The sequence below is a fragment of the Cryptomeria japonica genome, chromosome 3 (assembly GCF_030272615.1).
Source record: "Cryptomeria japonica chromosome 3, Sugi_1.0, whole genome shotgun sequence".
In the NCBI taxonomy this organism is placed as follows: Eukaryota; Viridiplantae; Streptophyta; class Pinopsida; order Cupressales; family Cupressaceae; genus Cryptomeria; species Cryptomeria japonica.
In genome coordinates, this window is record NC_081407.1 from 746,737,443 (window position 1) to 746,881,621 (window position 144,179).

General features: G+C 34.7%; 2 protein-coding genes across 6 annotated transcripts; both read left to right on the forward strand.

Moving 5' to 3' along the window:
- Positions 1-25,119: 25,119 nt before the first annotated feature.
- Positions 25,120-83,948, forward strand: LOC131042294 (WAT1-related protein At2g39510-like). Its single transcript, XM_059217669.1, has 10 exons — positions 25,120-25,337; positions 25,775-25,837; positions 25,920-26,036; positions 26,127-26,364; positions 26,456-26,617; positions 27,376-27,503; positions 27,621-27,649; positions 83,224-83,320; positions 83,437-83,581; positions 83,850-83,948. Exons 1-10 carry the CDS (start codon positions 25,120-25,122, stop codon positions 83,946-83,948), a joined length of 1,296 nt encoding a protein of 431 aa, XP_059073652.1.
- A 16,493-nt stretch (positions 83,949-100,441) lies between these two features.
- On the forward strand, positions 100,442-103,541 carry LOC131042279 (WAT1-related protein At5g07050). 5 transcript variants are annotated; one of them, XM_057975615.2, is made up of 7 exons: positions 100,443-100,853; positions 101,536-101,598; positions 101,682-101,798; positions 101,992-102,133; positions 102,206-102,367; positions 103,045-103,196; positions 103,277-103,541. In XM_057975615.2, exons 1-7 carry the CDS (start codon positions 100,636-100,638, stop codon positions 103,437-103,439), a joined length of 1,017 nt encoding a protein of 338 aa, XP_057831598.2. In that variant the 5' UTR covers positions 100,443-100,635; the 3' UTR covers positions 103,440-103,541. The 5 variants fall into 5 exon arrangements, with proteins under 5 accessions (XP_057831600.2, XP_057831598.2, XP_057831599.2 ...); XM_057975616.2 differs by having other exon boundaries at positions 100,444-100,853; positions 101,896-102,133; positions 103,045-103,140; XM_057975614.2 differs by having other exon boundaries at positions 100,445-100,853; positions 101,896-102,133; positions 103,306-103,541.
- Positions 103,542-144,179: the final 40,638 nt, after the last annotated feature.

Consider the following 144,179-nt stretch of genomic DNA (forward strand, 5'->3'; position numbering starts at 1 on the left):
CCTTAGGATCCCCTTTTCCTCTATACTTATCAAATTTAGGTGTCACAAAGTGTGTAGGAAAAGGAGGCATTGGAATGCTCTTGTCAAATGGATAAGGACATATGTCTCTCATTGTGTATGTTGGCTTCGGTGTATTTATGTCCTCCATTTTCTTTTGTAAGTCCCTGATTTGTTGCTCCAAATTGCTCTTAGGTGGAGATCGACTTCTTGGACCATACCCCATGCTTGAGGCACCAATTGGAGGAGAAGCATGTTGCATATATGAATGATATTGATCATACACATGTTCATATGGAGGAGGTCTATAGTGATGCTACATATATGGACCACTTGGTATAGATTCATGTTGAGGAACAAAATATCTATTTTGTCCATGTATACCATACTCTACAGGCATGTGATGTTCTAATGTGTTGCCCCCAAATTTGACACGGGGTTTCCTTGTGTCCAAATTTTGAGCATGCCTTTGAATATCCAATTGCTTTGGTGGTTGATTCGTAGCATTGATATGTGATTGAGTATATTTTTCTACATAAGACTTCCATAATGGTCTGCGAAGGTGAGTATCATATGCTTGACCATGTGTATGTGGGACCTCTGGTTTTTGAAACAAAGATGATGGTGATTCAAGAACAAGATGTGGTCTTCTATTGCCTCCACTATTAGGCCTCCTTTGATCCATGTTGGAGTGAGGTTGTTGTAAAGGTCGATTTTCCATTATTTGAGACATGTGAAAATCATGAGTTATCTTGGCTCCACTTTGTGCCATCATTTGTAAGAAGTATTGTCTATCCCTCCTCATTATTTCCTCAACCAATCGATTGAAACGGGGATCCATAATGGATTCTTCCACATTTGCTGAATGTACTGAAAAGTTGTCCATATCATCATTGTGTGTATCATTGTTGTTTGTAGTGTCCATGTTCTCAACATTTGGAATGTTTCTATAGGCATCCATGTCAGGTAATGTAGTATGATCAAAATTGAAGAAGATATCATTTTCATACTCATAGGAACTCATGTTTGCGGACTCTTGAGCCTCTTTAGTTTCTCTCCTAGATTTTTGAAGACGGGTTTCAACCATGAACTAGGTATTGACCGAGATGTGTGAGACTAGATGAAAAATGGAAAGAGTATGGAAGACCAAGGGTTGGATGGAATGTAAATGAATTTGAAGTGTACTTGCAATGTCCAAAGTGTAAGACCAAGTATGTATTTAGTAGAGTAGGTGTGACTTCCAAAGAGAGGATAGTTTCTCTTGATGAGGTAAGTTGACCTTGACTCTAAGTAAGACCAAATGAGACCCAAAGGTGATAGACCTTGATGAGGGACCACTTCGCAAAATGTTGTTGTATGTAGTGTGTTGACAAAGTATGATGAGGACAAGCAAGTGACCTTTTGACTCAAGTTTAGACAAATGTGAATGTAATGCAAGGTGCAAAGCAATGATGGACTGTGTGAGACCCAAAGACAGGTTGAATGCTAGATGAAAACCTGGAGAAATAACCTAGGAAGCTCAAGAATTCTGAAACTGATTGTGTTTGTTTGCTGGACTATAAAAGTTTTTCAATTATGAACACAGACATGCCTCTATACTGCACAGATGCGATTTCCTGACACAGACGCGTTTTTGAGATTTTTTGTAAATTGCAATGTTGATTCTGGAAACACAAACGCGTTTCTGCCCTTCACAGACGTGGTTATACAACACAAACGCTATTATGTCAGACACAAACATGTTTCTGCAAAATTTGTGCAATTTTTTCCAATCTATGAAGTTGTTTTGTTGTGACCAAATTTGACTGTTTGAATATTTTTTCGTGACAAGAGGACACAATGTTGATGAAGACTCAATGTTTGCAAGTGTCTAGACTCCAAAAAAAATGACTCAAAGAAAGTGTGATGTTTGATGTAAAAATGTTTTGCATACACTTGAAGACACAAAAGACACAATGTTTTGCTGTTTGGTCTTGAATGTTTGATTGTTCAAAATAAGTCAAGCACAATTCTTATGGCTGGCCAAGACAATAGTTGTTGATCCCACATGGGGTTTTACCCCCGAGGCTATGCTATTTAGAGCAGATACTTAGATGCTTGACCTCACTGGCTCCACCCTCGACACTCACTTCTCAGGTCAGCCAAGCATCAATCCCCATGAAAACTCCCCATGGCGAACTTTGTATCTCTACTAAGAACCATATGTGTGTGGGCCGCTACCAGAGGTCCGACCTCCTACCCCAACAACTAGAAGGATTTTGGCTTCTAAAACAAAAAGGTGCTATAAGGGCATCCGCTCGTGTGGCCATACATGCGGCACTTTCAGCTTTGTAAATATAGAAGGCTCCCAACCGGTAGGGGTTATGCCCTACAAATGATCAAATAAATTTCATCAAACGGGTTTATGGGGAGACATAGTGTCGGTATGAACTAATTAGCACATGTTATTCATAGTTTTCACCATGAATACAGTTATTTATAGTGGTTTGGAAGAAGATGGCTTTTCTTTTGCTACCACTTGGGTTGTTCTCTTCTCACTAGTAGTCCTAATGACCACATGGGAAGACAGGCCCTCTAAAGATTAAATGAAAAGAGCCTATTGCTCAAGACACAAAAGACAATGATTCAATTTTAGTGCACCAATTGAAGTGTTTGCTAGTCTATTGAAAACAAAGCACACAATAAAAAAAATCAAAAACCCTTGCCAAGGACCCACAACAAAGATTTATTAGTAGTTTGGATTGTTTGAAATAATCACCCCTTCCTGCAAGCACACAAGTTAGGTAAATTTTAAATCCAAAAGACTTTGTGAAAATAGGGGCCTTCAACCAAATGATTTTGCTTTCAAGACAAGCTGCACCAATTTCGTTAGCTAGATCTGAAGATGTTAGCTCAAAATAAACTGGATCTGAAATATTAAATGACCAAAAGCTGAATCAATAAAACTCCAAAAAAAAAAAAAAGAAATCAACGCCCCCAAACACGGTTACCCCAAACATAGACGCGACTCTCTTACTCAGACACGCTTCTGCGAGACACAGACACGGTTCCAGAACCCAAATGTGACTTTTGGACATAGACGCGTCTAAAAACACTGCAGACACGACTGAGGAACACAGACGCGGTTTTCAAAATTTGCAAAAAAAAAAGAAGAAGAATAAAATACTATCGAGGATGCAGATGCGGTTCTAGATGTCACAGACGCGGCAGACGATAAAAAACGCGACCCCAAAGTGCGCAGGCATGAAAATATCGAAATGTTGTCAAAAATGTCAGATCTGCAACTTCAAACACAAAATCTACAACAAAAATGTTAAATGCAAAAGGGACAAGAGTCCCACCAGGTGTGCCAAAATGTATATGGTGAAAATGGATAAAACAATAATAACGATATTGAAAGGCTAAATGAATTCAACCACAAAACCCTAGCCTAACAACAACAAAGATCCACCATAACATATGAAGATTACCTAGGACCATGCAAATCAAATGAAATCACGAAGATTATACCATCACATGTCCAATAGGGTTTGGATCTCCATTCTTCCTATCTCCATTGATCTTGCTTGATATATTTGCTCTTAGATTTTATGTGCACAAGAGCTCAACAAAGAACGGAATGTGGTTGCAAGTAGGATCGCATATGAAAATCATAGTGTAGTCAAGTGCATAAATTGATTAGAATGATTGATTAGGGTTTGATAATGAAGGAAGTATCTCCTTATATAGAAGACACTATATGAAATGGAGGGATAAGATTGAGAGGTGTAAAAGGAGGTCGGCTATGATTAGAGGGTCGGTAAAAGAAATAATAAAATAATGAAAGGGAAAGGTAGTGTATGAATTAAGAGATGAATGACATGTGTCATGGGTAGAAAAGGTTAATGAATTAATTAAATAAATAAAGATTTAATTAATTAATAGAAGGAGTGGGATCAATTAAATAAATAAGATATTTATTTAATTTAGGAAAAGGATAATTTAAATAAATAAATGTATTTATTTAAATGAGAAATAAGGCTAGAAGAGGATAAATGAATTAATTAAAGAAATAAAGATTTATTTAATTAATAGAAGAATTAGGCTTAGCTAATTAAATAAATAAAAATATTTATTTAATTAGACATGACAATTTTAGGTGTCTACACATACAACAAATAAAATGATGGTAGGAGTGTATGTGTGTTGGAGTTAACAAGGGAGTTGTTAGCATACGACTCTATCACAATCTAAATGGTAGGAGTGTATGTGTGTTGGAGTTAACAAGGGAGTTGTTGGCAAATCCATCATGATTCGACTGTGAACCATTTATAGATGATGAAGTTAAGAGTTAGAATTATTAGTAAGTGTTTGACCTTTGAGTTATTCTTATTGAAGAATCTTATCTTGAGCATCATCTCTCTAATAACATTAGAATTAAATACAATAACAAATTCTCCCATATTTGTAGCATTATTTTATTGTTTAAATATAAAGGTAAGAAACACCACCATTATTTATACTTGTAGTTCTTACTACTTGTCCAAACATTTCGTCTCAAGAGGTGGACAATTCAGATATTTCTTATCTAGGCAATTAAGGAGATCAGGTGATGTTGCTCCTATTATAGAAGAAAATATCTAAGATTATTATATCATTGTCTAGTCTATCCGACAAATTGAAATAATATCTCTTTATAATGGTATTTGCTATCTTATTAGAGGAAGAAATAATGATAGAAGCAATAATGATAGGGGTTGTTTCTAACTTGGGATACATAAGGTCGATGTAGCACCTCAAATGAGCATAAGGATATTGCTAATAGTTTGATTCAAGGTCTAATAGGCTACCTAAACCAAGCAACCCTTGTGGCCTTGCCATCAAATTTTCCTTTATCCTTCCTTTATTGAATAAATAAATGCTTAATGGAAGTACACCATTACACTCCACCCCTTGTTTCTATCGTAGAATGCCTCTTGAAATTAATCAAAGAGATATTACATATAATTAAGATCAATCTAATTTTAAAATATTGGATTCACTTAATAATGTAGTTAAAAGGGGGATTGTGTTAAATGGAAATCATAAAACAAGAAAAGAGGAGTAACACTATTACTTAGAATTGAACAAAATTACATAGATTTCGATAGATCTAATTAAAAATGTCCTATTACCATAAATAGAACATACATACATAATTTAGCGAGAACAAAAATGAGAGAAAATGAAATCAATAGCATTTTTTTTTTGAAAAAAAAGAGAAAAGAGAAAGAGGCAAACAAATTAACCAAAAATTAGCTGATATTGCTTATTTCTTAGCATGGGAAAATAAAGAGACTAGGTGATATTGCTTGCATTATACAAGAAAATATCTAAGACCATTGCACCACTATACAATATATTAAGAAAATTAAAATCAAATCTCTTTAGATTGGTAGGTGCTACCTCATGTGAGGAAGAAATAATAATAGGGATGTGTAAAGACGTAAATTACTCTATATGACATAATCTACTCTTTATTCATAAATAGACTCATAGGTCAATTAAGAAGCCTATTTCATACATAATATAAAAAAAAGTATCACTAAGTTGATAAAACAATCATAGATATCAAAGAGTTAAATACAATTTTCATGTAAAATGAAAGGTACACATTTCTTATTACATATCCTTATAACCTACTTAGGCTTTCATATTTCCCTTAAGTAATATACAAATAGAAAGAATGTGAGATACATTCGTCGATCTCCATTCTGAGTTGCTTACTTTAAGTCCTTTGAATAAAGACAAGAACAAGATTCAGGCGCTTTTTCCGCCCAACCTTGAAGCTTACGCTTCCTCGGAATTCTTGGTCAAACAAGAATACCCGACCCTGCACGAATTGTTTTAACCAAATAATTCGAAAGACAAGAGGGAATCTGGTGCGTGCCTAGATGATACAAGCATTTTCATTTTTCTAATTCTTTTAAGAAACAAGTATTCATTATCAATCAAGGATATGGTAGAGAGCATAAAATAAAGAATTCCATCTATTTCTATGGATAATTCAAATCATTACTCGACCGAGTATAATTCCATGCATAGCAAAAATAAATAGTTGGAAAAACAACTATTCTCTCTAAGATTCCATATTCAGCACCCGTCCCAGAAGGTAACTTTCTATACACAAGCCTTTCCATAGCTTGGTTCCCACAAACAAGAATACATTTTAAGAATACAATCTTTTGACTAATTGAAATAACATCTTCTTTATTACTATCCTAAAATAAATACTATTTCACCTCTTTCACCTAATTGAATACAATCTTTCGTAATTTGAAAAAGCAATATGATTTCATCTACAATTTTCGAAGGTGTATCACAAGTATGATTTTATTTCATATAAAGGAATAAAGTATGAGAACACATTCTTTAATTGAAAATCTAACCTAATCTCTTTGACAATAATCACTATTTTAAGCAATTAGATTAACTTTCTTAACTATTTCAACATATATTTCTCCTAATGGTTTCCTTCTTCATCTTTTCAAGGAATAATAACACATATTCAAATTAACATATGGAAAATCATAAAAGAAATCTTATACTACACACAAAGCTTTAATTCTTTAACTTTCCTTATTGCAATTATATCCAAAATAAATAAGATTCCAACCTCTTTATGCTTGAAATTGGTTTGAAAGATTTCTGTTGTGCCTCCTCTAAATGGATCTATGACTTCCTTGTTTGCTCGAAAATCTATCACCGATCTCTTATCTTTCTTCTAACTCTTCTTTATAACATCTCTCTCTCTCTCTCTGCAATTCTATCTTAATATCTTTCTATCTGCTCTGCTATTTCTATCTCTTTTTCTTCCTCTCTCCATGTGTTTATCTATCGATCCTATGCCTCTATTTATTCTAAATTTCCCCTATGGTACCTCCTAAGTTTGAGGCTCGGTTATGGTTATTAAATTGAAGTCTTTTTCCTACATTTTGATAGGTCTCCAACTTAACTATCTCACGTCTTCATTGTGCTATCAGTTTATCTATATCTCTAGTCTACACGTCTTGGAGAGATGGAAGTTTTAATTACATCTTTTGCAGTTCTGGAAGATGAGTCATCTTCTTCTCACCATGGATCGTGGAGTTTGCAGCTGTCTAACATCTGCATTTCAAACTCTATGGCACCATGTTCCTGCTAATTCTTCCCTCCCGCGGTTACATGCCAAAGATAGCAGACTATTTCCAAAGCTATCTCTGTGGAACTAGCAGTCGACTACAATCACCGTGGGATGAGGGAGTAATCTGTGGTTTAAGTTAGCCCTAAGCTAAGGGTGAGGAGTGTCTATTGTTCGAGGAGTCTGCAGTTACGTGGCTGATCACTTGCTTGGTGGGGAGGTCGGCTTTGTCAACTATCACTTAGTTGACTCTTTCCCACCATCGCCACCTTTGCATTACAATGTTAATTTAAATAAAACAATATTATGTTAAATAAAATATATATATCGCATTTAATTTAATAAAAAGAAAACCTAATTAAGACTTTTAAGATGTTTAATAAATTAACAATATAAATATATTCAGTGAGAGCAATGCTGAATTTTAACCCAAATATATACATATATATATATATATATATATATACATATATATACATATATATATATATATATATATATATATATATATATATATATATATATATATATATATAACATTCAATTTATTCATAGAAAGGTAAAATAAAAACATGATAATATATATATATATTCATGCATAATTATAAATCTATCATTTCGAATTGACAAGATTAATTACTTTCAAAATATAACTTAACTTATTTAAACAATCATCGATTTTTTATGCATGTGAAATCCATACAATCATCTAATCGATGAGACCATAATACTTATTTCTCAACGAACAAAATAATCAATTTCATACCATTAAGATCATGTCAACATAAATTTCTCATTCTAAATTAGATTTAATAAAAAATGTTAACTCGCTAATTAATTAACTCTAAATTTTCAACTATTGAACATTTTCAAATATGCAATTGACATAACGACTAATTTTTACTCAAATCATTTCAATTTAAAATAAGCATCGACAAAGTCACAATTCAAACAATGATGCCTTAACAAAGTCTATTTGCACAAATAATTTTCTATTGTGGTGTTTGAGATTCCCCTAGTTTATCGAAGTCATAAGTTAAAAACAACTCTATTTGAGTCATGTTCTCGCCTTCAACTTCGTTTACCTTTCCCTGCATCACTTGAACTCAATAATTCATCAGCATTGATGATCCCCAATTAAGATAATACTAGTTATCGAATTACATATTGCATGAATAAAATGCATACATAATTTCCTTACAAATGAATTATCATAAAAATGAATTCTCATATCCGTTTCAATTTCAATGCATAAATAAAAACCTACATTATGTCTCTTAAATACACATTTTCAAAAATACGGTTCATGACATCCTTCCCCTCTTGGAAGAGACATCGTCTCGATGTCTTACTACTCATTAATAATCACATAACAATTATATCTCATAAAAATGTCAACCATACTTCAAGTTTCAAATAATAACAATAGCATACATGCTATCCAGGTTTACATCATAAAAATAAAATCATTGTTTCAAAGATATCTCAAATGATAAGCACCTATTTCCTAAGAAAAAAAATGAGGAAAATGGCGGTCAATCACCTTAGCATCCTCCCATGTAGGACTATCCTCAGAATATTGGTCCCATTGAACCTTATACTGAGTGAAATCTCTTCTACGTAGCTTCATGCTACGCTGATCTAGCATAGCGTGCAACTTTCCATCCTTATAAGAACAAATGATCCATCCTTGAGATTCCCAGGTATGAAATGTGCAACTTTAGTCAACTTATCCACCACTACTAAGATAGTGTCATGTTTATTCTTTCTCATTGGTAATCCTTGGATAAAATCCATACTAATTACCTGCCACTTGTATTCTGGTATAACATGTTGGAATAAAAGTCCTACTGGATGAACATGTTCAATTTTCACTCTTTGACATTCCAAACATTGTGCTACATACTCAACCACTTCTTTTCTGAGTTTAGGCCAGAAACACAAAGATTTCAGATTAGCTACCATCTTTGTTATTCCAGGGTGTCCTGAATAAGGTGTATTGTACATCTTATGCAGTATTAACTTCCTTAAATATCCCCCTTCAGGTATGTACATCCTTCCTTGGTACCTCAAAATACCTCCAGGTTCTATTTCATATCCATCATAACGATGATCTGAAGAATCTTTTTCCAAGGCTTGTTTAACCCTCAGGTAATGTTCATCTTCTGGAAGGTTCTGCAACACTTGTTGTTTCAAGTTTGTTCTAGTTGTAACCATAGCACATAGGTGTCTTCTTCTGCTGAGAGCATCAACTACTCTATTTTCCTTCCCTTTGATATATTCAATATGAAAGTCATACTCACTTAGGAATTCAAGCCACCTTCTCTGTCTTGCATTAAGGTTAGGTTGTGTAAAGATATACTTTAATCCTAAATGATATGTTTTTAGCTTAAAAGGCTTTCCTAAAAGTTAATGCCTCCACGTTTGTAATGCATGAACAATAGCTAGAAGTTCTAAGTCATGCAGTGCATAATTCATCTCATATTTCTTCAGCTTTCATGATTCAAATGCAACCACCTTTCCTTCTTGCATCAACACTGCTCCCACACCTTCACCCGAGGCATATGTAATTACTACAAAATGTCCATTGGGATCTGGTATAGTTAAGACTAGTGCAGTTGTCAATTTCTGCTTCAAGAGTTGAAATGATTCCTCACATTTTTCAGTCCATTCAAACCCTTTTTCCTTTTTCTGAAGTGAAGTAATAGGTGCTGCCAGCCTGGAGAATCCTTCCACATACTTTCTATAATATCCCGCAAGTCCCATAAAACTCTGATCTTCTGAAACATTCTGAGGTGTTGGCCAATCTACTATTGCTTCTATCTTTGTAGGATCAACTGAAATTCCTTCAGTGGATATGACATGACCTAAGTAATGCACCTTTCCTGAAAGAAGGCACACTTAGAAAATTTCCCAAAAAGCTTAAGATCTCTCAACCATTGCAAAACTATCCTGAGGTGCTTCTTATGTTCTTATTCATTCTTAGAATAGATCAAAATATCATCAATGAAGATTAGAATAAAATCATCCAAGTATTCTCTGAAAATACTGTTCATGAGGTTCATGAATGCTGCTGGGGCATTGGTTAAACCAAATGGTACAACTATGGATTCATAGTGCCCATACTGTGTTCGGAATGCAGTCTTAGGAATATCCTCATCCTTAATCCTCAACTGGTGATATCCTGATCGAAGATCAATCTTGGAGAATACCATTGCACCTTTCATTTGATCAAACAATTCATCTATCCTTGGTAAAGGATATCTATTCTTGATGGTTACTTTGTTCAACATCCTATAATCAATGCATAGCCTTAAAGTACCATCTTTCTTCTTTATGAAGATCACCGGTGCACCCCACGGGGATATGCTTGGCCTAATAAATCCTTACCTAAGCAATTCTTGCAATTGAGCTTTAAGCTCATACAATTCTATTGTTTTCATTCTATATGTAGCCTTAGATTGCGGCTCCATTCCAGGTAAGAGTTCTATAGAAAAATCAAACTCTCTCTTAGGTGGTAACTTGGTAAGATCTTTTGGAAAGACATCTAGGAACTCTCCAAGGACAGGACAATCTTTAGGACTTTTCTCAACATTATTCAAATCATTTACCATGACAGCAATAATGGAACATCCTTTTCTTTGGGCCTTCTTGAGTTACATTGCCGAAATGTGTCTCAATTCAAGAGGCTTTTGAGACCCAAAAATTTCAACTGAATTCCCAAAATCATCAATGCAACTGATGACCTTATCTTCACAGTTTACTATGGCTTTATGCTCAGTCAACTAGTTGATACCTAAGATCACATCATATGTTCCTAATGGTGCCACATAAAGGTTAACCTGGGGTTGGAAATTGGAAAGTTCTAGTTCACTGCAAAATAGACAAGTATCTACCCTCCGTTTTGCTTGATTTCCATATTGAACCATCCATGCATTTGAAATATAACCAGGTCTAACAGATATTCTAGAAACTACTTTAGGATCAATAAAGAATTCAGTAGCTCTTGTATCTATTAAAATAGAAACTAATTGTCCAAAAACCTTACCTGTCATTTGAATAGGTGAGGCTTGGAAATCAGCTTGACGGTTGTCGATTGCAGTGTGAATCTGATGTTGAGAGGCTCCTTTCTAATTTGCACCTCTTTGTGTAGGGGTACATTGCAGACAATTTGAGGCATAATGACTCCCTCCACAATTGTAACACCCATCCCTGGGTCAGGAATGGCCACATGACCTTCCTCTGTCCATATTCTATCGGGCATTAGTGTTATTGTTTTCTTTCTGGTTACCATCCGAATTCACTCTTTCTCTTTCCTGAGTGTTGGGTCCCCTCTTGAGATTCCTTATCTGTTGATTGTTGTCATTGCTATTCCTTTGGAAATTCCTATTTCTAAAATTTGGTCGGTTATTCACATTTTTATGGAAGTTCCCCAAATGCTGCAACTTCTACTCTTGCTTGGTCACTTTCTCAAATACCTTTACCATAGTCAGTGGATTATGAATATCCACTTCTGCTCCTATATGATTTCACAAACACAAGATGAACTTTTGGATGCGGAATCACTCATCCATCTGATATTGCGGAACATACTTAAGGAGGTTGGTAAAATTCTCCCAGTATTGAGTTACCAACATGCCACCTTGAGTTAGATTATGAAATTCAGTCATCTTCTTATCTAAGAATAACTGAGGAAGACACCTCTTCCTAAAGGATTGCAAGAAAAATTTCCAAGTGATATCTCTTGGTTGCAATTTCCTTTTGGACTTTTCATTATCCCACCAAGTAGCAGCTTTGCCAGAAAGCTGATAAGCAGCCCAAACTGCCTTGGTTTCATTGGACATATTGCAGAGACCAAAATACTTTTCCATTTCTATCACCCATGCCTCTGTACCATCACCAATAGTTTTTCCATCGAAACTTGGTGGGGCTATTCTTTTCAAATCCTTAACCAGCTCTTCTTCAATCCTTGCTTGGTTATCTGGTTGCTCTTCAACCCTTGGAGCTTCCTGTCAGACCTCTCCGACCCTTCGAACCTCCTACTCGAGTCCATTCATTCTGGCACTCTGCTGGTTCAGTAAATCAAGGATTTGGTCCAAACCTTCATTCCCATTACTAGACCCAACCCTTGTGGTCCTTGAGCCCATTGTTATTCAACAATTTCTGCATCAGGGAAATGTTGATATTTCTTAGCGAACAAGAAGAATATTTAGCAAGGTTATGATTTCCATAACTTCTATTTAATCAATGCTCCCTAAAATCTACCCTTACAATATAACTATAGAGATTAATATGCATATTTACTAATGGAAGGAAACAATATAAAACTATAATAAGACATAGTTAGATAATTTAAAAATCTTTTTTATCCAAGTTTATAATATAAGCTAAGGTCGAAAGTACATGTTTATCATCATAGGAATCATACAAAAACATAACATTCAACTCAAATTTATTATAGAAAGAAGGACATCTTTATTTATTGATAATAAAAGTGATATTACATAATATATCACTCTTCTGGAGGAGACATGTGAGTATATCCTTCAAACTCACTAGAACTTAGGGGGGTATAACCTTTAGATTTCATTATCACTCAGTTGGGTATATCCCTTAGATTCATTATCACTTAGTGGGGTATATTCCTTAGACTCATCAGAGCATATCACAATTGGCCTAATTGGAGAATATTCTAACTCAAGCTCCTCTTCCTCTATAGGCATAGTCTTTTCAGCAAGGGATTCAGTAGGGCCTATTACTATCTCCACACTTTCTTTCTCTTCAGAAATTGGTTTCACTTTGGGAGGAACATTTTCCTCCCCACTGATCCATCCTCGACTTGGATGGTTATCCATAATAGGTATGACAGGAGATATAGGATCCTTCTTTATAGTGAGCATACCCAGCTATAGACTTACGAGTTGTCTACTTTGTTCACCCCATCTCTGAAAGTTTCAACACAAAAGTGTTATTCTCCAAATTCAACTTGTGAAGTGACTCATAGGTCCTAGTGTTATAAAACCTATGGCTCTAATACCAAAATGTAAAAACATAAATTACTCTATAAGACATAATCTACTCTTTATTCATAAATAAACTCATAGGTCAATTAAGAAGTCTATTTCATACATAATATAAAAAAAAGTATCAATAGGTTGATAAAACAATCATAGATATCAAAGAGTTAAATACAATTTTCATGTAAAATGAAAGGTACACATTTTTTATTACATATCCTTATACCCTACTTAGGCTTTCATATTGCCTTAAGTAATATACAAATAGAAAGAAGGTGAGATACATCTGTCGATCTCCATTCTGAGTTGCTTCCTTTTAGTCCTTTGAATGAAGACGAGAACAAGATTCAAGCGCTTTTTCCGCCCAACCTTGAAGCTTACGCTTCCCTGGAATTCTTGGTTAATCAAGAATACTCAACCATGCATGAATTGTTTTAACCAAAGAATTCGAAAGACAAGAGGGAATTTGGTGTGTGCCTAGATGATACAAGAATTTTCATTTTTCTAATTCTTTTAAGAAACAAGCATTCATTATCAATCAAGGATATGGTAGAGAGCATAAAATAAAGAATTCCATATATTTCTATGGATAATTCAAATCATTACTCGGCCGAGTATAATTCCATGCATAGAAAAATAAATAGTTGGAAAAGCAACTATTCTCTCTAAGATTCCATATTCAGCACCCATCCCAGAAGGTAACTTTCTATATACAAGCCTTTCCATAGCTTGGTTCCCACAAACAAGAATAAATTTTAAGAATACAATTTTTTGACTAATTGAAATAACATCTTCCTTATTACTATCGTTAAATAAACACTATTTCATCTCTTTCACCTAATTGAATACAATCTTTCATAATTTGAAAAAGCAATATAATTTCATCAACAATTTTCAAATAGATAGAAGGTAAAAAGAAGGTGTATCACAAGTATGATTTTCTTTCATATAAAGGAATAAAGTATGAGAACACATTCTTTAATTGAAAATCTAACCTAATCTCTTTGACAATAATCACTATTTTAAGCAATTAAATTAACTTTCTTAACTATTTCAACATATATTTCTCCTAATGATTTCCTTCTTCATCTTTTCAAGGAATAATAACACATTCAAATTAACATATGGAAAATCATAAAAGAAATCTTATACTACACACAAAGCTTTAATTCTTTAACTTTCCTTATTGCAATTATAACCAAAATAAATAAGATTCCAACCTCTTTACGCTTGAAACTGATTTGAAAGATTTCTATTGTGCCTCCTCTAAATGGATCTACGCCTTCCTTGTTTGCTCAAAAATCTATCACCGATCTCTTATCCTTCTTATAACTTTGCTTTATAATAGCTCCCTTTCTCTCTCTCTCTCTGCAATTCTATCTTAATATCTTTCTATCTGCTATGCTATTTCTATATCTTTTTCTTCCTCTCTCCATGTGTTTATCTATCGATCCTATGCCTCTATTTATTCTAAATTTTTTCTATGATATCTCCTAAGTTTGAAGCTCGGTTATGGTTATTAAATTGAAGTCTTTTTCCTGCATTTCGTTAGGTCTCCAACTTAACTATCTCACGTCTTCATTGTGCTATCAGTTTATCCATAACTCTAGTCTACACGTCTTGGATAGATGGAAGTTTTAATTACATCTTCTACAGTTGTGGAAGATGATTCATCTTCTTCTCACCATGGATCATGGAGTTTGTAGTTGTCTAACGTCTGCAATTCAAGCTCTATGGCACCATGTTCCTGCTAATTCTTCCCTCCCGCGATTACATGCCAAAGATAGTAGACTATTTCCAAAGCTATCTCTGTGGAACTAGCAGTCGACTACAATCACCGTGGGATCAGGGAGTAATTTGCGGTTTAAGTTATCCCTAAGCTAAGGGTGAGGAGTGTCTGTTGTTCGAGGAGTCTGCAGTTACGTGGCTAATCAATTGCTTGGTGGGGAGGTCGGCTTTGTCAACTATCACTTAGTCGACTCTTTCCCACCATTGCCACCTTTAAAACTATCTCCACCACCTTTGCATTACAATGTTAATTTAAATAAAACAATATTATGTTAAATAAAATATATATGTATCACATTTAATTTAATAAAAAGAAAACCTAATTAAGACTTTTATGATGTTTAATAAATTAAAAATATTAATATATATATATATATATATATATATTGAGAGAGAGAGAGAGAGAGAGAGAGAGAGAGAGAGAGAGAGAGAGAGAGATGCTGAAATTTAACCCAAATATATACATATAGTTATTTATATCTATATATATATGTATGAATATATATATATATATATATATATATATATATATATATATATATTAATGCATAATTATAAATCTATCATTTCGAATTGACAAGATTAATTACTTTCAAAATATAACTTAACTTATAAACAATAATCTAATTTTTATGCATGCGAAATCCATACAATCATCTAATCGACGAGACCATAATACTTATTTCTCAACGAACAAAATAATCAACTTCATACCATTGAAATCATGTCAACATAAAGTTCGCATTCTAAATAAGATTTAACAAAAATGTTAACTCGCTAATTAATTAACCCTAATTTTTCAACTACTGAACATTTTCAAATATGCAATTAACATAACGACTAATTTTTACTCAAATCATTTTAATTTAAAATAAGCATCGACAATGTCACAATTCAAACAATGATGCCTTAACAAAGTCATATTTGCACAAACAATTTTCTATTGTGGTGTGTGAGATTCCCTTGGTCTACCGAAGTCATAAGTTAAAAACAACTCTACCTGATTCATGTTCTCGCCTTCAACTTTGTTCACCTGTCCCTGCATCACTTGCACTAGTTATCGAATACTAGTTATCAAATTACATATTGCATGAATAAAATGCATACATAATTTCCTTACAACTAAATTATCATAAAAATGAATGCTCATATCCGTTTCAATTTCAATGCATAAGTTACGGTTTGTGACAAGATGGTTTCTAACCCATGATACATAAGGTTGATGTAGCACCTCAAAAGAGAATAAAGAGATAATTGGTGAGTGTCTGATTCTAAGCCGAATAGGATACCCAAAATAGGCAACCCTTGTGGCCTTAACAACAAACTTTACTTTATCATTTCTCTATTGAATTAAAAAATGCTTAATGGAGGTACACTATTACACTTGACCCCATTTTTCATTGTAAAATACCTCTTGAAACTAATCATAGAAATATTACATAGAATTAAGATCGATTCAATTTTAAAACATTGGATTAACTTTATATTGTAATAAAAAGTGGGATTATGTTATATTAATAATAAAATGTGAAAAGAGAAGTAGTACTAGTACTTAGAATTGAACAAAAATCCATAGTTTTACATAGGGAATAAAAAATGTCTTATTAGCATAAATAGATCACACATACATACATATAACAAAATAAGAGAAAGTGAAATCATTTTTTTTTAATGATGAAAGAGAAAGAGGAAACAAGTTAACCAAAACTTGGGCAAAGTTAAATATGAAATAGAAAAATAAACACAGGTTAAAAATAAAAGAATATTGTTCACATTCTAGACATATATAAAATGAAAAGGTAATCAAATAGTTCAAATAATGGATTAATATTAAAAAAGTCATAAGAGGAATATAAATAAATGGAATAAAATCAAATGGATTGATATAAAAAAAAATGGAGTAAAATGGTCCAACGTTATGTAGAGGTCAAGTTGGGGGTTAGGAAAAATAAGAAAAAAGTGACACGTAAAAATAAAGGCTTGAAATGAAGCAATCAATATTAAAGAATTGTGGATAACAATAATGGAAGGGGAGAAATGTGAAGGTAAGAAGTGGAGAAAAAGAAAGTGGAGCATTGTGGGGAATAAAAGTGGAAAGAAAATGAAAAGAGAGAAAAATGAAGGAGAAGTTTAGGAGGTGCACACATGAAATAATGAAAGGGAAGACACAAGAAGGAAGATGAATCAATAATAGGAAGAGGGATTTTATCTAGGGAAGCTAACAAAAGTTGCCAAGAGAATCCTAAGACTCATTTATCATTTTAGTTAAGGTTCATAGGATAGTAATGATTCCATATTTTTTTATATTAAAATCGAGGAAGAATAGAGTTTACAAGAGATCATAGAGGGGAGGCATGTCTCAGCCCCTCAACATCTAGTTACAACAAAGTATACTAGTAGTAAGAAAAAAGATATAGGCTATATAACCAAAAGAAACTCAGCAAAATTGCCCAGCTGATGGGGCATCAATAGATTTAGAACCATGATGATCAACGAGGTACAACCCCAGCCACCCCAGGGGAGCAAAAAGGATCAAGGAAATATCAAAATGAGCAGCATGGTCATGAGAGTATAGCAGCACAAAGGAAACAGGGGGGAAGTAGGCATCATTGTAGAATGTCATTTAGGTTCTCAACCCATGCGGTCCAACCTGAGGGGCCCTCCATCCAAATGATGTTTCTTTTGTCTTGGATCTGAGTCAACATAGCAACCTGGGATGGTTCCATGCCATTGTCTCTGATTTCCTTCTGCAGTTTGCTTAGTGCATTGTCAAAAGCGGCGAGGCTCCTTGTGCATCTCACCCACTCGTATCCGCCACGCATCTCATGCACGGGCATGGTGGCAGCTCCATCTTGAAGGAGTCTGTGCAACTTGTCCCTCTCAACATCCAAAAATATAGAGACCTGCATAGAAACATTATAGAGTGTGAGCCTTTTAAAAGCCTCAGTAAGGATCCTGGGTCAATCCTGAAATTCATCTTCATTTCTACTCTTCCATAAATGCCATAAAATGCAAGCAGAGAAAATAGACCAGAGAAGATTAGTATCCTTTTTTAATCCGTGAGTATGTCCAGTAACAATTTCCAAAATATTAACATTGAGAGGTACCACAAAACCAAACATAAGCCATATTACTTTGGCAACAATACAGTAAAAAAATATGTGTCTCGCAGTCTCAGGGGTATTGCAGATAGGGTAGTTCTCAGAGAGGGAGGAAGCTTTGTTAATAGGAAGTGTGTCAATAAGGAGAAGCCATCTGAAGTATTTAATCTTTGGTTCGATAGGGGACCTCCAGAACTGGGTGAGAGAGGCATGCCAGTGAGAGTTATCAAGGTTGGAGTACCAAAGCTTGTTAATGTGGTCAAGGATGGAGTGGTCAACAAAGATAGCAAAGTATACATCCCGGGCTTTAATTTTATGAAGACAGGTGCCACTCAACCACTTGTAGGAAAGATGCCTATGGGAATCAAGGTAGCTATCTTAGGGGAGGTTGAATATGGAGCAGGCCCGTTGTAAGAGCTTATAAGTTCTCTTTTGGATTGGGGGAGAGAAAAGGTATTGCTAAGCGGTTCCCAAGAGATGAGGTCACCATGTTCAAGTATGTCAATGAGGTATCTAATACCTTTTTGGGCTTAGAGTCTAGCCGAGCAGCCTCGGGTGAGGGCAAGGGGCTTACCAGAGTGTGTGAGATTCCACCAAATGGATCTATCACCGTGGATGTGTTCATTGGAGTAGAATTTAGTATTGGTGAGGGCGCCCCTAACATGCTCCCACGCCTTTTGGATGGATTTGAAGACCGCAGAGCTTTGCACTGAGACCGAGAAATTACCAGCAATCAAATCAGCAAAGGGGAGCAGTTTCCAAGTTTTAGCATGTTTCGGGACAACTCTTTCTGTGTTATGTCTGACTAAAACTTTCCATGGTTCATCACCATCTAGTGAGTGAAAAATCCACTTGGCCGCGAGAGCAATCCCCTAAAGTCTGAGATCTTTAAGCCCTAGGCCCCCCACTTTCTTATCAAGATGACACCAAGACCACTTGATAGCATGTTTTTTCTTCCTTCCTTTGCCGTTGGACCAGAGGAAGTTCCTAGTTACAATTATAGAATACATATAGGTGCATATCTTCTCTCATGAAGGTGAATTTGAGCAAAATATAATTTATTAATTAGTACAATCTAATATCTTCGTCTAAGAAAGCACTTATGAGTCTAGCAGATTTGATGAATCTATTTCCTATGTTTACATATTCCCACCTTGAAAATCTAACTAAATATCATATTTCAATTTATTTCAATTATAAGTCTCAAAATTTTAAATCTGAATTGTTTATTATTGTTCAATTATTTGTGTAAAATAAGATATGGTGGAGAACAAATCAGCTTATTAATTACAATAAAAATCTAAAAATGGCCATGTAAAAATCCACTTTTAAATGTCACAACAAAAATGTTAAATTTCTTAGGTCCCGGAGATAACTGAGAGGGGGGGGGGGGTGAATCAGTTGTCTAATAAATTCAAACCAAAAACCACTTAACCAACTTAATGCTTAATACCGGTAAACCAGTTAAGTATGCTGGTAGAGAGTGTTAACAATAAATTGCAATACCGGTAAAGATTAATGTATGAAACATAAATACAAAGTCATCCACAACACATAACACCAATATTTGTACGTGGAAACCCTGTAAGGGGGAAAACCACGATCAAAATTTGGATCTGTGTATGCACATAGATCAAAATTTTCATCTCTAGGATACCATAATCCAAGAATTGCAGTGCCTTGTAAGTACCGGAAAATCCTTTTTACTGCTGATTCATGATTTTCCTTAGGATTACTTTGAAATCTTGAAACAATACATACTGCATTCATAATATCAGGTTTGGTTTGTGTCAAATATAGTAAACCTCCTATCATAGATTTGTATCTAGTTGGATTAACATGTGTAGATTCATCCCTTTGAGATAATTTGTCATTTGTAGTCATAGGTGTGCTTACCGGTTTAGAGTTCTCCATTCCAAATTTCTTTAGTAACTCTTTCAGGTACTTGGATTGACTAAAAAATATACCTTTATCAGTCTGTGAAATCTGCAATACTAAAAAGAATTTTATTTCTCCAATCATAGACATTTCAAATTCTTGCTGCATTTTAATAGAAAATTCCTTACATAATCCATCTTCTCCTCCAAAGATTATATCATCAACGAATACTTCTATAATAAAGATGTCATCATTAGTTATTTTGTAATATAAATTGCTGTCTGCATTTCCTTTAGTAAAACCAATCTTTAAAAGATACTTATCCAACCTTGCATACCAAGCTCTTGGGGCTTGTTTAAATCCATACAGAGATTTTCTTAACCTGCAAACCATATCATTGTCATTTGTCAAAGGAAATCCATCAGGTTGTTCAATATAGACTTCCTCTTCAAGATCTTCATTCAAGAATGCACATTTAATATCCATTTGATAAACTTTGTAGTTCTTGTGAGCTACAAAAGCCAAGAATAATCTTACTGCCTCAATTCTAGCTACCAGTGCAAAGGTTTCATTGTAATCAACTCCTTCTTTCTGAGAATATCCCTTACACACTAGTCTTTCTTTATTTCTAACAACCTTACCATCTTCATTAAGTTTGTTTACCAATTTAGTTCCAATCACATTTTTATCTTTAGGCCGGGGAACTAATGTCCAAGTATTATTTTTCTCAATTTGTCCTAATTCTTCTTCCATAGCTTTAATCCAAAATTTATCTTCACATGCCTCATTAACAGATGATGGTCCAGTTTGAGAAATAAGACATACCTCTTCATTTGCTAGTCTTCCTCTTGTCATAACTCCTTTAAATTTGTTTCGAATTATCTGATTTTCAAAATGATTCAATCTTACATACCGGGGTGTCTTAGTTTGCTGTTGTTCTTCAATTACTGTGGAATCCTCAGATGCTACTGGGGGTAACTAGATCTTCATTCTGTACCGGTGGATTTAATGTAGGTTCATTTGTCACAATTTCTGTTGCCGGTTCAGAGTCTATATACCTTGAAGTTCCTCTGTTCATTGTTCATCAATCTTTGCATTTGTACTCTCAACAATTTTTTGCAATCTCTTGTTAAAACATCTATATGCCTTGCTCTTAGATGAATAACCAAGAAATATTCCTTCATCACTTCTAGGATCAAATTTGCGAATATACTCATCTCTTCTAATATAACATTTACTTCCAAAAATTCTGAAATACTTAAGAGTAGGAGTATTACCAAACCATAGTTCATGAAGGGTCTTAATGGTTTCACCTTTGATGTGAACTTTGTTGAATGTATAGACGGCTGTGCTGACTGCTTCTCTCTAATACACATGTGATAAATTTGCTTCAGATAACATGCTTCTTGCTGCATCCAAGATAGTTCTATTTTTCCTTTCAACAACTCCATTCTGTTGTGGTGTCCGAGGTGCTGATAACTGTTTTCTGATTCCATTCACTTCACAGAATGTATTAGAGTCCTTAGATGTGAATTCTCCTCCTTGACCTGATCTTAAACATTTAATTTTCTTACCGGTTTCATTTTCAACCATTTCTTTGAATAGTTTGAACTTTCCAAGTGCTTCTGATTTTTCTCTGAGAAAAGTAACCCAACACATTCTAGAATAATCATCAATAATTAGCATGAAATATCTATCACCTTGTAAGCTTTTAGTTCTAGCTGGACCACATAAATCAGTGTGAATCAAATCAAGAGCATTATTGGATTTTTCTGGAATACTTTTGAAACTAGCTCTAACTTGTTTTCCAAATTGTCATTCCTTACAAATTGTATTATGAGGTTTCACAATTTTAGGTAGATCTCTAACTTCCTTAGAAGTACTGATCTTCACATTACAATCAAAGTTTATATGACAGAGTCTCTTATGCCATAACCAACTTTCATCTATATGTGCAATCAAGCATGCCTTTTCACTGTTATTCAAATGAAAGATATTACCTCTAGTCTGATTACCGGTTGCAATTTCCAAACTAGTTCTATTCATGATTTTTCATTTTTCATTCTTAAATTGTAACTGAAATCCTTTCTCAACCAATTGACCAAAACTTAAAAGATTATGCTTTAATCCTTCAACATAGTAGACATTGTCAGTGTTATGCTTACCATTAAGAGATATTGTACCCTTACCTTTGATTTAACAGGCTTTGTCATCTCCAAATCTTACTAAACCTCCATTGTATTCTTGAAAGTTCAAGAATTTACCTTTTTCTCCTGTCATATGATGTGAGCATCCTGAGTCAATGATCCATTCATCCTTTACTTCAACTTTAGTTGCTAGGGCTTGTTCTACCAGTTGAGAAGTAGGTATCAGTTGATCTTCTATTATAGCAACAAAAACCCATCCATTGTCAGCTGGATCCTCATCAGAATCATCAGTCACACCTTCATCAGCAATGTAACAAGATTTGTCTTTGTTCTTCTTAAATTTGTATCTCTGATATTCAGGATTAGGCTTGTATGTTCTTCTAGCTTCTTCTCTTAGTTTAGCATGTCTATCAGGGCATCTCGAAGCCATATGACCAATCTTATTGCAGTTAAAACATTTAGAGGGTGCTTTACCTTCATACTTACTTCCAACTGGACCTTTTGGCATTTTCCTTGCAAATAGTGCTTCAAGTTCTTCAAGCTCTTCATTCTCCTTCCTAGTTTCTTCAAGTTCTCTTGCATAAAAGGCTTTCCAATCTGATTTGTCAAATGATGGAGCAGATGATGTTGATGCTTTAAAGGCCAAATCTATCTTTATAGCAGCAACAGGACCAAATTCCTCAATTTCAAAAGCTGAAAGTTTTTCAATCAATGTATTCCTACTTACTGATGTATTAGGCATTGTTCTCAACTCATTTATAGCAGTAACCTTCATTTTATATGCCGGTGGCAATCCTCTTAATATTTTTGAAACAATTTCATCCTCATTCAAGGTTCCTCCACAACATTTAATACCCAAAACAAGTTCATTTACTCTTTCCATAAAGACAAAAATCCTTTCATCTTCTTCCATTTTCAGATGTTCATACCTGACTCAGAAGCTTTCAAGTTTTGCAATCTTGATTGTAGAATCTCCTTCATTCAGTGTTTCCAAATGATCCCAAATAGCTTTAGTAGTAGACCTATCTGATAATCCCATGATTTTTTGATTTGATAATGCGCTCAAAAGTGCTTATCTTGCTTTGCAATCATTCTCCTCATCTTTAGCTAAGGTAGTTGGAGCAGTCTGACCAGCTACAACAGTAGTATAACCATTCTTTGTAACTTCCCAGATGTCTTTACCAATGCAATTCAGATGTGTCTCCATCCTGATCTTCCATATCCCATAGTTGGTTCTATCAAGTTTAGGACTATCCTTCCTGAAATAATTAGTAGACATTGGATCTCCTCAAGTTGTTAAACTTCTGCAAAAAGAGGACTAGGCTTTGATACCAATTGTTAGGTGTTAGGTCCTGGAGACAACTGAGGGGGGGGGGGGTGAATCAGTTGTCTAATAAATTCAAACCAAAAACCACTTAACCAACTTAATGCTTAATACCGGTAAACCAGTTAAGTATGCCAGTAGACAGTGTTAACAGTAAATTGCTATACGAGTAAAGATTAATGCATGAAACATAAATACAAAGTCATCCACAACACATAACACCAATATTTGTACATGGAAACCTTGTAAGGGGAAAAATCACGGTGGGAAACCTTACCCACAATCAGATGATACTACTACAGATAGTAAGTGTACACAAATGGGGCCTGCACATGCAGAAAGGCCAACAGCCTAGAGCTCACTGCTCAATCACAAAATGAGAGTCACACTGACTACAGTTGGATGGTTAAATCCAATAAGAATGTACTGCACAAAATAGCATCTTCATATGCTGGATTCAGTACTAGTGTAATGTTGATATGCTTTCACAAAAAACCTAGCTTCACCTTCAAATGATGTCTTCGTGTATAGCTCTGCTTAATCTCGCATATACCTTCACACAATTCTTTTTCGCATTCCACATTCGATCTTACAAATAAGATCTTACATTTATACCATAACCTAAGACCAATTTTAGTAGGTCGGCTCTACAAGATATTACAATAAAAAGATTTTACATTCAATATAATATCCGATGCAATAACCGATTAAACATGTCGGCTTAATACATTTACAACAATAATAAATCATCTTCATAGCATGCCATGCTGATCTGGAAAAGATAAACCTGTCGGTGTAATCTTAGGTAACCCTGGACCTATTTGCTGGAAAAAGCAAATATGCAAATATGATTATACTAGTGAATAATTCTTCAAAACAAAGTGTCCACACGATGTCTTCGACATTACCAGTTGTCTTCCATATCATTCCAAGTGCCGGTGATCATTATATCCTGCCGGTGAACCATAGACCAGTAACTGTACAATAGTTACTTGCTTGCCGGTGAATGCTATACCAACAAAATTAAATCATCATCTTAAAAATCCTATATCATAAACACAAATTATATCCTATAAATCCTTTAAGTTTTGCTTCACATGCAGTAAGAGTTTACCAATAAAAATGACAATAAATTACGCTGGAAAAAATACCCTTTGAAAGGGTGAATAAACGTTCACGTAAAGAACTGTAAAATATCAGGTTTAATGATGACAAACCCCTAAATGCGCCACATCTTTTTTGTTTCAAGCAAAACTAAATGATTTCATATCTTGATTTAGTTTCATGGCAAATAAATATTCTTTTTATCATCATTTTTAATTAAGGAAAGCATATATTAAACTTCAACGCACTTGGATTAATTCATTGAATGAAAAGAAAACATCCAAAGCAAGATTTGACACTCATCATTAAGTGATTTTCTACCTGACGTATGGGCACACGGACTAAAGCAATCCTAATTGCTTTAATTAACATATGTTCCAATTTTGGCAGCGTGGGAAATATGGAGCAAGCATAAATTTTGAACCTTTGATGTTACAGGCACTCGGTGGATCTTTCCTTCTAGATTGCTCTGCTACTTTATATTCTGCTTAAAATGTAATGAATTACACGCATCTTCTGTGCTGTAATGGTCTTTGAGAGCTTAAGGAAAGAGAGCTACAATAGCTGGTTTATTACAGAAGGGGAAATAAAACTGAGAAATTTTAGGTTTAATTAGACAGGCAGAATGGGTGAATTTGGAAAGTGTTTGTTTGGAGGCCTATCATCATTTTATGAAATATGGAAGCCCAGCTTGGCCATGATACTTGTTCAGATTTGCTATGCAGGGTTGAATATATTATCAAAAATTGCACTGAACCAGGGAATGTCTCACTTTGTCTTGGTATTCTATAGGCATTTAGTTGCTACAATAGTTACAGCTCCTCTGGCTTACATCTTGGAAAGGTGAGAGGAAAAACTAAAAAATTTTGACGATAAAATTTCTCTGAGAGACTACCAATTTGTCCATCTTCAAGATATATTGATGGGTTTTAATTCATGTTAGGTTTCAAGTAGAAAGAATGTATTGGTTATGCTTGAACCCAAATAAACTAACTGTAACTGTGATCATGTATTTATTTTAGAAAGGTTTTAAAAAACATTGAGAGTAAATGTTTAGGTCATATATATGATCTCATTTTAAATATGAATATTCAATAATATCTGTAACCTCATCTTCAATATGAACACTCAGGAATATCATTTCAATAAGAATTTAAACCTATGACAAGAATCACAGTATCATGATTTATCAATGCAAACTTTTATTCTTCTTATTATGCACCTTAGAAACATCATCTGCTGGAATATTATTTTATTTTGGTCTTTCTGGTGTGTGACAGGAATACAAGGCCAAAGCTAACAATCAAAATCTTTGGTGAATTTTTCATCAGTAGCTTGTTTGGGTAATTATTCACGACTTTGTTAATTATTTAATATTTTAACTTAGTGGTTTTCTGGCTTTCTAATCTGATTTTATAACCGCAGGATCTCATTGAATCAGAATTTTTACAACACAGGATTGACATATACATCAGCGACATTTTCAACTGCACTTCTCAACCTAGTACCTGCCATTACTTTTCTAATGGCTATTGTTTTTAGGTAAGGAATGGGATGCTTTAATTTTTTTAGCATGTTCTTTCGTTTTTAGAATACTCTGATCTAACAAATTGTTTTTGAACTCTTACAAAGGATGGAAAGTTTAAGCATTAGAAGTCTGGCTGGTCAAGCAAAGATAGTTGGAACTCTAATTTGTTTGAGCGGAGCCATGACAATGACATTCTACAAAGGAATCAAAATACAGCTGTGGCCATCACCTTTCCATTTGAGTCAATACAATAAAAGCAATCACAAAACTGAAGATTTGACTAAAGGTTCTTTGTTGGTGGTGATGGGTTGTATCTCATATTCAGCATGGTTTATTTTGCAGGTATTTTCTTTCGTTGCAAGTAACTTCTTTTGTCTACAACCATGCCGAGTTGCATGCGTTAATCTAATGTTGTACCTTATCCTCATTGCAGACAAGGATTAGTAAGAAATATCCATTTCCTTACTCCAGCACTGCCATAACCAGCTTTTTGGTCTCCATACAATGTGCTGTTATAACGCTGATTTTTGAACGAGGTCATTATGGGGTGTGGGTTCTAGGCTGGAATGTCAACCTTCTTACTGCAATCTATTCTGTATGTATTCTGAATTCTCTTTTAAGTTGCTGCTACGTGCTCTTCTTTTTATCTCCAGTCTGTTATTTCTGCTTTTGGTTTCACCTCGTGTGGGCTGTGTCCAATGTTTATGTTCTCTGTGCTCTTGCTTTTATCCCTGGAGAGTTGTATGGATGGATATATGTAATAATCATTCACTTGATTTGGTGTTCTTTTTGTTTTAGAGTGTTTTATATTATTTATGAATTCCTTTTTTAATATATGATAGGGAAGTATAATTTAATTTTAATATTTTTTCAAAGTTAAAAAACAAGGATTGAGAGTATTCATTCCAACAAAGTCATCTATGAGATGATCCCATCCTCATTTTTTATGTCATACTTTCATGAATTTTGAATTTTTGTAGATGGTGTAATCAAAGATCATAACATTACCCTTGCCAAATTTGTTCAATCAATTGAACCATAATCTTTTGATAAAATTTCTCTTTTGATTTTCAGTTATCTTTTGTTCCTTGGAATTTCTTTGTTATCAATGTTTTTTCTTAAAACTAATTGAAAAAATATCTTTAGTTGACTTGTGTTTTGCCTTGAAATTCATATTTTGTTTTAGAATGGTAACATATGATCTTTCTTATCCTTCTATAAGGTAGCTAAATTGGGTTGATAAATACCTTATAATCATAGAGTTTTCAAACTTGATATCTTTTATGGATTGTGCATAGAGTTTTCAAACTTGATATCTTTTATGCACATTGATATCTTTTATGGATTGTGCAGGGAGTTATAGGTTCAGGAGTAGCTTTCTGTTTGATGGTGTGGTGTGTAGAGAAAAAGGGTCCCGTATTTACTGCTATGTTTTACTGCTATGTTTGGGCCACTTGCATTAATAATAGTAGCTATATTGGGTTCTATACTTCTTGATGAGAAGTTTTACTTAGGAAGGTAATTATCATTTTTTCATATGGTATAAATGTTTTTTAATACTTTTTAATATTCTAATTTCTATGTTTTTTTGTATGCAGTGTTATTGGTGCCATTCTAATTGTTACAGGTATATATATTATGTTTTGGAGTAAAAGAAAAGAAATGAAAAAGATTGTAAAGATACCAACTACACCATCTTCAATTTCTAATAGTGGGGAATCAAATAATGAGGAACAAAAAGAAGATTTGATTAACATACAATAGAATGACAAATTGAATTGTCATTATCAATATATTAGAGTTTTTTTTTTTCAGTTTTATTAAATATTTTATTGTAAAAAAGGTATAGCTATATTATTATTAGTAATCATTTAGAGTATCATCTCAAAATGTTATAATTGTTTCTATTGTTCAATTTCTAATAGTGGGGAATCAAATAATGAGGAACAAAAAGAAGATTTGATTAACATACACTAGAATGACAAATTGAATTGTCATTATCAATATATTAGAGTTTTTTTTTTCATCAGTTTTATTAAATATTTTATTGTAAAAAAGGTATAGCTATGTTATTATTAGTAATCATTTAGAGTATCATCTCAAAATGTTATAATTGTTTCTATTCTGTGTGTTATGTTATACTCATAATTAGAAATAAATATGACATTTTTTAATAAATATAATTTGTTAAATAATCAATTTATGTTGCACAATCTAGATAGAATATATAATATACATTTTCTTAATTTTATTGTAATGTGTTATTATAGGGGTGCACACTAACATCAAGATATTTCAAGGAAATACTTGTAAATAGAATAACAACAATATAGATAAATATTGTCCAAGGGGTTGAGCTTAACAGGTTAAAACATTGGGTTCTCACTGTGGAGACCCAAGTTAAGTTCAATTCCCAATAGGGACATCTAAAATGGAATTCTAAGCTGTAATATTGCGGCTTCGGCATATTACCTACCAAAAAAAAAAATAAAAAAAAAAAATTAATAAGAACATAATTTATATTAAACTCTGTCAACATGTTATATAGACAATAGCCTCAAATTACTTCCATCTTGGAAGTGTTTCAAATGTAAATGATACTAAATATGATGAAGAGAATGCACTGTGTAAGTGCAATATTACCTCAACCCCAAAAAATGTTATTTCATTTTTTTTAAAGAATTTTTTAATGTTTTTAGAGTTCATAATGAAACTTTAAAGGTGTAGGACAATTCAAAGTTTAAAAAGGCCAAAATATTTCACCTACTATTTTTAGTAAGTGGCCCTAGCATGTATGGACCTAAAAACTTATCCCAAGGAGAAAAATTAAAAAATAAAGTGAATGGTGAAAGAATCATATAAATATCATGTAATGTTTCTATTATCACTAATTTCAAATTACTCAATTGTGGGATAACCCCTAGGAAAATTGTCCATTTTGTAGCCCACACCCTCTAAGCATGCTATTCGAGGCAAATTTCAATTTCCCTCATGCATATTTTGACCCCTCAAAATTTGCTTCAATTGGGGCTTTCAATTCAACTTTTGAAATTTATAAGTTCAACATTTTAAGTTAGGTTTTTCACTCTTTATGTCATTTTGGTTTTAAAAATTGAAATTACAGCTTTCATCCAAGGTTACATGCAAATCAGGTTTTTGGTTTGGGTTTCCAAACCCAAAACCCAAACAATAACTTTGTATTTTATTAAGCTGTTACACTCGAGGTGTTGGCCAGGGATGAAAACATGACCAACATGATAAATATGATGAGTTGGTCAAATTTAAAATACCACCCAACATGCCACTTTTCCACAATACACATTGCCATTACATAAATCCTTGTTTTAGTTTGGGATTAGAAACGTGAACTACACCAAACACCCATGATATGGTGTAGTTTAGGTTTCTAATCCTGAACTACACTCATTGCCATTTACACTACCTTTGGATGTAGGTCAGGGTTCAAACCTTGACCAACATTTGGCTTTTTAACCAAGTGTAGATTAGGGTTTGAACCCCAAACTACACTATAAACACTTTTTCATTCAAGTGTCATGTTGGTTCTTCCAATTGATGTTCACAAGGACATTCATCAGAGGTGAACTGTTAGGATTGTAATTATGGATAAGGAGCTAATCACAATCCTCTACACTTCAGGCTCTATTAGAACTATGTGGGTGGATCTTATAGAAGTACCTTTTGATCCTAATTCCTTTTCATTTAGATATTTCAATAGATATGTTATCAAATTTTGGACATTGGAGACCCTATAATTTAGGTGGGTGTAGCTATATCCTTGATTTGTGACTAATGAAAACCTTGAGAATAGATAATCCTAATTATGAAAATAAAAACTAAAATAAACTTAAAGTAAATAAAATGAAAATAAAATTATTTTTGGTTTTTGGTGATACAATGAAGTTGATAATAAAAGAAACATGATTAGTGCCTATCCATTGGGCTAAAGAAGTTATGAATAAAGTATAACATATAAAATAAGTACAATATCTTCACTAGAAACATCTACATCCCCTTGACTAACACCTAATATTAACCAAGGCATACTAATGAATTTTAAGTCATACTAGTAATATAATGAAAATGTAATAAAACCTTATGTTTGATTCAAGTATTTCAGTCTTCTACTTTATAACACAAAAATCAAACATATGTAAGAAACATTGTGCAAAGACAAAATAAAAAATTCCTAAACTATTGATTTCATAAGGTAAACACATTAGAGACAAATTGAAAATCATTGAATTTGATTTCAAGATGATTCTAAAATTACATGTTCTTCATAGGAAAACTGTATTCATAAACAGAAATGAGTAGTAAAACAAAGATTGAACATCACTGTATTATAAACTTGCAGACAAACTATACAATTAACTTATATGAAATGTTCTAGAGAAATAACAACATCTAGAGAGACAAAATAAGACATTGAGTATCCTTTTATAAGACAAGGATGGAAACAAGATTTGGGCATTTTACAAAATTCTTTATCGCAATAGGTGACCACCCAACACACAAGAAGACAAACAACCTTTTTGAGTTTCTAACATGATACTAACATTCCTTTTCATTTTATAGATGTCATAGCTGATAGTGATAACTTATAAAATCCCTCCTCATCCAAACTTTCTTATCAACTTGCCAAATAATCTAATGATCCAACACTCATATTTACTACATCATGACAAAGAGCATATTGTAAATAGATTTACTGTAACTATACACTTATATCCAAATCTTTCAGATGATCATCCAAAATATTTATAATATGATGTGAATCCATCCCTAAGATAAGATCAAACCCTCTTCTTATCTCTCGAAGATCGAAAAAGAAAAAGAAAGAAATAAATAATGGTAGGACACCAATGGTCATATTCTAATTCAAAAATTATTCAAAATTACAAAGTTGGAACAACTGTATAGCTATCAAACTTCTAATCCTTGCTCCTTGATCTGGTAAATCAATTTGAGGTGCCCCTGATGGTCCTTATCATTGATGATGCTCCTAGAAATTTCCACTCTAGTCATCCCACTTTCAAATTTTGATAATGTATCTAAATAGGTACTAAGATTCTTTACAACTTTTGTTTCATCAACAAAAATATCTACTAGCATTGGCTCCAACACTATTTTTATCTCTTATTTCCAATTTGACCTTGGTATCAACACCATATTTCCTTCATAATCCCTCACCTCCTCAGCAAATAAGGGATGCATGTGACCAGTTACCAAAAAGTAGAAACTAAAGAGCTTGCACTTGATCCTCCTTGTATATACCCAGTGGGTGGAAAAGACATGACCCAACACATTCAACTTTACTTTCACGTTAGAGACTAATTCAAATAGATACATAGGAAAAGGTCTTACAAAACAAATTTTCAAATCATTAACCATTCTCTACATAAAACAAATAGAACATGCAATAAATCTCTAGCACTTTAAATGGGATGGGGAGAAATCTAGCAACTCCTTATCTTCATCCCATGCAATATCAACATGATCTAGAATGACATCAAACTTAAGACTCTAGAAGAGCCTTAGACAACTCTGCAACTACTTTCTTCTCTGCTTTGCCAATGTCAAAATTTGGTTGATTAATTTCATTTCTCATATTACAGGGATCAATCCTACCTAAGGTTAGGTCATTCCTTAACCCCAAAACATCTTTAGAAAATTGTTTCTACAGAGAAGGAGGTTGATAAGTTGGGATGGAGTACAATTGAGCCTCTAACTACTTCACCTTCTCCCTCAAAAACATGTTTTCTTCATTTGTGTTATTTGAGAGCTTGTGGGAAAACTTGAAAAATTTGGCTAATCTGTTAGTTGCCTCTATTGCTATTGTGTCTGCTACTCTCTTAACGAGTAAATTTTCATAAAGCTCATCTGGTTGTTAAATCATTGATGACCTATGTGTTATAGGATATAAGCACCACATTTCCAATAAGTCTTGATGCGCTGCTAAATGGACAAGGTTAGCAAATGACAAACAACACAAGACACAAGAAAATCGTTAGTGTTAGTCAATCAAAAACTAATCTAAACAGGCATATCAAAAGAGATACTAAAATCATGCTAATGTATCTAACAAATGAAACAAAGATAATAAGGCATCTCCAAATGCCTCTTAGCATGCTCTTAGCTCCTTCTCCCTTGTTCCTCTCCTCTCCAAGTTCCAAAATAGTGTAGCTCTCAGCAGCTTTTTGCACTATGGATGCTTATGGAGGATTGAGATTTTAGTATTTTGCTCTAAATGTAAAATGAAAAGCTAAAATACTAGATGCTATTAAAAATGATTGATTTTAACCCAAAATAACAAGATTTTAGTTTGCTATGCTAAATGCTCTTTAAAATGCCTATAGGTTAAATGCATACAAGTTTTCAGGATCTGGATTATGAAGAAATGGGCTCTATATATAGGGAAAATGGAGCAATGGATGGTTGAGATTGAGCAATCTCAACAAGGGTTAGGATTGAATGATTTCAAATCTATGTGAAGGCTTTCAACCCAATCCCAGGATGACAAGTGTCAATGTGAGATAGGTTGAGAGGAGAGGGAAGAAGCATTAAATGCTTGATATGACCTTGGGTGTTAAAGTCAAGGTTAGTTGAATGAATAAACTCTTTATTCAAAGAATAAAGCTTTTATCCAATGGATAAACTCTTGTGCAAATGTAAAAAGGGATAAATATGGTCAAAACAATAAATGTTTGGGGAGACAAGTTTAAAATAACCATAAATGGTTATGTACGAGCCATAAATGGTCATGTAAGAGCCATTAGTGGTCTTGGAAGACTTTGGGGGGTTAATTTGTTGAACACACAAAGCATTAAATGCTTTTTAAAGACTTTTGAAGTCTTTGAGAAGTGACTTCATTTTGCTTAGGAATGTGACAATAATTAAGGGATGGATTAGGTTAATTAGGAAGGGTTTAGAAGAATCTAGAAGGGGATTTTAGGAATGCAATTGGATTTGGTGGGTGAGGGAAAATAGGATTTTATTAAAATAAAAATTCATTTATTTCAATAAATGTGTGCAAGTTGCATTTGTAGGAAAATGCAAGTTGGGGGGGGATAATGATTTAAATAAATGTTTTTATTTAATTTATTTAAAAGAGGAAAAGGGGATTTGTGTGACTACAAGTCTAATAATTTACCATCAAAAGAAAATACAAATAATAATTTCCTTTCTTGTTCTAGATCAAAGTTATCCAAATCAATATCTTTCCTTCTCATAAAGTTGTCAAAGGAAATGGCAAAGGAGATATCTCAACCTTCTAGGACAAAAAATCCAGTCTTCTTCACTATTTGCCTCTCTATTTCAAGGGTCATGCCTTCCAACTGTTCTTTGGCATTCTTCAAAATTTCATCCTTCATCCTCAAATTTTCCCCTTCATCAAGGCTATCAAATTATATAGCCTTATTTGTTTATTTATTATCAGTAATGTTCTTGAGCATAAACTGTTGTAACTCTCTAGTATGAATGGAATTATCATCATTCAAGAACTCATCGCAAGAAACAAGTCTAACATCATTAGTAAAATCTTTGTCAAGCCTAAATATATCATAGGCTCTATTAGAAGAGGGGTCCTCTATCCTTACACCAAGAATTGTGTAAAATTTATGCGGAGGCATAGGTGATTCAACCTGAATGTTGAATCCATCATAAGATTCAAAAGGAATGCCTCTTCCAACAGAAAAAGTATTTAGAGGTGTCACTGTTGGCATTACAATAGAAAGGAGATTGTCGGCATTTCAATAAGGATATTGAGAAGGTTGTTGGAGATTATTGATATAACTGAAGAAGTATGATTACTGTCTTAATAATATTATTTTGTCATTGATGTCAAGAAATTGATTTTTTGATTCAGTATGATGTTTCCATATCTTGAGAAGTATGTTTTGATGAATATTAAGAGGTCGGTAAGTGACACAGAAAGAATGTGATAATGAAGGGGGATAATAAGTTATTCAATGGGCAACTATTACCGAGTTAGACAAAGATGAGATCATGTTGTTTTGATTGTTTTGATATCCTACATATGTTGTTGATTATAAGTTTAATACTGTATTATGTCACCTAGCAAAGAATCTAGGTGGTAAACCCTAAGGTACCTAGTCAATAAACCCTAAGGTTATCGATATCGGTTAAAGAAGATAGAATGTCTACCGAGTGAAGTTCAGTATTAACCGAGTAACAACCGAGGTATAATAGATCACATTGTATGAATACAAACATTATTTAATGAAGGATGCTGATGAGCTAGAGATGAATAAATAATTGGTATGTCATGCAAGAAGTTTGTTGAGGATCTATGACAATGGAAAATCAAGAGGAAGATCTACAACACAGATTGAACCGAAATAACCTAGCACAAGTTCCAAGGAAGGAATGTAATTTCCAAGGCAAGGTAAAACATTTTTCAGATCGAAGGATATATTGAACCTAGTCAAGTTTGATGATCTGATGGCTAAGATTGATCATGGGAAACGTGATCAAGGAGATTAAGCAGTTAGAAATTGTTTATAAATAAGAAATTGTTGATGAACAATGGATGCAGGCAAATGTATGCACAATGATGCTATAGTAATGTTTACCAAGCACAGAAGCTTGAAGATTTGATAGAAGGATAGATTGAGAAGCCTAGCAAGCCCAACAAGGGACAAGATAAGTCTTATGACAAGATTTTTTTGAGCACATAGAATCTGCTTTAGCATTTCAGATGTGAAGTTGCAGATATACTTTATTACTATTATTTATTTTATAAGTGACAGGAAATCTCTTAATCGAGTGGACCTAACAGTCTTATTTGTAAACCCTCTAGCAAGGTAACATTCTAAATGAGTGTTTGAAATCCTTTGACAAGGTCACTTCTAACAAAGTGCAAGACTCTAACAAGTCTGAGGGAAATCCCTTAACCGGGTCACATCTAGCAATGTGTTTGTAATCTTTAACAGGACTAGCTTTTAACCGAGCATACTCTAGAAGGGTATATTTCTTAGTGGGTCCAAAATCCCACAGTGGTTTTTCCCTATTTGGGTTTCCATGTTAAATCTGGTGTTAAATGTGTTATGATGTTTAAGTGTATTTGTTTATGATTATTTAATGATTTACAGTCATAGTTGCATATTAGTAAAGGCTACCGAGGTTGAATCTATTGAATACATTGTATTGTGAAGTTTTTATGATTCACCCCCCCCCCCCCCTCTTTTCTCATCTTTACTAACAATTGGTATTAGAGCTTTGGCCTTTGGAAGAAAAGTTTAAAGGTACTTGAGGCAAATATCCGAAGATGTATAAAAGGGATGCACCAAAGCTAAACAAGTCAAGTTTCTCCACATGGCAGAAAAGGATGAAGCTGCATCTATCAAGAATTGGAGAATATGCAACATATTATCTGGAGAATGATTACATAGCACCTAGCACCAACCTGATGATAATGGAAGAGATAAAGGCAAAGAAAGAACATATTCAAGCTATGATTGAAATAACATCTGCATTGACCGACTCAGAGTTTAATGATCTAGAAGGCTGTAATGATGCAAAGGCGATGTGGTCTAAGCTCATATCTGTGTATGGTGGTGATGAACATGTTCAAAGAGAAAAAGTAGATAGTCTAAGAGGTCAACTTGAATCCATGAGAATGAATGAAGGTGAGAACATAACCCAATACAGTACAAGGTTAAAGGAAACTGTCAATCAAATCAAAGGAGCAAGAGGAACTATCGAAGAAAAGGATGTAACAAGTAAGTTGCTTAGAACACTTCTACCTGCTTATGCCATTTGAGTCCCTGTAATCAATGAATTAAGGTCTGTTCCAAACATGCCAGTCTCTTTGGATGCTACTATCGATAAGCTACATGCATTTGAGTTAAGTAATTTTGATAACAGTGGGTCCTCGGTAAATAAAGTTGAATTTGCATTCAGTTCTTTTCATATTGGTGAATCTGATGATTACAATGATAGAATGTGTAAGTATACTGAAGGAAATCATAGTAGAGAAAGTGAAATATTTTGTAAAAACATGGAAGAGGTACACAAACTATATGAGGCAATCAAAAAGCAAGAAGAGTTTGAAGCATTATTAGCTAGAAGGTTATCGAGAGGCAAAGGTAAGTATAAAGGAAAGTTACCTTTAAAATGTTTTAACTGTGATAGAATAGGACATATGGCTTCTAACTATCCTAACAAAGAATCTAGTGAAAAAAGAGAATACCGAGATGACAAACAGAAAGACAACCAATACAGAGGACATCGAGACTTCAGAAGGAAAGATAGAAAGACATGCCTAGTAGCTGATGAGGAATCCAACGATGATAAATTTGATGGGACTGATACAGAGGAATTTGTTTATGTGGCTATGAAAGATAGATCAGATGAAGAATGATATGAAGAAAAAGCCCTAATATCTCACATAAATAAAAATGATTCTTGGATCATAGATAGTGGATGCTCACATCACATGATAGGTGATAAACACAAGTTTGTTAAATTAGAAGACTATGATGGAGGATATGTAAGATTTGGTAATGATCCACCATGTTCGGTGAAAGGTAAAGGATCTATAACACTTCTTGACAATGCTAAATGTGATGATGTATACTAGGTTGAAGGTTTGAAATACGATTTGTTGAGTGTAGCACAACTAAACAATACAGGATACTAAATAGAATTTTAGAAGGGAATTGTCAAAGTTCATGACAAGAATGGAAAGTTGGCTGCTACCGGGACACAAACAAACGGTAACACATTTCATCTTGACTCAACTCAAAACAATTGTCTATATGTAAAAATAGAAGATACCTGGTTATGGCATAAAAGGTTTTGTCATGTAAATTTTGATAACCTGATCAAAATAAGTAAGAAGAACCGAGTAAGAGGTCTACCAAGCTTGGAAAAACCTGAGAATGCTATGTGCCAAGGATGCCAGATGGGTAAGATGATAAGATCAAGCTTTAGAAGTAAGTCCTACACTTCTAAAGGAATTTTAGATCTAGTGCACACTGATCTTTGTGGTCCTATGAACATGAAAGTTCAAAGTTATTATGGTGATAAATACTTCATATTATTTGCGGATGATTACTCAAGGATGATGTCAGTTACAGTTTTGAAAGAAAATTCAGAAGCATTTCAAATGTTTAAATGGTACAAGGCAAAAGTTAAAAATAAAACAGGAAGACAGCTGAAATGCCTTAGATCTGATAGAGGAGGAGAGTTCACTTCTGATGAATTTAACTTATTCTGCAATGATCATGGAATAAAAAGGTAATTATCTGCACCGAGAAATCCACAACAAAATGGGATAGTTGAAAGAAGAACCAAATCAATTGTAGATTGTGCCAGAACCTTGATGATAGAAAAGAGGGTACCTCAAACATTTTGGAGAGAAGCAATTAGCACTGCAGTTTACACCCTAAACTGAGTACAACTAAAGAAAGGAACTTTGAAGACACCATATGAAATCTGGTATGATAAGAAACCTAATGTAAGTTATTTTAAAATATTCAAAAGTAGATATTATGTTCACAAAGATGACAAAAATGGAAAGTTTGATTAGAAAAGCGAGGAAGGAACATTTCTTGGTTATTCTTCTAGAAGTAAAGCATTTAAATGTCTAATCAAATCATCTAACAAAATAGTGGAAAGTGCAAATGTGAAAATTGATGAATTTGCAGAAAGAAATGATGAAGGAAATTCCAAAGAGCTAGAAAATTATGAAAAATTTGTTTATGCTCAACCAAGAAGTCCTACCGAGAAAGTTACTGAAGAAAATGAAGATAATATCTAGTTACCGAGTGATGAAGAAGATCATACAGAGCCTACCGAGCCCATATTAGCCAAATATGTCAGAAGAAATCATGCATCAAGTTAGATTATAGGAGATAAGGATGATCCAGTGATGACAAGGAACAAATTGAGACAAAACACATGTCTGATATCTGAATTTGAACCAAGAATAGTAAAAGAGGCATTTATAATGAAGATCGGATAAATGCTATGACAGAAGAAATTGAACAAATCAAGAAGAATGAAACATGGACACTGGTCCCAAGACCGAAGGACAAAAATGTAATCGATACAAAGTGGATTTTCAAAAACAAGCTAAATGAAAAAGGAGAGGTCATTCCAAATAAAGCAAGACTAGTTTGCAAAGGATATGCTCAAGAAGAAGGAATTGATTATGGTGAGACTTTTGCACCCGTGGTAAGACTTGAAGGAGTGAGAACATTGTTGGCATATGCTACTTTCAAAAATTTCAAGGTATATCAAATGGATGTTAAATCTGCATTTTTGAATGGTATACTAGAAGAAGAAGTTTACATTGAATAGCCCGAAGAATTTGTTGAAGACAAGAATAAAGATCAGGTATGTAAATTGAACAAAGCTTTATATGGTCTGAAACAAGCACCTAGAGCATGGTATGAGAGAGTGCACTCTTATTTGATCAAGATTGGATTTATAAAGACAAGTGAAAACAATAACTTGTACATGAAGAATGATGAAAACAATGGTATACTACTTTCAACCATATTTGTTGACGATATTATTTTTTGTGGTAACGACTCCTTATGCAAGAAATTTGGAAATGAAATGTGAAAAGAATTTGAGATGTCATTAATCTGTGAGATAAAGTATTTTATAGGTTTGCAGATACTACAAATGAAAGATGAGATTTTCATTACTCAATCCAAGTATATAAAGGAAATCTTGAAGAAATTTGGAATGGAGGATTCTAAACCTGTAAGCACTCCTATGACTACCAATTGTAAACTATCAAAGAGTGAAGAATTTGCATCTGTTGATGAGACACTTTATCGATCCATGATTGGAAAGCTGCAATATGTGGTTCATAGTAGGCCAGATATAGCACATGCAGTAGGAATAGTTGCAAGATTTTCTGCAGATCCCAAAGAAACCCATTTGACAGCAATCAAGAGAATTTTCAGATACCTGAGAGGCACTAAAGATTATGGCTTAGTATATGAAAAGAGGAATGTTTTTGATTTAAAAGTTTATACTGATGTTGATTGGGCAGGAAACATTGATGACAGGAAAAGCACAAGCGGTGGAGCTTTCTGTTTGGGAGATAGACTAGTAAGTTGGCTTAGCAAGAAACAAGGATGCATTTAACAGTCAACAACTGAAGCTAAATATGTTGCTGCGGCATTGAATTGTACCAATATAGCATGGATCAAACAACTGTTGGAAGGTATGAATGAGAAAGTTATCGAGCCAGTAACTATATTCTGTGATAATACTAGTGCCATTAACATTTCAAAGAATCTAGTAATGCACTCTAAGACAAAGCATATCTCTATAAAGTATCATTATCTCAGAGAAGAAGTTCAAGAGAAGAAAGTTGTGCTAGAATATATCAGTTCAAAGGAACAAATAGCAGATATTTTCACAAAGCCATTACCAAGGGATACTTTTGAGTATCTCAGAAGTCAGTTAGGGGTCCTACCCCTATCTAGTACTCACTTACAGAGTTCGTCGGTGAAAGCATCAATTCTATGAATCTAAAGGATAACTGTTTATGAGTTGATGCTACTTTACACACTTTAGGAGGTTGCCTAAAGTTGTACAAAGAAAAAGTGATTGAAGACAAAGATGCTCTGACCATGAAAGAGACTGCAAGGAAATTACTTCACAAAGGAAGAAATCATGAATTAGTTTTTCTGTTTGGCATTGTTGTCAAAGGGGGAGAAGACTAATTTGTAAGGAACTAACAAAAGAAGCTGGGAGAAGACTAATGACAGGGGCATAAGACTTCAGGAGAAGGTTTAAACAGCTCAAGGATAACAGGAGAAGTCTAAACAACAATCTGAATCCAAATCAGTTGGTATTGCCATTTAAAGTTGGTTTTGCCATCAATACCAAAGGGGGAGATTGTTGTAATTACAATAGAAAGGAGATTGTTGGCATTTCAATAAGGATATTGAGAAGGTTGTTGGAGATTATTGATATAACTGCAGAAGGATGGTTACTGTCTTAATAATATTATTTTGTCATTGATGTCAAGAAATTGATTTTTTGATTTAGTATGATGTTGCCATATCTTGAGAAGTATGTTTTGATGAATATTACGAGGTCGGTAAGTGACACAGAAAGAATGTGATAATGAAGGGGAATAATAAGTTATTCAACATTTGGGCAACTATTACCGAGTTAGACAAAGATGATATCATTTTGTTTTGATTGTTTTGATATCCTACATATGTTGTTGATTATAAGTTTAATACTATACTATGTCATTGAGTAAAGAATGTAGTTAGTAAACCCTAAGGTACCTAGTCGGTAAACCCTAAGGTTATCGATATCGATTAAATAAGGCAGAATGTCTACCGAGTGAAGTTAAGTATTAATCGAGTAACAATCGAGGTATAATAGATCGCATTTGATGAATAAAAGCATTATTTAATGAAGGATGCTGATGAGTTGGAGATGAATAAATGATTGGTATGTCATGCAAGAAGTTTGTTGAGGATCTATGACAATGGAAAATCAAGAGGAAGATCTACAACACAGATTGAACCGCAATAACCTAGCACAAGTTCCAAGGAAGGAATGCAAGGTCCAAGGCAAGATAAAACATTTTTCAGATTGAAGGATACATTGAACCTAGTCAAGTTTGATGATCTGATGGCTAAGATTGATCATGGGAAATGTGATCAAGGAGATGCGGGAAAATGTATATAAATAAGAAATTGTTGATGAACAATGGATGCGGGAAAATGTATGCACAATGATGCTACAGTAACATTTACCAAGCATAGAAGCTTGAAGATCTGATTGAAGAACATATTGAGAAGCCCAACAAGCCCAACAAGGGACAAGATAAGTCTTATGACAAGATTGTTTCGAGCACATAGAATCTGCTTTAGCATTTCAGATGTGAAGTTGCAGATATACTTTATTACTGTTATTTATTTTATAAGTGACAGGAAATCTCTTAACCGAGTGGACCTAACAATATTATTTGTAAACCCTCTAGCAAGGTAACATTCTAAATGAGTGTTTGAAATCCTTTGACAAGGTCATTTCTAACAAAGTGCAAGACTCTAACAAGTCTGAGGGAAATCCCTTAACTGGGTCACATCTAGCAATGTGTTTGTAACCTTTAACAGGATTAGCTTTTAACCGAGCATACTCTAGAAGGGTATATTTCTTAGTGGGTCCAAAATCCCACAGTGGTTTTTCCCTATTTGGGTTTCCATGTTAAATCTGGTGCTAAATGTGTTATGATGTTTTAAGTGTATATGTTTATGAGTATTTAATGATTTACAATCATAGTTGCATATCAGTAAAGGCTACCGAGGTTGAATCTATTGAATATTGTATTGTGAAGCCTAAATATATCATAGGCTCTATTAGAAGAGGGGTCCTGTATCCTTACACCAAGAATTGTGTAAAATTTATGCAGAGGCATAGGTGATTCAACTTGAATGTTGAATCCATCATAAGATTCAAAAGGAATATCTCTTCCAAGAGACAAAGTATCTAGAGGTGTCACAACCCTAGGAATCTCAGGGACCATAAGGGTTTGAGTTCTTGAAGAATGAGGGGTAGAAATGGGTCTCTTTGATGATAAGGATATGAATGAATTAGGAGCAATGGAAGTGATACTGAATGGATATTGGACGGAGAGGCCTCAAAACCTAGTGGAAGTGGTGGATGTTCAAGGTTATGGGGTGGAGAAGTTGGTCCAATGAGACAACCAATAGACTAAGGTTAATTAGGATCAGATTCAACTTATGATACCTTAGGCTCCACTACTCTTGGACTCTCATGAGGCAATGCCATCTGATCAACATCTTTGTATGCCTTGAAAGTTTCTTTCATTCTGGCCTCTACAATTTCCATTGACTCGGAAGGAGAGTAGGATTTTTCATTCCTTTTCTTTAAATTTTCATTGTACAAGATCTTATACCATCTTTCCTTTTGTTTGAGGAATTCATTGTAATATGAAACACTTCTGATCAATTCCCCTTATTCATTCCATTCATGTTTGGGATTCTCTCCTCTTAGTAGGCCATGTACAAACCACTCTAGATCATAAAATCTCTATGCAACATGAGGAAGATTATACCTATTTAGCATACTATCCTAAATATTAAATGTCTTCCTACTTATGAATTGGTATACACTTTCCCTAGCCTAAGAAGGGAGGAATGACCCCCTCCTATGAACTCCCCCAATAAGGTATTTTTCTACTTCATAAAGCTGGTATGTTACCTCCAAGAAAACAATCTTATCTGGTACAATGATTGGGAAGAGACTTGGAGTGGCAAGGCTACCAAAAACCCTAACAATGGTGTGGTCCTTATAATAAAACCACGACCCCAATTGTGGTCAATTCCCTTTGTAGGCTCAAGATCCTTGGGTCTTAAAAATCTTTTTACCCTTGCACTGAAACCCCATGGCACACTTCCTTGCAGTATGGACATCATTTTAATAATAAAGTAATTTTTAAATATAATGTAATTATATTGCTTGTAGTGAATGTCCCACAAATATTTCCATTCTTGGACAAGGATAGTTTTACCTTTGACTACTGGCTTAACTCTTAGGTTTGAGTGCCAAACCTTAAGACTTTTGAATAGCAAGATATGCATGAGAATTGAGTAATATCTAAAATGTAGGGAAGGACCTTCCTTGAAGTCACTAATTTCCTTATGTAGTCTCTCCACCAATAGACTTGCATAATTAAAAGGTCTATTATGATTTTTATTTTGAATGTCCATACATAAGACCAACATCCAATTAGGGATGAATGGTTTAACATCCACGCTAAGGAATTGAAATAGATCATAATAAGCATCCTTGAAGTAACTAGAAAAAAAATTAATATTTTATGGAGGGAGATCCCTTTGGGTAAGGGCCTTTTCATTCCTTGATAGATGCCTTGGCCTAAAGGCCAAAATCTTGCTCCTATAGAACTTCTCATGAGAATTGATTTCTTTGGCCAACTCATCTTCTTTCAATGGCCAATTTTGTCCTTCATACAACATAAAGGCCTCCACAATTGTTTTCCTATTGATTGCAACCAATCTTACTTGATCCTTGGCCATAATTTTTCTTACACCTTTGGAATTATTAGCAATAGACCTCATAAGGTAAACATTCACAAATACATTGAGAAGTACTAACCTTCCAAAATTCAAGTTCCAAATGTTGCATATTGGGATGCACTCCTTCTTATTATTGTAACATCTTATCCATAAACTAAAATGCCAAGGCTCCATTATAGGGTCTCTACATGTAGAACTGTGAAGTCAATAAAAAGTTCCTCTAGCTTGCTACCAGTTTTAGCCCCTTTTTTAATGTCTATTGATCCAGGAAGTTGAGTAATAATATCATTAGTAAACTTCTTCTTTCCTTGACTAGATGATTTGGCCATTTCTAATTCTGTAGGGTTTCTAGTTTAATAGCTCGGATGGACAATTATCCTTAGGGTTTCAAATTGAGCCATTGAAAGTACCCTAGAAATGCCTATCTACACTTGATTATACTACAAAAGGATAAAACTAATGATAGAATATAGTGGACAAGAACAAGAGTAATTTGTAGTTGTTATAGCTATTGGTCACCAAAACCTAAGAGAAAACCATAGCTCATGAGAATTCACATCACATAGATAGAAGAGAATGCTCAAACTATTGTAACAATATGCTTTTTGAGATCAAGACAGAGTGACTTGAACATGAATTTGGCTTATAATGATGTAATTGGATAATTTATTGCAGGTACGTATCTATTTAGTTGGTGTGAACTAGGTATTATAATTCATATTTTAACATTGTATTTGTGATAACTCTTTACCTATTTCAATCAATGACAAATAGGAATAGAACATGTCACCTTATGAATCCATATCGTGCGACTACGAGCTTGTCTAGGTCAATCAACTTTTGTTAGTCATGCAAGTGCACATAGATCACAATTGTTGATTTTTCTTAATGTGATCAGCACTTAGAGTCCATCATCTTGTTGGTAGCAAGATTGCAGAGTTAGCACTCAAGAAAAACTTTCAATAGTTGTACAACTACACAAGCAATCCTGACCATTGATCAAGTTTTATTTCATTGTCTTTTACCTAACTAACAAACTTGGGCTTTGTGGGACTGACTGGCCCACCCATAAGAACCTCGATTGCCTATAAAATCTTGATTGGTCTAGCTATGTTTACCTATCCACACCATAGGTCACCATGCAATGTCTACAATGTAGAGTTGTGGAGTTAACTGGGTCATGCAACTTTTTATAATTATGCAATCGCGCAAACATCTGGGTTGATTAAATCAAATAAAAATGGGTTGAAACAACCCATGACTTTTGACCTTGACATTAAAAGATTAGTTTTAGTGAGAAATTTATCTTAATTATGCAACAATATGTGAATCTTGACCATTATTGTGTGTGTACCTGCAAGACCTTTAATACAAAGACAAATGCTAAGGTTAATCAAAATAGCTAATGCATGTGATTAGTTATTGGGACGTTGTAAAGGGATCAAATTGTAACTTAAATGATTGAGAATGATTCACAAGAGGTCAACACAAAATTATAACGAGGCTTGAAAAAAAAACCTTCAAGCAAAGATCTAAGGTTTAGGGTTTCAGGTTTTAGGTAAGGTAAACAAGGTTTCCTATTCTCAAACCCTAAAACCTAGGAATAATGAAGGATTGTCGGCAAAATTTTGACCTCCCAACATGTCCATTGGGTTTTTAAACTCGATGAACATACAATTTTTTTTCCCATGTGTTCGTAGGGTTTCAAGACCTAATGACCATTATGTTCAAGGTTGTAAATGCAAATAAGGTTTAGTAGCATTGTGAATTGTATATCCCTAATTAGAGTTGTCCAATTCCACACTTAGGTTATCACCAACCTTAGTGTGTCCCATTGCATCTTTGATTTGTAGGGCTTCTTTAGGTATTATTTTTAATTTAATTTAAATTCCTCTCTCATCAACTCACACCTTATAAAATTGGGCCCTTAACCCTATGCACGCCCCCTTTAATTTTATTTTAATAAATCCTAATAATTTCCCAATTTCAATCTTCAAGGCACATTTTTGCATATCTAAACACCTTGGATTGACCTACCATGTTGGATTTGACTTTATAATCATAATATTTCGCATCCCTAGAAAATTGTAAAAGGTCAACAAGACCATAATGCTACCATTTTGGTCTTGATATTTTCTCCCCAAATTCAGGGAGCTTAATTTGGTGGTATTATAATGTTCAAATCCTGCTTTGTGTCAATTTTTTGTCAGTTTTTATTCATTCAAAGTCAGCCTATTATCAAAACTAAAGTTAGGGTTTCACATATATAAACTTTCTTTCTCTCATTTGAAGATTTGTAATCTAGTAATTGAACGAGATCCTTGTCAAGAAAAAGTATAGGTTTTATGTGAAGTCTACAATAAAAAAATTCATCATTCATGAAGTCTTCATCAACCTTTTCATCATTCATGAAGCTTTAGGAGACATTGAAGAATAATAAGGATATCATCGACTGTTGATTGGCTTGTACCTCTCCTTATAGTTTGGTATGGTTTCATGTTATTTTAATATCTCTATGTGAGTTTTAGATCTATACATCATCATATTTTTAGATTTAAACTATTGTTTTAGATCTATATTGCATTTGTGATTTGAAACATCCATTTTAGGGTTTTTACTCAAAACATAGGGTTGATCTCTAGTTTGCATTTTGAATCATAATAATCTTACAAACACATGAAATTCTAGGGCACACACACATTTCCAATACAATATTGACAATTTGTGAAGGTGGAAATCACCAAAATAAGGGGTTTGAATAAGGAAAAACCATATGTATCCTCAAACACACCTTTTTCTATCTTACAGGTTCAGTTATAAGTTTTTCATCAAAGCGAGCAATTTTTGCGAGATCTTATTGAATAGGCACAAACCCATTTGCAGAATCAACACCTCGATCTCAAGGACTAGAGCGCTCAGTGCCTTGGTATTCGCTAGTCAACTTCAGATTTGGTAGAAAGGATTCAAAAAAGCTAAATTTTCAGATTTGTGGTTTTCATATCAGTCTAGTCATTGGGACAAGAGCACCCAATGCTCCAATGCTCTTAGATTAGGCCCAGTTTTTAGCATCAGGTGCACATAAAATTCCCATTTCTAGATCTGTACATGTTGTATTAGTTTGTCTTGTATATGAAACTATTATTGTTGCTATTGTAGTGGTTTCCATTCATCCTATTATCTTAGTTTGGCATTCTCTCACATTTGACACAATTCCTTTCATATTAGTGAAGGAATAGAAACCCTAAAAGTATTTCTTGACTCTCTTTTACAAGAGTAAGTCAATATGAATCACTTCCTTTGGCTCTCTCTTTTATATTCCAATGTATGTATGAAAGTGAGATTAGGTCCTAATTTATCTAATTCCATTTTCACCCCATTATATTTTGGTGAGCCTGTCATTTTCACACTTGCATTAATTCTGATTTTCATCTTTAGATCTGATTTTTATGCACTTAAAAATTCATTTTTTAATCATTTATTAAACATATAGCTCACACACTTTCATTAATTCTATTGGTTAGTTCATATGCTTGCATTTTAGTTAATCACATAAATTGCTTCATTGCTTAGTCATTCAATTTACTTTCTTTACTTGCATTATTTATTTCATTGCCTCCTAAAATTGGCTCTACTCATAAGGGTACCCTAGTTCGAGAAAATATTGTTAATCTTCCTTTCAAAGATCTCTCTCTCAAGGATGAAGCTTTGAATATTAATGTTGATCCTTCTCCTAGAGTGTACCTCCACATGTGGATCCTTTAGTTATAGAGGATGACATTGATGACTACATTTCCAAATCACATTATACCTTGTTTCAATAGCCTTCCCTCTAGGGATGAAACATTACTGATTGGTACTAGTCCCTCTCCCAGAATTGATCCTATCCATGATAACATTTTGGTGCAAGAAGAGACTATCAACACTTATTTTAATAATCCCATCATATGAATGATGTTGACCCTTCTTCTAAAATGTACACCCATTGCAAGGTTACTTTGGAACATGAGAATGATCTTTGGTTACAAGGGTTTATTATTATTAACAATTCCCCCTATGAGAATTTCCCTTTCATTCTATCTGAAGACACGACTATTCATGAAGAAATGTTTAAGGTTGATAATCATTTTTACGAACCACTTAATGATTTTAGCTCTACTAGACCTTTCTCACATGTTCCTAAATTCTCTTTGATGAATATGATACACATGAATGGTTATGGAGCACCTAATAAACCCCTATTCATGGTTCAAGGTGCTAGTACTTCTCTAAATTATCAACCTATTAAAAATCCTCTCTTTGTGGTTCAAGGTGGTTATACTAATGATGCCTTTTACACTCCTAACAAACCATTTATTATTATGCAAGGACGATATCCCACCAAGATTCCTTATTAGTATGTTGAAAATATTACTTGAGAGAGATATAATTTGATTTCTCACACATATAATCAAAAAAACATAGGCAACCTAATCCTCCTCTAGGTGTTCCTTCATCTCTTACTACTTCTCAACCCTTTCTTCCACCGAAACCTCATTTATCACAAAAACTTAGTAAAGAATATGATCTTATTGAACAACTTAAAGCCACTCCTACTAAGATATCTCTTTTGGATTTTATTCAAACTTCATCCACACATAATGGAATATTACAATATGCTTTACAGAACTTATAAGTGCCACCTATAGTGACACCTAACAATATAGTTTCTTTGATTGATCCTATGATAAAACCTAAAGCTCAAATTGTGTTTTCACAAGATAAGTTACCTTCAAAACAAGTTAAAAATCTATATGATTCTCTTATGATTGTTGTTCTGATCAATGGTAATGCTATAAGAAGAACCTTAGTAGACAATGGATCTAGCCTTAATGTTCGTAGCATTGATTTATTGCATGAGATCAATGTGGATCCTTATCTTATTTAGCCTGATTCTCTTTCTATCCATGGTTTTAAAAATGTTGTTGGACAATTTTTAGGTACTATAACCTTAATAGACACTAAGTTTCCATAATCCATTAGATCTCATTCAGCTATTTCTGGATTCGATTATGTATTCAACGTTTTAGATCACACTCCGTGATCCATCATCAGGATGAGAAAAATTAGAGAGCATGTAGAGATGTAAGATGAAACTAACTTTTCTTACATCTCTACATGCTCTCTAATGTTTCTCATCCTCATGATGGATCATAGAGTGTGATCCAAAATGTTGAATACACAATTGAATCCAGAAACAACTGAATTAGATACTATAGCCTTGTTTATTAAGGTAGGACTTGTTATTTTACCTATGCCTACCCAAGTCATGTCTGGTATTCTTACTAATAATCTTCTATTAGGAAAACCTTGGCTTCATATTATGAAAGTTTTTCCTTCTACTCTTCATCGTAGTGTCAAATTCATTTATAATAAAAAGATGTATACCTTATATTCTAATACTAATTTACAAGCTTGTTGGAAATTTTTATCTAATTCTAAATATTTTCACATTCTTCTAATTCTTCTACTACTCAAGTTGAAACACCATCTCCTCCTAAAGATACTTCCTCATCCAAATATGTACTCTTAGAAGATGATTGGGGGTCCTTATATTTTACACCTACCTTTATAGGAGCCTAAGACTAAAATCCCCCCAAGAGAGTCTAAGACCAAAAAGGAAGATGATATAGTGAAAACTAAGAAACAACCTACTTTGTCTAAAAAACTTAGTGACAATTTTGTGGCCTCTTCTAATTCAAATAATTCTTCAAAATCTTCTTCTAGTTCATCTAATTATGACATTGAGACCTATGAGGCCCCACCCTCTCTTTTTGATATGGCATTCCTTTATGGTCCAAGTTTTCACATTTTAGCTAAAAGTGGATGTAATGGTAATGGTTGTAGCACAAATGAACAAGGGATTAAGGTTCCTTTAAAAAATAACATACGTGAAGCCTCATTTGGATTTGGATATAATCCTTCAAATCCCACTAAAGCATCTAAAAGACCATCTCTCAATGTGAATGTCATATTTAGTAGTGATGATGACCTCATCTCAATTGGATCATTCTATATATCTCTCAAGACTCATCCCACTCATAAGGAAAGTATGATGATTGACAAGTCTCTTTATGTATCTCCCCAAGAGATTGACAATCCCATTTATGAGGCTTTACCTTTTATTCATTCCAATAACCTCCATATAGAAATAAGGCCTTAATGAATTATACTTGTTCCTCTCATAAGGTTTCTTTTATGTATGAGAAAATCTGTGTGCAAGAGGAACATGACTTAGAGGCTTAATCTTCTCCTAGAGACTACTTTTTTGATCAAGACATTTTCATACTTAAGGGTAAAAGCAAAAAGTTGTGTCACACTTTAATAAAGGAAATGACCAAAGCTAATTCAACTTTTTATATATATTGAATTAATAGAAAATAAAATATATGTTTTGAGCTGATTCAACTTTTTATATATATTGAATTAATAGAAAATAAAATATATGTTTTGAATTTTAAAATGATGTAAACTAATAAAATGTATATTTTTTTTTCTGTATTTTATGTTTTCAATTTTTTTAAAAAAATTAAAAATTATTTGAATATACTTTCTTATAAAGTAAACACTATAATTTAGTTGCTTTTAAAATGCTGAAAATGAAGTTACATGAGGCACCAGACTTTATATAGTTATTTTACGTTTTGTTCTTCAATTTTTTTGTGTATATTGATAACTTGAAACTTTAGTGTAAAAATATATTTTCAACTATTTTTTATGAATATATATTTTTCAATAAATTTGAAAAAGTTGCATGTACTGAAATATGACTCTTTCCATTTGGCGTCACCTTTTTTCTTAATTATTTATCCAAATTACAAAATAATTATATCATCTTGACATAGAGTCTTTTTTCTAGTGCATTTTTTTTTTTCAAAATCTTTAGATAAATTTTAGTATTTTTCCTTTACAAGATAATCGATCTTATTTTAGTGCTGATGACCTCCTTTCAATAAAAATAAAATATAAAATATAAAAACTAATTAAAATATTTAAATATATATATTTTGGAAAATTCACTCATAGATCTATAAAAGGGTTTACATTTCAAAAAAAAAAAATTTATAAGAGAAGTTGTTGAAACATCGATATTTAAGAAAAAAATGGTAATTAGACCCAAATTGATATAAAATATAGATTTAGTAGATAGTTTCAATTGGAAAAGTTGTGGCCCATATATAGGATAGCTATAATATATCTCTATAGACCATATGTTTCATTAAACTTAATTTTTTGTTAGAATTACTTAAATTCACTTGTGCTGATAAGTTGGCTTGAAATTTGATAGAGTTTTGTGCTTTTACCATCATCATTTTATACATGTTTTTACTCTTATTTATTGTAGATCATTTAATATGTAGCATTAAAATTTTTCATCCAATCTATCATATATTTGAATAACATTAGTGGCTATTTTGTTTCTCTTTACCATGTGACATTTGTAGCTTACCTATTAGGGTCTCATTGGCATTCATGATAGTACAATTTCATGTGCAATCATACTTTAGAATCAACATAATAAGGCCTATTTTTGTACCATATCTTGTCTCTATGTAAGTGGTCAAGAATAATTTCAAACATCTCTACTTATTAATATTAAAACTTTCCCTTTTGTGAACTAGTGTCTTCTATAAGGATATCTTATTGATTGTGGAGGAGTATATCCCTATGGGGAATCTCCTTCCTCTTGTTGAAACAATTATCCATAATGAGGATCTTAAGTACATATCCTTAATTGGGACCTTTTCCTTAGCATTGGAAGTTTATAATCATTCATCAAATATTTTTATTTATTGAGAAATATCTTTTATAATGAACCCTTCTATATTTTGGATGTGCTTATCCATGTTGAGGATCCCATACCTCTTGCAACAAAATGAATCTTTGATGATGATATATTTATTTCTTTTAGAAGAGTGTTTCTTTTATAAATGATCTCTCTTTGGTGTCCTTGTCTCTATACTTGGGGGGCAAGATTTATATTTAAATCTTGTATCTTTTTCCAAAGATTCACCTTTTCTGTGTTGAATTGCATTTTCCATTTGATGTCATTTATCGCATAGAATATGTGTGTTCCTTGTTTAGGACCTATTCTCTATTTGAAATAATACATCTTTCATGAATAATCTCTTCTTAGTGAAGGTGTGCAATCCTTCACTAAGAATCTACTTTTTCCTAAATATTGGAGGTATGTATTCTTATTTTTCTTCCCCTCTATTTATAGATGTTATCTTTATCAAAGATCCCCTCTATTCTCAAATTTGGATATCTTTGGACAATGATCTTTTCCCCCTTTTATCCATCAGAAACAACCCTTTACACTTGTCACTATTTAAAAGGTAATTCTTTTTTCAAACTCTAATTCTACATTTTGCACTGAAACTTTTACATCTTGAGTCAAAGAACACTGATTCTTGCACCATCAATTCCATTGGAATCATGATTCAGATCTCTTTCTTACCAAATGATCCTCTATTAGTTTTGATCTTGTATCAAACCTCATTGTGAGCAATTTTCATCAAGTTCCTTCACAATTCAATGTGGTAAACATAATACCCTATTTCAACTCACTAATTATCAACCAAAAGGAGGAGGGGCATATAGCTACCCTCACAGTTCATCATTCTTAGTAAGAATTTTAGGTGATTTTTTGATTTCAACTAATAACGTGGTTTTGTAGAATGTGGTTCCTAAAATTGTAATACATATACTACTAGGGGCTTCATTTGACATCTTATGGACATATCCTTTTTCCCATGAATACTTACTTTTATGTACTTTATCTTGCATATGCACGTAGTGTCATATGACTGCTAAAGTGGGGGCTAAATGTAGCATTGTAAATGTTACACCCCGAGTTAGGGTTGTCCAATTCCATGCTTAAGTTAGCACAAGCCTTAGTGTGTCCCATTGCATCTTGAATATATAGGGATTATTTAGTCATTTATTTTTTGATTTAATTAAATCTAAAGTCTTCTATCATCAATTTATACATTATAAAATTGGGCCCTTAACCCTAGGCACACCCCTTTTTATTTCATTTTAATTAATCCTAATAATGTCTTAATTTTAATCTTCAAGGCACATTTTTGCATATATAAACACCTTGGATTGACCTACCTGCCATGTTGGATTTGATTTTATGATCACAATATCTTGCATCCCTAGAAAATTGGAAAAAGGTCAGCTGGACCAGAATGCTACCATTCTGGTCCTGATCTTTTCTCCCCAATTTTTGGGAGCTTAATTTGGAAGTATTATAATATTAAAATCCTTCTTTGTGTCAATTTTTAATAATTCTAAGTTGGCCTATTATCAAAATTAAAGTTAGGGTTTCATATATATAACCTTTTCTTTTCTTCATTTGAGGATCCAAAATCTAAAAATTTAAGGAGAACCTTGTGAAGTGAAAGTATAGGTTTTATGCAAATTATACAACCAACATGGGGGCTTCACTTTGTGAACCTAGGTTATAGCACGTGTGTTCATGGCATACTAAAAAAAAACCCTATTTTCAATTTTTTTTCCCCTAAACTCCCTTTTGTCACCCCCTCCCAATACATAGGCTCAATTAAAAGCCCCTGTATTTTCACCAAATATTGTATTTTTTCATAGCTAGAATTAAAAATCCCCCTATTTTCATTGATAGGAAATATATCTCACCCTCATCTTTGGGATATTAAACCCCCCAATATGAATTCACATGATATAATATTTCCTAGTTAGTGAAGCCATCGTGACAATCAAGAAATTAATCATTTGTCAAGTATTCATCAACCTTTTCATCATTCATGAAGCTTTAGCAGATTTTGAAGAAAAATAAGAAGACCACCAACTATTGATTAGCTTGTACCTCTCCTTAGGGTTTGGTATGGTTTCATGTTACTTTCACATCTCTATGTGAGTTTCATATCTATACATCATCATATTTTTAGATTTACATTATTACTTTAGATCTACATTGCATTTGTGATTTGAAGCATTATATTACATTCATTTTAAGGTTTTTACTCAAAACATGAGGTAGAATTCTATTTTGCATTTTAGCTCATAAGAATCTTACAAACACATGAGATTGTAGGGCACACACACATTTTACATATAATATGTGTTATTTCTGGAGGTGCAAATCCTCAAAACAAAGAGTTTGACAAAGGAAAAATCTTATAAAGCCACAAACACACCTTTTTCTAGCTTGCAAGAGCAGTTACAGGTTTCCATCGAAGTGGACAATTTTAGAGAGATCTCACAAAATAAGTGCAAACCCATTTGCAGAATCAAGACCTAGATCTTAGGGATCAAAGTATCTAATGCCCAAGTCCTCCCGAGTCAGCTTCATATTTGGTAGACAGTCGTAATTCAGTGAAGCTCAATTTCCAGATTTGTAGTTTTTAGATTAGTTGTCACTAGGGCCAGAGCACCCAATGCTCTAGTCCTCTTAGATCGGGCTCAACATTTAGTATAAGGTGCACATCAGATTCCTATTTCTAGATTTGTACCTGTTGTGTCATTTTTCCTTCTATATCAAACTATTATTGTTGTTGTTCTAGTGGTTTCCATTCATCCTATTAGCTTAGTTTGACATTCTCTCGCATTTGACATATTCCCTTTCATATCAATGAAGGAATAGAAACCCTAAAAGTATTCCTCGAATTTCTTTCACAAGAGTAACTCAAAGGGAATCACTTCCTTAGGGTCTTTCATATTCCAATGTATGTACATGAAAGTGGGATTACTTCTTGATTTAATCAATTCCATTTTCACCCCATTGTAGGTTTTAAACCTCGATTTTCATAAGATGAACCACCCTTGTATGTAATTTGAGTTTTAAGCCTTGATTTGTATTTTACATCCAAGAAGAAAAAAATTTCTAACTCTAGTAAATTTATGAAACAACATTATAGTTCCTTTTGAGATTCCCAATCCCTCTTCAAGTAAAATGGAAATGAAGTACAAATTATATCAAATTATGTTTCCACATCTATCTCAGTACCATCCAATGTTAATTATATCAAAGATACTAAGATTAGGCATGTTAACATGTCAGAGTTCTTTTACTAGCAACTAATACCACTTCATATGTAGTGTGTATTGAACAGTGGAATACATTTGGTATCTTTATTTCATTTATCAACATATGATTTAGAATTTGTTCTAGAAGGGGTTGGTTGATTTGATAAAAGGAGAAGTATAAAGGATAAAGAAGGGAATGTGTTGATAAAATTGGATGAAGACTTCTTTGATGGAATATTCTAAAGCTACTGATCTCGTTGTAGAATCAACATAGGCTTACTATGATAATTTTTCACACAAATGCAAGAGGAATATAAGCTCAAATTGTCTCCTGACTCTTAGGGAAAATATCACAACGTGGCCAAAAGTTCTTTGGAGTTTTTTTTGCCTCCCTTATAACTCTAGCAGCCTTGGGATCCTCTCTACTCACTAGTAGGGCATATCTCTTTGTATCAAGTGGATTATTCATGCCATTTATAGCAACAAATATTTAAAGATTCTTCTCAGGCACTGCATTTCTTTTGGTTTACCTTTCAACTAGCTAGCTTGGAAGGGGATTGGATTTTAAACCCTTCTAGCTATGAAGGAGGTTGTTCACATCAAAGGCACCTTTATGCCCAAAATTTTCTACAATGCTTAGGAGGCTATCAAACCTTGACTCTACTGGGCTGTCTCTATCTTTCATGATAGTATTTCTTTCAAACATCATAACATTTGGTGGTCTCCAATTCTTCAAATTCAAGGGCTACTTTAGGTTCAACTACCATGGGTTCATGCTTTATGCTTTCATATACTTAGAATTCATACCCCTTGAGACTTGTTTTCTAGGGATTAGATGAGTCTACATTCATGGGAGGACTTGAAAACATAGTTTTTCATCTCTCTTGACCAAATCAAAACACTTATGAAATTTTGATGTCTGCTCTACCTCTTAATATACTACACAAAATTGGCATTCACTCTGTGAAACATTGGTGGAGAGATTGGCATTTATCTTTGGACATATATTTTTGTAATTATAAGCTACATTTGGGTTAGGTCACTGTCTCTCTTCTCATCTTCCCATGGAGCCCAATTTGAAGCTTGGTGGCATCTATAGTAACCATTTTCTATTTGGAAAAGGCAATTTCACAACATTTGGTCTCTTATTATTGAGCCTAAGCTCACTCACTTTTCTCGGTGTATTCCTTTCCAAGAATTGACTCTTAGCTCTCATCGTCATCTCATGGGTTTTATTGACCCTCTTTGTCCTTTTTGTGAGAATCTAGAGTCTTTCAAGAATTTATTTGTAGACACATAAAATTGTCCTAGCTTAATTAAATAATTTTTTTTTTATTTAATTATTTTATCCTAAGCCTTCTATTAATTAAATAGATTTTTATTTATTTAATTAATTCATTAATCCTCTTCTAGCCTTTCCTTATTTAAATAAATATTTTTATATATTTAAATTATCGTTTACTTAGTTTCTTCACCCTTCCCCTATGCGTTGCTTCCCTCGCTTAGTTGGGGGTTGCAAATTCCTAATCTCCAAAGAAAGCGAGAAAAGTGGGTAGGGGTAGCCGCCTATTCTAGCTTGGGGTGAGGGTTAGGGGACTTCCATTTTGTTTGGCTAGAATGACCCTCCCTTTTTCCTACCCAATAACTCCAGCCCGGGCCTAATTATCGCTCGATCCATCCCTAGCCTTATCTTCTTGATCCTTCCTCCTCTTCTCGCCCTTCCTTATTTAAATAAATATTTTTTATTTATTTAAATTATCGTTTACTTAAATTAAATAAATATTTTATTTATTTAATTGGTCCCACTTCCTCTATTAATTAAATGGATTTTTATTTATTTAATTAATTCATTAGCTTTTTCTCTTCACAACACATGCCATCTATCTCATAATTTTCTTTTACCTACTCCCTTCATTATTTTATTATTTCTTTTACCTACCCTTTAATCCTAGCCGACCATTTATTTCTTTCACCTCTAAATATTTTCCCTCCATTTTCTAAAGTTTCTTCTATATAAGAGGATTCCTTTATCCTTTCATGATCTTAATCTAATCCAACAATATTTATGCAATCAAGCAACTTTACAATCATAATTCGTTCTTTGTTGATCTCTTGTGTAGAATACAAAAATCTAAGAGAAAATATATCAAACAAGATCAATGGAGATAGGAGACAATGGAGATACTACCCTACTTGGTATGTGAATGGTATTATTGTTTCAATTTGTTGATTTTCATGGTCTAACGCTTGTTCATTGGTGTATGTTGACTTCTTTTATTGTAGAACTAGGATTTTTCTTGTGGTTGGATCTTTGTGGTGTTGCAATAGTTTGTCATCATCATTTTTTTCACCATATACAATCTTCTTGTTCTATCACCATGCCTAGAAATTGTGGAATTCGATTCATGAATTTTTTTGCCCCTTCTAGCCTAAGCCATTCTCTTGGTACATGGCTCTGTTGGCATAACTGATGGTGTTGGCACAACTAGTTCATCCATTAGTATTTTCATTGATGACCAACACTTACCGGTGAATAAGGCCAAGCTCATAGGCAAGGAGGTGTGGTAAACCTCAATGGTTTACTCATTGCTGCAAACAATATGGAGGATTTAGTGCTTCCCTAATATGCATTATTGACACACTTAAGCAGTGTGTTGGTCAAAGACTAATTGGTTGAAGGATAAATAGAGTAGCTGATAGGTCAGTCAATCATCCGATAGGTGTTGAGATCAATTTCTTAAAATAGGCAGTTGAAATGATGATGTGGTCACAAGAGGTGACTTAGATTGTAGTTTAATACTCTTATGCATGACCAGAACACTCTAGATAGACAGGTGATCAGTTTGATTGATGATCAGTGATTGGTGAAAAAAGGTGAAGAGTTACATTGGTGAATCGATGATACAGGTTGAAGGATGAGATATCATCAAAACAATTTATATTGAAGTCTACAATAGTTTAAAACCAGTTAAGGCGAGATTTGTGCAGATTTTTGGATTCGCATTAAAAGAATAGAAAATGACCTAGAGGTTGGTGAAATTATGAGTTGCAGTGGTAGATAAGGATGAGTTGCTGGCGAGAATGATCGAGAGCGCGTAGAGAAAGTGTGGGAATATTTGAATTTCAAATCTATCGAGTGTTAGCTGTAAACTCATTTTTAAGAATCAACAAGTATGTGTTGGTAAAATATGGTATAAAGGTTTTTGGTAAAAACCATAAAGTTTGATCATAAAATTGCTAAGTGCAATTTTGAAGGGAGGCGATCCAGTAAGGTGAGAAGAGTGCATAACTGCTAAGTGAATAGAAGAGTGGTAAAGAGAGTGTGAAGAGCTTGGAGAGTGTGAAGAGTTGAGAAAGAATGCAGAGTACCAGTAGAGTGCAGACCAAGTGTAATGCAGAGCACCAGTAGAGTGCAGACCAAGTGTAATGCAGAGCACCAGTAGAGTGTAGAGCAAGTGAAATGCCGAGCACCAGTTGAGCACAGAGCAAGTGTAACCGGTGGTCAAAACAAAGAGCTTCAATTGGATGTGATTAAGCTAAGAGTAGCTATTATAGTAGACCATTCTCTTTATTGTTTTCTAATAACTACAATAGTAAAATCCCTTAGTCGGGTGGACTTTAACATGTCCCTTTATAAAATCCCTTAATTGGGTGACATCATAATTGATGATCCTAAGTCCTTTAACAAGGCTACCTCTAATAGGGTAATGGTTCTGACAATCCTTAAAGAAAATCCCTTAACTGGGTGGCACCTAACAATGTCTTTGTAATCTCCTAATAGAGATGGATCCTCACCAGGCATACTCCAGAAGAGTGTAAATTTTGTGAGTTTCTACTCACACCATGGTTTTCTCCCATTTGGGTTTCCACATGATAAATATTGGTAGTCACTTGATTTTATGTGTGCATGTTTCTTATTAATGCTGCTTATTCTGATAAGTTTTAAGTTTGATTAGAAAAGTTGATTAAGGTTAAATATGTTAGAACCTGTATAGTGTTGATTCACCCCTCCCCTCTAAGCACTGGTTGGGACTAACAATTGGTATCAGAGCCTAGCTCCTTAGACTCAGAAGAACTTAACAACTTAAGGAAAGATCCAAGATTATACAAAAGGAAGGCCCCAAGTTCTCTAAGGAGAACTACACATTATGGTGTGTTAGAATGAAGCTCTACCTAAGAACCCTAGAAGATCAATATTGGAATCATGTAAGAATAGAGTACAATGAACCTATAGGGGTTCTCACAGCAGATCAGATTAAAGAGAAGCAAGATAACATCACAACTATGGAGGTGATTGCTAGTACTCTATCTGATAATGAGTATGCTAAGATTCAAGATCTGAAAAATAACCTATGAGATGTGGAATAAGCTGAAGACAATTTATGGAGGAGATCCTCATGTAAAAAAAGATAAGGTGGACAGTTGGAGAGGAAAATTTGATGAGATGAGGATGCAAGAAGGAGAGAATACAGAACAATACAACAAAAGAATACAAGATGTGGTAAATTCCATCTGAAATGCTAGAGGAAAACTTGAGGAAGATGATGTGGTCAAAAAAATCTTGAGAACCTTGCTACCACAATATGCCATAAGGGTTTCTACAATTCAAGAACTCAAATTTTTGGGAATAGTTAACGTTACACTTGACTCCTTGATCAGTAAGTTGTTTGCCTTTGAACTGAGTAGCTATGCTAATAGTATGCCAAAGATGGATGCTGCCTTCAAATCTTCCATGACACTTGCACTAACAATGAGAAGAAAAGAAACCGAAAGTAGTTCTATTGCAAGAACTGGTCATTCTCATGAACATGACAACTTGTTATCTAAAGAACACAAACACGATGAGCTTGAAGCTCTAATAGCAAGAAGGTTGCCAAGAGGAAAAGGAAAGTATTGAGGTAAACTACCCTTGAAGTGTTTCTCTTGCAATAAATTAGGTCATATTGCATCTAGATGTCCTGAAAATGATAGAAAGGATAACTTTAGAAGATACAAAGAGAAGAGAAAGAAGGAGTGCTATCTTGCAGAAGAAGGAGTTACCGATGAAGAATCAGAAGGATCTAATGGAGAAGGGATTACATTTGTAGTGGTAAAGCATAGAGTAAAGTGATATGGCACTAATTTCTAGATCAAACCAGTTTGGAGATTGGGAAATTGATAATGGTTGCACTCACCACATGAATGGTGATAGAAATAAATTCCTCAGCATGGAGGACTGTGATGGAGGATTGGTAAGATTCAAAAATGATGCTCCATGTGTTGTAAAAGGTAAGGGATCTATAGCCCTAAATGATAAAACCAATTGTGAATATTTTAAATGGGTATAAGGGATAAAGTATAGTGTGTTAAGTGCTGCACAACTTAATAATAAGGGTTACCGGTTAGAGTTTAATGAAGGAATATACAAAATAGTGATAAATCAGGAGGTCTGATTGCTACCGATAAACAAACTAGAGGTAATCTATTCTACCTAGACACCACTGTAGGAAGTTTCCTAATGGCAACGGTAGAAGACAGTTGGCTGTGGCATAAAAGATTGTGCTATGTTAATTTTGATAGCATAGCAAAGGTTAGTAAAATGAAGTCTGTCAGAGGTATGTTTGCCTTTATGAAACCTTAGAATGCTACATGTAAAGAATGTCAACTAGGAAAGTTGATTGGATCTAGTTTCAGCAGCAAATCTTATTCATCTGAGAATGTGTTGGACTTAGTGCATATAGATCTATGTGGTCCTATGAGGACTAAGAGTTTCTATAGGGACCGATACTTCATTTTTTTTGTAGATGATTTTTCAAGAATGATGTGGGATTTATTCTTGAAAGAAAAATATGAATCCTTTCACATGTTTAAGGTCTTCAAGGCTTGAGTGGAGAGAGAAACAAATAAGAGTCTGAAATGTTTGAGATCAGATAGAGGAGGAGAGTTCACTTCTCAAGAGTTCATAAATTACTATGAAGAATAGGGGATTATAAGGAAGGTGTCTGCACCCAGAACACCTCAGTAGAATGGGGTTACTGAATGAAGAAACAAAACTCTAATTGATTGTGTGAGGACTCTAATGATTTAGAAGAATATTCCACATATCTTCTAGAGAGAAGTAGTGAGTACTGTTGTGTATACCTTGAGCTAGATATAGGTGAAGAAGGGGATAAATAAGACTCCCTATGAATTATGGTGTGGATACTCACCCAATGTGAGTTACTTCAAGGTATTTGGAAGTAGGTGTTGCATCAAGAGGGATGAGTACTTTGGAAATTTTGATCCTAAGAGTGATGAAGGAATCTTGTTAGGTTACTCCACAAAGAGTAAAGCATACCAATGTTTGAACACAAGGACCAGTAAGATTGTGGAAAGTGTAAATGTCAAAGTAGATGAGTTCTTTGAGAAAAATGAATAGGATAACAAGAGTGAACTAGATGACTATCAAGGATTTGATTGCACTGTATCAATCAAACATGCTGCAGAGAATCCTAGTGTAGCTACAAGTGAGGAAGCATATGAAGTAGAACTTGCAAAACTGGTAGAAGAAGCCCCAAGAAATGAACTGGAACCACCAAGGTATGTCAGAAACAATCATTCTACTGACAATATTATTGGTGACAAAAATGCAGGAGTATTGACTAGAAGAAAAGCAAGCTAGAGTACTTGTCTGCTCTCTAAAATTGAGCCCAAAACAACAAAGGAGGCTCTGAAATATGAAAATTGGATTGAAGATATGGATGAAGAACTAGAGCAGATTGAGAAAAATGAAACCTGGACCCTTGTGTCCATACCAGAGAACAAAAATGTGATAAGCACCAAGTGTGTGTTTAGAAACAATATGGATGAAACCGGCCAAGTAGTAAGAAAAAAGCAAGGTTAGTTTGCAAAGGGTATGCATAGGAAGAAGGCTTGGATTGTGGGTAGACCTTTGCACCAATGGCTAGAATGGAAGGGGTAAGAATCTTGCTTGCTTATGCTTCTTATAGGAAGTTAAAGGTCTACCAAATGGAAGAAGTGTACATTGAGAAACCGTAAGGGTTTTCTTCAGAAGATGGAAGAGATATGGTATGTAAACTGAAGAAGGCTCTGTATGGGTTAAAAAAAGAACCAAGAGATTGGTATGAGAGACTGCACTCATACCTAATAAGTATAGGATTCATGAGAACCAGTGACAACAATACCTTGTATTTGAAGATTAGAAAAGAAGGAAAACATGTGATTGCAGAGATTTTTGTAGATGACATCATCTTTGGAGGAGATGATGAAATGAGAAAAGGTTTTGTAGAATAAATGAAGAGAGAATTTAAAATGTCCATGATCGGTGAAATAAAATTATTCATTGGTTTGCAAGTATCTCAGCTAAAGAATGGTATACTCATTAGCCAGACCAAATACATAAGGGAAATATTCAAGACCTTTGGAATGGAAGATTTCAAACCTATTGGAACTCCAATGGTTAAAGGTTGCAATATTTCCAAAGACGGTGAGGTTAATGAAGTGAATGAGACACTATATCAATCCATGATTGGTAAGTTGTAGTATGCAGTGCACAGTAGACTGGATATAGCACAAGCAGTTGGCTTAGTCGCTAGATTTGCTGCAAATCCAAAAGAGACTCATATGGTGGCGGTTAAGAGGATATTTAGATACCTTAAGGGGACTAATGAGTATGGTCTTTGGTATCCACATAAGGGAAATTTCTACTTAAGTGTCTTCACTGATGCAGATTGGGCAAGGAACATTGATGACAGAAAGAGCACTAGTGGAGGTGCATTCTTTCTTGGAGATAAGATTGTGTCATGGACAAGAAAGAAACATAATTGTATCTCTCAATCCACAGCTGAGGCAGAGTATGTGGCTGTTGCAATCAACTATACACAGGTAGTATCGATTAAGAAACTCTTGAAAGTTATCCAAGAAAAGGTGACTAAACCTATGGTGATACACTGTGACAATACAAGTGCCATCAACATATCAAAAAACCCGATAATGCACTCTAAAACAAAGCATATTGCAATAAAATATCATTATCTTAGGGAACAGGTGCAGGAGAAAGAAGTTAGACTAGAATATGTGCGAACCAAGGAACAGGTGGAAGACATATTCACCTAGCCGCTACCTAAGGATACTTTTGAGTATCTCAAAGGTAAGCTAGGGGTAATTCTCCTGCATTCTCTAAGGTGAGTGAAGATCAGAACAATATCAATCTGGTAGGATTTTCTTAAAAAATCTATGTATTTGGATTGATGATTATGGACTACTCTTGTTAGGGGGATCAGTCATTGCAGTATGTGCATTATGATGTCTAGACTACACCTTTGGCATTGTTGTCAAAGGGGGAGTGAAGTAAGATGGAACATGAAGGAGATGAATTCAAATGTGACATGAATGGAAGCTAGTGAAAGGGGGAGATTCAAATAGAGCAGCTAATCAGTACTGCAGAAGCAGAAGTGACTAGTTGCTAAAAGAGAAGTTTGAAGTGTTACCATCAATGTGAAAGGGGGATATTGTTGCCATAACTGATGGTGTTGGCACAACCGGTTCATCAGTTAGTATTGTCATTGATGACCAACACTTACCGATGAATAAGACCAAGCTCATAGGCAAGGAGGTGTGGTAAATATCAATGGTTTACTCATGGTTGCAAATAGTATGGAGGATTTAGTGCTTCCCTAATATGCATTATTGACACAATTAAGCAGTGCGTTGGTCGAAGACTAATCGGTTGAAGGATAAATAGAGTAGTTGGCCGATCAGTCAAGCATCCAATAAGTGTTGAGATTAGTTTCTTAAAACATGTAGTCGAAATGATGATGCGGTCATAAGAGGTGACTCAGATTGTAGTTTAGTAGTCTTATGCATGATCACAACACTCTGGATAGATAGACCTGACCAGTCTGATTGATGATCAATGACCGGTGAAAAAGGGTGAAGAGTTACATCGGTGAACCTGTGATATAGGTTGAAGGATGATATCCACCAAGAATCTCAGAGCAGTGTCAAGTAAGTTGGATGTGATGACCAAAGGTGAGTCAGTTAGGATGAGATATCATAAAAAAAACTACTATTGAAGTTTACAGTAGTTAACAACTAGTTAAGGCAAGATTTGCACATATTTTCAGGTTCTCATTAAAAGGACAAAACATGACCTAGAGGTTGGTGAAATTATGAGTTGTGGTGGAAGATAAGGATGAGTTTCTGGTGAGAATGATGGAGAGTGCGTAGAGAAAGTGCAGGAAGATTTGAATTTTAAATCTATTGAGTGTTAGGTGTAAACTCATTTTTAGGAATCAACAAGTATTTGTTGGGAAAATATGGTATAAAGGTTTTTGGCAAAAACCAAAAAGTTTGATCATAAAATTGCTAAGTGTAATTTTGAAGAGAGGTGATCCAGTAAGGTGAGAAGAGTGCATAACTGCTAGGTGAATAGTAGAGTGGTAAAGAGAGTGTGTAGAGCTCAGAGAGTGTGAAGAGTTGATAAAGAATGTAGAGCACCGGTAGAGTGCAAAGAAAGTGTAATGCATAGCACCAGTAGAGTGTAAAGTAAGTGAAATGCAAAGCACTAGTTGAGTGAAGAGAAACTGTAAGAGGTGGTGAAAACAAAGAACTTCAATTGGATCTGATTAAGCTAAGAGTAGCTATTATAGTAGATCATTCTCTCTATTATTTTCTAATAACTACAGCAGCAAAATCCCTAAACTAGGTGGACTTTAACAAGTCCCTTTGTAAAATCCCTTAACTGGGTGACATCTTAATTGATGATCCTAAGTCCTTTAACAAGGCTACCTCTAATAGGGTAAAGTTTCTAACAGGCCTTAAAGGAAATCCCTTAATCAGGTGGCACCTAACAGTGTCTTTGTAAGCTCCTAACAGGGATGGCTCCTTATCGGGCATACTCCAGAAGATTGCAGATTTTGTGGGTTTCTACTCACACCGTGGTTTTCTCCCATTTGGGTTTCCACGTGATAAATGTTGGTAGTCATGTATGGTTGATTTTATGTGTGCATGTTTCTTATTAATGTTGCTTATTCTAATAAGTGTTAAGTTTGAGTAGAAACTTTGATTAAGGTTAAATCTGCTAGAACCAGTATAGTGTTGATTCAACCCTCCCCTCTCAGCACCAGTTGGGACTAATAGGATCTTCTAGGGGATTTCAAGCATACCTAAAACTAGCACGCTTTTAGTGTGGAGATCATTTTTAATTTATGAAAAGATAAAACTTTGATTTAGTTTCTCATATTTCTATTTTCACAAATATTTCTCTTTTCACTAGAGCATGTATTTATAATAATGTGGTGCTTCAGATCTAGGTGTAGGCAAAAAAAGTTGCATTGGAGGTTTCTCATCTCTAGGAGCTTCTTGCACAATGGGTTAATACCCCATGAACTATGGCCTAGGTTCCTCTGAATAGCTTTTCCTCATTTGGTTGTTCTCCACCTTGTGATTATCAGTAAATCTAAATTTCTTTTTATGGTTTTCTCAAACCCCTCGGTCTCAAACTCCACACAACACTTCTAGTGGTGGGACTAGTTCTAGCAAGTAGTGCTTTGCCTCTTCACTATGTGGAGGCTTTTCCTTTAAGTGAGGATTTGGGGGTTGAGGCTTGATTTTGGTGGTGGCAATGGTTGGCTAGCTTCTAGTGGTGGTGGTTGTCTTGACTCTTCAAAAGGATTTCCAAGATTGGCCTTGGCTATATCTCCCACTCGTGATCATAAGGAGAAATATAAAGGTGAAGTTGTCAATGAGGAGTTGTCTCTTCCTTATGTCACTCTAGATCTCACTAATGTATGGGGTAAACTAGATGGCTAGGATCCCCCTATGTCTCTATTAGAGATTACTCTCACCACTTAAGCAACTAGACTTTATGATTTCCTATATTTTTTTAATTGGTCCCCTGCTTTCTAGATTTTGCTCATGCGACTATTATTTATCTTTTTAGGCACTCCCCATTTGAATCTAAGGGGTGACCTTGTGTCCCTCTAATTTTTTTTAATAATATTTATACAAGATCCTTTATTAATAAAAATTGACACATATATTCAAATTTTTCTTTTCTAAATTTAGAATGCATACTTTTAATTATAGTATTGTTAAGTGATTTTACTTAATTATTCATGCAAGTTATGATTACTTATTTTGATTCGAAAAAGATTAATTTTTTGATTATTTGTGAAAACTAGGAAATTATCCCAATAATCCATCTCCCATGACTCTCATAAACAACATCATAGTATAACATATGCGTAGGGAGATAACCATGCCAATCATCCTTAAAAATTAACCTCTACAACTAAAAATCCATAGATTAAGATCTATATTTATGAAAGATAAAGTAAGAAATATAACACATAGAAAGAAGAATGAGAAAATACCTTTTAGATGACAAACCTCCAAGTAGACCAAGAGTGGGGATTGAGAACACTCCTTCAGGATAACCAAGTGATGATAAATCACTCCAAAAAAATATCCTCTCAAGTCCATATCCAAGTGAAGGCTCCGCAAATGTCTCCAATCTCAAGGGAAATTCATCCTTACCTATAACTAATCTATTTATGGTAAGCCCCAGATGCAATAATACATTATCATGTATCCCCAAGAAAATAATCAATGTAGTTAATAACAAGAGAACCTACAAGACCATTGTCAAAGTTCCTCCAATGAATCAAGAATCCAAACATGAAGTCATGATATAAAATCTCTTTCTAGGAGATTACATGCACCAATATATACATACTAGACTCAAGAGAACATGTAACATGTGAAAACTCAAACTAGTATTGAGATTGAAAGAATACACAATACCACACACACTCTAAATCAAGGATCAACATATCCAATCATATGAAGATAACCATATTCTAAAAGCAAACCTAAAAAAGTGAAAGAAATCCTACTTTATCAATAAGGTCCAAGAGCTTCTCCAAAATATCAAAAAGCACTAAAAAAGATCATCCATTATGAACAATAAATCCACATTATTTCCTAATCTCTCATTAAACCATGATACACATATATACATGGCATGATCAAAATAATATCCTAAATGAAGATCAAACATGGTGTAGACACACACAACTACAATATCAACAACTCCAAAGAAGAAGAGCAAATATCTCCAAGCCAAGAAGATAAAATTTTTATGAAAACATTAGGAATCAATGTACTACATCATGAATCCATCACTATAAAAATATCAATCCTAAAATAATGTATCCAAGTTATCCATCATATCATGATAAAAGAACATTCCACAAGCCCCAACATTAGTGATCCTAGTACTCTAATCATCCATCCCATCATCCTAATACAACACATAAAAATGTAGAAGTAACCACAATCAAGGCCAACTAACAAAGTTTGCATCGATAATGAATCAATATTTTGGATAGATCATTTCACATATAAGTAATTTCATTGTAGCTAAATGGGTGTTAAATCCACATTAACTACATAAATTAGATTAAAAAAACTAAAACATGCAAACTCATCATCACATTAGTAACCTATAAATCAAGATATTAGATAATCTTGTAGACATCAAGAATCAAATGCTAAATAAACTACATATTTGATTTTTGAAACATGTCCACAAATGAGTAACCATATTCAAGGAATCAAAACAATATCTAGGATATAAGAAATAGTCTCATAACACCAAACAAAACTACTGCAGAGTATTCATTTGATTGTGGGTAGGGTTTCCCACCGTGGTTTTTCCCTTTCTAGGTTTTCCACGTCAAAATATTATTGTTATGTGTGTTGTGCTTTCATGTCATATCTTTCATTGTGTTGTGCTCAGATATAAGGTTTATAATTGAATTAATTGTTGTATTTTTTAGTAAACTGATTCAGCACCCCCCACTTTCAATTTACTGCCAGTATCAGTGCATTCCAATAGTTGGTATCAAAGCCAGGTCCTCTCTGCAGAAGCTTAACCTCTTGAGGAGATCTGATGGCATTAGCATCTAGTTCTACATTCAATCCCTATTGGAAGGAGATTCCTAGATTTGATGGTACTAATTACAAAATATGGAAGGAGCGAATAAAGATTCATCTCAAATGTCTTGGAGCTGAAGTTTGGGAGATAGTGGAGAAAGGGTATATACCTCATGATCCTAATTTTGGGACACTGACACCTGTTGATGAACAAAAGAGAGATGGAAATGATGTGAGAGCAAAATAAGCATTGTTAAGAGCCCTATTTGGATGAAAAGCTAATGAATGTCATAGAATTGGAGAATGCTAAGCAGATCTGGTTGAAGCTTGAAACTCTTTATGAAGGTGACCAAGCAGTTAAGATTGCTAAACGTGAAGGAATCCGAGTAAGGTATGAAACTTTGAAGATGGAAGAAGATGAGAAGATAAGTTCTTTCTTGGATAGAGTCAATGAGATTGTCATGGGTATCAAATGCTGTGGTGGATCAGTCAGTGAGGATGAGATAGTGTCAAAAGTTCCAAGAGTTCTACCTTTGGCTTACAATATGAAGGCTACTGCTATCAATGAACTCCGAACAATGTCAAATACCCTTGTGACTAGAGATACATTACTTGGGAAATTGACTACTTTTGAACTTTTGAACTTGGATTTCAGAGTGCTGCTAAAATTGAGACTACATTTAAAGCATCTGCCTCTGGTAAGTAGAAGATAGATTGGAAAGAGATGTATGCTAAGGATATGGAGGAAATTGAGAAAGAAGAAAGACAACTTGAAGAGCTGGAAGCCCTGATTGCTAGAAGAATTCCTAAAGGACCGAATAGAAGTAAGTATGAAGGAAAAGTCCCTTTTAAATGTTTTTCATGCAATAAGATTGGTCATTTTGCATCTAGATGTCCTGAAGGAGATGCTAGGAATCATGAAATATTTGTGAGGAATTATTAGCCTAATCCTAAATATTAGAGAAGACCTAGATTTAGAAGGAATAAGGATAAATAATTTTATTATGCTGGTGATGATGATTTTGGTATTTCTAATGATGATAATGAACCTATGAGTGGATCTGGTAATGGAGCCTCATCCGACAAAGATTGGGTCTTTATTTCGATTAAGGATGATTATCTGGAATATGTCATTGAAACAACACATACTGAAGAAAAGGCTTTAGCTGCAAAAATTGAAGAAAATGATGAATGGGTTATAGACAATGGTTGCTCGCATCACATGACTGGTGACAAGAGAAAGTTTTTATCATTGCAAGAATTTGATGGCAGATTGGTCAAATTTGGAGACAAGGCATGTAGGATCAAAGGCAAAGGAACACTACCATTGGATGGTAAGAATAATACTGATAATGTTTATTATGTTGAAGGCTTAAAGCATAATCTTTTAAGTGTAGGTCAGATGGTGGATAGAGGATTTCATTTGCAAGTCAAGGATGGAAAATGTAAGATCATCAATAGATCTAGATTGGAGATTGCTTCCAGAACTCAAACCAAAGGTAATATCTTTCATTTGAACTCTGGTGAGAAGGCTTGCTTAATTGCTTAGATTAAAAAAAGTTAGTTATGGCATAAGAGGATGTGTCATGTAAATTTTGATTTCATAGTAAAGATCAGTTCAATATCGACCGTCAGAGATTTGCCCAAAATTGTTAAACCTCATAATCTAGTATGTAGAGAATGCCAAATGGGTAAGCAAGTTAGAACTTCTTTTAGAAGTATACATGATAAATCTAATGAAATTCTTGATCTTATTCATACTAATTTGTGTGGACTGGCAAGGACTAAAATATTTCAAGGTGATAGATATTTTATGTTACTTATTAATGACTATTCTAGAATGATGTGGGTAGCATTTTTGAAGGAAAAATATGAAGCTCTTGAGAAATTCAAAATATTTCAAGCTATCGTTGAGACTGAGATAGGACTGAAGATAAAGTGCTTAAGATCAGATCATGGCGGTGTTTATATCTAGTGAGTTCAACAACTTTCGTGAAAGGAATGGTATTAGGAGACAACTTTCTGCACCTAGGACTCCACAACAAAACATATTAGTGGAAAGGAAGAACAAAACAATAATGGATGCAACAAGGACAATGATGACGAAAGCTAAATTACCTGATATCTATTAGAGGAAAGCTATCAATACTGCTTTATACACTTTTAATAGAGTACACATTAAAGGTGATACTAGTAAGACTCCTTATGAATTATGGTTTGGTTATACTCCTACTGTCAAATATTTTAAAATTTTTGGAAGCAAATACTACATTAGAAGAGATGATACATTACGAAAGTTTGTGTTGGCATTCCCATGAAGATTGCATTGATGAACTATTGTGTTGTCATTGATGTCAGTTATAACCGGTAATGATGTTATTTTGCAACTGGTAGGTGAGCTAATGAAGGAAACTAATAGTACTTGAGAAGTAGTGAGATCAACCGGTAACCCTACCTGTTGATGTGCTAAACCTTGACCGATGGAGCTTGGTGAATTGGTTGTATTGGTTTATGATCAAATGATGAATAGTAATGATTATGCCACATATGTATGTTGTATGTGAAGAGTTTTAAATGGTTTTTGGCATGTAGAGAACATGGTTTTATCTTGGGAATGAGAGAGTACATTGCATGAAGTGGAACTGCATGATGAGTTATAGGAAGCGATGAAGCGGTGATAAAGGAGCAGTCAAGGTTGTCTTCAATAATGTGCAATGATTGCTATGTAATCAAACGGTCATACTTGAACTGATTTGTTTGTAATCCCTATGAGATCTTAGGTTTTTGATGTGTTACCTATCTATTGTTTTTCTTATAAGGTCAATGAGTTGTTTTGTTTTAGTTTTGGAAATTTTGGTTAAGTGTAAGTGTGATTGGTTTCTGAACCAAAAGGTGTATCTGCGGTATGTGTGAAGGCATACAAAAGCATGAAATAGATCTGATCAAGCAGAGTAGTGCCATTCACCAGATCAAGAAACCCCTATTGTTCTCTAACAATTACAACAGTCAAATCCCTTAACAAGGTAAGCTCTACTAGAGTTAGTGCTATCTAAATCCTCTAACTAGGTGATCCATTAGCTTGGATTTCAAATCCTCTACCGAGGTTACTCTTTATAGGGTATTGCTTCTAATAGGGCATTATAGTCAATCCCTTAACCGAGTGGTCCCTAACAGGATCTGTTCCTAACAGGATTTTTTGTAAAATCTTTAACAGGCTTGGCTCCTAACAGGGTGAACTTCAGAAGAGTTCAGAATACTTGTGGGTATTCATCCCCACCATGATTTTTCCCATTTGGGTTTCCGCATCAAAATGATTGTGTCAAGTGGTAAATTTTTTTGTGGTTATGTTTTCTATGGTTAATTTGCTTAACTGCTAAATCCACTTAGATATGATAAGATGAGCGACAATAATTTGAAATGTGCTTTTAGTATTGTTAGCAAAGTATTTGAATGTTTTTGTTAAAAGGTTTTGAGAGTTTCAGAGCTATTATACTATTATTCTGTTATAACAGTCAACCGATATACTTGATAGTAATATTGCAATTTGTAGTTCAATGTTTGAACCAATTAGTTCTGAGATTGTCTTGAGAGATTGTTTTTGAGTTTGGTAGCTTAGTCAGTTTTCCATCTACTGATTCACCCCCCCTCTCAGTAGTTGTCCGGATCCTTATTGATTCATCATACCATCAATTGGTATCAGAGCATATCAGGTCCTCTACTATCTAAGCCTAACATCTTGAGGTAAAGATCTTGAAGATCATGATGAAGAAAGAAGGTCTGAAGTTTACTAGGGAAAACTATAGAATATGGAGTGATAGGATGGAAATATATATCAAGAGTCTAGGAAGTCAATACTAGGAACATGTTGTTATTCAATATGTTGCACCTAGTGGGACTATGTCTGATGATCAAAAGAAAGAGCAACAAGAAAATAATCAAGCATTGGAGGCCATTATCAGTTCTTTGTCTGATTCAAAGTATGTTTATGTCCATGGTCTAGAGACATCTTATGATGTGTGGAAGAAACTTGAGGAAATCTATAGCGGTGATGAGCATGTGAAGATTACCAAAGAAGAGAGTCTGAGAGGTAAGTTTGATGACATGTGGATGGCTGAAGGTGAGAATATTCAACAATATGGTCAAAGGATCAAGGAGATAGTTGGTGAGATTAAGAGTACTGGTGGTAAAGTGGAGGATGCCATAGTGTTTAGTAGATGTTGAGAACCCTTATACTGGTCTAAGAGTGCTGGTGGTAAAGTGGAGGATGTCAACAGATGAAGAGTGGTATTTTTTATCACACAATGTGAGTATGTGAAAGAGGTATTGAAGACATTTGGAATGAGTGACTTTAAACTAATTGAGACACCAATGGTTACAGGTTGTAAACTGTCTAAGGAGGATGATGCCACATCTATTGATGAAAAGGAGTATAGATCAATGATAGGGAAACTGCATTATGTTGTTCACAGCAGGCTAGATATTACTCATGCAGTTGGTTTAGTTGCCAGATTTCAGAAGAATCCAAAGGAGACACACTTGATAGCAACTAAAAGGATAAATTTAGATATTTGAAAGGTACTATTGACTATGGATTATGGTATCCATATGTAGGTAGCTTTGATTTGAAGGTTTATACATATGCAGACTAGGCAGGTAATGTTGATAATAGGAAGAGCACAACCGGTGGTGCATTCTTTCTTGGAGCAACAAGAAGTAGAGCTGTATATCAAAGTCCACTGCTGAAGCTGAATATGTTGCAGTGTATATGAATTGTACCTAGAAAATCTGGATGAAACACATTCTGGAAGGATTCAAGCTGAAGATTACATAACCAGTAAATGTTTTATGTGACAACACTAGTGTAATAAATATTTCAAAGAACCCAGTGTTGCATGCTAGAACCAGGCATATTGAGATGAAATATCATTTCTTGAGAGAGAAAGTGCAGAGTAAAGATGTGTTCCTGGAGCATGTATCTACTAAGGAGCAACTAGCAGATATCTTTACTAAACCTCTGCCTAAGAGTAATTTTGAGTATCTTAGAGGTCAGCTAGGGGTTGTTCTCCTACATGAGGTCAATTGAGAAGATGTGGAATACATTAGTCTTGGAGCTATTTGAAGAATCTTGAAGCAAGATTGGTGTAGAGTGGAGTTATTCCATAGGGGGAGCATCAAGTTGCAGATTGTTGATGTAGAACAATGAAGTATGACACTGCATGTTTTACTTTCACTTTGGCATTATTGTCAAAGGGGGAGAAGTACTATATGATTATGGGGAGAATTGTATGACTGATAGAGAAAAGATATATAGCCAGTTACCAATTGAACACATGGAGACTTAGATGAAGGAGAGTACATGGTAAAACATAAAACAAGATTCCTATACCTGTGTATGTGCATTAATCTCAATCATCACAATCAAGGGTATTCATACTTGTATTGACATCAATGCCAAAGGGGGAGATTGTTGAAATTTGCATGAAGATTGCATTGATGAACTATTGTGTTGTCATTGATGTCAATTATAACCAGGAATGATATTGTTATGATGTTGTTTTGCAAACGGTAGGTGAGCTAGTGAAGGAAATTGGTATTACTTGAGAAGTAGTGAGATCAACCGGTAAGCCTACCTGTTGATGTGATAAACCCTAACTGATGGAGCTTGGTGAATTGGTTGTATTGGTTTATGATCAAATGATGAATGGTAATGATTATGCTGCATATGCTTGTTGTATGTGAAGAGTTTCAAATGGTTTTTGGTGCTTAGAGATAACGGTTTTATCTTGGGAATGAGCGAGTACATTGCATGAAGTGGAAACTACATGATGAGTTATAGGAATCAATGAAGCGGTGATCAAGGAGTGGTTGAGGTTGTATTGAATAATGTGAAATGATTGTTATGTAATCCAACGGTCTTACTTGAACTAATTTGTTTGTAATCTCTATGAGATCTTAGGTTTGTAATGTGTTACCGACCTATTGTTTTTCTTACATGGTCGATGAGTTGTTTTGTTGTAGTGTTGGCAATTTTGGTTAAGTGTAAGTGTGATTGGTTGCCGAAATAGAAGGTGTATCTACAATATGTGTGAAGGCAGATAGAAGCATGAAAAGGATCTGCTCAAGTAGAGTAGTGCTATTCACCAGATCAACAAACCCCTATTGTTCTCTAATAGTTACAACAGTCAAATCCCTTAACATGGTAAGCTCTAACAGGCTTAGTGCTATCTAAATACTCTAACCAGGTGATCCATTAGCATGGATTTCAAAGCCTCTACCAAGGTTACTCCTAATAGGGTATTGCTTCTAATAGGGCATTATAGTCAATCCGTTAACCGGGTGGTCCCTAACAGGATCTGTTCCTAATAGGAATTTTTGTAAAAGCTTTAACAGGCTTGGCTCCTAATAGGGAAAACTTCAAAAGAGTTTAGAGTAGCTGTGGGTATTCATCCCCACTGTGGTTTTTCCCATTTGGGTTTCCATGTAAAAATCATTGTGTCAAGTGGTGAATTTTTTTGTGGTTATGTTTGCTATGGTTAATTTGCTTAACTGCTAAATCCACTTAGATATGATAAGATGACCGACAATAATCTGAAGTGTGATTTTACTATTGTTAGTAAAGTATTTGAATGTTTTTGTTAAAAGGTTTTGATCTAGTTTCAGAGCTGTTATACTGTTATTTTGTTATGATAGTCAACCGGTATACTTGGCAGTGATATTGCAATTTGTAGTTCAGTGTTTGAACCCGTTAGTTATGAGATTGTCTTGAGAGATTGTTGTTGAGTTTGGTGAAAGCTTAGTCAATTTTCCATCTACTGATTCACCTCCCCCCCTATCAGTAGTTGTCCTACAAGTGATGAAGGAATATTTTTGGGTTATTTGACTAAGAGAAAATCATATAGATGTTATAACAAAATATTGAATATAGGATAATGGAAAGCATAAATATCAAGGTCGATGAGCATGGTAGTAATTAGATTAGATCATTCGATTATGGACCAAAAGATTAATTTATTAGACCAGAACCGGTAATGCAAGAATTAGTTCTGAATAGTGAACCAGTGGCACCGGTATCATCAAAAAATTCAACAATGATAGATGAACAACAAAATGAATCAACAAATCAACAAAGTTCAAAGACTCCTAGGTATGTAAAACTAAATCACTTTGAAGATAAAATTATTGGAGATAAAAGAAAGGGTGTGATGAATAAGAGAAGGTTAGCTACTGAAGAGGTATGTTTAATTTCTCAAATTGAACTGGAATCATTTATTGAAGCAAGTAAGGATGAAAATTGGATAAAAGAAATGCAAGAGAAATTAGATCAGATTGAAAATAATAAGACAAGTGAACTAGTACCTCACCCTAAAGACAAGAACATTATTGGAACTAAATGGGTTTTTAGGAATAAATTGAATGAGGAAGGTCAAGTTGTAAGGAAAAAGGAATGGTTTGCAAAGGTTATTCACAAGAAGAAGGAATTGATTATGGAGAGACTTATGCCCTGGTTACTAGAATTGAAGCGGTAAGACTTTTTCTTGCTTATGCTTCACACAAGAACTACAAAGTATATCAAATGGATGTTAAATATGCATTTTTGAATGAAGATATTGAAGAGGAAGTTTACATTGAGAAACCTGATAGATTTTTTTTATCAAAAGACAAGGACATGGTTTGCAGATTGAAGAAAGCTTTATGTGGACTAAAACAAGCCCCTAGAACATGGTATGCTAGATTGGATAAGTATCTTTCAAAACTTAGTTTTAGTAAAGTTAATGCTAACAATAACATATATTTCAAAATTAAACATGATGACATACTGATTATTGAAGTCTTTGTGGATGATATCATTTTTGGAGGAGAAGAAGGTCTATGCATGAAATTTGCTAATGATATGAATAATGAATTTGAAATGTCTATGATTGGTGAGCTGAAATTTTTCTTAGGATTGCAAATTACTCGGACTGATAAAGGTATTTTCATTTGTCAAACTAAGTATGTGAAGGAGTTACTTAAGAAATTTGGACTTGAGAATTCTAAACCTGTTGGTACTCCTATGATAACCGGTTGCAAATTGTTAAAGGATGATGAATCCCCTAAAGTGAATCCGAGTAGATACAAGTCAATGATTGGTGGTTTGTTGTACCTAACTTAGACAAGACCTGATATAATGAATGCTATTTGTATTGCCTCTAGATTTCAAGAAAATCCTAGAGAAACTCATGATATTGTTGTCAAGAGGATATTCAGATATTTGGTAGGTACAACAAACTTTGCGTTATGGTATCCAAAGAATGATGACTTCACATTATGTGCATATATAGATTTTGATTGGGCAGGAGATGTGGATAACCGAAAGAGCACTACTGGCCGTGCATTCTTTCTTGGGAAGAAGTTGGTTTCATGGCTTAGTAAGAAACAATCATGCACTTCATTGTCTATTGCTGAAGTAGAATATGTTGCAGCTGCTACCAATTGTACTCCAATTTTATGGATGAAACAAATGCTAAAGGATATAAGGGTAAGTTATGATTAACCTATTATTATTCACTGTGATAATACTACTATTATTTATATGTCAAAGAATCTGGTATTTCATTCAAAATCGAAACACATTAATATAAGGTATAATTTCTTGAAGGAAAAGGTTGAAGCAAAGGAAGTCAGATTGGTTTATGTGCCTACTAAGGAACATATTGCAGATATTCTAACAAAACCATTGCCTAAAGACACTTTTGAATATCTCATAGATCAGTTGGGGGTTACCAAGCATCTAGAAGAGACTTAGAGATGCATGGATGCATCAATTTGGTGAGCTTATCAGACATACTTCTCTGATTCGGGTGGATGAAGATGGTGCTACTACTCAGGGGGAGTAGTCAGCTGTTTGGTTTAGTATTCTTGGTTTGGTATCCATCCTTTGTCATTGATGTCAAAGGGGGAGAAGATATTCATGTGAAAAATAGTCATATCTTCTGGGACATGGTGTTTATTTCAGATCAGTCTTTTCTTTTTTGAATATTGTTGGCATTCCTTGGCACTTGGATGTTTTTCACATTCATTGTTGTTGTCAATGCCAAAGGGGGATATTATTGGTGATATACTGGATTCAATTAAGTGTTGTCATTGATGTCAACACTGTATCCCAGTTGGAGACTATCCCGGTTAGTCTTGGTGATCTTCATGGTTTCAACTGTGATTCTGATCTAGTATGATTAGATCTCTAGAATCAGTTTTGATGCTTATTATGGATGGTTGCATGATTGCTATATTCTATTGGTTCATGATTTTGTGTTTTGGCTATTATCACTTTTGGTATTTGCGTTTACCAAAATTAGCTTGCCTCTAGCTATCCCGGTTAGCTTTACCAGTATGCAATATTTGGTGACTTGATCAGTGGATTTTGGTGGGTCCATCTTATGGGATCGTTTCTTTTCATGCTGAAGGTATTTCTTGCTTAGGACATATTTTGATGACTTTACATTGGATGACATGTTTTTATAATGGTCCTAGTTGGATCCGGTTAAACTTTTTGTTATTTTATTGAGGGTTTCTATCGACCGGTGAAGCGTGTTGGGTTTTGGTCTTAGCAAAATTTTTGACAGATATAACTATTTGGATATTTGATTTAGGTCCATTCTATGATATGTAAATCATAATATTGGTTTGGTGGTATTGTGTGATGTAATTTTTGTAAATATGGGTTTATGGGTTTAGGGTTTAGCCGACAAAGGCAATGATGTTGAGGCTCTATATTTATAGGTGACTTATTCATATAATTTGGTATCGATGGTGATGGGTGGTTATGTCTGCATTATCAATGAGAGAATTATGTGTGAATAGAGTCATATCTTTCCAGTGAAGGTTGGAAAGGTTTTGTGTTGCAGAGCAGACATTAGTGCTTAACTGAAACTGTATCAAGCATTAGTAGATGCTACTTTCACAGTTCATTTCTTTCCGGATTGTAGTTTGATGTTCATGTAAGTCAGTGAGACTTCCCTTTGTGATGAGAAATGTGCTCTAGGATATTGGCCTTTCTGCAAGTGCAGACCCCATTATAATTATTCATAATACTAGTGCAAAGTATTCATCTAGTTGTGGGTAGGGTTTCCCACCATGATTTTTCCCTTTCTGGGTTTTCCATGTCAAAATATTGGTTTTATGTGTATTTTTCTTTCATGTCATATCTTTCACTATGTTGTGCTCTGGTATAAGGTTTATAATTGAATTAAGTGTTCTACTTGTTAGTAAACTGATTCAAACCCCCCCCCCCCCCCCCCCTTCGCAGTTTACTACTAGTATCAGTGCATTCCAATATCACCATCAAAGTCACTCTAAAAAAAACACTTTTAAACTTTTAATCTTTCACTTTGTGACTTGTTTGGGTTTTCACACAATCATATTTGAAATCTTATCCAACTACACATGATCAAATGATTATAAATATAACTCTACATGAAAAAATAAAATCAACATGATTCACCATTACTAAACTACGAATTCTCTCCAATATTTGAAATTTAACATTGAATAATTTTGTGTGCAAAATCTATGACCAAAATTGTTTATTAAGGAATATCTAACTTCTAAGATCCAAAAAAAAAGTTTAAGAAAATTAAAAAAATCGTACCACTATGAGGTTCTCAATGAAGAGAGATTTCTCTTAACTATAGGCATTAACAAATTTGACTAATTAGCTGAAAATTATTACCATTAGAAAAAAAATACAATCTTTTTAGTAGAGAAATATCTAGGTGGCCCTCAAGTAGAAAATTGGTGGTCCCACTAGTGACAGTTGCATGTTGGTAATGCTCGAGCAATGTTGACACCTCGACAATGCCTAGGTAGTGTTATAGCGGTGCAAGTAGTGGTGGGGTTCTATGGGCATGGATCTGAATCTTATGCAATTTTATTTAATTTTTTCATATTTATGTAAAAGAAAAAAATTAAATTAATTGTATTTTTAGGTGAGTAGGGGGCTCTATGGTTGCTTTTTCCAAATTAGGTGCTATAGCCTATAGATGTTGACATCTATTAGTTGGCCAAAAGATAACAACTTCAAAAAAATGAATACCCTAAGGGGTATAGGTGGTATAGGGGTTTGTAGACCCTATACCACTAGCCTAATTTAAAAAAAAAGAAGTTGTAGGAAATTTATTTTGTTTCCATTTTTTTTTTTAATTCACCTCTGTATACCAGGCGATACAAACATACAATAGGGGTAGGGGCTAATTCTTTTGTTTTTTTTCATGTGAAAAAGGGGAAAATTTTATGTCAATATTTATTTCTCATCCAACCTATATCCAATGGTGAGGTTCATTTATTTTGAAGAGGTCATGTATGAAACTTCCCATATAAAACCCTTATATGAAGGCCCAGTCAAAGAAACCCTTTCAACATAAATTTGTTAAACCCTAGATCTAAAATAAACCCAAAAGACTACAAAATAATACATTTATAATGTGTCCATACCCTGTAGTGCCTTATATATATCCTACATAGCCATGAATTTAAATAAGAACCAAATCTAGTCAAACAAAGGTTATAACAAAATATGAGAGCTCACACCTTCCATAACGATGATAAGGATTTGATACTACTTGTTAGCAAAATTATATATAATATTTATTTCATTGAATACATTTACTATATATAACCCCATGAGATAAAATCATGCATACAAGCTTACAAATAAATCATAATACATAGATCAAGTAGAAAAGCTACAAGATAACAAAAGGTATACCTATGAAAACACTCAAGAGGGAAAAATAGCCTCCAAAATCACATATGCTCCATCTATCATTCCACAAATAAGAAATATATGTACTCACAGGGTTACAATGAACACATTTAAAATATCAAGCCTTTCCAATACATCCTCCATGTGTCAAAGCATGAATCCGTGCTCATCTCATTTCATGCTCCACATATGTACTTGTTAGAAAAAATAAATACTATTTAACCCCATTCACCCAAGTAACCTTAACCACTAAACATGTGAAAGAAAACTAAGAGGCAAAAAATGATTCTTAACACTAATCTAGTGGGGGTGATAACACAATTTTTCTTATGAATCTTAGAATATTATAGAATAAGAAACACATATAGAAGGAGATATAAAATATACAAATAGATTAACAATAAACATGAGACATATAGTGGAAAAAAACCTTTCAAGAGAAAAACTTCACACTCTAAAAGACACCTAATGTGTTATTTATAAGTTAACAACAAAATACAACATACTTGTAGAGAAATCTTCTCATTGGAGTAACACCAACCAAATAATTAGAGGTAACTCAATAGTTATAAGACTCTTACACAAAACGTCCATTGAACATACTTAATATATAAGAGGTCCAATACATGAAACTGTGAAATGATATTACAAAACCATGAGCTAAAACCACCCAAAAATTGGTACCCAACTTACCTCTAATCCAAGTTGCTATATGATGGGTCAACACATACACCAACATGTGTAGCTCCCCTTTACAACTCATTTATGTGTCTAATACATTTTTATATTTTCTATTTCAGGACACTCAACTTCTGAAGGCCAGAACTTTTTAACTGGGCATTTGATTGATGAATCATTTTAAAGTTTTGAAAATCTCGTTGCATACACTATCAAGCTACAACTCTAAAGAAAAAAGGAAATTTTAGAGCCTATAAGGCCCTCAAAAGTGATTCCAAAAACTTCATTTGTAACTTTCAAACATAGAAACTTTAATATCTTAAAATCTAGATATGATCCTTCGATGAAAAAATATTGGACTACTTATCTAGCCAATCTAAACCTTTGGATAAAATGTTGGACTAATGCACGCACAAATGAAAAATTATTATAAATAGTAACTGCCGCGCCTGTGAAGTGTATACCTATTCCTAAAATACAAAACACTCAATAGATCATTACAAGCATGGCTAATGAATTTAAAGAAAAGAAGGATAAAACCATAGATAAGCAATCTATCACCTCCTAGTAAATGTGAGTATGAATTTTGCTCTCAGATCTGGTCATGAAAATTTCAGTGACTTGACTACACTTAAATGGAGAATTTAAATGGTAAATGATGCATTTAAGCTAGTAATGATAATGATTAAGCTACATGATTCCATGATTATGCTAGAAAATAAGCTAGATTTAAGCTAAAATTGAACATGATGAAATTGCTAAAATGATATTGCTAAAGATCTATATGAATATAGTAACAATGCTTGAATGCAAATGAGATGGGATTCAGGATCCTTTGAACTCCAAAATGGGGTCTATTTATAGGATTTCCAAGGCTAGGGGTGAGGTGGCAGAATCAACGGTCAAGATTAGGTCTGAAGATATCAGTGGTTAAATTGGAGGAGGTTGGCAAAGAGGTTAGATGAAAGGGAACATTTGCCATCTCTATGGTGACAAGTGTCAAGGAGCTTCTAGAAGATGTTGGATGAAAGGGAACACTTAGTGACAAGTGTCACAAATATTTTCTCATGAGAGGGCAAAGTGTTTAAGGAAAGGGGACATGGTGGTTAGGATGTGCAAGCTAAGATGGTTAATTAAACCCAAGGTTAGATGGAATGAGTTAGGTTTAGAAGGGGTTAGGTTAGGTGGTTAGAAGTTAGGAGAATTTGAATTTAAAAATTCAAATAATAGGAAAATGCTAATTAATTTCAACAACTCATAAATGGATTTGTTTTAATTAATTAGGGGATTTAAAAGAAATTAATTTGATGATGAATTTGATGAGGGGAATTAATTAATTAAAGGGGATTATTGAAATGAACCTATTAAATAAATCTTTAGATTTATTGATAAGTAGATGAAAGGGGGAATTTAATCAAATTACTTAGCGAATTCAATTAAATTGGGAAGGGGGATTAATTAAATAATTGCTTATTTAATTAATTATCTTCAGACCATTTTTAGGTGTATACAGTAACGTTATGTAAATGCAAGGTTGAGACACCATTTTCCCATCATTACCCCACTTGTCAAACACCTTGCAAGAGCAAAAGGACTATCTACACTATAATTGAGTTGCTATAGGCCATGATGCCCATAGAATTTGAACACCATATGAATTTCTTTGTGTTCATTGGTTTTGTTAATGCATGAGCAACATTCATCAATGTGTCAACCTTCTCCAATTTCACTTTCCCATCCTCTACCATATCTCAAACAAAATGAAACTAAACATCAATGTGCTTTGTTCTAGCATGGTGTTTGATAAGAAAATGGCACTTTGACTATCACAATAGATAGTAATCAATCTTGCATCAAATCCACTATCAAAACACAATTTTTAAAGTCATATGGTTTCCTTACAAGCATGATTAGCTTCCATATACTCTAGATATAGTCACCTTGATATTTGTACTTTCATATATCTTGGGTTAATCTTGTTACATGTTGGTTCAATCCTAGAGTACACAAAGAGAACAGTTGAAATCTAGATATTTCCAATTCTCACCTATTTCCTTAGGCATTATGGTTTGAATTATACCTATGATTAATCATTATGTCTTTCTATTTATAGGAGTTTAGTGTGAACTATTTCATAAGTAACTCATATATGAAAATCCCAATCATTAAAGAGAAGAATCATTATAGGAGCACTTCATTTTAGAGGATAAGAGAATTTAATCTATATATAATTCAATGAGGACACCTATATGGATTGAATTATTTTCTTCAAACTTCTACACAACTATGAAGTTGGCTTAATCAAAAGGGTTAACCTACAATAACATAAAACTTATAATTTGATAACTACCTAAAGGTAATTTTTAATACTATCATTTCTTATAGACTGGTACATATCAGAGTTTGAAACAAATTATTTTCTACAATCCACAATTACTAGTATCAATTTTGCTATTTTAAGAACATGAAAGTGTGTGTTGAGCCAATAAGAATATGATTAATTCCCCACAACATAGATTTGACTCATAGACTATTCCATAACTATGTAGAAATAAAAAAAATTACTAGATAAAAAAATATTAATTTATTATATCTAAAATCTTTAAATTTTATATGATATTATGTTTATTCTTCATTACAATTTTGATAACTAAATATTTTATCTTTTATATTTAACTTCATAAATATTATTTTAATTTTCTTAATGAATATAAATCAATTTATACTTATTTATATCCATAATATAAAATAAAGTTTTCCTTTCTACTCATATCAAGGTCCATTTCATTACAATTCAACTTCCCTACATTACATCACTTTTCTTTTCCTCAATCAAATGCACAATGCTATCAAACACTCTTTTTTTAAAGAGGTTATAATAATCCTCCAAATTATTCAAGATTACTAGGTATGTATGCCATGGAGGATCGGTGGTTGCAACACAAGGCGGCGGAGAAAGGAGATTGTGCATATTGTGCTCCCTAGAATTATTCTACACGTTATATTGCCCTTTAGCATGTTCTTGACCATTCTGTAATCGAATAAAATGCTTCTAGCTCATTCTTTAAAGTCCACGTCTGACCAGTCACAACGGGTGCGGAAGATGGATGAGCTCACTAATAAAAGAATTTTCAAGTAAAAACTGATTACCAACATGTGCCAAGATTGCAGTGAAGCATCTACTCACATGGGATTTAGTTAACTTCGATTACTTGTTTATTAATGTCCCAGTACACCAGCGAATTTTTGAACTCTTTTATGTGTGAACGAGGTGATAGGATTTATGTCTAGTTTTTCTTCTATCCTGTGAATCCGAGTTCAAATCCTTGCCATTTTTTGTTTTAAAAATTGCAAACAAGTTGAATCACCTTACCATGCTAATTGTCTACGTTGGCCTTACCATGCGAAGATAACTTTAAGGTCAAGTTTTAGAATGTTTTATCATAGAAAACATACTAAATTACAGTTTAAAAACCGAGCTTTTCAGTTTCCATGGAACAACTGATTTATGTGTATTGTTTTTAGAGTATAGAAACAGTCAACTGCTATGCCATTCATGATAATGTGCATAGAACGATATTGGGTGAATTTCTATATAAGAGAGGCTGAATTTCTACATAACATGTCATATAAAAATTGCAAGTCTTTTCTCATAAAAAATGGCCTTCAATCAAGCCTTACACCCATTGTTTCTTTTAGTTGGTCTCTTTTTCTGAGAGTCAATAATAGCGAAGTCATTTGGAACTTCTGTATATACGATGAAGGCTGAAAATACTACTGAATATCATGTTGAGAAGCCGGAGGTTGTCGTTCAAATGGTAGAAAGGTATGAATTTCCTTGTTAGTTTAATTAACCAAATAAGAAAATTCTAGTATTGTTTAAAGCTAAAATATGTTGTAGATAGTTGAGATCATTAATGAATTTCAAGAGCTACCATGCAGCAGTTTAAATAGTTCTAGAATGAATCTTATCTCATGCGAAATGGGGAACCCAATTGACGACTGTGGCGTTGTGATTCCAACTGGATTGATAACAGAAAGAGGTTGGCTGACTGTGCCATTGGATTTGACAAAAATGCCATTGGAGGTAAGCAGGGCAGATTTTATGCGGTCACAAATCCCAATGATTATGACCCAACCAATCCCCAATCCGGCACTCTGCGCCATGCTGTCATTCAAACCGAGCCTCTCTGGATTATTTTCCAAAAAGACATGGTCATTAAGCTTAAGAAGGAGCTTATCATGAACAGTTTCAAGACTATTGATGGTAGAGGAGCCAACATTCATATAGAAAATGGAATTTGTATTACAATACGATATGTAAGCCATATCATCATTCATTGACAAGCCAACAGGAAATACAAATGCGAGGAGCTCACCCATCCATTATGGGTACAGAACTAGAAGTGATGGATATGGGATTTCCATCTTTGGAGGAAGTGCAGTTTGGATAGACCATTGTTCATTGTGAAGTTATACAGATGGATTGGTTGATGCCATTAGAGGGTCCACTGCTATTACTTGAAAGGAAACTTCCAGCCAACTTTATGACAATTTCCACATAACCCAATTAAGATTTTAATCAAATCAACACATATAATGCACTTGCAAAGAATATACAACATACCCATGAAAATGTGACACAAGATATATCCTAGGAAAACCCTCATGAGGGAAAAACCTAGCCTCGAAAATCATCATCCACCATGTATTATCGGCAATGCATCCATTACAATACAACAATGGAAAGCTTTTGAAACCCATCCATCACAAGCCATCAACAAGTACTCCATCTGAACAAGCATGTAACCAAACATCCCATGCCATGCTTCCAACATCTGCAAATGCTAACTTGGCTAATTGACCAGCTCAATCAACTACCCTTGTGGTTGCTTTTATAAACACAAGCTCCCACAAAACCACCAAGTGGTATTACATCAAAACCATGTGACAATAAAATGTAATATTTTTCCTACCAACCCTTGACCCATATTTAATATTGGGTACTTCATCACAATTACATTTCCCAATATTAAATAAATACAATATAATAATACCAATGTGTCAATACAACTCATCATGTGGTTACAAGAATATTCTAGAGGAATCTCTACAAGTTGCACCTCTATCTCGGTGTTCCTAGGTGCAACAATACAATATGATATTACAATATAATTCCATGTCCACCTCAAATAAAGAAAAAATAATACAACAATGAAACATTATTATGCAAGGTGTACAACACCATTTTCCCAACATTCTCCCACTTGTTGTATACATTGCATAAGGGCCAAGAAGTAATATATCACACAAACAAGAGACTGGTCTCTCCACGCACACATACCATCATGGAATCCAGGTGCTCCATCAAGATACCTGCAACAAGAAACAAAGTGACCACCATCTCATACATGAATGCTCCCACCCTCCATCATGCCACTGCGACTGGACAGGAAAAGGTCATCCAAATATAAAGTCACACAATCTATCGCAACCAATAATAAGTCATGCACCAACTGATATCCAAACACAAACACTAATCCAAAGGTATCCAATGCAAAGGTAGATGTTCACATAGCTGAAGTAACACCCACAACAAGTGCTAACACATCAACTATACATGCCTCCAAGGCATACAAACCAAGTGAATAATATCTCATCAACATATGCAACCTGTAACATGCAACCATAAGCCCCAAGTGCAATACCTACCACGTATGTACACCAAGGAACTCCCACTGCATAGGTAATGTCAATATTAGAAGTAAATCCACTAACAACATATCATAGAAGTGTAACCGTGTAGTATCAAGAACACCAACATCAATATGAACATCATGTAAACTGATAACCTGCAAGTACTACTCTCACACCATGTCTCCAACATTCTCCCATGTTCTCCACACCAACAAAAGAGAGATAAAGGAACCTCAATGTCATCTCCCACATGACAACACATGAACACAAAACTAGTGAACACATAGCTCCAAACAACATCTAGCCAATTTAATGTGAATACGAACATCCAGGAAGATAACCGAAACAAACAAAGAAACACGACAAATCAAAACCTGTAGCATGTCCTTCTACACACACCTCTAAATGCTAACTATGTCAAGTATGATCTCCTTGATAAAACCCCACATGAAAAGCATAACAACACCCAAACACCATTCAGTACCTTGGACTAAACCAACATATATAACATATAATCAACACGAATGTAAGCCTCTCATAACGAAGAAGATCAAACTAAATATCCATTCCCAATCCCAAGGGAATATGCCCAATGAAAACTATCTCCCAAACTAATATCAATGACTTCCACCATCATAATAACAACTCAAATGCAGGGGGAGATAACCAATGCCATATATCTTTCAAACTGAATCCTCTAAAATGAACAAACTCCATGTAGCTCAAGATCCATATCAATGAAAGATAAGCATAACATAATGCACCTGAAAGGCAACAATGGGTAATACCTATCAAGTAGTAAATCGCCGAGTAGACTAAGAGTAGGGAATGAAAATGCTCATCCAAGACATCCAAGTCATCATGACTCATCTAAGAATAGTCTCATCTCAAATCTATACCAGGTGAATGCTCCTCGGTCTTCCTACTGAAACCATTAACCATTCCAACAAATATCTCTAATCACAAGAGACTACTGGCATCACCATGAAGTAATCAAACAAATGATCATGTACCCAATAAAAAGAGAACTACCAAGATCAATGTCAAAGCTCCAATCACAGAATCAAGAACATAAACATGACAACACAATCTAACCATCTCCTCCACAGAGATAACATGCTCCATATATGAACATATCAAATAACCATATCATGCCAAAACTCAAAACTAGCATAAAGAGTGCAACATGACATAATATCAACCATCCTATCAAACAAGGATAACATGTCAAATCAAAGAATAAACCACACCTCAACCAAGAACTCCTTGAGCCCTCAAGATGTCAACATCCTGAAATATCATGAAGATCACTATCTCTTACCAGTGTACTCACAAATGTGAAAGGTCCTTCTACAACAACAGGATCTAAGACATCCTCCAAACATCTACACACTAAGAAGATCATCCACAATCCAATGTTGAATACACATCATTGCTACAAGCTCCCACTGAACCATGATACCAAGCTCTACATAGAATCGTGATAACCATCTCGTAAATGAAGATCATCCAGGTCTACACACATACAACTGAAATGTCAACAATATCAAGTAAACCACGAACTCCATCTCAAGAAGATACAAAACCACCAAACAAACAATTAGGATCAAATCCTACACCACCACATCATCACTGTCAAAAGCTCCCACTGAAAGTGTAAACAAGCTATTCATGACATCATGATAAAACCATCCTCTAACATGAGAATCAACCAAATCCATCTAACAATCAAAGTACTCAAAGTCGACATTATGAGCTCCCAAAAGTCAAAGTAACTATGATCTACAACAAATGCCCACAAATCTACAACCCACAACCTGCAACAAACCCTCATATCTTGCCTTGTCTTTCATTCTTACATGCATTCATGGATTCAAACTAGGGTTATAAACACCATTAAACCAATAGCTCTAATACCATTTGAAAGAAAACTTGCAACCAATTTTATGACAGTTTTGACATAATCCAATTAAGATTTTAATCAAATCAACACATAAAATCCACATGCAAAGAATAGACAATATACCCATGAAAATGTGACATAAGATATATCTTGGGAAAACCCAAACAACTACCCTTGTGGTTGCTTTTATAAATACAACCTCCTACAAAACCATTAAGTGGTATTACATCAAAACCATGTGCCCAAAACCATGTGACAATAAAATATAATATTTTTTTACTTACCCTTGACCCACATTTAATATTAGGTATTTCATCACAATTACATTCCCCAATATTAAATAAATATAATATAATAATAACAATGTGTCAATACAACTCCTCAAGTGGTTACAATAATATTTCAATAGAATCTCTACATGTTACACGTCCATCTAGGTGCTCCTAGATGCAACAATAGAATATGATATTACAATATAATTCCATGTCCTCCTCACACAATAATAAAATAATACAATAATGAAACATTATTATGTAAGGTGTACAATACCATTTTCTCAACATTACCATCATTTTTCTTTTTTTAAGAATTCACTGTTGTATTTAAATGTCAAGTCTTAGAGTAGAGTACTAAAATCCCATCATTGGACAGAAACTCACATTATGTTTTTGATTACAGAAAAAATAGGTCTTGAAGGGACCCCGAAACCCTTTACAAAAGAACCTTAAAAGATAAGAGCATTAAGAAACAAGATAGGACAGATTGCAAAAAAACTAGCAAAGTACTGAGCAAAAGCCAGCACAAAAGCCCAACATAACCAGCAACAGCTAGCCAAAACAAAAAACAGACAAATTACTTAATGTTTTTAAGGGCATTAGCCAATTTTCTGTTAATCCCTTGCATTTCTTTGATATTATCCCTGAGAATTGGGATTTCCTTGGAAGAGGCCAAGGCAGCTTTTTTCATACTCACCCTAGTCCTTTTGGCTGCACCTCTAGGAGCACTATCCACATTCTCAGCTTCAATATCATCATCATCAACATCAAGGTCCACAATAGTATTGGAAGTGCTGGAGCCATCAAGGTATTTGGCAATTTCCTCCATATTCCTGGTCACAGGGTTGAGGATATCCGAAATCATAATCAGGAAGTACTTCATGGCTGTCTTTCCTTCCTCTAGCTTGCTGATCTAAACTTCTAGCTTCTCCACTTTTTCATCCATAACCTTTTTCCACTGCTCTTGGTTACTTTCACATTTATGACCCTGCTCTTCCTACTGATTAGCTATTTTTTTCATTTTATTAATTCTTTCATATACCCACCTATCAAAATGCAGACGAGCATCAGATTGGTTCTTGAGCTTATCCAGAATAATCTCATCTCCAACTCTATCCTTTTCCCTGCTCGTATCCTCCTTATCCTTGTTCTGCTCAGTTTCTATTTCCCTTTCCTCCTTATTAATCTGATTGTCCTACTCCTCCATAGGCTGGTTGTTAAAATTACCAGTACTCGCATTGTGGGTAGGGTTGTTCTGATCAGAATCATCCTTTGCTCCTCCTTCCTCTTCCTCCACTTCCTCATCTTTCCATCTCTCCTCCTCGTCAGAATCATCAGACTCCATCTCACTTCCTTCTTTTCCCATATCCTCAGAATCAGCCTCCATATCCTTTTGTTTATCCATGTCCTGTTCAATTTTCTCCATAGAGGCTTTTTTAACCTTTTTACTTTGTTTCAACTCATCCTTACTAGGCCCAGATTCCTCAATTTTCCTCTTGCCTTTCCCCGGCGACAACAACAACCTTTTGTTTTCCTGAATTGCCAAAATCTTACAATGCTCATAAATGAGCAAAATAAGGCCATAATGTAGCATAGGAGAAGAGGGGTTCTTATTGTGCTTGTTCAATGAGCATGAGAGAGACCTAAAAAGGTAATAGGGAAGATAAATCCTCTTTTTATGCCAAAAGTGATTCAAAAGCACAAAGTGATAGGTATGGACCCTAGTGAAATGAACCCCCACAATGATATACTCCATAATGACATTAAGCACACAACCTCAAATTTTTTTAATATTAGACGCATCATAATACCCCCCAAACACTTTGCCTAATTTCGCTCTCTCCTTATCTTTGCGTGGAAAGAGCTTCACAACATTATTGGACACTTTTAGGTCCCTAAAGAAATTGAGACCAAAATGGGGCATACCTGTGACCGTAGAGATGAGGTTTGCATCCAGCTTGAATTTTACACCATGAATTTTGATGCAGTCATTTTTTTAGTTTTCAGTCACTCTGGTAACCACTTCTCCATGAAATGAATCATGAAACCCTTCTCTAGCTTAGTCCATACCTTAGGTATCTCCTTCCATCTGAAAAATGTTATCAGGTTCCTCTCTTCTAACATCGCCTCCCATTTTAGAATTCGTTCTGCAATTTCTCTGCTTTTGCAACTTCAGAGCAATCTTCCAAATGACACTCGACTTTTTGAAAATACACACCCACAAAGCATGCAAAATTTTAATATTCTTATTAAGCACTCTGCCCTTCTGACGAGCTATCATTGCCTTTCTAAAGATTTGATTACTAATCATTAATACTACCATGATTAACATGCGATCCTTCTTTCCCCATAATTCTGTCCTTTCTAATGAGGTCTTTAATATCAAAATCAATATTATCTTCACCATTCCATATGCTTTGATCTTCGAAAATAATTCCAAGGTTAGCAAGACCGTCCACTACGATATTTTTTTCCCTAAAAGCATGCTCAATAATAATTGATTTAAAGCTAGAAATAATTTCTCTGGCTTTAAAAATGATATTTTCGATAGACCACGAAGGCTCAACTTCACCCTTAAGGCATTTAATAATATTAAGAGAATCTTCCTCCAACCATAAATTATCATGATTGCGATTTTTAGCTATAATCAATGTATTTAGGGTAGCTGAGGCTTCAACATAATGACTAGTTTGGTTACCCAAAGGGCCAGCAACAGCCACAAGGCAACTTCTAGCAAAACTCCTGACAATGCCCCCATAACTAGCATTGCTAGGATTTCCCTTAGAGGCCCCATCAAAATTGGCCTTGATCCATCCCTGGGAAGGAAAGCACCAGAAAAGACCATCTCTACCTTTATCCTTGTTGTTTCTACTATTGGAAAGGTTCCATTTTTGATTCAAGTCTTCTTTAGCAGATAAACCAGTATCAATTCCATATAAGCATTCATGGATCCCTCTATAGATTTTATCCACCACCACTTTAGGGTTCACACTTTTTCCCCTAAAAATCCTGTTGCTACGCTCCTTCCAGATGTTCCAGGTGACAATAGGGAGAATAAGTTTCCAAAGCTCAAAATTCTTAGAATTAGAACTAGGGAAATACCATTGCTACCAGAACTCTTCCAGAGAGTTCGGGAAAACCCAACCCAACTTCCACTTACTAAGAATAATATTTCAAATATCCTGATTGAAATTGCACTGGTAGAGGATATGGCAGGCAGACTCCTCCTCCCTACAGCAAAGAGAGCACCTGTTAGGAAAAACAAATCCATGCATATGGAGATTATCAAGGGTTAGCACCTTATTTTAGATAAAAATCCAAAAGAAGATATTAATTTTGGGAGTCAACTTCTTTATCCACACTTTCGCCCACAAAGGATCTCTTCTAGAACTTTGTAATGGATAGAAACCATTGAAGACACAAAATATTTCCCATCAGAAGTTTCCTTCCAAATCAAACAATCCTCAGAATGCCCCATAAAGATTTTGGAAGAAAGCAAGGTCTCCAAATTTTTTTTATCCTAGATAAAACTGGCTAAACTCAATCCATTTCCCATTTCTCTAGTAGTCCCTAACAAAGTCTCCATACCTGCTTTTAAACCAGTCTTTTCATTCATTAAGAATGGGGATTTCCTCCAACGGTTTATCCATTAGCCATCTGTCTTCCAAGAATCTAATAATTCTCCCATTCCCTAGTTTCCACTTTCTTCTAGCAGCAACCCAAACTTTGGCCATTTGAACAACATTCCAAATTGCAGAACCTTCCACAAGAAAGGATTTATCCATAAATTCTTCCTTAGACAGTTGCATGTGAAGGTATTTCTTTTTCCAAATGGAATTCCATTCCCTTTCCCCCCCTTTCATTCTCCAAATTTGTTTAGCTAACAAGGCATTATTCATAGTCATAATGTTCCTTATTCCTAGACCCCCAAAAGCCTTAGGAGTGCAAATATTATTCCAAGCAATAAGGGGGATTCTATTTTTATCTTCCAGTCCTGACCATAAGAATTTTGTTTGAATTCTTTCAATGGCCTCAACAAACTTCCTAGGGATTTTAAATAGACTAAGGGAATAGATATGTAAATTTTGAAGGGTATCCTTAAGCATCGTCACCTTACCCGCTTGGCTGAGGAGGGCTCCCTTCCATCCAGCCAGTTTGGAATTGAATCTATCAACCAGCTTCATCCAGAAATTCTCCGAAGGCTTTAAGAACACAGGGAGACCCAAATAAGTAGTAGGAAACTCAAAAATTTTACATCCAAGGATCCTTTCAATCCTTAGTTGTCTATCCACAGGGATATTGATGAAGAACAAAGAACTCTTATCCCAATTTATGTTTTGACCAGAAGTAGCTTCATAGGAATCCATAACACTCTTCATATTTCTCGCTTCTCTTATGGTAGCTTCTCCCATGGTAATAGAGTCATCAACAAACTATTCATGAGTACAAGTTTAGTTAGACGAGGAAGGATTAAGGCCTTTGAGTTTCCCTTCTTCCACACTTCTCATAATAAATCTACCCAAACTTTCAGCCAGAATAGTAAACAAAATAGGAGAGATAGGATCCCCCTATCTTAGACCTCTAGAACTTTTGAAGAAATTGGCTGGAGATCCATTAATAATAACTGCAGAAGAGGTAGTACCAGTAAACTAAGAACAAAGCTGTATCACCTTTTCCCCAAAACCCAAAACCTTTCATAATTCTGAAAAGGAATTTGCCAATTCACTCTGTCATAGGCCTTGGACATGTCCAACTTAAGAAAAAAGCCCTTTTTTGCTACAGTTAAAGAATGGATATTCTCATGCACTGAAATGATGGAATCCAGAATCTATCTACCAGGGACAAAAGCATTTTTCTAAGCTGAAATAATGCGGGGGAGGATATCCAACATTCTAGAAGTGAGCACCTTAGATGTTATCTTGTAAATAGAGTTACAAAGATTGATAGGTCTAAACTTATTGAGAGAATTAGCTCCAGGGATCTTAGGAATAAGGATGATAAAGGTAGCATTGAGTTCTTTTAGAAGCTGCCTAGATCCAAAGAATTCTTTAACTCCATTACAAATATCAATCTCCACAATATGCCAATTTTTTTGCAAGAAGAACATAGGGAATGCATCTGGACCATGAGACTTGTCTCCAAGAAAGGAAAACATAGCCTTTTTGATCTCCCGATTCGAAAGGATCCGAGAGATATTTTTGTTGTCATCCTCATTTAAAATGGGAGGGATACCTTGAGCTACAAGGTCTTGATTTCTGATATCCAGAGAGTCCACACCTCCCAAAAGATTACTAGAGAAATCCATAGCTTCCTTTCTTATTTCATTTTCATCCAACAAAATCCCCCTATTGCTAGATAAACTGGATATCCTGTTGGCCGCCCTATGCTTGAGAGTAGCCACGTGGAAAAACCGGGTGTTTTTATCACCTTCCTTCAAATACAATGCTCTTGATCTTTGTCTCCAAAAAGTTTCTTCATTAGAGATAATTTCATGTTATTTGGAGAGCAACCCATTTTCAACATTCCTCAAATCCTCAGAAAGACCTTCCACTTGAATTTTATCTTGAACTTCTTTAATATTTTGTCTTAATATGAGCTTTCATTTTAAAGATATCTCCAAAAGTCTCTTTATTCTATATTTTGACTTTGACTTTGATAATATTAAGCTTTTTGGCCACTCTAAATAAGGCAGTACCCTCAACCTCCGAATTCCACCATTCAGAAACAAAGTTTTCCAATTAAGGGTGGGACAACCAAGCTTTTTTAAATCTAAAAGGGAAATTACGCTTTGAGGAATTAGAATTGGCAGTGAAAGAGATAGGATAATGATCAAAACCAATCTTAATGATAGATGCCAAAGAACAATTATACTTAGAGAGCCAATTGAGAGAGATCAAGGATCTATCCAACCTAACTTGAATGAGATAAGGGCTAGTTCTTCTATTGGTCCAAGTGTAATTAATCCCTTGGAGATCCACATCCATCAAAGCTTGATCATTAATAAATTCCATAAGATCTTGTCTTCCCTCCAGCTGCAAAGGAAGGCCTCCCATCTTTTCATCCTCTTTTAAAGGGGTATTGAAATCTCCCATAATCATATAACTTTTATCACAAAAAAATTGTCTCTCTTCAGCTAGGCTCCTGCAAAATTTAGCTGTTCCATCTTTAGAATTAGGTGCATAGATATTAGTGATAACCCAGACAAAGTTATCATTAATATGCTCAAGCAAAACTGAGGTCCTATTAACCCCTGAAGCAATTTCCTTACCTTTAATAGAATTTTGATTCCAAAAGATAGCTGTACCTCCAGAGGCACCCTCCGAGCTTGTTGCAATTACCCCGTTACTTTTGAAAATTGTAATTCTTTCCACTTTATCCTTACACATCTTAGTTTCCTGAATAAGAACTACATCTGGTTTATGATCTCTAACAACATTACACAACACATCTTGCTTGTGGGGGGCGTTCAACCTTCTGATATTCCATGAAATTATCTTCATACTTTAACCAGGGATACGACTGACTCAATGGAGCTCTGTGTTCCATCAACACGGTTCTTCCAACTTTCTTGTTCCCTCTGATTCTTAGAGAGGGTCTCCCCTATTTTTTGCTTTGACTTCCAACATCTGCAACCTTCTTATTCTTGCTTTTGGTTGAAATACCTTCTTTGGGTCCTCCATTATTTGACTTGCCTTCTTTAATACTGAAAATCCTAGGATTCCCCTCAAGACCCACTATCTCCATGCTTTTAGGAGGAGTTTTGCATCGGGAGTTCAAGATCATATTTTTAGTCTGCTTAGGACTTCCATTGGTTAATAAGAACAACGACATAGTTTCTGAGATAGAGTTCTACGCTTCATTAAAGTCTTCCTCATTTTCTTTATTATTAGATGAAGTTGAAACATCATCATTGGAAAACTCATCAACTTTATCCTGGATGATAGGATCAACCTTCAAATCCTCTGATTCAGTTTTTTGAACCAGTTCTTCGGTCCCATTCTCTTCCTCGTTACTTTCTTTTTGACTATTAGAATAGACACAATCAGATTTTTCCTTGTTATTGTTCAAACCCTTCTTTTCCTCATTTTCCAGCTCAGTCACTTCCTTCTCAGGGACAACCTCTGAAGGTGGATCATCATTCTTCCCTTTCGTTTGCCATTTCTGCTTCAAGTTGCTATCAGTTTTACTATTCTTACCCTTCTTGGACGGACAAGATTTTGCCCAATGACCTGACTTTTTACAATGAAAACACACAAATAGGAGAGATTCATATTCAATCACTTGGGTCCATTTCTCCAGTTTAGACAAAATCTCAATAGATTGAGGCATATCCGTCATTTGATTAACATTAACACAAATACGAGAAAAAACCAACCTAGATTTGGTTGCAGTCATCGGATCGATCGACAGAAGTTCACCAAATGATCACGTAATCCCTTTAAAGACCTCCTCATTCCAGAACTCCAATGGAAGGCCAAGAAGACGTGTCCACACAGGCGTCGACACAAAAAAGGAATCATCCATAGGAAGGTTAGGAGCCCATTTCTGTAAAGCCAAAGTTGACTTGCCAAACATCCACGGCCCTTCACAGAGCGCGAAGTCCAGATTGCACCAAAGACCCAACTCCAAAAAGAGCCATCCATTTCTTTTCTTTACCTCTATCATGTGGGTCACCAGTTTTGGAATCTTTTTCTTCCACCGATTTGATTGTCGCCTTGTCCCCCTCAGTACCTTGAGATGCCTGGAACCTGCATGATCTCCAGCTCCAACCACAAAAAGACTGCCATCCCCATGAATTCCGCCATCCCCATGTTTGAAATTTGAATTTCCTACTCGCCGCTCCCCTCCGCCCGCAAAGTCTGCCATGGAAACTCACATTATGTTAGTCATGAATAAAAAAGATATTGCTCAAGCTAAATAGTTAGTTGGTTTTTTCGCAGGTGATGCTTCTTGGACACAGCGATGCCTATACCCAAGACGTTAAAATGCAAGTAACAGCTGCTGCATTCAACCACTTTGGAGAGGGGCTTGTTCAGCGTATGCCCAGGTTTGAATAAAATCATAATAGAGTTTTGTTTTCCTTACACAACGTGCTCAAATTCATCCATCCGTTCTCTTTTGAAATAATTAAAATATTAATGTGCAGGTGCTGACATGGATACTTCCATGTGCTGAACAATGATTACGCTTACTGGGAAATGTACGCCATTGGGGGGAGTGCAAATCCCACCATTAACAGCCAAGTGAAGAGATTCCTTGCCCCTGCAAATCCATCGCACAAGGAGGGTCAAAAAAAATATCTTATACAACTCATGTCTCATATACTTTTAGTAGACAATGAATGCACAATAGTTATGGTATGGGTAATGTGCAGGTGAGAAAGCGTGAAAATGCAATAGAAGGTACATGGAGGAATTGGAATTGGAGATCAGTAGGAGATCTGATGTTAAATGGAGCATTCTTCAAGGTATCTGGGGCTGGAGCAAAAGGTTCTCACCGGCACAAAAGGTTCCCGCTGTTAGACTAAAAACATATATTATACACAAAATGTTCGGAATCTTAGGACTCTGTAACTTGGCAAGCATGAACACACTGAATCAGACATTTGCCTTCCTCGAGACACAATGATCTTGTATGATAAAGTGTTGTTAGTTATTTTCGTTTTATTTGTTTATTGAATACAAGCATCTTTTCTTAATTGGACTGCCACTCTTAATCTTAAATTGGAAGCATAGTGAAGAAAAGTCATGTCAATATGGTTTCTATTAACATCTTGCTTGCCAATCAAGAAATTTTATAGACACGCTTACAATAATTCGTAGGTTTGAATGGTACCCCAGAAATGGCTTCTTATAAAAAATATGTATATAAAGGTGAAAAGTAATGTTAACAATTTAATATAGATAATATATATAAACCTATCAATTGGAAAAATGCATCTTATGTAGATTGACATTGAATCTAATTTACGTAAAAGGTGTATTTTACCCTCAGTAATGGCGATAGCTTCCTACACATAAATGACATCAACTCTAATAATATTTGACAGCAGTTTAAAACAATATACCATGCAACATACCCATTAACTAACAGTGATTTACCTATGCCAGTTTTTTTTTTTACAAATTTAGTGAAACAACCTCTAAACATTCATGAATCTACGCAATCTGTTTTCAATTTATAAAAGAATAAGAATTAGAGAATGATATACAAGTGAATATGTGTTGGTGTTTAACATTGAAATTTTGATAAAATCCAACAAGAACAACAATAACATCTATTACTTTGCAGATGGCAATCGTGGGCGAGAGAGAAACAAATAGAGAAAGCGACACTAGTTTTTATACACATAATTTCCTTTTCGTATCATATTATAAATGATTGACAATTGTATAACAAGGACTATATGATCATGTGAGTTTAACATTATTTTAATTCATACAATTTTAATAATATTTTATAATGATTCTATCATTTTTCTACAATATTAAAATGACACATTACACAATTAACATAATATTAAATTATATAAATTCTTATCATCATAGAGGTAATAATAATAAAAGAGTCTATTATAAAATCAATTATTTTATTGAGCATGCGTGCTTTAGAATTTAAATATGTTTAATTTTTTTATTAAAATTAAGTTAAAAGAAATTATATTTAATATTATGAATTATAAAAAATTGTTGTCTTTTATTATTTTATAATCCATATTAAAGATTCAATTAAAAATTTATATTCACTTTATATTATGTAAATATACTAATGAATTAATACCCTTGCAAATTGCACATCAAAGGGAACTTATGTATAATTCCACATATGGATGCCCTTGATCTCACATCCAATCTATAATTTGTCATAACACTACTAAGTGCTCTCATTCCCAAATGTGTAGAAAGGTCAAACTACAACTCAAACTTCATCCATCTCTATAGACTACTAGATACATATCCTTGTATATCTATACCAAAACACACACCCCATTCATTCACTACACCCTATGATGACATTGCTTCTAATACCTATAGCCAACCCAATGGGAAGCTTCACCATATCCTATCAAGAACCAATAGTATTATCATCAATCTCACCACAAATAGGGCAAGCAATGGCAAAGTATCCATACCCTCCATAAAATCCAACTCAATTCCATATATAGGTAGCTCTTCTAAAAAGACACTCATTGAAATGCCTTTCTATATGTTAAGCGATACTTTTCTATCTCTTCACATATGGGGACCCAAAACATTCACCATACATCCTCCAATGTGATTATGATCTCTCTAGTAGGTAATAGGAATGCACTCTTCTCACTATGGCATCACTTTACCAAATCAATCATCACAACTTAATGAGCTCTAATATTTGACATATAGGAACTTATATTGTATATCCCTACCACCTCAATGAACATAATTGTTATCTCATCTATATGTCCTCACAACCTCATTGTCACCAATTGCTCATAGTGGAGGAAGATGCTTCTACATTGATCAATGCACATCATCATATTTAATTCATATTTGAAATACATATCCTATGTGCAAGCACCATTTTACTTCATAAAAGCATATTTCTATGCAAGTGCATCACTAGCCATTGAGAACATCGATTATTGAAAGAATTTTTTTATTTCACAGAAGCATACTTCTATGGTAGTGCATCCCTAATCCTCACAAGTGCGCCTTTATGCGAGAATGATTTCCATAGTTAAAACAAAACCTACACCATGTAAGTGTTTTGATATCAAAAAAGTATCATTTCTTACTACAAAGAATTGATTTAGCAAGTGGAAGCACAAATCTTGACACATAAGAAACACTATTATAAATTCTCACTTATAGTGGAGGAAGATGCCTCTACATCCATCAATGTGAATCATCATATTTATTTCATATTTAAAATCCATATCCTATGTGTAAGCACCATTTTACTTCATAAAATCATATTTCTATGTAAGTGGACCACTAGCCATTGAGAGCATCGATTAGTGAAAGAAAAATTCTATCTCACACAATCACACTTTTGGGCTAGTGCATCCCTAATCCTCACAAGTGCACCTTTATGCAAGAAAAAATATTTAGTGCAAGAAAACATCTATGCAAGCACAATTTTCCTAGTTACAAGAAAACCTACACAATCTAAGTATTTTGATATTAAAAAAAGTGTCACTTCTCTCTACAAAGATTTAATTTAGCAAGTGGAAGCACAAATATTGACACACAAGAAACTATTTTACAAAGTCACCACTCTAATTTTTATTAGTTTTACCCTCATTTATGTTCCCCTAGACTATCCTTAGAGAACTTGTGTCTAGATAGATACCAAAAGCCTTGATCACTCTAGTCATTGGAATTGTTAAACCCTCTTTATGTGGCATGTGTCTTAAATGGCTCCCATTGTACCAAGTATTCTACTTACTATGAATACCAAAATATGCATTTGTTGTGGCCTTGACAATACATTTTCCTTTATCATTTTTCTTTTGAATAAATAAATGTTTAATGGATGTACACTATTACTCTCCGCCCCTTGTGTCCATTATAGAGTGACTCTTGAAATTAATCAAAATGATCTTATATCGAATTAAGATTATTATAATTTTAAAATATTAGATTAATTTAATATTGTAATAAAAGGGGGACTATATTGTGGCAATGAGAAAACAAGAAAAGAGAAGAAATGTTATTGCTTAGAATTAAACAAAACTTCGAAGTCTTGGTTAGAGAATATAAAATGTTTTATTAGCATAAAAAGATTAAATATGATTTATCAAAATGTTGTGAGAAGAGAAAGATTAGATAATAATATCAATCATATTTATAAAGCTAATGAAAAATTTAGTACAAATAAAAAAGAGAAAGTGAAATCAATAGGAAATTAAAAATAAATAAATAGAAAGAGGCATATAAGTCAACCAAAACTTAGGAAAAGAGAAATATGAAATTGAAAAATAAACACAAGGTTGTAAATAAAATAATAATGATCACAATATAGACTTAAAATAGTGAAAAGGTTCAACATTATGTAGAGGTCAAGTTGGGGGTGGAAATTAATAAAATAAGATCAGAATAAGAAAAGCTGGAGTAAAAATAAATGAATAATATTCACATCAAAATTAACAATATTCAAACATTAGAAGTTAAGGCAAATGAATTTTTTTAGTCAATCTTTTGCGAATTATATTTGTGAGTGACACTTCTAATATATATACACGTGCATATCTACACTCATAAAGGTGAACTCGAGAAAAAAATAGTTTTTCAATTTGCACAATCTAATATCTTAATCTAAGCAAGCACTATAGCTCTAATACATTGATGAATCAGTTTCAATGTCAACATATTCCCACCTTGAAAATCTAACTTCTATCATATTGCTCAATTATTTGTCTTAAGATAAGATGTATTGGAAAACACATCATCCACTACAACATATTAGTCAACTTATTAATTAATGAAAGTCTAAAAATAACCATTCAAAAATCCACCTTTAAATATCATAATAAGAATTAGAAATTAAATCTCCATCCTTAAAAATCAATATCATAAATACAACTTATTAAGATTAACTTAACGAAAATTAAATAATAAATTGCTTTGATCTTTGCTTGACATTCACTAAGAGTTCACTAATAAAAATGATAATCACTTAAGTTTATCAACCCTTTGAAAGGGTGAAGAAACGTTCACGTAAAGGACTATAAAATATCTGATACAATGATGACAGACCCCTAAATGGGCCGCACTTTTTAGGTTTCAAGCAAAACTAAATGATTCCATCACCATGTATTGATTTAGTTCATGGCAAACATTTTCTTTTATTATTCTTATTTTTAATAAGGAAAGCATATATTAAAGTGGAACGCACTTAGGATTTATTCCTCGACTGAAATAAAAAGATCCAAAGCAAGATTTGACGCTCATCATTTAGTGGTTTTCTACTTTACGTATGGGCACACGCACTAAAGCAAATGCTAATTGCTTTAATTAACATATCATGTTCCAGTTTTGGCCAGGTGGGGAATATGGAGATGGAATAAATATATTGAACCGTTGATTTAAAAGACAAATAAACCATCTTTCCTTCTAGATTGTGCAAGTTTATATTCTGTTCAAAAACCAATTAATTGCAGGCATCTTCTGCTTCTGTAATTTTCAGTATTGGTCTTTCATCTTAAGGAAGGAGAACTAGAATAGCTGGTTTATTAGAGAAGGGAAAATAAGACCGAGAAATCTGTGTTTTAATTGGACAGGGAGAATGGCTGAATTTGGAAAGTGCCTGTTTGGATGTTTACCATCATTTTATGAAAAATCTAAGCCAGCCTTGGCCATGATAATTGTTCAGATTTGCTTTGCAGGGTTGAATATACTATCAAAAATTGCACTGAACCAGGGCATGTCTCACTATGTATTAATATTTTACAGGCAATTATTCGCTACAATAGCTACAGCTCCTGTGGCTTACATCTTGGAAAGGTGAGAGAAAAGGCCAACAAAGTTTTTATGATAAAATCTGTTAGTTAGACTACCAATTTGTCCATCTTCAAGATATATTGACGGGTTTTATTGTGAATAATTCATTTTAGGTTTCAAGTAGAAAGAATGACCTGGTTATGCTTTAGCCCACATGACTAACTCTGCAAATGTATTTATGGTGTCAATTTATCCTGAAGTTCTAATTTGTTTTAAACATTTATTTCCAAACGTATTGTTTCCAGAAATTGAGAGTAAACTATTAGATCTTATTTTTAATATGATTATTTAACAATACATTTCAGTAGGGGTTCAATTTTGAATGGGTGAGGTCATATCATGTCTGGGACCTCACTTCTAATATGAATTCTCGGTAATATTATTTCACTAAGATTTAAATCTGATTGCAAGAATTACAACATCATAAATTCACAATAATATATTTCTATATCTTTATAGACTGAAACTTTTTTTTTATTAGATATTCGAAAACATTTTTTTTTGATAGGTAATGGGTCGAAGTCAATGAGGTGTACATACCTTACCTACTTGTGAGATTTGAATTTGTGAACTCTCTTTCAAGAATACAAATTCTCCACCACTAGACCAACTCAGACTGTGCAGACGCTCTGAAAACATTAAATGGTTGAATATTATTTTATTTTGATATGTTGATGTGTGGCAGGAAGACAAGGCCAAAGCTGACAATCAGAATCTTTGGTGAAATTTTCATCTGTAGTTTTCTTGGGTAATTATTCATAGCTTTATTAATTGTCTTTGTTTTTGATTTAGTGGTTTTCTTGCTTTCTAATGTGAGTTTGCAAACTGCAGGATCTCATTGAATATGAATTTTTACTACACAGGATTGAGTTATACAACAGCGACATTTTCAACTGCACTGCTCAATCTAGTCCCTGCCATTACTTTTCTAATGGCTATTGTTTTTAGGTAAGGAATGAGACGTTATAATGTTTAGTCCGTTCTTTCATTTTTAGAATAGTTCGATCTAATAAATTAGTTTTGAACTTTCAACAACTTATTGTAGGATGGAAAGATTAAGTATTAGGAGTCTGGCTAGTCAAGCAAAGATAGTTGGAACCTTAGTTTGTGTGAGTGGAGCCATGACAATGACATTCTACAGAGGAATAAAAATACAGCTATGGCCATCACCTTTCGATTTGAGTCGATACACTAAGAGCAATACAACTACTGAAGATTTCACTAAAGGTTCTTTGTTCGTGGTGATGGGTTGTATCTGCTTTTCAACATGGTTTATTTTGCAGGTAATCTCCTTTGTCTACAACCATACCGAGTTGCATGCGTTAATCTAATGCTGTACCTTCTCCTCATTGCAGACACACATTAGTAAGAAATATCCAGTTCAGTACTCCAGCACTGCCATAAGCTTCTTTTTGGCCACCATACAATGTGCTGTTATAACGCTAATTTTTGAAAGAGGTCATTATGGGGTGTGGGTTCTAGGCTGGAATGTCAAGCTTCTTACTGCAATCTATTCTGTATGTATTTTGAATTCTCTTTAAGGTGTCGCTATGTCTTTTATGAAGTTAGTTTATTTTATTTCTATTTTGTTCTCTTTCTTGTATTCCTAGAGAGGTGTTTATGGATATATATAATAATCATTCATTTGATTTTGGGCTGGTATTTCTGTTTATCTGAATTTTAATTCGGAGGGTTTTATATTATTCATGAGCTTATTTTGTTATTTCGTATGAGAGTATGTGCCTATACTAATATCTCTTTGACAAAGAGTCAAAGACTAAGGGGTATCTACTCCAACAAAGTCACCATGGCATGATCCCACCCTCATCTCTTATGTCATACCTCCAAGGATTTTGAATCTTGGTAGATGATGTAATAAAGGAACATAACATCAGCCTCACCAATTTTGTTCATTTGATTGAACCACAACCCTTTCATAAAATTACTCTTTTAATTGTGATCTTTCTCATGCTGCTTAAAATTTCTTTGTTATCTATGTTGTTGCTTTGAGCTAATTGGAAAAATATTTTTTGTTATTTTTGTTTTTATTTTTGTTTTTCCTTGATATTGATATTTTGTTTTAGAATGGAATCATGTGACCTTTCTCATCCTTCTATGATATAGCTAAATTGTGTTTTTAAATACCCTAAAATTATACAACTTTCAAACTTGAAATCTTTTGTGAATTGTGCAGGGAGTCATAGCTTCAGGAGTTGCTTTTTGTTTGATGGCATGGTGTATAAAGAAAAGGGGTCCTATATTTACCACTATGTTTGGGCCACTTGTATTAGTAATAGTAGCTTTATTCGGCTCTATACTTCTTGATGAGAAGTTTTATTTAGGAAGGTAATTATTATCTTTTCATATGCTATAGATATTTTTTGAGATTTCCTAGTACTCTAATTTCTATGTAATTTTGTATGCAGTGTTATTGGTGCCATTCTGATTGTTATAGGTCTATATATTATGCTTTGGAGCAAAAGCAAAGAAATGGAAAAGATTGTAAAGATACCAAGTACACCATCATCAATCTCTAGTAGTAAGGAATCAAATAATGTGGAACAAAAAGAAGACTTGATTAACATATAATAAAATGGGGAATTGAGTTGTCATTATCAATATAATGTGAAGCATTATTTTTAAATTGTATCAAATATTTTATTGGAAGAAATATACACTTATTAGTAATTACTTAAGAGTATTATCTTAAAAAGTTATCATTGTTTCTATGATGGGTTTTATGTTTAGTAATATTTAAATATTCTTAATAAACATGACATGTTGTAATAAATATATTTGATCAAAGAACTCATTTGTGTTGTACAATCTAGGTAGAATATACAATATGCACATTCTTCAGTTTCTTTTACTATTATTAAAGGGGTGGACACTAATAGCAAGACATTTCTAGAAAGTACTTGTAAATAGAATAACAACAATATTCATAAAAAAAGATTATACCAAAACATTATTATAGTGTGAAATTATTTTGATAGCTTGGGGCTACACGTTTGCTAGACAACCACTAATGGTAAATTTTTAAAAGACGAACGATTTCCATGGTTGGAATTATCTCCACTCTACAAAATCGACTGCATGACAATATGTGTTAGGACCAAGAGCTCAAATCCCTATGTGTCACAATCAAGGGTACCCTTGGCATAGGAAAAGAAAAGAGTCTAGCATCATTCTCAAATTCAATCCCTCTCAGGGTACCCTGGGAGATTTCAATGCCTAATAACGTTCCTCTCAATGGATTCCCCTTCAATCCAAACCATGGACATATTCTAACTAGGCCTTTACGCTTGAAGTGTTTTTTTATAAAATCACAAGGGTTTAAGAAATAACAAGAAGAGGACCAAAAGTAGAAGACACCAAAACAATAGTAAGTAGAGGGTGGTCCTAAAAAAATGGGTATGCAAATAAATACCCAAAATGGTCACCATAGAGGAAACATCGGCTCCATCGAATATAGGGAGAGTATATGGAGAAGTAGTGCCTAAGGTGACTTTCTTAGAGGAATCACTGGCAACCTAGATTTACGAAATCAAGAGTCAGGCTTTAATAGGTAATTTTTGGAATTATACCCTCGACATTAGCAAGTGATCAATGTGGATTCATGTTGTTTGGGCTTGGGTTTTGCAAGTATTTTATATAGATGTAGGTGACGGATTTTTTCATTGTTATTTTCTCTAATAAATCAACTAGACATTCAACTCATAGATCTAGGTACTCTTTCCTTGAGGTTCATGGGCTTATCACTCAAATGTAGTCCACCAACTTTGATCCTTCCTCGTCCTTGATTATATTTGCTCCATTCTTGTTTAGGTTTCCTCTCTTCTCCTAGAAGATAGAGATCTAGATATTGTTCAAATACTTGCCAACTTGATTGACATATTTGTTGAGTTTGATCCCAGGCCCTTCAAATATACAAACCTCCCAATTTGTGTTTGTATATTGATGGATTTTTCCAAGCACTTCCCCAAGGATCTTCCCAACTAGTCTTATTTTGGTAGACATACCTATTGAACCCAAGGGAGGACTGACAGGGGGAAATGAATCAATCCAAAACAAAAATTAAATACAACATATAAATAATTAAACTTCAACACACATCCAAAACATGATCACCAAGATTTACACATGGAAAACCCAAACAAGAAAAAACCACAGTGAGCACCTGCCATCAAAATATATCCACTATGTATATTAGATTAAAACGAAAAGAGGTAGCTGCCCATAGGGAAAGATACAAAAAGGACTTGCAAAACCTGAAGTTAATTGCACTCAATGGAAGATACAAAATTGATATGAAAATAACGATCTCTTGATCATGAAGTTATCCTTGAACTCTGCATCCAGTGACCAACGTCAACACACACAACTCTGATCTCAGCTACCAACACTCTATCTTAAATCTTTGTCATAGTCTAATAACATCTTGCATATCATTCAAACACAACTCTTCTTCTACTCTTTACTGAATCTCACTAATTATCCTCGCATCTATATCCACCACACTTTCCTTCGTTTCCCCCCTACACAACTCAATCATAAACACCCTTATATACAAGATAGATCGTCAACACTTAAACCAAGTTAGCCTATTTATCAAAATATACTTTCCAAACCAAAAATACACACATTGATCCACTCCAGGAGAAAGAGTGGACCAAAAAAAAACTTCCAAAAATTAGTTCATTGATCCACAATCACTATAACATAACCAACAATATATTTATATGCTACACGTCCATATAAGCAGTTATTGGTAAACAACATACTCTCAAATGCAAATAACTCAAATTTGGATCTCCACACACTATGGTGAGACTCATAACATATCAAACACGCTTCCACAAATCATATTCGGACATAAGGATAGCTTTAACATAGATTCTCACAACCAACAACAATAAATGCCACACCACTTGAAGAACACAAAGATGTTTCTGGACCACAGAACCATCTATCCATAATACTGAAACTATATCCAATGAAGATAACAAAATGATGCATGAGCATCCCTGGTTCTTGGTGAATATTGCGGATCTCTTCCATAGCTTGTGGATCTTCAGTTTATTGTTTGCAATGTTCCTTGGCATTTGACCAACCTTCCCTTGGGTTCACACTTCATTCTATGGATTTTCCAGAGGCATCACTTTGACGGAGGCCGACCTTGTTATTTTACACGTTACATCTTGTTCATCAGAATTTATTTCATATTGGGCCGACTCAGATCATTGTTGATCATATAAATCGATGTACTTAAATACTTAGAAATCAATGTTTAGAACATAAAAGATAAATTTGGAGGTTAGGAGTTTCGGAGTTGGCTCGCATGCTTGCTTGAGCCCGAATATTATAATTAAGCATATATGTTATCAAGACTATGTGCCTAATCTTGTAAGCCCACATGTTGTTGATAGTTTGTAATTGATTTTCATGATATAATAAAGTTTGTTCTGCATTGCCTCCATCATGATTGTGTTGTTTCTACTATGTAACTCTTTTTGCATGGTCCAAATTGTTCTCTTTCAGGACTCTCCTACCATGACTAAACCACAACAAAATACAACACCAGCAACAAATTTTAGACCCAAGAACTTCCACAATAACCAGTAGAATAATTGCAACATTAACAACACAACAAGATAACTCTTCACCATAGACATTGTGGACCAACATGAAACAACAAGTTTGGCATCAATGAAAACCACAACACATGTACCACAAAAAATAAATAATACTGCTCAATATCTCTTAAATCACATACATCACTTGTCTACACTATCTCTCCCAATCTCAATCTTCAAACTGCTAACTCAATCTCTTCTCAAAAGATCAAACTTGCTCAATCTGCCCCCCTTTTCTATAACTTAATCTCTCCTCCTTTTCTATAGCTTACTCAATCTCTCCACCTTTGCCATCAATGATAAAGGTCACAACAATACTATACACACCACTGCTCCCCTGATACTAGCCACAAAATTAATCTAGGAAAAATAAATAGCCATGAAAGCTCCCATAGAAAGATGCATCCCCATAATGCACCTAGCGAGAAGGAGAGGCCATGACCCCAAACTTCTCTCAAAGAAACTCAAATGTATCCTTCGCCAATTCATTAGTGAAAATATCATATAGCCTGCCCTTTCATGGATGTAGTGTCAGAAAATTGTGACCCTAGCAATTTTTTATTGCATTATGGTCCTCACGCATGTGAGATTGAATCCTCTATCCAGATCGGAGACCAGGGACTACTCAACCCTCGGAATCAACTTCTTCCTTAGCCTCCACACCACCCTATCTGCACTCTGCCCTCGAAAAAGGGGTAGGATAGGGGCATGGCACCCCTATCCCCCTAAGGACATGGGTGTGTCTCCCTTGTCCTCCCAGGATAGGGGTGTGGTGTCCTTTCCCTTGGCCTATTTTGGGGCAAGAGCCTTCCTAGGGTTGCATAGAAGGTTGTGCAGTGAGCGAGAAAACTCCCCTGATGTCGGCTTGTGATGAAAATCAAATTCATTGACATGTATTTAAGGGGCATTTGTCCTCTCATTTGCATAAGTTCAATAAGTTGAAGAAGTTGGAAAAAGTTGCATGAGTTGGTCAAGTTGCATAAGCGATCAAGTGTTCAAGAGCATTCAATCATTCAAGCATTCCTTTCAAGCATTGAACATCTCAGGTTTCCCTTCAAGGCTAGGTGTTGCATTCAAGTCAAGGATTCAACCATTGAAGAAGAGATTGATTTCAACATTCAATTCCACCCAAGCATTTCTATCAACATTGCTTCCACAACCTCCCTTGAGGTGATTTACAATTCAATCTATCATTTACATCTACTTGCAGGTACTTTCTTTCATTACTTGGTTAATTCTAAAATCAAGGTTTGACCTAAAGGGAAACTCCCAATCCCAACCCATTTTTCTCTCTTTTTCATGTGTAGGTTGCAAGTGCATAGCTATACTTTTGGATTCGGGCTCCATTTGTAGAGGCGGAAAAACCCTTTTTATTTTGTGGTTTTTTTGGAGGACTGTGTACATTCCCGCCACGGTCCAAGAAAATTTTCCTCAAATTCATAGGGCATCTTTTTCTCGACATATTACTTCCAGATCCAGGTGTACAACTTCATCCCATGTTCCGATCTTAAGATATAATAGTTCTTTGTCACTTTTGCACTACATAATTCAATCAAGTCCTTTTCATTTCAAATAGGAAGAGGGGATTAACTTATCATTCCCATTTCACTCTGAATTCTATCTTCATCTTTGGAGGTTGAATCTAGTGAATTCTCCTCTCCTCTTCCAATGTGATTAGGTGAAACATTTTTGTCTGTAGTGAAGCTCTCATCTCTCTTTGGAGGGAAAGGGTAGTCTTCCTCTTGATCTCTCATTCACATTTCACCACATTATATTTTGGTGAACTTGATGTCTTGCATGCTTTCCTTTGAACAATATTGCATATTTTTCATTTGCAAGTTTAAATTTTCTTTAAACTTAGTGGTTAAATCATTAAAAACCCTACTCTTTGAAATTAAAATTGAACTTGTGATTTGTAAAAATTGCTTGTGGTTATCTTAGATCGGAAAATTGTTTTGTTTATCAAATTCAATTTCCTCATTGTCTTGTTCAATTTGCAAATAAAATTTACAAAATTAAGAGGTTGCTTGTTAAAACCCTAATTTTCAAAAATCTTCTTGAACTTGTGCAAAAAATTGCATTTCCATTTAATTTTCAGATTTTTGATTGTTCTTAGACTTGTCTTCATTCCTACAATTCAGATTTTCAAATTTAAAAATTAAGTGGTTAGGTCATTAAACCCTAATTTTCAAATTTAATTGGATTTTGTGCAAATTTCAAATCAATTTCATTCACATTTAGATTTCTAAACATTGTCCAAGGTGTCCCTATCCATTAGGTTTGACCTTTTTTCAAAATTGTAATTCAATTCTTCTTTTTCTTCAAAACCCTAATAGGGTCCTATTTTTACATTTGAAACTTCATTTTGCCCATCTAGAAATCGTAAAATTTGCCAAATTTTTGGGGTTAGCTTTGAAATCATCGTAATATTCATCTCTAAAAATTTTGAAGAATGTTGGTCGGACCATGTGCGTTCCTGCCATGGTCCTCGATTTTTTTTCCGAAATTTTGACAGACTATTATGACTATATTTAATAGCCTAAATCCAGAAGATTGGCTGATTTTGTCAATTTTTGATCCCTTTAGAATCGAAAATACCTCCAAAATACAATATTTCAAATTTCAAGAAAATTTATAAAATTAAGAGGTTAATTATAGTCTAACCCGATTTTAAAAATTTTGATTTTAAAATTAAGTGGTATTCCCTTGGCCCTAATTTTAAAATTTCAATTTCTTTTCATTTTTGGAAATTGTGTCATCCTCTTCCTGCAACAAAGTTCAAATTGTGTAATCATTATTTTCTTCCATTTTGTATTACTCAATTTTGTAAGCTTTATTCCCGAATTCAAAATTCAAATTTCCCCTCTAGTGCATGAGTTTTACCACTATTAGTCCTACCTATCCTATCATCGTTAGACAAAGCATTATAATTAAGGCTTCCCAAGGTTCAGTTACCGAGGAGATGGAACCTAATTTGGGTGACTTCTTTAATGAGGATCATGCTAATTCTTCCCATCCTCATCATGTCCCTATTTATTCACCCCATTGATGAATCCCATGATGAAGAAGTAGCTTTAACTAGGGTTTCTATAGATCAACTTTCCACATGGGATAATCAATTTGATAAATTTCAACAATGGATGTCCCAAGAATACCCTAATAGTGAAGCTCTTCCATTAATTAAAGGCCTTAAGAACATGATTCAAAGTGATAAGAATGGAATTGATATATTGTGTGACATTATACATATTGTTGATTCTAATGTCATGCCTATCAAGAGTTGTGTTGAAACCCTAGGTTATTCACAACCTCCAACACAAGTCAATCCTTCTATTCCTTTGACTGCTCTTATGACTAGTACTCCTACTTTTACCTCCAATATCATGGCTACTTCAACTCAAAGTGTCATTCCTACAACCATTGGTCATGGGGGCAATCCCTCTTCTTCATTTAATCTTCCATCTTTACCTATGTCTTCCATAAGTATTCCCACTATTCCTCAACTAATCAATGTGACACAAGGGGGCAATTCCTTCAACAACTTTATTCCTCCTTTAAGTGTCCCTTTTCCTACCCAATCATCACCTATGCCTACTTATCATAATGTACCACCACTTTATTCTCAGTCCATGCCTTCTTTCAATAACATCACACCACCTTCTCAATCAACTATGTCTAACATTAATTCTTCTACCAAAATGATGATTAACGATCTTGCTCAAACTGTGTCTTCCTTACAACAACAAATTGCTTCTATGAGTCAATCCAGGTTTAGTGTGCCCACCTTTGATGTTGCAAGCCCACTTTCTCTTGATATTGTTAAATCCATGCCACCTAAACATGTTGAGATCCCTCAATTGGAACTCTATAATGGAAAAGGTGATCCTCTTATGCATGTCAAAACATTTCAAACCTTATGTACTAATTTTTCTTATGATCAAAGATTGCTTGCAAAATTGTTTACAGGAACAGTAAGAGATAAGGATTTACAATGGTATTGCTCTTTGCCTTCTTATTCTATCACTTCCTTTCAACAACTGGCAAATGCTTTCATCCAACAATTTCAAAACAACATTGATCATAAAATCACTTTGACTGATTTAGTACATTGTAAACAAGGTTTTAAAGAAAAGTGACCGATTTCATTGGTAGATATAAGCATTTGTGTGCTCAAATTTGTTTTCATGTACCTGATAATGATATTCAAAGAATTTTCATTTCTAATTTACAAAAAGATATCAGGGAAAAACTTCTTTTGTCTGAGTTTACTTCCTTTTTGTAGTTGTGCGCAACACTCCACAATTAACAACTGGTTGTGAGCCAAATGGAGCAATCCACTCCTATGGCTCTGGGTGATAAAGGGGAGAGTGTTCAATAACCGTTTGTGAAGTTCAAACCAACAAAAATCTTCATCAAGTTCAATGATACAATTAACAACCACAATGTGAATGCTACAACAGGTGTGCCTTCTATTTCTAAATTTTTCCAAAGAGAAAGAAAGTTTACTTCATTGAATGAATCTTTACATAGTATTATGTCTCAGTTGTTCCACATAAATGTTATCAAATTTATCCCTATAAAACAAATTTATCCTTCTAAACTTTCGTCCCCTTATTTTGATAACAATTCTTTTTGCTAATTTTATCATCAGCCTCATCATGATACTAAGAAATGTTTTGCATTGAAGAATAAGATTCAAGACTTAATTGATAATAATACTATATCTATGGCAGGTGTGAATGATAAAGGGAATAAATCAATAGCTCCTCCTGATCAAAATCTTAATATTTTCACTGATCCCTTGCCTTCTCATACCTCTAACATTTTGAGATTGTGCCTAATTCTCTCTCTTCTAAAGAATTCACCTCTATGGGTCCAAACTTGGTTAATATGGTAGAAACACAAGATACGCCTAAGGATCCTTGTATTACATTTGACCCTAGCAAGACCATTAGAGAACTCAATAGTTCTTTATACATAGTTGCAAAGGTTAAGGATATCCCTTGCCGTGGTGCCCTTATTGATCCCTCTTGAATGGTTAATATCATAATTGAAGAGTATCCTTTCACTTTACGATTGCATAAACCAAGATATGATGCTTCTAATGTGGTTGTAGAGTTATTTGATGGCTTCTCTTGTCCTACCATTGGTTCTATCACCCTTCCTATTGCAGTTCATACTAAATCCATGGATGTTGACTTTGTTATCATTTCCTCTTCTGAGAAATTCTGTGTGAAGTTGGGATATCCTTGGCTATCTTCCATGAAGGCTATTTCTTCTCCAATACACAAGTGTCTAAAATTTCCTCACAATGGAGAAATCATAACCGTGAATCATAGCTTATTTCGTCCTTTCGAAAGAAACCCCGATGTTCCTATTGATTTCTTTATGCCTAAATAATTTCAATCTCTTCCATCAAGGAGCGATGCTCTTTTTCAATCTTATCAAAAATGGAAGAAAGATATGATCTTATCCTTAATTCAACCTAGATCTCCAACACTTGACATTCCTATTATTCTTCAATATGAGGTTCTTCCCCTCACGAATAGAACTAATCTCCCTCCTAAGGAAGATTGTCAACTTATTCCTATGGATGTGACTTTACCTTCTCTTAAGGCAAACAATAATATTCTTCCTAAGGTTACACCTATACGTCCTCCTCATGATGGACTTGATCTCCTTCCTACATCTAATATTTCTCCTTTCTATGGCGCAGTTCCACCTCCTTCCTCTTATGAAGAGAAGAGACATGATTATCCTTTTGTTCAACCTAAACATTCAACTATCAAGGAGAAAAAAATTCCTACTTTCTCAAGCATTCCTCCTTCTCAGCCTTCCACTAAGACTCTACGTAATCATTGTGCGAGAGAACGCTGATGAATGCATTGTTCGAGCTCATGAGTCTATCCCTCAAAATACTCAATCTCCTCAGACTCTGACAGTTGACATGATTCCCTTTTCTCCCAAGCAAGATGTTCAACCTACATCTCCAAATCATAAGTTGCACAAAACATGTGATGGTTTTACTCCTATTCATGTTCTTACTCCTCTTTCTCTAAACTTTGATAAAGAAATGGGTGAAAATGTTATTCATAATGACAATACAAGTCCCAATGCTTCTAATAGTGAGTATGAATATATTTATGTGGACAAGCATTTATCAGATGAGTTTTCACAAACCCTAATCCTAGCACCTAGAATCAAACAAAGTGACTTACAACATCAGCATAGTCCTTGTTTGGATCTTGTAATAACTTCATCTACTATGCTTGATGTTGCTCCTCTTGCGTGTTTCTCGCCTTCCCAAAATAGTGATCAGCAAGATCGGGAGGTGGATGTCGTGCTATATTAGCAATATTAGCATTGCAGATCTTCTCTCTTTCTCCTTTCTCACTCTTTTATGACCATTCTTTTATGTGTATCCATGTTCTTCTATTTGTTCCCTTAATGTCTATTTGGGGATGATGCAAAGAAATTGAGATATTTTCTTGGTCTCTTTCATGTTGACTCAAAAGACATCCTCTCTTCCCTTTCTTCTAAGGTAGTGTCCTTCTTTGGGGAATGATGATTATTATATGCACATGTATACATACATACTTTACATGAGTTATCATACAACATACTGACCCCAAGGAAAGTGACACTACCTCATGTTTTGTGCTCATTATCCTTGGGTTTATTCCTTGATTGGGGGCTAAATCCTTATGATAACATTCTCCCTCCCTTCTCTTTCTCCTGGGTGTATCCTACCTTAAAGAAATCACTCCTGATAAGGCACGTGCAATCTCTTTAATGTGGGGGCATACACTTCCCTCATATTTTCCTTCTTGATACTTAGAATTACTTAGTGAACTTTGTTTTTCTTTGTAATCTTTGGTCTCCTTGCTTTCATGACTCATAGTGAAGGGAAATTTGCTACTTGCAGTCATGGTTCTCCCCTTCTCGATCTTCCCTTTTACTTTGTCAATCGAAGTCGTAAGATCCTAAGTCAACTGGGGGCTTGGCACATCTTGCCTCCTTGACATGGTAAAATCTTTTCAATCTTCTTTCCTTGTACTTTACCGCAAGTATTGGCATATGCTCATACTCCCACTAAAGTGGGGGAAAAATGTAGTGTCATTAAATTGCAACCCTAGAAATTTTTGATTGCATTAGGGTCCTCATGCATGCGAGATCAAATCCTCTAGCCTGATCGAAGAACGAAGACTGCTCAACCCTCATAATCAACTTCTTCCTTGGCCTCCATAACACCCTCTCTGCACTCCACCCTAGAGAAAGTGGTAGGATAGGGTCATGGTGCCCCTATCCCCCTAGGACAAGGGTATGGCACCCTTGTCCTCCTAGGATAGGTGTGTGGCACCCTTTCCCCTACCCTATTTTGGGGCAGGTACTTTCTTTTATTACTTGGTTAATTCCAAAACTGGGGTTTGACCTAAAGGCAAACCCACAATCCCAACCCATTTTCCTCTCTTTTATGTGTGTAGGTTGTAGGTGTGTAGCTGTACTTTCAGATTTAGGATCCATTTGCAGAGGAGGAAAAACCCTTTTCATTTCACGGATTTTTTGGAGGACCATGTACATTCTCACCATGATCTGGGCAACTTTTCCTCAAATTCACAAGGTGACTTCATCTCGACATATTACTGCCAGATCCAATTGCACAACTTCATCTCATATTTTGATCTTAAGATATAATCAGTTCTTTGTCACTTTTGCACTACATAATTCAATCAATTCCTTTCCATTTCAAATAGGAAGAGGGGATTAAGTTATCATTCCCATTTCACTTAGAATTCTATCTTCATCTTTGGAGGTTGAATCTAGTGAATTCTCCTTTTCTCTTCCAATGCAATTAGGTGAAAAGTGTTTGAAGGGAAACTCATAGTGAAACTCTCATCTCTCCTTGGAGGGAAAGGGTAGTTTTCCTCTTGATCTCTCATTCACATTTCACCACATTACAGTAGAAATGTATTCCAATTGAAATTCCTTCCCAACAACTTTCTCCCTTAAATGATGATATGTAATTAAAATTAGCTTTGTTGTGAAAAATGCATAACTGGATTCTTTAAAATGTTTATTGCACTTGTATATAATAGGAATTGCTTCATACAATGTTACCTTGATATCCTTAAGAGTCTATCTCATCCACATTTAATGAGTACAACAAGATGTCGCTGCAATATATTCTACTTCAATAGTAGATAAGGAAACTGAATCTTGTTTCTTGCTGAACTAGAAGACCAATTTGTCCCCTAAAAAGAATGCATCACCACTAGTACTCTTCCAATCATCAACATTTTCAGCCAAATCTACATTAGTATAGGCTTTCAACATAAAATCTTCACATTTTTTGTACCAAATTCCATAAACCAGAGTACCTTTCAAATATCTAAAAATTATCTTGACAACTTGCTCATGTGTCACCTTTTAATTTTACTCAAATATAGCTACCAAACAAACAACCGACATGATATTTGATCTGGACGTAGTCAAATACCACAATCCACCAATCATCGATCTGTATTTCTTGTGTTCAACTTCCAGAGACTCATCATTATTGCTCAACTTGCATCCAATAGTTAAAGGATCTGTAACTAGTTTGCAATCATCAAAACCATACTTCTTCAACATTTCCTTCATATACTTTCTCTAAGAAATAAAAATTCCATCTTTTGATTGAATAAATTGCAACCCAAGAAAGAAAGATAACTCAACAATCATTGACATTTCAAATTCTTTTTGCATCTCCTTAGCAAATTCTTTACATATACTATCATATCCTCCAAATATAATATCATAAACATAAACTATAACAATGCCTAGATATTGAGAGGGGAAGGATGCTTCCAGAGAGGGGGGAGGCAGCAAAGAACTAGAAAGATTGTGTTCGTAATCCATCGATCATGAACCCCCAGTGGCCAATATCCAATATAGAAAGCATAGTTCCATCCAGGGCTAGCCTCACCCCTGGGCTATTAATAACTTATCTCCATCAATCTTGAAATAAATATTATTGTCTGATGTACATTTCCTAAAGATTTATTGAAGCAAATACTTGTCCAATCTGTATACTAGGCTTTGGATTCCTATTTAATTCTTTATAATTCCCGATTCATCTTGCATACCATATCTAGATCTTCTGTCAATCAGGATTCCATCAAGTTGCTCAATGTAAATTTATTCTAGATCTCCATTAAAAAATGCTAATTTAACATCCATCTGATAAACTTTAAAGTTGTTGTAAGTAGAAAATCCAAGAAACATATGAATAGCTGCCATCCTTGTCACTTGTCCTTGCTCATTTAACTTATTCCTAAACATCTACTTAGTTCCTATTACATTCTTGTCCACCAATCTAGGTAGCAGCTCCCAAGTCTTGTTCTTCTAAATCCAAATTTTACCCAAGTCTCATCTTTGATTGCTTCCTCATAAGTCTTCGGCTCTATCATAGATAGAAAATAATAACTAGCTTTATTTGGACCTTCTACAATCTTCCTTCACCCTTTAACACCTTTTGTCTTATCTGCAATGAGCTTTCTCTAAATCCCCTTCTTCTTCTTCTTCTTCTTCTTTCTATCCTTGATATAATATACATTTCCACCTATTCCCTTCTACAACTCTTTCTAATCACACATCTAGTACTACTAAACAACACTTCATATCTTTTTTACACATTAGACTAACACTTAACAAACTATCCCAATCCTTCAACATAATAAACATCATCATTCTTATACTTACCATCAATAGAAACACTTCCAATACCTCAAACAACTTCACTATCTTCTCCAATGAACTTCACTAATCCTTCATCATACTTTTTGAGTTTAATAAAGTTGTCTTTATCACTAGTTGTTTGATTTGTACATCCGGAGTCTATAATCCATGTACTCATTTTTATCTTAGCATACAATGCAGTCTTAATTGATTTCTCTTCTTTTGATTTTTCCAAAATATTCTCCTTATCCCCACTTTCCAGAAACAATGATTCTTAATTTGAATCATCATCAACTTCATCTTTTGATATATGCTCCTCAATAGAACATAAGCCTTTCTTCTCTTGTCTGTTAAAATTGTGTCTGTTTATGGTGAAAATGGATAACAATAATAACAATATTGAAAGGCTAAATGAATCCAACCACAAAAGCCTAGCCTAACAATCACAAAGATCCACCATAACATATGAAGATTACCTAAGACAATGCAAATCAAACGAAATCACAAAGATTATACCATCACATGTCCAATAGGGTTTGGATCTCCATTCTTCCTATCTCCATTGATCTTGCTTGATATATTTGCCCTCAGATTTTATGTGCACAAGAGCTCAACAAAGAACGGAATGTGGTTGCAAGTAGGATCGTAGTGTAGTCAAGTCCTCCAAATTGTCGATTAGTCTAAGTGATTAGGGTTTGATAATGAAGAAGGCATCTCCTTAAATAGAAGACACAATAAGAAATGGAGGGATAAGATTGAGAGGTGTAAAAAGGAGATCGACTAGGATTAGAGGGTAGGTAGAGGAAATAATAAAATAATGAAAGGGGTAGGTAGTGTAGGAATTAAGAGATGAATGACATGTGTCATGTGTAGAAAAAGATAATGAATTAATTAAATAAATAAAGATTTATTTAATAAATAGAAGAAGTAGGATAATTAAATAAATAAAAATATTTATTTAATTTAGGAAAAGGATAATTTAAATAAATAAATGTATTTATTTAAATGAGAAATAAGGCTAGAAGAGGATAAATGAATTAATTAAATAAATAAAGATTTATTTAATTAATAGAAGAATTAAGCTTAGATAATTAAATAAATAAAATATTTATTTAATTAGACATGACAATTTTGGGTGTCTACATTTTGCCCCTCTTTGAGACAATGCGGCTTGTCACGTTGTTTCAAAGAAGATAAGATGAACTGATACAGAGTTGCCCCAAAATGGGAATAATATGCCCCCTCGAGAGATTGGATGAAAATGTCTGAAAAGATTGCAGACAATCTCTCGATAAGAAAGAAAGGCTAGAATGGATTGACCGGATAAAGTGACAGAGTCACGGGATAACGAAGACTGACTCGGGAAATGAGGGCTAAGGTGAGGGTAGGCTATAAGATAGACCACGGGAAAAAGACATCCTCATTGTCATCCACACATCCACGAGAGCAGAGTGCAGAGTGAAAATAGAGCAGTAGCAGTCAGCAGCGATGGCTTTCATTCATAGATTCGACCACGTTCGTCGATTCCAGAGGCCAGCGGAGGCAGGAGAGCCGGTGAGTACCACAAAACCTCCTCGTACTTTGATGCATTTATTGTTGTCATTAATGCATACTAGGTAATGTAATAAATGCGTGTTTATGTTAGGAAAGCGTGTTTGTGTCCAAAAAATGTGAATTTGTGTCTGCTAGGTCAAATCGGCAGTTCTGTGATGAACATACGTTGTTGATTGGATAAGCTACTGAGAGGATACACTCAAGCAGGTCCTCTAGGAAGACTAGGATAGATCAAGGCACTTTGTGATGAATAGTGAGTACCAAGATAGAGTACTTTGTGATGAACAGGGAGTACTGAAATATGAGCAGCACTTTGTGATGAACAGGGAGTGTCACACACGTAGTACTTTGTGATGAACAGGGAGTACCACTAGGATAAATAGCAACACTTTGTGATGAACAGTGAGTGCCACTAGGACTAAGATGATTGATTTGTGCGACTACAGGAGTATTTGCCTGTGCTGGAGTCACGGGAGAGATTCCCATCGACTCAGAGATTGTGACCTGAGCTGACAGCCGAGGAGCGAGCTGCGATCGAGGCTATGGGATTGAGATACATTTTGTATGTGCCTGAGTTTCGGGCAAACATGGGACTGCTGACTGCACTGGCGGAGAGATGGCACTCAAAGACTTGTAGTTTCCATTTGTTGATGGGTGAGATGATAGTCACCTTGGAGGATGTATACAGGATTATGTGGATACCGATTGATGGGGAGTTAGTACCCTACGATCGAGACGAAGACAAGGATGCACTAAGATGAGTGTTCTAGGATTTGGGACTGGAGATGAGGGTGGGACATGTGGTATGGGATACCATGACAGGGACAGGATTAGCACTACCAACAATGTTGGCAGGAGTGATCAGTGGTTTCCTCTATATTAGTTTTGTACCATTTTGTATAATGATGTAGAAACCTGCGGGTGATTGTAACCATATGCTTTTGACATCATTGTATGATGACACTTTATATATATATATATGAGATGATTCATCTTTGCAGAAGCTATATGCATGCATACCTATGTGATGAGATGTTCTATGTGATGCTTATGATATGGATGCAAATATGTACATAATGAAATGCAATATTTTTGTTCTTTTATGTTTTATATGTGTATGCATGATGCAAATGTGAATGTATGTAATGCAGATGAATATGATAATGTAAGTGTAAATTGTGCTAACAGGTGTTGTGTGCAGGATGTGATGTAGTTGTGATATCTATATATATGTGTGAAATGCTTATATGTGGTAATGCAGGTGTAAACTACATGAAATGCAAATGTTTTTGGTGTGTCATTATACTCAGTCATGTGATAGCAGGCTACGCGGACTCAAGAGAGATGATGGAATTCAATCAAGAAAGGGGGATGAAAGATAGAAGATATGAACGTGAAAGAGTTTCTTGTGCATTATCATCATTGAGCTTTATTATGGCAAGTAGGTTATGACAATCGAGGCATATGTTTAACCCAGAAAGTCATTGTACCCGTTTGCATGGAGATAAGACAGTCACAAACAAGGAATGCCCCAGTTCACACTAGACTCACAGTGTCCTCATATCATTGGACAAGTCATAGCATTACTAAAAGACAATCCACAGACAGCAAATGCAAATAGGTGATGATACCCCATCCTCGCCTTTCTAGTCAAAGACATCCTGGAAAAGCTAAAAGACATGTCACCAAAAGATAAAATCAAAAGAAAAACAAGACTCGACACCAACATCCATTGTAGTCCTCAAGTTTAGTGTCTCTTGTCACTTGTATAAGTCAAATTTTGATTGTAGTCACAATGTTTACTTTCACAAAAAGGATAGATAGCACTGAACCATATGTTGTCTGAGTCTGTTGAAAGATTTGATTTTGTTGAAGCTCATTGTTGCTGTTGGCTCATCTGAAACTGACTGAATCCATGAAACTGATACTTTATTGTGGAGAAAATGAAACTTTATTGCGGACTGGCGATGCAGAATGTTGCTTTATTGCAGATTGTGCGCGGATAGACTGAAGGACGCTGGAAGAAACTGTACTCCTTGAAACATGTGATGTTCTTAGTTCCACACCCATCACTAGACGTAGGATTTGCTGTAGTCACAGATAGGATCTGATTTATTATGGATGGAAAGGGAGGTGAAAAGGGAGGTTTATTATGAATGGCTAACCAATCTTGGGTAGATCAATAACAAGCTATGATGGGAATGGGTAAGTTTATTATGAATGAATAGGTTGTGAGTGTGTGCAAAGTGAAAGGATGAAAGTGAATCCTGAAGGAGGGAGGAGCAATGTCTCTACGCATGGCGTTGGTGACCCAGTTTTCACCATGGTACTTGCCCAGGGCGCCACCGAAGTGATTTTCACCGTTGGACGAAACTATTTCTCTTTACTTTTTTGATTTTTCAATTTTTTTTGTTGTCACAAGGCACCTGTTTGCCAGGTTTTCACCAAGTAACGATTTTTTTGTTTTTGTAATTTTTTTTGTATTTTTGAATTTTTTTTTAATTTTTTTTATATTTTTGAATTAGGATATCCCAAAGAACTATGTGTAGAACCTACGAAGGTGCATGCTGTTGATAGGATCCTCCAAAGGTTCACCTTCTGTAGTTGAGAGTTGATATGCCCCAGATCCATATGCTACTGTAACGATGTAAGGACCAAGCCAATTTGGTTCGAACTTGCCCTTCTTCTCTCTATCTTGCTGATTCTTGGGGTTTTCTCTAAGAACCAAGTCACCTACCTCAAATGTGCAAGGCTTGACTTTGTGATTGTAGCTGCATTGTTCCTTGACTGAATGATGTGTAGCTTGAGTGATTGTCTTCCTTGATGAAGGAACTAAGATAGAATTACTAGTGTGTGGACTACGTTTGCCCATATGTGTGTCACCTAAAGAAGTTTGGGCATCCTTGATAACAAATTCCTTTGAGGAAGCTCCATTAAAGGTCCATGATATATCACCAAAAGGGTATGGATGTGTGGAACAAGTGGATGAGTTATGAAGGCTTATGATTGCAAAAAGAAGTGAAAGTAGGATAGCATGATGGAGACTTAGGATCAACATGTATGCTTTTTGACTTAAAATTGTAGAACTTTTGCCCCCATTTATTTTGATATTAGGGGAGATCAACTCTTGCTCTTTTTGCTACATAGGATTTTTATCCTTGACTTTGATTTTTGTAGAGTCCAATAGCTTTTGATTTTGATTTGGAATAAAGGACTTTTCTTTAGTTTTGACTTTTATATTTTTCCTTTCAAATCTTGATTTTTGATCCCCAATAAGTAAGGGCTTTTGTGATTCTTGTTGATCCAAGTCTGGGAGAGGAGTGGAAATGGAATGAGTGGATGAAATGTTAAGGCTATGTGAGTTCTCAAGAGGGCTAGTGATATGCTCAATAGATTCTTTGCTGGAACCACTCTTAGGACTATTGATATCAAGAGTTGCTTGCACCACTAGAGGAGATTTGCATTCAGATTTAGTAGCCACAACACTAGGTGGTTCACACCCAATTCCTTGCAAATTGTTTATAGATTGTTCCTGTCGATTGAATGTCTTAGCAGATAGTGGGAGTTGATCAACATGAAAGATATACTCACCACATCCCAGATCTTTAATCTTGAATTTTTCTTTTAGCTCTGCCTGCTTTGATGTAGAAGCTTTCAAGGATTTTGGATCCACATATGCTGAAGAAGGAACAACTTCTCGATTGGCTGGAATTGTTATTTCTGATCGAGGTTGCAGATTGTTGCAATATATGAATGGATTTGGATCCGCTTTGATGGTCACTTCAACTCCATTGTGTGGAAACTTGATACATTGATGATATGTAGATGGGACTGCCCTCATTTCATGAATCCAAGGACGTCCTAGCAATATATTGTATGTGAGATCCAGGTCTAGGACTTGACAAACCACATCCTTTGTAACTGGCCCAATTCTTAGAGGTAAGGTGACTATGCCCTTGGATGAGTGCTCTTCATCGTCATATGCCTTGATGGTGATTTGATTTGTTGAATTTACAGCTTTGTCAGAATATCCCAATTGTTTAATGGTGCTCAATGTACAAATGTTTAGACCAGCTCCTCCATCTATCAGGACTCGCTTTGTTCGATGTTTGTGTATGAAGGCTTCAACATGTAATGGTGCATTATGTGGCTGACTTACGGAGGTGTCATCGACTTCTGTGAATGTGAGGGAATGTGGAATGGAAAGGTATCCCACCATGGCTTGAAACTGGTCTACGTTTAGATCAGTAGGAACGGCGGTGTCTCTCAAGATTTTGTCAAGAATAGCTTTATGAGCAGGGGATATGCGTAAGAGCTCAAGGATGGAAATGAGCGCGGGTGTCTTCCCTAACTGTTCTACAAGGTCATACTTAGACTTGGTTGATGAAGAAGTGGTATTTTTAGTGGAGGCACCTAGCAAAGTAATTTTACCTCGACGGGTTGTGACATGACATTCAGAGGTATGTTCGGAAGAAGATCCAACACCTCTTAGGACAATCTTGGGTCTTTGAGGAGGATTCTCAGGGTTTTTGTTCTTGATGGTAATAGTAGAGATATGATTGTCCATCGAGATGTGATTGATAGCTGAATCATAGTTATAAGGTGCTCTAGTATAGTTGGCCTGATCATCTGTGACTTTGGCTTTTCCTTTGTCATGCTTTGGGAATGGCTCTTTAAACATCTCACGTTCTTGATTGGATGAGTGTCCCTCGATCTCAATATCACCTCTATCAATGAGATCTTGTACGATGTTCTTCAGTCAATGACAATTTCCTATCTTATGACCCTTGCTCTTATGAAATTCACAATACTCATCATCATTCCACCAATTTGGTTTGACCTTTGGTTCATATGGAGGAAAATCTGGAACTGTGATCACTTTGTTTGCCACAAGCTTTTTGAATACTGATTCAAGTGGTTCTCCCAATGGGGTATACTTCCTTCATGATCTAGAAGTTGTTTGAGTATTCACTTGATTGTTTGCAGAACTTGATCCAGAAAAAATGAATTTGGGTCGTACTGTATTGGCATCAACAACACCATCATTGACTGTGTTCTTGTTTTTATTCCAAAATCTTGGTTCGTCTTTTCCTTTAAAGTCATCTTTGTTTTCCTTGAATATCTTAATGACTCCTTGTTCAATTAGAACCTTTTCTGTTGCTAAGCCTTTTTCAATGACATCTTTGAAGGTGGACAAACAAGCTTTCCTTAGATCATAGCCAATGTCTTTGTTAACATTTTGTGTGAACATCTCTACCATTTGTTTCTGTGGAATTTCACAAGAGCATCTGCTAGCTAGATTTCTCCATCTTTGTAAAAATGATGCAAAAGATTCTCCTTCTTTTTGCTTAGTGTTGCACAAAGTAGTGATTGATATGTCTATCTCTATATTGTAGGAGAAATGTTGAATAAATGCCTCTGCTAAGTTACCCCATGACTTAATACCAGATGGGAGTTGGGAGAACCATTCCATAGCTTGATCGCCTAAGCTTTGTGGGAATAATCTCATCAAATATGTTTCTTCTGCCGCTACCTCAATGCAAGCTGTGAAAAATTGTCTTATGTGTGCCTTGGGGTCCCCTTTTCCTCTATACTTATCAAATTTAGGCGTCACAAAGTGTGCAGGAAATGGAGGCATTGGAATGCTCTTGTCAAATGGACAAGGACATATATCTCTCATTGTGTATGTTGGTTTTGGTGTATTTATGTCCTCCATTTTCTTTTGTAAATCTCTGATTTGTTGCTCCAAATTGCTCTTAGGTGGAGACCGACTTCTTGAACCATATCCTATGTTTGAAGCACCAATTGGAGGAGGATCATATTGCATATATGGATGATATTGATCATACACATGTTCATATGGAGGAGGTCTATATTGATGCGACATATATGGAGCACTTGGTATAGCTTCATGTTGAGGAACCCCATATCTATTTTGCGCATGTATACCATATTCTACAGGCATGTCATGTTCTAATGTGTTGCCCCCAAATTTGACACGGGGTTTCCTTGTGTCCAAATTTTGAGCATGCCTTATAATGTCCAATTGTTTTGGTTGATCCATAGCTTGAGCATATCTATCTGCATAAGACTTCCATAATGGTCTTCGAAGGTAAGTATCATATGTTTGAGTATGTGTATGTGGGACTTCTGGTTTTTGAAGCAAAGCTGATGGTGATTCAGGTACCATATGTGGTCCTCTATTTCCTCCACTATTAGGTCTCCTTTGATCCATGTTGGAGTGAGTTTGTTGCAAAGGTCGGTTTTCCATAAGTTGAGACATGTCAAAATCATGAGGTATCTTGGCTCCACTTTGTGCCATCATGTGTAAAAAGTATTGTCTATCCCTCCTCATTATTTCTTCAACCAATCTATTGAAATGGGGATTCATAATGGATTCTTCTACATCTGCTGAATGTATTGAAAAGTTGTCCACATTGTCATTGTGTGTAGCATTGTTGTTTGTAGTGTCTGTGTTTTCCACATTGGGAATGTTTCTATAAACATCCATGTCAGGCAATGTAGTGTGCTCAGGATTGAAAAATAAATCATTGTCATACTCATAAGAACTCATGTTTGTGGACTCTTGAACTTCTTTAGCTTCTCTCCTAGATTTTTGAAGACGGGTTTCAACCATGAACTAGGTATTGACCAAGATGTGAGAGACTAGATGAAAATGGAAAGAGTATGGAAGACCAAGAGTTGTATGGAGTGTAAATGAATCTGAGGTGTACTTGCAATGTCCAAAATGTAAGACCAAGTATGTATGTAGTAGAGTAGGTGTGACTTCCAAAGAGAGGATAGTTTCTCTTGATGAGGTAAGTTGACCTTGACTCTAAGTAAGACCAAATGATACCCAAAGGTAAGAAACCTTGATGAGGGACCACTTAGAAAAGTGTAGTTGTATGTAGTGTGTTGACAAAGTATGATGAGGACAAGCAAGTGACCTTTTGACTCAAGTTTAGACAATTGTGAATGTAATGAGAGATGTAAAGCAATGATGGACTATGTGAGACCCATAGACAGGTTGAATGCTAGATGAAACCTAAAGAAACAACCTAGCAAGCTCAAGTATTCCGAAACTGATTTCTCTTGTTTGCTGGACTGTAAAAATTTTTTCCAATTTGTGAAGTTGTGACCAAATCTGAATGTTTGACTATTTTTCGTGACAAGAGGACACAATGTTGATGAGGACTCAATGTTTGCAAGTGTTTAGACTCAAAATGACTCCAAGAAAGTGTGTTGTTTGATGTAAAATTGTTTTGCATACACTTGAAGACACAAAAGACACAATGTTTTGTTGTTTGGTCTTGAATGTTTTGAATGTTTAAAATAAGTCAAGCACAATTCTTATGGCTGGCCAAGACAATAGTTGTTGATCCCACATGGGGTTTTACCCCCGAGGCTACGCTATTCAAAGTGGATACTTAGATGCTTGACCTCACTGGCTCCACCCTCGGCACTCACTTCTCGGGTCAGCCAAACATCAGTCCCCACAAAAACTCCCCATGGCGAACTTTGTGTCATGCCCAACTTTTGGGCAAGAACACAAACAACAAATTTTTTTTTGAAACACTTAAATTACTTACAACCTATGTTTGTACGATTGAGACAACTAAACAAGTTGCCCCAAACTTAATCTTAAATGAAAATAAATTGGGTTCTCCCAAGCGAGGGATGAATTCAAACCTAACTAGGAGTCTTAGGTTTCGATATAATCCCTAGATGATAAAATTAGATTATTACTTACGTAACATTCACGATGACCCTTGTTGTCAAGCAGGACAATTTGATTTTACAAGGACAATAATAGATTCTCTCAAATATCCCTTTCTTTACAGATGCGAACTATATTACTTAATCAGATCAACCTCCACTACAAAGACGTTAGTATAATAAGTTGATTCATTAGTTAGTCCTCTAAGTAAAGGTATGATAAGTATTCCCCAATACTTAAAACTTATAACCTCTTCATTTGTATCTTATTTAATCCCTTAAATATTTTGATTTTGATATTAACACGATTTCCATGAATTAATATTAGTTATTAGAGCAATTTAAATCTAAAGTGTCAAACGTCATTATAATAGTTAAATTTTGAAATGAAAAGTCACTCTAGGGATAAATTCATTCTAAAGATCCAGCCCATCATCTTATTTTACAATAGTTTATACATCAATACCCAATCGCTTAAAACATTAATGATCATTAAATACCCTTCCTATACCTTTAAAATTTCCAATGATAGTATTGGTAAACTTAATTCAAGCTGTAGTAGATATTTAATACACGATATTTAAATTTCTTCTAGGTTTTATATCTAATCGATCAACCTTGAGGAATTTCCCCTAAATGACTCCTCTAATAAATTTCCTCAAGAAAAGTACATTATTTCTCAAAAGATAATTACTCTCCAAAACTAATAAATATAGACATCCAAAATGTATATATATATATTTTTATATTTTATGTATTTAATTCAATCAGTCTTTTGTTTAATCTATTCCCTTTAATTCCCTTTTCATTATATTTTACTTTATTAGGGGATGGTTTGTATATAAATCATTAAAGACCATTTCAAATAATAAATGAGGAAAGCCTAAGGAAAAGACATTTACCCAATCCAAACTTGCAGAAGATTACACCCATCTTCCCCCTCTCTTTTTTTTTTAAACCCCAACTAGGGTTTTCTTTATTTTCTTCCCCTCAAAGCTTACCCTAAATTGCCCCTAACCCTCGATCGGATTAGGGTTCGCCATGGAGTAAAATATTTTATCTTTCTTTTAATTTGTTTGTGGCTATCTTATTTGTGTTGCAGGTGGGAGCGAAAGGAGCAGAGGCGGCGGTGCCAAGGTTTCGGGCGGCGCCGAAGGGGGACGATGGCACCAAAAAGAAGGGAGGCACCGAAGGCAACGCGAGTGGCGCAGGAAGGAAACACGGCCAGCGAAGAGGGTTTGGGCGGCGTGATCTACGCACTGCAGGAGGCGGCCATGCCCGCAGACGCAGGGACACCCCTGCGGCTGTGGGGATGGCTTCCTACAGGCCACGGAGCCAAGGCTCCGTGACTGTGGGTGGCCCCTCACAGTCGCAGGGTTTAGCCCTGCGGCTGTGGGCAGCCGTAGCCCCCTCGCACCGCCATGGGCCGAGCCCCTGGAAGATGCTTTCTCCCTTATTTTTTTTTATTAAAATTTTATTTATGTTTGCTGTTGAAAACAAAGGAACTTAGTTAAATGTAATTGTTTAGATATATATATATATATATATATATATATATATATATATATATATATATATATATGTATGTATATATATATATATATGTATATATATACGAATATTTATGTGTGTATATATATATATGTATGTGGGTATATTTTTTTTTTGTATTCTTGGCAAGAAATAATTATAAAATGTATAAATGTGGCAGTCTGATCAAGGGATAAAACAGTCCCTAAATTAGAGGTCACTTATTTAAGTCTGTTTAATACATTTGTTTGACCAATCTAATTTAAACTCAAATATAAGGGCTAATTTTATTAAATCTGATTAAACATGATTTCTAATGCTTGCACCAACTTAATGAAGAGATTTTCTTAAGAAAATACAGTGTCTTGGTATTCCATATTAAGACTTTCTGCCTATACTTACAATAAATAATAAATGCTTATATATATATATATTTTAAATATGGTTAAAGATACACCTCCATAACTTAGAGCATGCTAATCTCCAATGGTCAGATTTAACTTAAAATTTGTTTTCTTTTGTTACATATAGCCTTTCTTTTTGCTTTTTAAAAAAATAATAATAATTAGATCTAGATTTGTATCCCCTCCCACTAACAAGCATCTTCAGCATTAGAAAATATAACAGAAATAAATTTCTTTCAGCTACAACTAACTTCTCTAGAATATCATTAAATCAACATTTTCAACATTTGGAACAAGACAGGAAGGAGATTAAACAGCAATAAAAATCAAGATTTCATTTCTTATTCAAAGGAGGTTGCCTTATTAACGTATTGGTTTATACTTTATATTTATTTATTTATTTATTTTGCTCAACAACACCACTAGCTTTTACCCAATTTGCTTCCTTTCAAAAGCTTATTATGACATGGGCAAATTCCTTTCCTAATACATTGCAACAAGAAGATATTAATAAATAGACTATTTCAAATATCCATAAGGAAATATCTCTAATTCTTTATTCCTTTCTTTATAAGAGTATGCACAAGTAATTTACATTTTCATTTCATGATAAAACTATGACAACTAAGTACATTTTCCACATTTGATGACTTGTACAATGGAATAGATCTCAAACTTAGCCTCTCATCTCTACTAAATGAGGGCTCCACATATATATGCATTTTGCTTACTAAATCACAATAAATTTTTGATCCACTCAATGCCATCCTTTTTCTTCTCTTCCAAACAACCTGCAATATAAAATACAACTTTGACCATGGAGAGCTCACCTCCCAGCCTAGGCTTACTAGAAGCCACCCCCGAGCTTGGAGAACCAAGCACTAGACAGGTTACAAACATGCAAACCCCATAACAAACATAAGAATACATTTACATTCAAATTTCCCTTCCCAAGCTACACATTCACCACTTTCATGGTGACTCTTCCATGGGTGGAAGTGGACCAAGTACCAATGGGGAGAATGCATGCCAAAAACAATACAACATAAGCCACCTCACGGCAATACAAATGCAACCAAGAATACTTCCACAACCCTTATGCCCCCCCAAAAGGCTCAAGGCCATATTTGCTCCCCTTATGACCCCCAAATGCATACACAAGGCTATGCATCAAGGGTCACCAAGAACACCCTTGAGAACACTCTCCATAAGGAGAGCCTCTCACCCATGGCTGTCATACTCCTTCCACCCCAAGATCTTCCTACCCTCCCAAGAGTAGGAGATCTTGGACACTCCCAAAACAACAAGAACACAAAACCAAAACACATAGAAAAGAAAACTACACATTCTTAACTTCAACAAAAACTTCATAAAACACATTCTTTACAAGCAATTCTTTTCTTTTACAAAACAACATAAAACTAACACTTACAACATAACAAGAGGAGGTAAGAAGTAACCAACCTTATTCTGCCAATAGGTTTGCTAAATTAGTTGGGGATGAGCTGCCCAATTCCACACTAACTTTTCTCCAAATTCCACCAAAAGTGCTAAACTCCTACTAACTTTTTCAAAACAAGCATAATCTCCAAGAAAGGAGAGTGGGTGATTACTCACTAAGTCTCCAATTCTTGCCTAAGAAGGCCTCTCACACACTTCCCAACCCCTTGGGTGAGGTGAGAGTTTCCCATTGGTTTCTCTTTCCAAACTCTTACACACTACTAAAACTGGAAAGGGAAAAGGTGAGAGAAGATGGGGAAGAGAGTTTGACATCAAAAGGGAAGGTTGTCTATCCTAGGAGGAGCTTTCTAAGTTGCATTTTCGTTCACCTTGGAAACACCACTTTTTGAGGTGACAAAACAGTCACATGGGAGAAGTCACATGTTTCAAAATACCCCTAACCCATAGGTATACCCTTTGGACCTTTGGAAAAGCCTTAAAACTGACCCTAGGAGTCCATTAAACCCTTTGGAAACCCAACTGAAGTTTACCTACGGGTCAAACTTGAATTGACCACTCCCAAGACTCCCTACCCAAGGCAAGTTTGGGACCACACTCATGTTTTTGAATGGCTTAGGTAGAACAAAACTCCCTCCAAGAGACAAGTCACAAATTAATGACACTAATCAACACATGTGTCAAGTGACACAATAAAAATACAATATAAAAGTCACACATGGAATTTGTCTCTTGTAGGGTTACACATATACATATAAATTAATTTTTAACACTCAAGCATTAAATACTTCACAAATAAAATACATTACAATGGGGTGTTGTCTCTCCAAATAGACAACTCCCGGCTTAACAAACGCACATTGGTCTAGGCTTGGTTCTCCATATAAATTCCATGGTCACATGGATAATTTTCCTGCGCATCTCAATTAACATATTAGTAATCCCAAGTAATCACAATTATACATAATCAGATACATAGATTTCATTGCACATCAAACACTCATACATTTGACAATAATAATTCAATATCTCATCCTTTCAAATTCGATTTCACATAAGCAATTATCGTAATTCTCAAACTTGATCCATTCATAAAATAAGCATCACTTTTCTATCATCAAAATGGGGTCTTGCAATTCCAATAATGACATTCACCACTTCCAAGTAATTCTATTCTAGCAACATATAAAGCTTCATAATCAGCAAGCATAAAACAAAGCATCAACATATGTCAATGTGATCCAAATCATGGTATCATGTAGGTTTTCAAATTCATAACACATCAAAATATACACCACCAGGTGAAATGATTTCTATAACTTGGTTCAATTATTTTTTTCTCGCTAGTCCATCTATCTAACTTAGCCCATCCTATTGAATTATAGCATTTATTAATAGGATCAACCATGGTCACTATGATAATCAAAGCCTGATTGGGGAGGGACCCTACACTTTGTATCTCTACTAAGAACTGTATGTGTGTGGGCCGCTACCAGAGGTCCGACCTCCTGCCCCAACAACTAGAAGGATTTGGGCTTCTAAAACAAAAAGGTGCTAGTAAGGGCATCCACTTGTGTGGCCATACATGCGGCACTTTCAGCTCTGTAAATACAGAAGGCTCCCATTCGGTAGGGGTTACGCCCTAAAAATGATCAAATAAATTTGATCAAACGGGTTTATGGGGAGACATAGTGTCGGTATGAACTAATCAGCACATGTTATCCATAGTTTTCACCATGAATACAGTTGTTTATAGTGGTTCGGAAGAGGTGGGTTTTCCTCGCTACCACTTGGGTCATTCTCTTCTCACTAGTAGTCCTAATGACCACACGGGAAGACAGGCCCTCTAAAGATTAAACAAAAAGAGCCTATTGCTCAAGACACAAAAGGCAATGATTCAATTTTAGTGCACCAATTGAAGTGTTTGCTAGTCTATGAAAACAAGGCACACAATAAAAATCCAAAAAACCCTTGCCAAGGACCTGCAACAAAGATTTATTAGTAGTTTGGATTGTTTGAAATAATCACCCCTTCCTGCAAGCACACAAGTTAGGTAAATTTTAGATCCAAAAGACTTTGTGAAATAGGGGCCTTCAACAATGCGTTTTGTTGACCAATTCAAAGACCTGATTCATCATAAAAAAAGACCACCTGTAAAATTTCAAGATATTTCCAGAAATGTAAGAAAATCCAAAAAATTTGCTAATTTGCTCCAAAAATTAATTTTTTATGAAAAATCATAAAAAATTCATATAAAATGCAAAATTGATCCAAAAAATCTGAAATTTTTATTGGAGAGTCTTTATGGTCTTCCAAACCTGTACAAAAAATTTTCTGCAACAAATCCAAGAAGTTTGTGAGATATGAGTAAAATAATGCAAAACCCTAATTTTCAAAGATCTGATTTTTGAAGAATAATTTTGCATCAAATTTAAAATAAAAAATAATAGATCCTGTGTATAATTCTGAGAGATTTCTAAAAATGTAAGAAAATCCGAAAACTTTGCTAATTTTCTCTCAAAATTAATTTTTTATGAAAAATCATAAAAAATTCATATAAAATGCAAAATCAATCCAAAAAATCTGAAATTTTTACTGAATCTTTTTGATACTTTTCCTGACTTGCAAAAAAAATTTATATCAAAATTCAAAGCCGTTTGTGAGATCTGATCAAAATAAAGAAAAACCCTAATTTTTAAAGATCCAATTTTTAGGGAAATATTTTGCATCAAAATTAAATTCACAAAGAATAGATCGTGTGTATAATTATGAGAGATTTCCAAAAATGTAAGAAAATCCAAAAAATTCTCTCATTTGCTCTCAAAAATAATTTTTTATGAAAAATCATAAAAAATTCCTAGAAAATGAAAATGTGCTCCAAAAATTTTGAATTTTGGATTGAGAGCTCCCGATACTTTCTTCAACCTGTAAAAAAAATTTGGTGCAAAATTTTCTAGCCGTTTGTGAGATATGATCGAATCTCTCCAAGATCTTGATTTTGTGTCCAAAACCCTAGCTGCACAAGGTTATTCTCCAAATTGTTTTACAAAATAGCAATATAGGGCTAGAAAAATCTGCAAAAAACACAGATCTAAGAAAAATCCATGTCCCACCGAGTGTGCCAAAATGTTTATGGTGAAAATGGATAACAATAATAACAATATTGAAAGGCTAAATGAATCCAACCACAAAACCCTAGCCTAACAATCACAAAGATCCACCATAACATATGAAGATTACCTAAGACAATGCAAATCAAACGAAATCACAAAGATTATACCATCACATGTCCAATAGGGTTTGGATCTCCATTCTTCCTATCTCCATTGATCTTGCTTGATATATTTGCCCTCAGATTTTATGTGCACAAGAGCTCAACAAAGAACGGAATGTGGTTGCAAGTAGGATCATAGTGTAGTCAAGTCCTCCAAATTGTTGATTAGTCTGAGTGATTAGGGTTTGATAATGAAGAAGGCATCTCCTTAAATAGAAGACATAATAAGAAATGGAGGGATAAGATTGAGAGGTGTAAAAAGGAGGTCGGCTAGGATTAGAGGGTAGGTAGAGGAAATAATAAAATAATGAAAGGGGTAGGTAGTGTAGGAATTAAGAGATGAATGACATGTGTCATGTGTAGAAAAAGATAATGAATTAATTAAATAAATAAAGATTTATTTAATAAATAGAAGAAGTAGGATAATTAAATAAATAAAAATATTTATTTAATTTAGGAAAAGGATAATTTAAATAAATAAATGTATTTATTTAAATGAGAAATAAGGCTAGAAGAGGATAAATGAATTAATTAAATAAATAAAGATTTATTTAATTAATAGAAGAATTAAGCTTAGATAATTAAATAAATAAAATATTTATTTAATTAGACATGACAATTTTGGGTGTCTACAGTGTCTCTTAAACTTGTTCTTGTTCTCATCATTATCCAATCTCTTAGAGTCCTCTTTGTAAGTTTAATTAGAAGCATATTGTCCAATTATACCATAAGAAAAACATCTCAAAGGTAACTTACCTTTGTATTTTCTAGTGTCTCACTACAATATTCTCACCAAATATACTTCAACTTCATCTAGATCTCCACTACATTATAGATCATCAAGTCTGGAAACATTAAATGTTTCTTCTCTTTTTTCTCTCTTCTCTCACACCATTTTTGAAATCTCATAAGTGCTAATGTCCCAATAAGATGATCAATGGTATACGTACTCAAATTATTGTTGTCTTATATAGCACATATCTGTAGCTTGTACGAATTAGGCAAAGTCAACAAGATCTTATGAACAACATCACATTCTTCCAAATGTCCATCGATAGATCTAATGCCATCAAAATTATTAGACACTCAATGAATATAGTTATCAATTCTCTCATCTTCCAGCATTCTCATGTACTCATACTTCTACTTCAAATTTATTAGCCTAGCTTGCTTTGTCTTCAAATCTCCTTCATATGCCAAACATATATTTTCTCATACATATTTCACTTCCTTCAATTCTTTTACTCTTCCAAACACTGATTCACTTATACAATTAAAAATTGTAGGTATAGCCATTGCATTAGTCTCCTTCAACTTTATCTGATCTACAGTTTGACTACTACCCTATAGAGGTGTATATTTGGTCAAAATGATCTCCCAAATTCTATTTTGTAATGTATCCAAATGTGACTCCATTCTATCCTTCCAATATGAAGAATTTGTACCATCAAAGATAGGAACTTTGTAATGCATGTCCTAACTATATTGGGTCTATCTCAAGTAGTTAAGCATACTTAATGGGAACCTTTCTCTAATACCAATTGTTGAGCCCAAGGTAGGAATGATAGGGGATGAATTAGTTCAAAACAAAAATTAAATTCAACATATAAACAATTAAACTTCGACACACATCCGACACATGAACACCAAGATTTATACATGGAGAACCCAAACAAGGAAAAGCCATGGTGAGAACCTCCCCACTAAATATGTCCACTATGAATATTAGATTATAAATAAAAGAGATAACTACTTTGGACTTGCACAACAAGGCTAACTACTCATATTTGATACAAGTCAATGATATGAAAAGAAGGATCTCCTGATACACTAGAAAGATACAAAAATGATAGGAAAAGAAGGATCTCTTGATCGTGAAGTTGACCATGAACACTACATCAAGCAACCAAAATCAATACACACAACTCTGATCTAAACTACCAAAACTCTATCTCAAATCTCTATCACAGTCTCAACATAGCTTGTATATCATTCGAACACAACTCTTCTTCTACTTTTTACTGAACCTCACTGATTATTCTCGCATAGGTGGAATCAAAACTCAATATTTTAGGTTATCTTATTTAAGTATGTATGCCCTGTAACAATGTAGAAATTAAGGTTTGTGATGATTAAATATCTAACCCTATGTTATCTTTGATGAGAAAGAAAGATATGATATAATTGTTAGAAATTTTCTCTCCTTAAAGGTATTTTTAAGATTGCAAATTGAGTATGAGCCCTTATTCATCCTCTTCTATGTATGACCCTTTCTCCCGATTATCTCCTTCTATGCTTCAAATTAAATTTATAGGGATCTAGTGAAATGGAAAAAGGAGCAGCATAATGTATCTTAACTTCCATGAGCTTAAGTTCCAAGATGGAAATATCACGCCCTTGATTTCAAAAAAAATTATGAAGAATAGGGAGCATTTTTTTTGGGATAACTCAATTTCCCTAGCTAGGATTGTAAAGGGAGTAAATAGATTTAAGATTGGTCTTCCCCTTTTGGCTGATAAACTAATCAATTATTCTCTTAATTTAGCTCTTTCCAAACCTAATTTGGTCACTTAGGACATTGACGAGTTTAGGGACCCCGTTTTAGTAGGAGACTTAGACGTTATATTTGAGGAAGTGCTTTTGAAATCCTGCATACAAAAAACAATTGAAATTATGGAAGAAATAAATTAGGAAGATGATGACATGTTTGAGGTATTAGAAGATGCCTGAGATATTGGTTTGGTTGGCCTTCACAAAGATAGAGATGACCTAACTAATAAAGTAGTACCTAATACTAAGTAAGCAGAGGACTTTTCTGATTGGGAGGGGTCCTCAAAGAGAGTCTATCCTTGCTCAATAGGAAGTTGGGTGATATGTTACTGGGCTCCTTTCACTCTAATATAATAATTAAATAACCCAAAACATTCAAACTCTCTAGGAGTGCCCCCAATCAAATTATGCTCAATGGCTGCTTAGTCATGGTTGAGATTCACAAGGGTAAATCCAACCTCAAACTAGAAATCCTCTAACATACGCTTGCAGGGTTGTAAGAGGTGTTTCTTAAGGTATTTCCATGCCAATCAACTAGTTTTTCAATTGGATTTCATTCATTTCTTCATCGCTCTCTCTTTCCCCTATTTTCTAGGCCTAGTAGCCCTAGAGCCTCAATTAGCCCTACCTTAGTGGAATTACTAAAAAATGTCTCAAAGACCCTGGAAAGATATTTTATAATCTGAGTACCCTTTTGGATTAACTTTTAGATTAATCAAGTCTGTCCATATAGGTACGGAACCCGAAAATGGCATTTTTGAAGGGTTTTAGGACTTTGTGGTCTTCTTCAAAGGGTTTAATGTCTTTGCTAGTTTTTCAAACCTCCAACATTCCACATAGGCTCTACCACACCTTTCTCACTCATTCCAAACACTTGGCATATGGATAATTGATCTTACCTGCAACCATATGCAACTTTTCAATCATTTTCCTAACCGGGCTATGATTGAGATTGCTTAGGAAATGATGTCAAATGGCCTTTCAATGACTTCCAAATGAAATAAAATATTATTTACAATATGCAAAGGTTACATGGCTCAATTCCCAAGGGTTATTGAGCAAAACTCAAAGGACTTCAAGCAGGGACCATGTTTGGGCTCTAAAACCCTTACTCGAGCCGAGAGCAATGTAAAATTAAATACTCACTTAAAACCTGCACAAGAAACTAACTCAAACCCCTTCTCAGAACTACAAAGACATGTAAAAATAAAACATCAAATAATAGTAATGAAATCAATCCATGAAGTACAGACTACTGCTCAAAATTTGAGAAAATGCAAGGTAAATCTGGAAAAAGGTTTTCATGATGTATTCCAACTTGCTCAAGGAATTCACCAACCTATTTACATTCATTCATAGAGAATTTTATATTCTATATAGATCCTAACAAGCTCTCCATTGGTTTCCTAAACACCGATGTGCTCACACTTTCAAAAAGTGCATTTTTGCATTTTATGCATTGTCACACATCCTAAACCTCCTAGAATGACTTAAAAACACTAAAATGACATGTCTCAATGTCAAATGAGGATTTTCAAGATATTTAACACCAAAATGCAACTTTATGCTATTTTAGGCTTACAAGGGCTCATAAGCCAAAATTGAGTAAATACATGATCTAATTGACATTTATTCTCCAAATGTATATCCAACACACATGTGGACCTATGAGTAGTCCATTATCCACAAACCTAAACCAAACTAAATACTAACACCCCAAAATCTAGAAAATGCACTCAAAACAGGGTGCTCCTGTACCATACTGCCCCACTGAGAAAGAAGTCAAGTGACTCCTTGAGGAAACAAAGAAAGAGGAACTCCAAGCTTATAAAAGTCTACCTCAGGTATCCAAGTAGCTTTAGATGCTGGAAGGTGCTTCCATTTGATCAAGTGCTCCATATAGACAATATGCCTTGTTTTCTTAAGAACTCTAGAGTCTAACACATTCTCGGCTTGTGGCATGGGTGCAGGTGGTAAGAGCAGGTGTGAAAGTTCTTGAGAGACCTCTGAGACTCTACTTCCTTCCTCTAGAAGTGTTCCCTTATATTACACCAAATCTGCAACATTGAAGATGGGAGATAAAGCAATATCTCCGGGTAGGTCTAGTTTGTAAGAATTGTTGCCATAATTTGCCAAGATTTTACAAGGACCAATCCTCCTCATCTGAAGTTTACGAGGGATACCTTTCAAAATTATTTCTTTTTTCAAGTGGACCATGACCAAGTCCCCAACAACAAATTGTATCTTTTCTTTTCTCATCTACTTTTGCATTGATTCTTTGAGAGGTGTCTAGTAGGGCTGTCCTAACCTGGTCATGAATCTCTTGCATGGTGTGAGCCATGTCCAAAGCATGTCCACTCTATTGTCCCATCTTTCCAACATCTATGAGCTCCAAAACACGTCTAGGATGAAGGCCATACACAATCTCAAAAGGGCTTTTACCGGTTGGTCTATTCACACTGTCATTGTAGGCAAACTCATCTTGATGGATGACCTGATCCCAATCTTGTGCATACTCCTTTGTCAAACATCTGATAAGTTTTCCAAGTGTTATATTGGCTGCCACTATTTGGCCATCCATTTGGGGATGATAGGATGAACTAAAGGACAAATTAGTACCCAATCTGTGCCATAAATTCTTCAAAAAATGACCAATAAACTTTGCATCTCTATCTGATATAATGCTGATAGGTAAACCATGAATTCTAATAACCTCCTTGAAAAACAAATGAGAAATGTGACTATCATCATGAGTGACCTTGCATGTAATAAAATGGGCCATCTTACTAAACCTATCTACTACAATATAGATGCTATCAAAACCCGATTTGGTTTTAGGCAAACCAAAAACAGAATCCATACTTACACACTCCCATGGTCAGTTTGGGATAGGTAAAGGCTAATAAAGACCAACATTGGAAGAGGTACCTTTAGCTATTTAGCAAACCACACATTGTTCCACATTTTTCCTGATATCTCTTTGCATCTTAGGCCAGTAGTAGAATCTTTGGACAAGTTCCAAAGTCTTGTTCAAACCAAAATGTCCACTTAGGCATCCATTGTGCTTCTCTTGCATCAAATTTTATCTCATAGACCCTTTAGGTACACATATTTGTCCTCCCTTAAACAAAAGTCCATCTTGTAAGGTGTAATCTGCATATTCACTATGAAAATGGTTTCCAAACTCTTCACAAACCTTTTAGGCAGCAGCAAAGTCTTCATCATTTTGATATAAATCCTTGAAACTATCCACTCCAATAATTTTGAGTTGTATTTCTTGCACTGTTAGCAATCTTCTACTTAATGTATCAGATACTTTATTACATTGTCCTTTCTTGTATTTAATGGTAAAGGTATATGACTGCAAATACTCTACCCATTTAATATGCCTATGATTCAACTTTTCTTAAGAATTGAGAAAGATAAGAGCTTGATTATCAGTATAAACCAAAAATTCCTTAGGCGGAAAATAATGCCTCCATTTCCTAAGAGATTGACGAAGTGCATACAATTCCAAATCATAAGAGGAATATAGTTTCTTTGCATCATTGATCTTTTCACTGAAAAATGCAACCGGTCTATTGTCTTGGCTTAAAACTACTCCAACTGCTATGTTGCTTGCATCACATTCAATGGTGAAGAGATTTTCAAAGCTTGGAAGAGTGAGTATCATTTGATTAGCCACCTTTTTCTTCAAGAAATAAAATCCTCTTTGTGCTTATTTTGTCCATTGAAACTTGGTTTTCATACCTCCTTTGATTGTATCAAGCATGGGTGCACATATCTCACTAAATCCTCTAATGAACTTCCTATAGGATTGTGCCAAGCTAGGAAAACTTCTTACTTCACTTGTTGTCTTAGGTGTAGGTCAACTGATTATGGCTTCTACATTAGAGGTATCCATCTTCAAATCACCTCTTGAGATTACAAACCCAAAATATATCAATTCTTGTTTCATAAACTCACATTCCTCCAAATTGATGGTTAGTTTCTCATCTCATAGTTTCCTCAATACAATCTCTATATGCTTAAGATGTTCATCTTTAAACTTGCTAAAAATTAAGATATCTTCTAAGTAAACAATAGCAAATTTACCAATATAGTCCTTGAGTACTTCATTCATGAGTCTCATGAATGTGCTAGGAGCATTTGCGAGTCCAAATGGCATAACAAGCTATTCATAAAGTCCTTTTGAGGTCTTGAAGGTCGTCTTCCATTCACCACCCTCCTTGATTCTAATTTGGTGGTAACCACTCTTGAGGTCTATCTTGGTGAAGTATTCAACACCTCCTAAACAATCCATCAAATCTTCAATCCTTGGAATGGGAAACCTATACCTAATTGTAATTTGGTTTATGGCTCTAGAATCGGTGCAAAGTCTCCAAGTACCTCCCTTATTTGGGGCCAAAATGGTGGGTACTACACATGGGCTGATGCTCTTCCTTATTAGTCCATTGTCTAAGATTTCTTGTACTTGCTTAGCTACCTCCTTGTTCTGATCTGGTGTCATTTTATAGATTGCCTTATTGGGCCATGAAGCTCTAGGTATGAAGTCAATTTGGTGACTTATGGCACATTGAGGAGGAAATGTTCCTGGTGTTCCATCACTAATAATGTCCTTAAACTGATTTAGGGCCTGTTGCACTTCTTTGGGAATGCATACTTTCTTCTCCTTGCTGTCTTCTTTTGGTCTTACAACAATTGCAAACCCCACTCCTTCTCCTTCCTTGAGTGTGTTAATGATCTCCTTCTCACCAGCTAGTAGCACATTAGAAGCCTTTGATTTGCCATCTTCTTGGTCTCCTATGGACTAAATTTAATAGGTGATTCCATACTTTTGAATAGTATAGGCATTCTTCTCCCCATGGTGTATTGCTTTTCTATCAAACTGCCATGGCCTACCTAGGAGTAGGTGGCAAGCATCCATTGGCAAGATGTCACACAAGATTATGTCCTTGTAGCCTCCTATAGTGAACTCCACCCAAGTTTGTTCATTCACAAGAATATGCTGCCCCTTGCTGAGCCAAGTAACCCTATAAGGATCACTATGTGGTATCCTTTGTAGATTAAGGTTACTCACTGCTTCCTCTAACACTATGTTATCTATGGATCCTGAATCCACCACCACTCTACATACCTTTCCCATGATCTTGCATTTTATCCTAAACAAGGATCTCCTTTGGCTAGGTTCCTGCTTAACCAGTTCTTTAATCAAGACTCTTCTTATCATAAGATTCTCTCCAACCTCTAAATCTAAACTTACTTCTGATTCCTTCATGTTTGCTGCATCTTCTTGAGCATAATTTACTCTCCTCTCACCTCCTTGGGATGAAGAATAATTCTTCGAACATCTATAGGGTGGGTGTCCAAGTTGATGGAAGTTGTAGCACTTCATTGTGGCAAAATAGGACCCTCTTCCTAATACACTAGACCTTCCTCTACCAGAGTTGGTAGACCCCCTTCCTCTATAACTTCTCTTGCTATTGGAATCCCCACTTTTCTCTACCAACTTGGATTCCCCTTGGGATCTTTGGTCTACACTTCTTCCACCAAAACTACCTCTTTGACCTCTTCCATCTCTTCCTCTACCTCTGCCTCTGTTGCTTTTCTCTTATTTCTTTTTGCTATTTTCTTCCACCTTGAGTGCCAATTGATAGCACTTATGAATTGTACTAGGACAAAATAAACTCAACTCTTTTAGAATATTTCATCTCAATCCATTCAAGTATCTAGCTACCTTGATGCTTTCCACCACCCTGGATCTCAGACACAACTTCTAAAATTCCTCAGTGTAGCTTCTCACATCTAAGTCTCTTTGTCTCAAGTTTTCTCTCCTCTTGTGCAAGTGGATTTCATAATCTTCAGGGATATATTCTTCTTTCACCTTGGCTAGCATTCCTTTCCAAGTGGCTATTGGGTTCTTACCCTCTTTTTTCCTCATCTCTTGGAATAATTTCCACCAAGTCAAGGTTGCTCCTCTCAATCTAGATTTGGCTAACTTCACCTTTTGTGCCTCATTGATCCCATCACATTCAAAATGATTCTCCAATCCTTCAATCCATTCCATGACTACTTTTGGTTCCATTTTTCCACAAAAAAGTGGCACTCCTTCTAAGGATTTTCCTCCTAAGGCTTTGATGGATCTAAGGAAAGGTTCTTTAGGTAGAATAGGATCTAGTTGAGGTGTGCTATCCTCTTCTAAAACTTCCTTACCCTTCCCTTCATTGAGCTTGATTGTCACTTTCTCAGCCTTGTCTTCAACTGCGTCTAGTTTGCTCTCCAACTGTTGTAATCTTACCTTGAGGAGTCTATTCTCTTCCTCTTGATATTCTACCTTCTCAGCCAACTCCACATTGGTTACCATCCTTAGACAATTTTCTCCTACTGACTCAGTATCTGACATGAACTGGCTTCTTCCCAAATCTTAGTGCTCTGATACCACTATGATGGGGAGGGGTCCTCAAAGAGAGTCTATCCTTGCTCAATAGGAAGTTGGGTGATATGTTAGTGGGATCCATTCACTCTACTCTGATCATTCAATAACCCAAAACATTCAAACTCTCTAGGAGTGCTCCCAATCAAATTGTGCTAAATGGTTGCTCAGGCATGGTTGAGATTCACAAGGGTAAATCCAACCTCAAACTAGAAATCCTCTAACATATGCTTGCAGGGTTATAACAGGTGTTTCTTAAGGTATTTTCATGCCAATCAACTAGTTTTGCAATTGGCTTTCATTCATTTCTTTATCGCTCTCTCTTTCTCCTATTTTCTAGGCCTAGTAGCCCTAGAGCCCCAATTAGCCCTACCTAACCGGTTTTAGTGGAATTACTCAAAAATGTCTCAAAGACCCTAGTAAACTCTTTTATGATCTGAGTACCCTTTTGGATGAACTTTTATATTCATTAGGTGAGAAAATCAGGCCTGTCCGTATAGGTATAGAACCCAAAAATGGCATTTTTGAAGGGTTTTGGGACTTTATGGTCTTCTTCAAAGGGTTTAATGTCTTCCTTGGTCTTTCAAACCTCCAAAATTACATAGTTTTTTCCACACCATTCTCACTCATTCCAAACACTTGGAATCTACATATTTTGATCGTCCCTGCAAGCATATGCAACTTTTCAATCATTTTCCTAATCGGGCTATGATTGAGCTCACCTAGGAAATGATGTCAAATGGCCTTTCAATGACTTCCAAACCAAAAAAAAATTATTTACACTATACAAAGTTTCCATGGCTCAAGTCCCAAGGGTTATTGAGTAAAACTCAAAGGACTTCAAGCAGGAACCATGTTTGGGCTCTAAAACCCTTGCTCAGGCTGAGAGCAATGTAAAATCAAATACTCACTTCAAACCTGTACTAGAAACTAACTTAAATAACTTGTGAGCACTAAAAATACATGTACATATCAAACATCAAAGAATAGTAATGAAATCAATCCATGAAGCACGGACTACTGCTCAAAATTTAAGAAAATGCAAGGTAAATCTGGAAAATGGTCTTCACAATGTATTCCAACTTGCTCAAGGAGTTCACCAACCTATTTAAATTCATTCATAGATAATTTTATATTTCATATAGATCCTAACCAACTCTCCATCGGTTGCCTAACCACAGATGTGCTCACACTTTCAAAAAGTTGCTCAAAAGTTTTAAAATGTTGTCGAGCAACATTGACAACTATTTCCAAAATGTGCATTTTTGCATTTTATGCATTCACTCATCCTAAACCTCCTATAATGACTTAAAAACACTAAAATTACATGTCTCAATTTCAAATGAGGCTTTTCAAGACATTTAACACCAAAATGCAACTTTATGCCATTTTAGGCTTATAAGGGCTCATAAGCCAAAATTGAGTAAATACATGATTTAATTGACATTCATCCTCCAAATGCATATCCAACACACATGTGGACCTATGAGTAGTCCATTATTCACAAAACTAAACCAAACTAAAGACTAACACAACAAAATCTAGAAAATGCACTCAAAACTAGGTGCTCCTGCACCATTTTCACTATAGAACACTTCTCTAGTGAACGTACGTAGAAAGGAAATACACCTTGAGATTTGTATAAATGATTTTGTGGATAGCCCTACTTCAATATATTCTATTCACCAAACCCCTTTAGTTGATTCTAAGAAATTTTTATGAAGAAATCAAAAGGTAAGGGGGGAAAGAAGCTAAAACTTCTTAGGATGGAGGATGAAAAAAAAGTAGGCATCTAATCAACTCTGAATAATAACGTGAGACCGTGGAGAACATGAATTTCTCCTTGAAATCCACAAAGACATTTACATGGAATTTTAGGGGCATAAATTATCCTTAAAAAATATGTGTTATCAAGTCTCAAATTAATTCTTATGAAAACTTTTCAAAAGAAGAGCAACTACAACCATACACTTTATGAAAACTCTAGAATTTGGTGGCCTCCCTTTCTTTGGGAGAATCAAGATGTCTATCAATTTTGTGGAATGGAAAATAAATTTATTTTCATAAATATCAGCCTAAAGAAAACTTCATACATGTCAAAATTACACTTTACAACTTTTCTTTCCATTTGTAAAATACTTATGGCCCAAGTTCTAAAATTGGGATTTTTTTTATAGCAATCACTGTGAGCATTTCTTTCCTCCTTCCCTAAGGAACCTTTCATTGTGAGCGGAATTTTAATGAAATTCTATCAATTAGACACAAAATTGGAGGGATAGTTCCTCCTTTCAGAGTAATGCAAGATTCTAACAATTTTGTCTCTAACAATGGTTTAAAAGATTGGGTACCCACCAATGGAAATGTTACTTGAACAAATAGAAGGAGTAACGTATTTCACATAGTGGAAAGATTAGGTATGTTTTATTAAAATGAATGTCAGTTTCCAAATTTGGTCCATGTATGTCTAATATTCTACCTTTTTAAGGTTTTGGCTATTTTTCTGTTCAACTACAATTGGCCTTTGCTTCACATCACAACAAATTGATTTCATATTTTAAATAAAAAATATTTGGTTTCAATACCCCTCCTTCCTTCCATTTCTTTAGAAATGGTGAAAAAGTGATCCATTCTTGTAAGACTCAACGATGTTCCAACTAAGTAAAAAACTTCAACACATTAAGGAAGAAATTAGAATGTGGAACTCAAAGGTATTTAAAAATATTTTTGTATCAAAAACTGACATTGAGAATCAAATTAAGGAAGTTCACGAGGATATAATCCTAAATGGTCTTAATGATTATTTCTCAATTCACTAGAAACATCTTCAGAATTAGCTTGAGGAAATACTCAAGAGGGAATAAATCTTTCGGAGGCAAAAATCTAAGGAGCTCTAGCTCAAAGAAGGGAATAAGAACACTAAATATTTCACTCTTAAACTAATATAAAAAATGTCAGCAACATAATATTCCAAATCAAAAATTCCTCATGGGAGACCTTGTATGAAAAATATAAGATATAGTTAGAAGTTGTTTAGTTCTTCCCCAACCTCTTTTCAAC

Bases quoted from the DNA above. Each gene is read 5' to 3' on its own strand.
- LOC131042294 (XM_059217669.1), top strand. From the start codon at position 25,120: ATGGGTGAATTTGGAAAGTGTTTGTTTGGAGGCCTATCATCATTTTAT. The intron at 25,838-25,919 runs GTAATTATTCAC...TTATAACCGCAG, and splicing joins TTCATCAGTAGCTTGTTTGG to GATCTCATTGAATCAGAATT. The intron at 26,618-27,375 runs GTATGTATTCTG...TGGATTGTGCAG, and splicing joins TTCTTACTGCAATCTATTCT to GGAGTTATAGGTTCAGGAGT.
- LOC131042279 (XM_057975613.2), top strand. From the start codon at position 100,636: ATGGCTGAATTTGGAAAGTGCCTGTTTGGATGTTTACCATCATTTTAT. The intron at 101,599-101,681 runs GTAATTATTCAT...TGCAAACTGCAG, and splicing joins TTCATCTGTAGTTTTCTTGG to GATCTCATTGAATATGAATT. The intron at 102,368-103,044 runs GTATGTATTTTG...TGAATTGTGCAG, and splicing joins TTCTTACTGCAATCTATTCT to GGAGTCATAGCTTCAGGAGT.